Source organism: Cajanus cajan, chromosome 6, assembly GCF_000230855.2.
Source record: "Cajanus cajan strain Asha chromosome 6, NIPB_CcT2T_4, whole genome shotgun sequence".
In the NCBI taxonomy this organism is placed as follows: domain Eukaryota; kingdom Viridiplantae; phylum Streptophyta; class Magnoliopsida; order Fabales; family Fabaceae; genus Cajanus; species Cajanus cajan.
Window position 1 is genome coordinate 60941 of NC_138522.1, and position 141419 is coordinate 202359.

The window sequence follows — 141419 nt, forward strand, 5'->3', positions numbered from 1 at the left end:
TTCTCTTTTTCAAATTTTTCAGTGCTAAGCATTGTTCCTTGTACAAGCAACTGGAAAAAAAATTTAAGCAACTGGGTTGCCATGTAGGACCACTCCAATGGGAGGTTTTTATAAGCACCGTTGCTTATTCTTAAGCAACACAGGAAGCACCCCCCATTGGAGGTGCTCTTAGTTCCTAAGGCTAATAAATTATAAAATTAGTTGCTAAAATATAAAATAAGTCTTTAAATGTAGCTATTTATTGTAATTTTAGCACTTGAATATATATTAATAGTATCACTTTAGTCACACATATTTTTTGAGTTTTGGTTCAATAATTATATATATATATTTTAATTTTAGAGACTAATAAGATAGAGTTTTACAAATTTAAGGGTCAAAGTGGATATTACAATTGAGAGACCTATGCCTTTTTATGATATATATATATATATATATATATATATATATATATATATATCACAAAAATATAAATTTTAATGTTAACAAACTTGTATATTTTGACAAAGAAATGATTTTAAGATCGTATAAGAAAGATAATTATATAAGACGATTAGTTATGATGACATGCAATCTCTAGAACAAAACACTTCATCCATATAACACGAATACATTAAATATATCATTTATTATGTTAATAATCATATCATCTATGTATGTGTTATTCCTTAATAGATCAACAAAATAAAAGCTTCTAATCAATTATCAACTATTCCTTTAATAAGATACCATCATAGAAAAAATAATTAGTTGTTGTGTCTACTCTATAAAAAAAAACTATTCAAGGAGAAATTTTAGAGTAGGAAAATCAGAAACTGATCTCTACCACTTTGCGATAGCTTTTGTTCTTATCGGAATTTGCAAGTACTTTGACGATGGGAAAACATTCTTGTTGCTCCAATATTTGTGGTGTTGGGGGCATCTACAAAGATACTTTGACGCTTAAGTTAAAGGAGAGTTTAGATTAAGAATGAGATTATAGTAGAATGATACTTGGTGCCCCATATATATGTGGTTCATCTTATCTCTAGGTTTCAAGATCGTGTTGTGTGATATCTTAGAGATATGTTTCAATGATTCTGTGGAGATACTCTTCTTAATGGCTTTTTAGCCGGAATAAAAAAAAAATATACGCGAAATAAATATATAAAAAAACTAATAACCAAAATAGGTTGTTTTTGCCACATAGGCGCCACGTAGGCAGAAAAGATGCACGCCTCCATGCATTTTCTATGTATTTGTAAAAAAGCCACGTGGCAGAGAAGATGCACGCCCCCCATGTATCTTCTATGTATTTGTAGAAGACGCACGCCCCCATGTGCCTTTCTTGGCACGCGTGGTTATTATATGCGTAGGGGGTATATGCGTTTTCAAACTCCAAACCTCTTCCTCTCCTTCTCCGGTGACCCTTCTCTGGTGCCCTCCTTTTTTCTTCATTCTCAACTGTAACTATAAGTATTATATTTGATTTATTAGAATTCGAGATGATCTACACCATTGATTTTGTCAGTGCGATCAAGGCCACTCTTTTCTCCTGTTACTAGTAGACAAAACTTCTGATCCATGAACAGTATTCCTTAAAAAATCGAGATGATCTAGATCGTTGATTTTGTCGGTGCGAACAAGGGCGTTCTTTTCCCCTGTTACTAGGAGACAAAACTTCTGACCCATGAACAATGTTCCTTACAAATTCGAGATGACCTATACCGTTGATTTTGTCGGTGCGATCAAAACCGTTCTTTTCCCCTGTTACTAGGAGACAAAACTTCTGACCCATGAACAGTGTTTCTTACAAATTCGAGATGATCTACACCGTTGATTTTTTCGGTGCGATCAAGGCTGCTCATTTCCCCTATTACTAGTAGACAAAACTTCTGACCATGAATAATGCATCTTTCTATATGGAGATGATCTACATTGTTGATTTTTTTGGTGCAATCAAGGCCATTTTTTTAGGTTCTATTAGTGAATACGCCTAATTACTAAAGAATGAAATATAATACTAAACCCTAAACCCTAAACTGACAAAATCAACGATGTAGATCATCTCGAATTCTAATAAATCAAATATAATACTTGCCATTACAGCTGAGAATGAAGAAGAAAGGAGGGTCACCAGAGAAGGGTCACCGGAGAAGGAGAGGAAGAGGTTTGGATTTTGAAAACGCATATACCTGGCCCCATACACATTTAATAACCACCGGCTCAGGGTGCCACGCGGGCCAAGGAAGGCGCATGGGGGGCATGCGTCTTCTACAAATACATAGAAGATGCATGGGGGGCGTGCATCTTCACTACCACTACAAATACATAGAAGATGCATGGGGAGCGTGCATCTTCTCTACCACGTGGCTTTTTTACAAATACATAGAAAACGCATGGGGGGCGTGCATCTTCTCTGCCTACGTGGTACCCATGTGGCAAAAACAACCTATTTTTGTTATTAGTTATTTATTTATTTATTTATTTCGCGTATATATATATATATATATATATATATATATATATATATATTTATTATGGCTAAAAAGCCTATCTTAATATGTGAAGATATCCTATTAGGAGAATGTTATGTGCTCAATTACCACTCTCCAAAAGATATTCATGCCAACATATCTTGCTAGCCATTAGGATGCAACAACACATATACATGAATGGAAGAAGACACATTTCCTCATCCAAGTACACTCGATCGCCCTCGACACAAAGGCATACTATAAACAAGTGCGCCTTAGAAGGCATAGAAGGTGCACAATCGTCATGTAATGCAACCACCACCTCCTTTATATTCAAACAACTTTGGTACTACTCCACCTAACTCTTAACCCACTTACAACCCTCTTTATCAAGAGGGTCTTTTTTGTTATCACTACCCAAATCCTCTGACACAGACTTTGCAACCTCTTCTACACTAACAAAAATGGGCTCTACCTTCACTCCTCGTTGGACCATGCTAATGTTAATCACCCTCGTACCAACCACACTAGAGGTCCCATCGTGGAAAGTAGTGGAGACATCCTTGTTACAAAACCTCATTGTGACATCAAAAGAATCACTTTCCTGAGAATCCAACCTCAAACACCTCTTCCACATTCAACACACACAAACACAAACAAACCAGGAAACAAAGAGACGATAAAGGTAGAATAGTACTCGAAGCTTTGAAAAACCACACAAACAAGAAGAAAAGCCTCGATCGAAAGAACGAACAAGAAAAGCAAGGAGCAATTGCAAGATAAAGTACAATAATGGGAGAAATGAATAGTCCTTGAAAACCCTCCTTAAAAGAGAGAAACATAACTGGAATTCCTTCTCTCCTAATCAATGACCTATGTTTAAAATCTACATCTCAAGGGATGACCTACATTATGCCCTTCAAAAGGTGTAATCGTTTCCTTTTTAAGCACCAAGAAAATCATCGAAATGTACACAACACTCTCCAATTTGTCAAAATTTTCACTTAAATTAGTAAAGCCCAATACTATTTTCAGGAATAGAACAATTTGGGTATGAACCTACCACAACATTAGTATGCATCAACTAAGCCTATATGGAATTAGATCGTTGACTACCCTCTAAATATTAAATATTTTTTCAACAATCAATTAGAGATTTTTCCTCTTGACTTCATTCCTTACTCAATTGATCACTTCATAAACAATTTGGCTCGACCTTCCCCCTATATCATATAAACTAAGGACTTACATAACACTCAACACTCCACTTCAAGATGTTAGACCCTGCACAAAAATGTTTTAATAATGAAAAGTCCTTTGTTCCAAGTAATAATTATGGAAGAGTGATCACAAAGGTACAAACAATTCTACTTAAGTGTTTCATATTTAAGGTACTACATAACATAAGTGTTTCAACTAAGAAGAACACTAAAAAGTAAATACAAGCATCTTTGTGAAATTTTTGTCCTTGGTCAATCATGCTCATAAGCACAAGATTGATGTATTGAGGGGTTTCAAGTTGGACATATTCTCTCACGGAAGATACCTTGAAAATCCTGATTCTTAGTCTTTTTGGTAGAGCCTCCCAAAACAATAAGTCTTAATTCAAGCCTAACTTCTTAGAAGATTGGCATTGAAGATCTTGTTTAGAAGGTTACTCGGAAACACCATCCAAAGCATACTCAGAAGAAAGCTTCTGAAGCAAAGTGCTTCTAATGGATATGCTGACAACACCAAAAAAAATAAAAGTTGATGTCAACACTTCTTAAAAAACAAGCTAGCTCCAACAAACATATTTTGGAGTCTATAAAAGGAAGACCAAAAGAACTATTTGAAGCAAGCAAGATTATTGAAAGCGATCAATATACAAGCTAATATAGCTACAAAACTTGCTTCATACTCTATTTTTTAGAGATCTCATCTTCTACATTTGTAAACATACTTATAATAGAAAAAAAAAGTGAGAATACTTCCTTAGTGGAAACTCCTAACCAAGGAGAGCGTACTAAAATCTTAATAGTTACTAGAATTTAAAACCTAAATGTGTATTAGACTATTCTACTCAAATCTAGTGTTTAGAGGGTCAGGAAGGTGGGAAAAATAATCAACTAGTTGGTTGAGGTTGCTTATAGTAGGAGGTTGTAAGGGTAAGGTTCTTAACAGGTTTTTGAGGGAAGAACTTAGTTGGTAGCTAAGGGTATTATACAAACAACAAGTGGTTGGTTTGTGTAGGGAAAACCCAACAGGTGGCTAGTGATTGTACTTAGAGCAGTTACTGCTGATCATAGTGGAAAAATCTCATAGCATGTGTGAGGACTAGACGTAGTCCAAGGTTGGGTGAACCAGGAAAAATCTCTGTTCACAATCTCTCTTACCCTATCTCCCTTGCTTGCTTTACCTATTTATCATCAATTATAACCTTGGTACATATTTATCTGTAATGGATATAATATGTTAAAGGAATTTTCAAAGAAATAATTTATACCATCAGAAGCATAAGCTCCTAAAGGACTATTTTATAAAAAATTATTCAAAAGCTAACTAAGTCTTTTAAAACCTTCAAAAGCACCAACTTCTAAGTATCAAAATTTTACAAAGACTTAAATTTTAAAAAAATCCATAATTCAACCCCGTTTTATTGTTGGCTAACATTTACTTCAATTGACATCAAAGCTTGGCTCCTAGAGTTGAGTACACCTAGCAATGTAGGAGAGAAAATCCTGAGAAAGTAAGTAGTTGTTCAACATCTAGGAATATTCATTCCAGAAGGTGCTTTAACAAACAAACCTCCAGGTTTTGATGGAAATGATTATTACTACTAGAGGGATAAGATGAAGTTATTTCTAGACTCACAAGATGTAGATATACTTGAGATAAAAGAAGAAGGGTCATACATACCAAAGAAAACCTGGGATACATAGCTCACTATACACTACAAGGAAAATGAAAAATTGCGACAGACAAATTGCGACGGTTTTCTTGAAACTGTCGCCGCTTTAATATTGCGACCGTTTATACGACCGTTTTCCAAAACCGTCGCAATGTTGAACAATGTTTACGACGGTTTATTGTAAACTGTCGCAAAATTGTTCAACATTGCGACGGTTTACTATAAACCGTCGCAATTTTTTTTTTCAACACCAAAAAAAAATACTATTATTTTTTGTGAAATGAGGAAACTCTTCTGACCTGTGTTGCATGCGTGCTTCAACAACAAAAACACATACCCTCACCTCACTTTTAGTTTCATTCCACACACCAAAACGCCAACCTCTCTCTACACTCCTATGAAGCTAGGGTTTCCATTTCACTCACCGGCCAGGTTCCCATTCTCGCTCTAATTCTTTTCTTCCTCTTTCTCTCAATTTCTTTCCCTTTCTCCTTTTCTCTAATATTATGTTTTCGTCTTTTCATTCTGTTACCGCTGCGTTTTCAGCTTTTCATTTTGACACAACCATAAACGTATGGAATATTAGTGTTTTCTTTTAGGGTTTTTCTATATCTCATATCAACCTTCCATTTTTAGGGTTTTCGATATTGTGCCCTTTTTTTTAATTAAAAATAATTAGGTACTGTGTTGTTGAAAATTTAGGATTCATATTCGGTTATGTGCTTTCTGGAATTTTTCTTAATGATTAATTTCTGCTTTGTTTATTTAATTTACTTTCATTTTGTGTGCGGGATTTTTGATTTTATTTATGAATTGGGCGTTTCAGGAATTGAGTAACAATAGGTTCAGTGATCATGATTGGAAGACGGGTGCTGTGGGAAACAGGTGTGGACCTTGTGTTTCATCCGCTTCCAACTTTGTTTCAGTTGCTTGGCCTAAACCCTTTTAAGAAGGTGGTTGTTGGTCCTGTGTTACCTGTTTTTCTTTGCTATTTTTCCTGAACATATTTAATGTAATTGGTATATTCAGTTTGAAGCTATATTTTCTTACTACCTTTGTGGAGTTAACTTATGTTGTTGGATAACGTAACTCTCTAGTAAGTCACCAGAAAGTTTTACTTAGTTATTGACTTGCATCATCCCTTGTATGAATTTTTTATTTTATTTAATTTATTTTTGCTTTGTTTATTTATGAATTGGATATTGTGCGGGATTTCTGTTTCAGGAATTGAGTAACAATAGGTTCCGTGATTGGAAGGTTGCAATTTGGTTTATCTGATAGCGTAACTTTGTACTAGCCGTTGAAGTGACCGGTAATCTTATTTTAGATTTTCTTATTATTATTTTTTCAATTCTCATAACAGGATTTAATTTATTCAATTCCAATTCCTTTATCTGTCCTCAATTTGTAAGTAATAACTGATAGGTTTGCTTTATCTGTTTAAAATACTACTCAGAATCTCTACTCATGTGTCCACCTCACCTGATGGGTTGTTGTTGATTGCTTGTGCTTGTATCCATAAGTTTTTCTGTTATATTGTGAAAAATGCCAATATGCATGGAGTAAATATTTCTTAATGGAATTTTAAGAATTGTATGCCGTTGTAGATTAGGTTTTGATCTTTGTTTGGTTATTGTAGATCAAGTGTCCTCACCTTATACATTGTTGGCATCTTATGTTTTATTGATTCTGGTTTTTTCAGCTGTTGCTGAAGTTGGAAAAAACAACCTTAAGACTTCAATTGAAAGTTCACAGGTAAAGATAACGATGGACAGTTGGAGAAATTTACTTATAATCTCATAGTTCCTCTCAAGGATCATGGCTGCCAATAGTTTAAGCTATTATATAAAAGCTTAGGAATGGTTTTATACATAATGTGCTTTAATATGTGAGAGCTCTTTGGGCTTGAAGTTGAATATGTCTAATATGCCCTATGCTGAAAGTAAATTTTTATATTGTGAAGAGTTATGTAAAGTTGGTTTCATCATTGCTTAATCTAAAATTATTACCTAATCATATTATACTACTTGACATTATTGTGTTGTAGCCTATCAATTTTTCTTTCTGCTCTTACATTGTGTGGAGGACAAACTCTCCAATAAGCTTTAGTTATTAGGTGAATTCTCATGAAAGGTTCTATATTTAACACTTGTATTGTGTATTGTCATTTTCATTATCGTAGGAGGTTGCTAAGAAGTCCCTGGAAAAAGCTGTCGAGCGTGTCAGATTCCTTGAAGATGATTTAGCAAAGTCTAGGTAAGTGTTTGCGAATTTCCCATACATTATTTTCAGAAAAGTATGTCATTGATGGTCATAATTTTTTTAAATAGTTGGTTTCAGTAATTATGCATTTCATACTACTGTTATTTTGGGTACTGTTGTTCTTATGTATTAATTTAGTGTCTAAATCGATGAAAAGCAAAGATTATAATGATAAACCTATGTACATGCTACTGAATTTAACAATAAAACGTATATAGACAACTAAATTCAACATGGTACTATAAAGCTTCTGCTGTATGCAGGGTCTAGGAATGGATCCTATTCCTATCCATAATGTGGGTGTATAATTGGGTTGCCATTGCTACATGATTTAATTCTTGTGTAGGTGTATTTAGTGCAATGTAGTTATGATTTGGTTTATGAACAGGCGTGATTTAGGTGTGCATTCCAGATCTGATCTGGGACATGTCATTGAGATTTCCGGTCTATTTAGTGTGCATTTCTAGTCAAGTTTGCTACCAGATTAGTTTGGTGCACAATTTCAGTATAATTTTTCAGTTTTGGTGGAAGTCTAGTTTTATTGTTTTATTTGGTATAGCTCTACCCTTATCAGATTTTATTTTGCTATGGTTTGATTTCTTATGTGTCTGGTAAGCTTCTAGCTTTGGCACATTGCATTTCTGGTATGTCAAATGTTAAACTATATTGACATTAAGTAGTGAGTTTGCCAATTTGGCTTGCTTTTCCATCTTCATAATTACGGTAGAACAAAAAAAATATTCATTTTGTATACGTTTATGATTTTCCACAGAAATTAGTTATTATTTCTAATCATAAATATTTCTTATCAATATTCTACTTGAAAATAAAGTATTTATGATAGAAGATGTCAAATAAGTTGAAAAAGAAAAAGAACCTAAAATTGATCAATAATGCTTTGAGGGTCAGCTAGATCCATCATTTTTTTGTGTGGCTTTTGATACGGTTAAAAAATTTAATGGTGTTCAGTAGAATGGAATGCTGAAGAAAAACCGAGATGCTTGTTGAATGCTAAAGCAAAATTCTATCTCACAAATGCACTCAATAGAGTTGAGTATGATAAAGTGTGAGAATGCACAAAAATAAAGGATACATGGAAAAGATCAAAATAGCAAATGAACGAGCAAATCAAGTAAAGGACTCTAAGATAAACATTTTGACTCACCAATTTGAAATGTTTAAAATGCAGGAACAAAAATCCATAGACAACATGTATAACAAGTTCATTGTTATAATGAATGAGTGATTTAGGAGTAAAGTACACTACACATTAGAGGATAAAAAGAATCTCAATGAGTCTACCAAAAATATGGAGACTGAATATTACAACTATTCAAGAAGCCAAAGATCTGAAGATGCTCTAGATGGATGAGCTAATTGGATCACTCAAAGTACATGAGCAAGAACTACAATAAGAATTCCAACCTAAAGAGAAAACAATAGTACTCAAAGCTAGTAAAAAATCTAAAGCCTTAAAAATTGAAGATTCAAAATTAGATGATTTTGATGATAACTTAGACTCCAACATATTTGACCTTGAGTGCGCGAGTTTGAACATAAGTAAACTTAGGGGAGCAAACCAATTATTGGGTTGCACTAGAGGTCCATCGAAAATTTGCTTTCAAGGTAGTGATTCTTGTCACGATATAACATTCTCTTTCATTATTTTCTACTAATATTTTCTATCAATCTAAAAGCAAAAATGTTTCTCTTCATATTGTGTTGCTTTAATGGATTTGTTGTTCTGCATAATTATGTGTTCTATACATTCTATTAAAAACACTTGTAATTTGCATGTATCTAAAGAGGAGTGAAAGGAATAAAAGGAAGAACTTCAAATAAGATTTTTTTTTTCATTCTCTATAATTATGAGATGATTTTGTTAAAAGAATGTCAGGAAATATCATTTTCTTTATGGAAAATATCATTATAATCTACAATGAGATTCACCGGTATGAAACTATGATTTTTATATGTGAACAAATTCTTGTTATTTATAAGAATTTGAACACTTAATAATATATCAATATGTTTGTTCTATTTCATTGAGCATGTGTTGCTAATAATGTGAATTCTTCATTTAACTATGGATGGAAATCAAATATGGATTAATTCTTTTATAATAATTCTCTTATTATTAATATTGAGATAATGCATATTTCATTATAAGAAAAATCAGCATTATTTATGGAAGAAATCCGTAGATAATGCTGAAAATCCGTAGGTAACTGTTAATTACCCACGAATTACCTACGGAAAAAAATCCGTATAAGCTCGTAGATAACGTTACCTACAGAAATTTTCCGTAGGTAACGTTACCTACGAATTTTTTTTTATAATTTTACTAAATTTATTAATGTAACAACCCTCATATTTGGCCTCTCAAGGATGCTATTTCATGACACTTCACTTTTTAACGTATTTTGTCCTTACTGCACATTTTCTGGAAACTTCCTAGAAAGTCACCCATCCTTATACTACTCCAGGTCAAACACAGTTAACTGTGGAGTTCTGATGAGATGGGCTACAAAAAAGCTAATGCATGTTATTAGTATAAGTTGTACAAAGTAACTCATTTAAGTCATCCTCAACTATACAATCTCATACTTATACTATTTTTGGATCCCTCTCATTTTGGTATGTCCAGTCCGCTATAAAAATATAAAAATATATAATAATTATATTACCAATAATAATAATTATATTATATTTAATTAATCTTTATATATATATATATATATATATATATATATATATATATATACTTACTTGTATAATTAACAATCTACTTATTTCTATTTAAAATTAATATTATGATACAAAATTAAATTATTTATTATAAATTTAAAAGTTTAAATAATAATTTATATATTTTAAAATGATAAGGGCTATAATAACACCGGTGTAACTTTTACTAAGTATTACACCGCTCAATAAATTTATATTAAATGTGAATTTTGTAAATCCAACCGTTAGATTAAAAGTTCATATCACTTTATATGTTTATATCAAATTTTGTTAAAATTGAACAACAACTTGAAGGTAATCAAAGTTTTCATATTTTAGTATATTTCGAAATGTATATATTACGTCAATTTTGTTTTACAAGAATGAAGTATCAAATAATCTTAAATTAATATAAAATTTTGTATATATGAGCTAAGAGTAAAAAAATTTAATCTAACGGTTGAATTTATAAAATTCATATTTAAAATATTATTTTTATAAATTAAATTTTAGCATTGTAAATAATCCTTATTATTACACTGGTGTTATTATAACCCTTCTATTTTAAAATATTATTTTTATAAATTAAAATTTAACATTTTAAATAAATTATTAATTAATTAACTTAATATATTTATTCATCTTAAATATAAGATATAAAACTCAAAAAATATATTTATTCTTGTTTTATTTTCTAATTATTAACTGTATTGTCCGTGCTGTGAAGCCGAGCTCCGAGCTCGACATCACAACGCAAGATGACCTCGAGCACGCGCTACGCAGCGTCAGCTCGGCATTTAAGTAGATCATAACTGATCTCAAGGGATCTCGCTCCAGACGAGATCCCTTATCTAATCTTATCATATCTTATCTCAAGATCTTATCATATCTTATCTCAAGGTCTTATCATATCCTATCTCAAGATCTTATCATATCTTATCTCAAGATCTTATCATATCTTATCTCAAGATCTTATCATATCTTATCTCAGGCCCAAGGCCCAAAGCAACCCTAATTCACACTAAGGTACGTGCATTACTTATACGAGATTCATACTCCCACAAACACTAACTTTGGCATCGGAGTCTCTTTTGCAAGTACCACCCCCATCTTGGAGCACCAGCGTACCCGCGAAGGAGGCTCACCAATCTTGCTCGGAAGACCGTCTCTACGACAAATTTCTGGTAAGAACATTTGGCGCCCACCGTGGGGTCGATCCAGACCAGCTCTTATCGGCCATTCTTATGATTTTCACTAGAAGCCATAACAGACGCGCAACAGACGACCTAGATCGCTCAACTACCATGGATAGTGATGCAGCAACATTGAGGAGGCTGATCGACCAGGTCGAACAGATGCGGAAACAACACGCCGCTGACCTACAAAGCATGCGTGCCAAGCACGAAACTGATCTAGCGGAAATGCGTACCGCTAATGAAGCCGACCTAGCGGCACTACGCGCCGAGAACGAGCGCATTCGCACCCAACTCCCTCGGCGTCCCTCAGATCAACCCCCTCCGCAGAATAACCTGAATAAGGACGAAAGGCACTCAGTTTCACAAGCGCCAACAGCGGCTAGGGCACCGACTCCCAAGCCTCCCACACATCGGTCTCACGCACCGACGAACAGGTCGACGCACGACGTCAGCAAAGCCCCCGCCCACGGCACGGGGAATCAGACGACCTTCCGCCGCCATCCTTTCGTGGACGGTATCATGAAGACACCTCTCCCCTTTGGGTGGAAGCCTTTCCACCTCGACCGCTACGACGGCACAACCGACCCGGACGAGCATATCGATCTATACATCACCCTGGTAAACCTCTATACTAATGAGGATGCTATACTGTGCAGGGTTTTTCCAACCTCGCTCAAGGGGGCTGCACTCAACTGGTATACCCAGCTACCCGCCGAGTCAATTGACAGCTTCGGCACCCTGGTCAGACGGTTCACAGCGCAGTATGCGACAAGTCGGCCTCATCACATAACGTCAGCTGCTATGGCTAGCCTCAGACAGCGCGATGACGAATCACTGAGGGCGTTCATGGAACGCTTTAGCAATATCTCGGTCAAGATTCGAAACTTGAACCCCGAGGTCGCTCTACACGCCATGCTCATGGCGCTCAAGCCTGGACCTTTCGTGGACAGCCTGTGTCGACGATCTCCTCTTGATATGGACGAACTTCGTGCCCGAGCTGCAGGGTACATTCAAATGGAAGAGCACTCTGCTTTTCGTAACCAGGTTCGCGACAAACCATAAGGAAAGCAAGACCAAGGTCAGGCCACAAACATCTAAAGTTGGCGACCTTGTTTGGTGGGGTGAGGGAGGCAAGAATAGACCCCTACAAAGGAAAATTTGGAACCTGGAATTCCACCCACCTCAAATTTTACTTCTCTTAACTTGTAAATTCAGGTGATATAGTTTTTTTCCTCCTCAACCTTTTTTTCCCACTAAAGAAAAGGGTTTTTGGCCAAGGAAGGTTTTAACGAGGCACACCTCAGAAATCAATCAATAAAGCAACTCCACTCCCATACATTTTTGATATTGGCACATTAACCATGACGACTTGCCGAGGTCGAATACGAACCTCGTTGAAATTATAAGGTCGAGCACGAACCTTAAATACTCTTATCCGAGGTCGAGTCCGAACCTCGTTGAAATTGTAAGGTCGAGCACGAATCTTAAATACTCTTATCCGAGGTCGAGTCCGAACCTCGTTGAAATTGTAAGGTCGAGCACGAACCTTAAACACTCTTATCCGAGGTCGAGTTCGAACCTCGTTGAAATTGTAAGGTCGAGCACGAACCTTAAATACTCTTATCCGAAGTCGAGTCCGAACCTCGTTGAAATTGTAAGGTCGAGCACGAACCTTAAATACTCTTATCCAAGGTCGAGTCCGAACCTCGTTGAAATTGTAAGGTCGAGCACGAACCTTAAATACTCTTATCCGAGGTCGAGTTCGAACCTCGTTGAAATTATAAGGTCGAGCACGAACCTTAAATACTCTTATCCGAGGTCGAGTCCGAACCTCGTTGAAATTGTAAGGTCGAGCACGAACCTTAAATACTCTTATCCGAGGTCGAGTCCGAACCTCGTTGAAATTGTAAGGTCGAGCACGAACCTTAAATACTCTTATCTGAGGTCGAGTCTGAACCTCGTTGAAATTATAAGGTCGAGCACGAACCTTAAATATTCTTACCCGAGGTCGAGTCCGAACCTCGTTAAAATTCCAAGGTCGAGTTCGAACCTGATTATGCCAAGGTCGAGTCTGAACCTTGAGACTATATTTTCTTAACCAAGGTTCAAGTTCGAACCTTAGTTCAATCGTTTCACTCAAAGTTGAGGTCAGATACGAACCTCGATACCCTCACCTAAGGTCGAACTCGAACCTTAGTTCAATCGTTTCATTCGAATTTGAGGTCGGACACGAACCTCAATATTTTCACCTAAGGTCGAATTTGAACCTTAGTTCAATCGTTTCACTCAAAGTTGAGGTCGGATACGAACCTCGATACTTTCACCTAAGGTCGAATTCGAACCTTAGTTCAATCGTTTCACTCAAAGTTGAGGTCGGATACGAACCTCGATACTCTCACCTAAGGTCGAATTCGAACCTTAGTTCAATCGTTTCATTCGGATTTGAGGTCGGATACGAACCTCGATACTTTCACCTAAGGTCGAATTCGAACCTTAGTTCAATCGTTTCACTCAAAGTTGAGGTCGAATACGAACCTCGATACTTTCACCTAAGGTCGAATTCGAACCTTAGTTCAATCGTTTCACTCAAAGTTGAGGTCGGATACGAACCTCGACACTTTCACCTAAGGTCGAATTCGAACCTTAGTTCAATCATTTCACTCGAATTTGAGGTCGAACACGAACCTCGATACTCTCACCTAAGGTCGAATTCGAACTTTAGTTCAATCATTTCACTCAAAGTTGAGGTCGGACACGAACCTCGACACTTTCACCTAAGGTCGAATTCGAACCTTAGTTCAATCGTTTCATTCGAATTTGAGGTCGGATACGAACCTCGATACTTTCACCTAAGGTCGAATTCGAACCTTAGTTCAATCGTTTCACTCAAAGTTGAGGTCGAATACGAACCTCGATACTTTCACCTAAGGTCGAATTCGAACCTTAGTTCAATCGTTTCACTCAAAGTTGAGGTCGGACACGAACCTCGACACTTTCACCTAAGGTCGAATTCGAACCTTAGTTCAATCGTTTCACTCGAATTTGAGGTCGAACAAGAACCTCGATACTCTCACCTAAGGTCGAATTCGAACCTTAGTTCAATCATTTCACTCAAAGTTGAGGTCGGACACGAACCTCGACACTTTCACCTAAGGTCGAATTCGAACCTTAGTTCAATCGTTTCACTCGAATTTGAGGTCGAACACGAACCTCGATACTCTAACCAAAGGTTGAATTCGAACCTTAGTTCAATCGTTTCACTCAAAGTTGAGGTCGGATACGAACCTCAATACTCTCATCCGAGGTCGAATCCGAACCAAGTTAAGAGTTCATCCAACTTTAGTTTAAGGTCGAATATGAACCTCAATACTCTCATCCGAGGTCGAATCCGAACCTCGTTAAGAGTTCATCCAACTTTAGTTTGAGGTCGAATACGAACCTCAATACTCTCATCCGAGGTCGAATCCAAACCTCGTTAAAAGTTTATCCAACTTTAGTTTGAGGTCAAATACGAACCTCAATACTCTCATCCGAGGTCGAATCCGAACCTCGTTAAGAGTTCATCCAACTTTGGTTTGAGGTCGAATACGAACCTCAATACTCTCATCCGAGGTCGAATCCAAACCTCGTTAAAAGTTCATCCACTTTAGTTTGAGGTCGAATACGAACCTCAATACTCTCATCCGAGGTTGAATCCGAACCTCGTTAAAAGTTCATCCAACTTTGGTTTTAGGTTGAATACGAACCTCAATACTCTTATCCGAGGTCGAATTCGAACCTCATTAAAGTTCATCTAACTTTAGGTCGAATACGAACCTCAATACTCTCATCCGAGGTCGAATCCGCACCTCGTTAAAAGTTCATCCAACTTTGGTTTTAGGTCGAATACGAACCTCAATACTCTTATCCGAGGTCGAATTCGAACCTCATTAAAGTTCATCTAACTTTAGGCCAAATACGAACCCCAATACTCTCATCCGAGGTTGAATCCGAACCTCGTTAAAGTTCATCTAACCTTAATTGAGGTCGAATACAAACCTCAATACTCTCATCCAAGGTCGAGTTTGAACCTTGTTATGCTGAGGTCGAGTCCGAACCTCGAGATCACATTTTCTTAACCAAGGTCGAGTTCGAACCTTGTTATGCCGAGGTCGAGTCCGAACCTCGAGATCACATTTTCTTAACCAAGGTCGAGTTCGAACCTTGTTATGCCGAGGTCGAGTCCGAACCTCGAGATCACATTTTCTTAACCAAGGTCGAGTTCGAACCTTGATATGCCAGGTCGAGTCCGAACCTTGAGATCACATTTTATTAACCAAGGTCGAGTTCGAACCTTGATATGCCGAGGTCGAGTCCGAACCTCGAGATCACATTTTCTTAACCAAGGTTCAAGTTCGAACCTTGATATGCCAAGGTCGGGTCCGAATCGTGAGATCACATTTTATTAACCAAGGTCGAGTTCGAACCTTGATATGCCGAGGTCGAGTCCGAACCTCGAGATCACATTTTCTTAACCAAGGTCGAGTTCGAACCTTGTTATGCCGAGGTCGAGTCCAAACCTCGAGATCACATTTTCTTAACCACAGTCGAGTTCGAACCTTGTTATGCCGAGGTCGAGTCCGAACCTCGAGATCACATTTTATTAACCAAGGTCGAGTTCGAACCTTGATATGCCGAGGTCGAATTCGAACCTCGAGATCACATTTTCTTAACCAAGGTCGAGTTCGAACCTTGATATGCCGAGGTCGAGTCCGAACCTCGAGATCACATTTTCTTAACCAAGGTCAAGTTCGAACCTTGTTATGCTGAGGTCGAGTCCGAACCTCGAGATCACATTTTCTTAACCAAGGTCGAGTTCAAACCTTGATATGCCAAGGTCGAGTCCGAACCTTGAGATGACATCTACTTAACAAGGTCGAGCTCGAACCCTCAAACAACAAATTTGGGAGCTCCTCAGAAGCCCCTTCGCTCTTACATTACTCGGTGCTTGGGGGGCAAGTGTACTGGCCAGCCAAGTTGCCGACTTGTCCCTCACCAATCCATTGACTCAATCCAAGGTTTACCAGCTTGACCAAGCAGTAAACCCATCATTGCCGAGTTCCTCAGCTCGGCCATGAAACATGGACATCGGAATACCACATCGGCCCAAAGAGGACACGTCATGAAATAGATAAAAATACAATCTTGTTACCATGCCGCCTACACGTTCTCGAGAACGAGGCGACAGTTGCAACACAAGGCATCTTGACAGGCAAGCATGCGCGAAAGGTCACTCCCCTCCAGCGAACTCGGTGTTAACTCCTCGACCTATGGTCTTCGGAGCTCGGGGGGCTAGTGTACTGTCCGTGCTGTGAAGCCGAGCTCCGAGCTCGACATCACAACGCATGATGACCTCGAGCACGCGTTACGCGACGTCAGCTCGGCATTTAAGTAGATCATAACTGATCTCAAGGGATCTCGCTCCATACGAGATCCCTTATCTAATCTTATCATATCTTATCTCAAGATCTTATCATATCTTATCTCAAGTTTCTTATCATATCTTATCTCAAGATCTTATCATATCTTATCTCAAGATCTTATCATATCTTATCTCAAGATCTTATCATATCTTATCTCAGGCTCAAGGCCCAAAGCAACCCTAATTCACACTAAGGTACGTGCATTACTTATACGAGATTCATACTCCCACAAACACTAACTTTGGCATCGGAGTCTCTTTTGCAGGTACCACCCCCATCTTGGAGCACCAGCGTACCCGCGAAGGAGGCTCACCAATCTTGCTCGGAAGACCGTCTCTACGACAAATTTCCGGTAAGAACATTAACCATTAATAAAATACTAATTTAAAATCTTATCTAATTGTATTATAATATTTTCATATTAAATTTAAAACCAAATATTAGTATGTTATTTTTTATCATCATTAATTTATAAAAATAAAAAATTTAAAATGAACATTTTTAATAATATTTATTTTTTATCAAATATTTATTTTTTTACTATAATCTATTGTTTAAAAGCATACGCTACAAGTTATTTAAAAAAAACTTATATTACACTTAAAAGATTGATCTATTTGAATAAAAAAGAATAACAATAATAATAATAATTATTATTATCATATTAAATTTACTATAATATATTGAAATTATATATACTTTTATTTATCTTTTTAAATATTAAACTTGTTGATTTATATAATAAAGTGAAATTTATAAGTTTGTTGAAAGATAAATTCATATTCTATTTACATACTTTATTACAATTTTTTAAAAAAGAAAATAAATTATTACCAATATTAAAATTTAAAATATTAAAAAAAAATAAAGTACGCATTTCGTTTCTACATTGTATTAAAAGAAAAATATATATAATAAAAATTGTGAGAAAAACAAAATCTTAAATATTACCTACGGAAAAAATTCTGTAAGTAATATTTCATAGATAACTAAACATTATCTAAGAAAAAAATTCCGTAGGTAACTAAAAATTACCTATGAAAAAAATTCCATAGGTAATATTTCGTAGATAACTAAAAATTACTTACGAAAAAAATTTCGTAGGTAATATTCCGTAGATAACTAAACATTATCTAAGGAAAAAAATTCTGTAGGTAACTATAAATTACCTATGGAAAAAATTTCGTAGGTAATATTCCATAGATAACTAATTTCATAGGTAATATTCCGTAGGTAATTAAACATTACCTACGAAAAAAATTTCGTAGGTAATATTCCGTATATAACTAAACATTACCTACGAAAAAAATTCCGTAGATAACTAAACATTACCTATGGAAAAAATTCTGTAGGTAATATTCCATAGATAATAACAATTTTTCTTGTAGTGTTTGTGTTATTCACTTCACTAATGTAATTAGAATTTGTACACACGAGTAAATTATAGTTGATTACATTTAATTGCATTCTTAGTTGTAACTCTTGGCGGAGGTATTGAGTTTGATAAAGTTATTCTGCTTTATCTTTTAGAAATGACTCTAAGTAAAAGTTTAGGAGCAATTACAACCAACTATTTCATTCACAACCTAACTACCTAGGATCTTAATTTCAAATATGATTAATTAATGTCTGATGTGATGATTATTAATCGAGCATAGAGGTATGTTTTTTCACCCTTAATTTATCTTTTTCAGAGTTTTGTCATTATTAGGAGACTAACAATGTCTCCTTGAGAGTTTTTTTTTTAATATGTTGAGTTAAAGCCTTTCAAGAGAATAAAATAATGCACAAAATAAAAGTGTAAGATTGTTATATATTACTTTAGAGGTTATTTTGTTAATAAGTAAAAAAATAGAATAAAAAGTGCTTATGAAATGACATGATTTGTTAAATGAAAATACAGGCATGATGGATCAATAAAAGAATTACATTGTGAACCAAAAAATTATTTTATATCAAGACAATAACACAAGTTTTGTAAGTTTTGATATGATGGTTTGGAACAAACATGTAAGCACTGGTATGAGAAGTTTAATAAACGCTTTTTGTTCTTCTGTGTAAGTAAAAATGATTTATTCTAATTGTGATGTCATATGATGATATGTTGTTATTTGATGTCTAACTAAAAGTGGTGATCAAAATTAAAAAAGTTTTTAAGTTCTAGTTTGAAATGAAAAACTTCAGAAAAAATTGTGTGATTTTAGGTATTAAAATACAAAAAACTGGAAATAGTTTTTCTCTAAGTCAAGCTTATTATATTTGAAAATTTATTAAAGAGATTTCAATAGTTTCAATATTGTATGTGATAGAGTATCATATGATCATATCATTCATTTAAAAAAAATGATGGAATGTCATTAGAAAGGGAACCAATGTTTCTTAATCTAAATATGCAAAAATAATTGGCAGTGTTATGTATCTCATAAATTGCTCTATATATAATTGATATTGCATATATTGTAAGTAGATTGAGTAGGTACACTCATAATCTAAAGGTATTATGACTTGGAATTTAGAGTTTAACTTTCCAACTGTTTCAAAATGGTTTCGTAATACAAATTGGAGTTCAGAAAATGATGAGCTAAGTGAGTATATATATTCACTTTAAGAGGTGGTATTATTTCTTAGAAATTAACAAAACAAACATGTATAACATGGTTTATAGTGGAATTGGAATTCCTAATACTTAAACGTTCATGTGAATAAGCATAATGGCTAATATACTATTGTTGAGGAGATCTACATCTCATGTATCCTTTCATTGTGATTAATAAGTTGCGATTCTTGTGATTAATAGTGCTTATAATGATAAAAGATATTAAGACACGATGTCAAAATTTTAATTAAAAATTGTGGTATCTCATACAAGTATGTAAAATGTGAGAAAAATCTTATAGATCCTTTCATAAAAGGATTACCTAGGAAAATTGTCCTAAATATGTCAAGGGAATGATCTAATTGATATGCCATGAGTGGAGGAAAGTATGATGGCCACCCAATTAGTGGTCAAATGAAGCCACATGAATACTCTTATGCACTCATCCATATAGCATGTGGTAGTGCTTGATGTGAGGTTAAGCCAGGAACTCTTAATAGATACATAGCCCTTGATTTGGGTGGTGCTATAGAGATACACTTGAATTATCTACCTACTTGAGTGTTAATGTGTAGGCTACCTTTCATGATAGACTTTGACTATCTTTCTAGAGCACTCATGAACAACCCAAGGTGAATATACACATAAATACCTAAAATATTATGTAAAAATTTAAAGGTAAATGTGTGTGATTATGAGGGTCTCATCTTAAATCATTAAATTCAAGAATAATTCACTTTTTGAATATAAGTTGTTGTCTCATTCCACTATGTTAATTCAATCCTATGAACATTAATACTTAAACACAAGAACTTTTCTTTACCCATAATTTGTTTTATTTCTCTTTCACTTATCTATCATTAGTGGGGGTTGTGAAAATAATGACATATATATAAGTGCTAATTATTTCAATATTACCATTGACATATGAATTGTTTTTGTTACCGTTGATATTAAAAACATTTCTTGATTTTTGCCAACAAACTTATTCCCTTTATACCATATGAAAAGAGTGAGTCTTAAAAAAGAAATGATTATCTATTTTTCTAAATTCTCCTTCATACTCTTTGTTATTTTGAGTATTATTCATGAGACTTTAGCATTTTTTATATCAAGTACACAAGTTTTTAAACACATTATTGTATAAATCTTAGGAAGCAAATCAATTAATAAATTGCACGTCTACCAAAATTTTGCTTTTAGGACGATGATTCTTAGCATGACACAATATTCTCCATCATTTTTTTTCTATTAATATTTTCTGACAATATACACACATCAACATTTACAATATCTTGTTAATTTTTATAATAAATAAATAAAAAGTTTATCAACAATATCTAATTGATAATTAGTCAAGAATATAAAATTATTATATAATATCATGACTATTCAACTAAAAACAAATAACTACAAATAAATGAATAATTATACCATATAAGAAAAATAAATCACAACAATTAAAGATACATCGAACTCTGCCACATCCCATCACAGTCAAATTTTGTGTGCACACGTGAAATTGGCGCAGCACAGTTACTCGTAGACAATTTCTAGCAAGTTCAAATATTCAATGCTCCTGTATAAAATTCCCATTAGTTGTTCCTCTTCTCCGGATCCAAAATTATTCTTCTGCTTCCTCCTCCCCGTCTCTGTCAGTCCTTTCACATTTGAAATCATATGTACACACTAGAGTGTTCCTTGTTTAAAACGACTTGACCAAAACAAGAGAAAAGAAATTGCATGAGACGAAATGAAAGGGCAGAGCAGAGAATTCATTGATTCGGCTTCTTCGTCGGTTGTGTCAAACGCACTTCATCAGCGCCTCCAATTCCTACTGCAGAGCCGTCCCGAGTGGTGGGTCTACGCCATCTTCTGGAAAGCCACGAAAGACAGCGATTCCCGTCTCACATTAGAATATGGCGATGGTTACTTCCGCAAGGAGGAAAAGGAAACGAGGAACGTGAACCACAACATGGAATGGTTTTACAGGCTGTCTCAAACCCGTTCCTATGTTGCCGGCGACGGTGTCGTTGGCTGTGCCTTCAGCTCAGCAGTAGATGTTTGGCTGAGTGGAGTGAACGAGTTTGAACTGAACGAGTGCGACGACAGAGTCAGGGAAGCTCGCAGTCATGGGATCCATACTTTAGTATGCGTTTCCACGCCACGTGGCATCCTTGAGCTCGGCTCCTGCCACGTCTTCACCCTCGATTACAGCCTTCTCCAACTGGCCAAATCAGTGTTTGAAGTGAACAACGTTGTTCCAGAGAAAGAGAAACAGAGAAGAAGAGACTCGTCTGATGCTTCCACCGACTCTTCCGATGCAGACGCTAATTTGGCTTTGGCGTTGGCGGAAGGCAGTAATATTAATAACCTAAGAAGGGCACGTGAGGGTGAGGCGCTGCCTATAAATCACGTGGAGGCTGAGAGGCAGCGACGCGAGAAGCTGAATCAGAGATTCTACGCTCTTCGCTCAGCGGTCCCTAACGTCTCCAAGATGGACAAAGCATCCTTGCTTTCGGACGCGGTGGCCTACATTAATGAACTGAAGGCCAAAATCAATCACCTGGAGGTTGAATTAGAGGGCAATATCAAACAGGATCATGTCCAGACCCAAACCATTCATTCCTCCACCACCACTAACATGAGAGTTGAAGTAAGGATCTTAGGATCCGAGGCCATGGTGAGGGTCCAGAGCCTAAACGTGAACCACCCCTCTGCCAGGCTAATGGATGCTCTCAGGGACGTCAATTTGCAAATTCTACATGCCACAATGTCCAACATCAAAGAGATGATGCTGCAAGACGTCGTCGTTAGGGTTCCGCATGACCTCATGACCGAAGACGCCCTAAAAAATGCCATTCTCAACAGACTCTCAGAGTAATTTTATAGCTATATCTTATCCCTTAGTCCTTTCGCTTTTACTAAATTTACTTAGTTCCTTCTGAGTGTATTTGTATGATTTTCGTACTAGGCAGTTCGTTTGTCCACGCATGTAGTGCTATTATGAACGTTCACGTAATTACTTATCAAGAGATCACTCCACGGTATCCATAATTTTAGTTTGAATAAATTATTCACTTATTTTTACTTCATAACTCATGATAATCTATATTAAATTTTAGTTATCCAATTATTAAAATATTTTAATAAAATATAAATTTTATCTTCCAACTCTTAAATTACAATTTTAATATATTTTAAATGTATATATTATATTGATTTCAATTCATATAAATATCAAATAATTTTTAATTAACATAAAATTATATATATGTGATATAAATTAACTTTTAATCTAATAGAAATTTTTTAAAAATAATCATTCAATTAAAAATTATTAAACAATATAATAATTAATAAAAATTATACTAGTTTAATTTGATTTCTTTCCATTATAATTACAAGTGGTAAAAGTAACTTTCAAACACTCATTAACTAAATAAGATAATCTCTTTTTATTAATAATATAGATAATTATATTTAGCTTTTTTTTCTACGGAAATACTTAGGTATATTTTATTTTCTTGTTTGATAATAACTTAATTTATTAAGTTTTTTTTTAATACTGCTGATTTGATTATAATTATTTAGAAATTAATTAAAGGCTTATTTATTATTAACCTTTGCAAACGGGAAAAACTTACAAACGTCAAATATTCCCTTTTCCTATTATCATTCTTTGTATATTAAAATCTTTGTCTCTCATTTTTGTTATTCTTTTCATTGTTTTTTGAGCACTAACATATTTATTATACCCTTAATAATTTTTTTAGAAAATTTTTATTCTATTGCAGTATTTTTAATTAAGAAAAGTGATAACAAGGTTAATTTTTAAAATTATTTTTTTTAATTTATTTATTAATTTTCTTATGTGTAAAAATGACTAAGATAAAATTTATTTTAAGATAAAAGATGTATTATTTTTCTTACTTTATGAAAAATTGTCATTGGTTAATAGGCATAATTTTTTTTAAATGCTTCCATATCAAGTTTAATTTTTAATTAATCCCCTCTCAATTATATTATTTCTATCTATATCCTCTCTATCTATCAATAAATAAATAATATATATATATATATATATATATATATATATATATATAACTTAAGAATAAACAGTATGAAGTAAAACATATTAATTTAATTTAAATTATTGAATGATGTAATTCTTATTATATATACTAGTAGAAAACGAGACATTTCATATCTTTATATATATATATATATATATTTTTTAAAAATTGAATTTATTTTATTAAATTTAAAATTAATAATATATAATATAAAAATACAAATCAAAAGGGTGAATATCAAAATTAATTCTTTTTTTAATACGTATAGATATATATTTATTTTATTTTATTTTTGTTTTTCTTTTCTTTATTGTCTGTTTACTTCAGTCACCCTAATTAATATCGAGGTGGAAGTTTAGCAGCACCCTTTCAACTTTACGTTTCAAAGACACGAGTAACACATTCGTAACTTTTTGAAGTTGTTTTCTGAGGAAGTGGAGATTGGACAGTTGAGAAAGTCCCAAAAGTTGATGGATGACAAATAATGGATTAAATTCATTTAACGTCCTTGCATCACTAATATGCGATTGTTTTTCACGTCAAAAGAAATTACTCATTTCCTTGGATAAAACGTGTCGTATTTTTTTTTTAAAAAGTGTTATATTAATTTTTTAATATAATATATTCATTATTATTTTTATTTAAAAAATATTAATCAATGTCTTTTCACACTAATTAAAGAAATCAAAAGTAAAAAGTTTACATTAGAAAGTGTATCTATATATTCTTTTTTATAACTTTATCTTAATTTGTAATTATTTTTTATTTATTTATTTTTTTACATTTTCATTCTTTAACGAGTGTCCTTATTGTACTAGTTAAAAAGTTAAAAATAAAAAGTTTGCATTGAAAAGTGCATATACACATTTTCTAGATTTATACCTGCGTTGTTAAGGCTACACGACATTGATTAACTTTTATTTATATTCTTTTTAAATTTTAAAATAATATTATTTTTTCTTATCATTTCTTATAAAGAAAATTTGTTATAATTATTTATTTATTTAGTTGATATAAAATAGCCTGACGGGTTAAAGTACTGGGTCAGTGGGTCAAATGTTGAACCGGTGAGTCATTAGTTGAACCGCATGACTCGGTTTTTATTTATTTTTATTAAAAAAATATTCATATTAAATATCTTTTATACTTATAAATTTTAATAAATTTATATCTTATTTTAAATTTCAATTTTTCTATCTCATTTAAAATTATTTTTATTTTTATTTTGTAAAAAAATATATAAAAAATTACATGTTAAACAGTATATTAATATAAATTAAAAATATAAATAATATGTACATATATAATATGCTTGCAATTAATATCACAAAATAATATATGTAATATTTACATAAATATTATATTATTAAATATATAATTTAAAATTAATAATATACTATAAAAGTTATTTAAGTTGTATATATTGCAAATAAATATATTAGAACAAGTAGTCATTGTTATATTTAATAAGACTCCTTGCTTTTCCATTAAGAGATTCAATTTTCATTATTATTTTTTGTGGTTTATGGTTCCTTAAAAAAAATTTAAAAAAAAAGAAAAAAAAATGGTTGAACCGGTTTGACCCACCGGTTCACCGGTTGAACCGGAAAATTGACCGGTTCAATCCGATTTGAAACGGGTCGACTGCATAATCGATCCAACTTAAGTTTCGGACCGGCTGGATCACCGGTTCCCGGTCCGACCGGCCGGTTCGGTCCGGTTTTTAAATCACTGCTTGTTATGGGACCTAGATATCACTACTAGAATTTCTCTTATTACATGCGACTTTTCTTGTGACTTTTTCATAAAAATTCGCAGGAAACGTTGTTCCTGCAAAATTTTATCTGCAGGTCATACTTTCGTGAATAATATTTCTTTGCAAATTTTAAAATTTGCAGGAAATTTTCCTGCGAAATTTCTTGCGAAAAAATTTGTAGGAAAGTTTCCTGCAAAAAAAAATCGCAAGAAAGTTTCCTGCGAATTTTTTCGCAAGAAATTTTGCAGGAATATTTTTTACGAAAAAAATAAAGAAATTACTATAAATTCTATCAATAATTTTTTAACTTTCAAATGCGCACAATGAATTCATCTGAAACATTTGTTTCCATGCCTCCAACATGTGATACATAATCTTTTAAATTCTAAAATGGTAGATTATAAGCCTAATACTCAACCATATAAATCAACTTGTAATTAAGGTAAGTGTTGCCCAAACTTATATACTCTTTAATTGTTTTATTTTCAATCGATGTGGGACTTGAAGTTTTTTTAAAATATTAAACTTATAAATTTAAATATATATTTTTTTATTTTTCCTGCAGATTAAAATTTGCAGGAAAATCCGCAGGAAAAGTTACCTGCAAAATTTTTCTACATTTAGTAAACATTACTTGCGAATTTATTTTTGCAAGAAAATCTGCAAGAAACAAAATAAAATTCTTACAATATTTTCTGCAAATTTTTATCATGGAAAAAAATTTCTATGATTATTAAAATTGTAGCAAAATTTGTAAGAAATATCTGTAAATTATTTTTCGTAAATAAATTTGCAAAAAAATTTCTGCGAATATTTTTTCAAGAAAATTCGTAAAAATTTTCTACAAATATTTTTTTATAAAAAAATTTGTAAGAAAATAATACTTTTCTAGTAGTATATGACAAAAGGCACTCAGTTTCATTTATCAATATTTAGGTGACTAAATTTTTAAGGATGTGACAGAAGAAAACAAAATGTATACTTCCAAGATGTTGATGTCAAGAAGTTGTAGCTACAAATATGTCATGAGTTTAATGCTTTGCACGATTCCCTTGTACAACACAACACTATCGGCCAATTGAGGCAATCAGGAACTTACATTATCGAAAGAACGTTCATGCACCAAACTCATTAATCAATTATTATTCTTATCCATTATCTATCATAAAAGAAAATTTTATCACGTAAGCAAATGTCACGTAGCACTATCATATTTTTTTTTTCACTTAAATTTATTGATTTTTTAATTATTGAAATATATTATATTGAATTATATTAATTAAGATTACAATGATTATAAAAAGTGTATATTTCAATTAAACCATTATATTAAATCATTACTGGATATTTTTTTTAAACATATAATTAATTTTAGAAAAATCATAATAATTTTAAAATAATAATTAAATTTATAAATAAAAAGATAAATTGTGAAAGTGTAATATATTTGAATTTGTAAGAGAGGAAGATATTATTTTAATACAAGAAAAGAAAGTGATGCAATATTTACATCTGTGAGAGAATCTTAGGGGGTGTATTGGATTAGGATTTTAAAGGACTTTTTTAGTTAAAAAAAAATCCTGCAGATTTTAAAAGACTTTGCAGGATTTTCATGACTTTTAAGATTTTGCAAGATTCTACAAGACTTAAAATCAGGATTTTAATGGATTCTGCAAGACTTTTAAATTAGGATTTTAATGGATTCTGTGGGATTTTGTGGAGTTTTGACATTTGATAAGATTTAAAAAAAATTATACATTCAAATTTAAAAAGAGTCAAAGATAAAAATAATAAATAAAAAAATAATGTCTAGATAAATAATAATAATAATTCTCTATAATATTCTATCCTCTTTTTATAGCATTCACTATCAATTGTAACAATTCATCGGAATCATCCTTAATTCAAGCTTCATAGTTTTCTTTCTCTTTTCATTTTTCTTTATTATTTCCTTGTGAATCTCCCATTTGAATTACTAAAACAATATATGTTAAAAACTAGTTATATAAATAATTACAGATAATAGACAAAATCAATAAAATTATATTATTATTTTTAGAAGCACATCATCATACAAGATCGAATATATTTTTGCTATCCAAATGGATCAAATACCTCAGTTATTATAAAAAAAAAATGTAAAAACGAAAATATAGAAACATAAGATAATTTTTTATATAAAAAAATTAGTATATTCGATACTGAAAAAATATTTAGATATATAATTTTTTTTATATAAACAGAAGTATTTAGATATAGAGAATATATATATATATGATAATTTTTAACGATATTTATAAATATAAATTATTCTAACAAATATTTTAACAATATTTTCTTTTTTAAAAAATAAGTTAATGAAGACATAAATCCTAAACCCTAAAAAATTAGATATTGCAATGTCTTATGTTAATTTTCTTTTTTTTAAAATATAAAAAATCTTAATTTCATAATATAAAAATAAAAAAGAAAAATTCATAGTAAAAAAAATAAAATAATTGTTGAGTCATAAAAGGAGGAGGGATAAGAGTAACAAATTCAAGGGAAAGAGAGAATTCGCAATTTTTATGCTAAGAGGGTTCTTCCCCCTACTAAGATCCATTTTTATCTCATTCTACTCACAAAAACCCTAACAAATTCATCTTTTATATATATATATATATATATATATATATATATTGTTGAGATTATGATATCAATTTCATCTTTCACCTTTTTCTTTTCTTAACGTGTGTCATAAAAAAAATTACCACTTAAAAGTTAAAATTTCAAGTATTTTTTTGTGTTATATAAAGGAACAAATTCAACTACATAGAATAAAATAAAGTAAGTCAATTAAAGAGAACGAACAGAAAAATAAAACAAGTCAATGACACTATCATTTACATATTAGAGTTTCACAAAATAGGATAATGGTATGAGAATAGTATTATATATGAGCAATGAACAATAGTGTAGTATTATTAGTAGATAAAAAATGGAGAAGACAGGAGCATAGAAAAAAAAGATGAAAAACTCACTTGAAAATTCTTAAAACACTTGAAAAATCATTTCAAACAATCCTTCAAAATCCGATGGGTTTGGATGGGATTGTTTTATGAATCTGGTATTTATAGATAACACTAGAAAGTCTTTCAAAATCCCTCTCACACAACAATCCTTTAAAATCCTTAAATTTTTGAATATCAATGGATTGTTTTTAAGTTGTAAAAAATCTCAAATGAATACCAGTGGATTTTAATGGACTCTTTAAAAAATCCTGAAAATCCAGATTGAATACCACTGGATTGTTTTTAAGTGACATAAAATCCTGATTGAATACCAATGGACTTTTTTACTCAAAAAAAGTCTTTTAAAATCCTACGAAATCCTAAACCAATACACCCCCCTTAATGTAAATAGTGATTTAGTGATAAAAAAAATTGTAATCAAAGTTAATAGAGTTTTATTTAAATTTTTTTTAAAAAATGGATAAAATTTTATATATCTAAATCTATTAAGGGGGAATCATAATTTTTAATAAGAGGATAATGTAATATTGTATAGAAGGAAGTGTAATTTACTCTAATAATAATAATAATAATAATAATAATAATAATAATAATAATAATAATAATAATAATAATAATAATAATAATAATAATAATAATAGGAGATGATTTATTAACATCAAGTATAATCAAAAGATTTAGGTAGTTGAAAATCTTTAAATAGAGCTACCCTACCGATGACTTAGAATTGGCTATCGTGGTATTTATGCTGAATTTGTGGAGGCATTACCTTTATGGTTCGAGGTTTAAGGTGTTTGGTGACCATAAAAGTTCTAGGTACTTTTTTTACCAGAAGGAACATGCAATTGACGAGGTAGTTAAAATTCCCTAAGAACTATGATTTTGAGATTGGTTATCACCCAAGTAAAGCAAGTAATTGATGTCTTGAGTAGGAAGTCCTTGCATGTATCAACCTTGATGGTTAGAGAGCTTGACCTTTTACAGGAGTTCATGAAACTTAATTTGGTGTGTGAGTTGACTCCTAGTAGCGTTCAATTAGGACTTTGAGAGTAACCAAAGTTTAGTGGATGAAATTATAGAGGGCCAAAAGATATATCCATTTCTATTAAATCATGTGGAGAAGTTGAAGCAAGGGAAGGATAGTGATTTTAGAGTGGGTATAAATGAAGTATTGAGGTTTAAAAATATGTTATGTGTGCCTAGTGTTCTAGAACTTAAAAGGATGATCTTAGAAAAAGGTACATAAGAGTAACCTTAATATCCACCTAAGAGCCAATAAGATGTACCAAGATCTTAAAAGAATGTTTTGGTGGCCTAAGATGAAAAGAGCGGTAGATGAGCTTGAGTATGCCTATTTAGTTTACCAAAAGTCTAAGGTAAAATATCAAAAGCCATCAAGAAATTTACAACCCCTAGTTATACTTGTGTGGAAATGAGATAACATAAGACATTTGGGACAAAACTTTGGTTGAGTTTAGCCTACCACCCCCAAATAGATAGCCAAATCAAGAGAATTATCCAATCTTTAGAAGATTTGTGTCTTATAGCACAAAAGTAGTTGGGATAGTTTCCCACCTTTGATAGAGTTCACCTATAATAATAACTATCATTCTAGTATTAGGATGACACCATATAAAGCCCTTTATGGTAGTGGGTGTAGGACATCATTGTGTAGGGTACAACCTGGTGAAACTCTATGTTAACACTGGAGGTAGTCCAACAAACCATAGAAAAGGTGAGGATTATTTAGAATAGGAAGACGACAACCTATAATAGGTAGAAAAGTTACCATGATAGGAGGAGAAACGATCTTGAGATCAAAGAGAGAGAACATATATCCCATATAGTAACAACTTGGACTAATGTTGGCAAAGCACTAAAATTTCACAAGCTTACTTCTCAATTCATTAGTCCCTACCAAATCCTTAAAAGGATTGGTGAAATAGCTTACCAAACAGTTAAGAGGAAAGGACATATCCTTTTAGTTAAGGTTATTTAGGGAAGGAACACAAAGAAGAGTGCAACTTAGGAGTTAAATGCAAGAGTCGTATCTGAGTTTACTTGTTTAAGGTAATTTTGAGGATGAAAATTTTGAAGGGGGGGGGGGGGATTTGTAACACCCCAAGCTTTTAGAATAAATTAATAAGAGTTTTAAAATAAGTAATTGAGTTATTTTATAATTATGAGCGTTATTAAATAAAAAGAAATAATTTAATTGCTTGTTGTTATTTGAATTATAAGAAAACATAAATAATTATGGTTAATTGTTTTTATCGATGGGTTAAACAATATCCTATATATAGGGATACTTCACGCGTCTCATAAATTTAATTCACGTTTTTGTGCGCTAAAGAGGTGGGAGATCTGGAGGCTATTGGAGACGACTCAGAGATCCACACTCGACATTTGGCATCCAACAAAGTATAATGGGGGGATGAGAAACCTCACTATGGGGTGTGAGTTATCTGTGGGGAAGTGAGATTGACTCCCAATCTTGTCTTGTGTGTGCTTGATGTGTGAGGGAGAAATCCCAAATTTTGATTGTACTTCGCAATTATGTGTTCTATGTTATCCTTATATACTTTAGTTGTAATAGTTGATAAATAGTTATGTTTATAATCTGTATAAGTACTATAGTTGTGAATTTTTGCACTACAAGAAAATTCGCTATTACAGACGGCCAAAATCCGTGGGAAATGCCAAAAATCCGTGGGTAATAGTGCATTTCCGACGGATTACCGACAGACACTAATCCGTCGGTAAATTGCTCGTCTGAAACATTTACCAACGGATTTTTATCCGTGGGTAACTTTCCGACGGATTTTCCCACGGATTTATCCGTGGGTAATTACCCACGGATTTACCCACGGATTTATCTGTGGAAAATTACCTTGAAGGAATTTCTCGTCGAAAATTATAATTTTTTTAATTTTAATAAATTTATTAATGTAACAACCCTCATATTTGGCCTCTCAAGGGTTCTATTTCACGATATTTCATTGTTTAGCGTGTTTTATCCTTACTTGTGCAATTTCTGGGAAACTTCCCAGAAGGTCACCCATCCCAGTACTACTCCAGCTCAAGCACGCTAAACTGTGAAGTTCTGATGAGTAAGCTACCGAAATGTATATGCATGTTGTCAGTATAACTTGTACAAATTAATTCATTTAAGTCATCCTCAAATATACAATCTCATATTTGTACTATAATAATAATATATAATAATTTTATATTACAAATAATAATAATTAATAATAATAATAGTAATAATATATTTAATTATTATTTATTTATATCTACTTACTTTTATGAGTAATATCTACTTATTTTTATTTAAAATTATAATTTAAATTATTTAATTTTATAATTTATAATGATAATATAAGTTATAAAATTATAAATATTTATTTATTACATACTTATAAATTAAATTTTAATATTTTAAATAAATTATTAATTAATTTAGTATATTTATTTACCTTAAATCAAACATATAAAATTCAAAAAATGTATTTATCCTTGTTTTTTTTCTTCTAATTATCAACTATTAATAAAATACTAACTTAAAATCTTATCTAATTATATATAATATTCTCATATCAAATTTAAAACCAGATATTAGTTATACAAAAATATTAAGATCATATAGTAAATTGTCAATAAGATTCTAGTTAAATAATTTAAAATAATTAATGTTTCAATTATATTGTTAATTAGCAAATAATTTATTTCAAAACTAATTAATTTTTTATATTAATTATTAGTAAAATTTAATAACTTTTAATTTAACAATTAATTGGATCGATAAAATTCAACATACACCATGAATTATTGAGCGGAATAACTTTACCAAGAGTTATTTTGTAAGTTATCTTAAATCAAACATATAAAATTCAAAAAATGTATTTATCCTTGTTTTATTTTTTAATTATCAATCATTAATAAAATACTAACTTAAAATCTTATATAATAATATCATAATATTTTCATATCAAATTTAAAACCAGTTCTTACATTTTCGACAAATATAAATTTGTCTGAAATATTTCATCAATAATATAGTTTTTCCTACAAAAATTTTCTCATCGAAAATATAAATTTTTCAACAGATTTAATTTTTTTTTATAAGAAATCATCTTCGATTAATATAACATTTTGTATATATGATTTAAGAGTAAAAGATTTTTAATTTAACGGTTGAATTTACAAAATTCACATTTAATATAAAGTTATATGTCATCTTGTAACTGATTTTGTCTAAAAAATAATAGATAATCATACCCTTAACTGATTTTTCTTTTATATATTCTAATTTTATTTGTAATAATATGGTTATATATTTAAATAGTTTAATTTTAATAATTTTTTAAGTATATTTTTGTCTTTTCACTTAAAATATTTGAATTTCTATATTTTAATTTAAATTATTTTTTAAGTATATTTTTGTCTTTTTGTCTTAAATTTTTAAATTTCTATATTGTAATTTTAATAAATTTTTATTTCTATTATTTATTAATTCTTTTCTTTTTTAATGTTTTATAACATTATTAAAATTTTATAATCTTAATCTCTCTAATTTTATCTTACTTTTTATTTTATAAATATAATTTGGATTATTCATTTTATAATTAAATTAAATTTTTTAAATTTTTTATGAGTTTACATTATAAAAATGTATTGAAACCCCTCAATCTTTATGAATGAACTTGCTTTGATTTACATAATTATAATTGATTTAATATCTTTAAATAAGATAATTATTTAATACAATTTTGAATTAAAAAAAATTCACAGAATTTCCCACGGATTTATCCGTGGGTAATTTCCCATGGACTAATCCGTGGGTAATTTCCCACGGATTTGTCCGTGGGTAATTTCCCACTGATAAATTCGTGGGAAATTATCCACGGATTAGTCCGTGGGAAATCACCCACGGATAAATCCGTGGGAAATCCGTGGGAAATTCTGTAAATTTTTTTTTAATTCAAAATTGTATTAAATAATTATCCTATTTAAAGATATTAAATCAATTATAATTATGTAAATCAAAACAAGTTCATTCATACAAAATAAATTGTCATACATAACAAATAATGTTTAGGAATTCAAATTTAAAAATAACATATAGTACGATGAGTAGAATTATAACATAATGTCTAATAATCAGAATATTCATGTTGTTGCTATCTAATAATCAAAGATTGAGGGGTTTTAATACATTCTTAGAATGTAAACTCATAAAAAATTTTAAAAAATTAATTTAATTATAAAATGAATAATCCAAATTATATTTATAAAATAAAAAGTAAGATAAAATTATAAATAAAATTATAAAATTTTAATAATGTTATAAAACATTAAAAAAGAAAAGAATTAATAAATAATAGAAATAAAAAATTATTAAAATTAAAATATAGAAATTCAAAAATTTAAGACAAAAAGACAAAAATATACTTAAAAAATAATTCAAATTAAAATATAGAAATTCAAATATTTTAAGTGAAAAGACAAAAATATACTTAAAAAATTATTAAAATTAAACTATTTAAATATATAATCATATTATTACAAATAAAATTAGAATATATAAAATAAAAATCAGTTAAGGGTATGATTATCTATTATTTTTTAGACAAAATCAGTTACAAGATGACGTATATTTCCCTTTATCTATTACTATAGATAATCAAACAACTATATATTTAACTATTTTTCTTCCATTCATTTTCTCTGTCTTTATCTCTATTTTCTATATATAGATTCATTGAAGTTTTAAATACTCATATTTATACTCGTTACTTTGTATTTTACTGATTTACTTAAATATAAAATTCAGAAATCAATAAAATGTAAATTTAAGAAATTACTACAACTTAAAGAGAGATTTTTAAATTAATCAGTTATTAGGAAAAAAAAATAATTATTTAGTGTAATTATTTTAACTTTAATGTTTTAAGTTTTAAATAAATAAGATTTAATCTATAAAATATTCCATTAACCCCTACTTGAAGTTTTTCTCAATAACGTCATACGTATATCTCTTTTCAAATTTTTAAGTGAGTATTAATTTTCTTATTTATTTATTTAAGTGGCACATAAAGATAATACTATTTATATACTAATAAGAGAAAATAATTTATTAATACAAATATCATTAATTAAATGAGATTTGATCTTTTATTTCATTATTTCAACTTTTTTGAAATTTATTTTAAATATCATGCACACTGTGATTTAAAAAATATATTAAATTTAAATAATAATTTTGAAAATCAATTGAATAAAATCTTATTTTCAAAATTGAAGATCAATGAAAGTTTTCATGAAAATGACATGCATAGTATTGGATGTAATTTAGAAATAAATGATAGATACATATATATGATATTTGCATAACATAATTGAACTTTTTTTCCCCTTATTCAATTAATAACGTTATTTTCAAAGAGATGAGTGATTTTAAATAATTAAAGAAAAGATATGGTATTCTTAAATTTGGACGTCATGTGTTGGTATTTTAAGTAAAAAAAAACACATTGATGTTAATTAGTTTATAATTTATAATAACCTAAACATATAATTATATAGGTAATATAATATAAGTCATACCTCACACACTTTGATTTATATTTATCTTATTTATATTTTGAAAACACCCATATAATAATGAAAATATTATATAGTGCATTGTTGTGTGTATCGATGCGATTAGGATTGGTTGCATTTGAAAAATAATTGACTTAAATTTTATTTAATAATTTCAGACGTATTTAAATCCGTGGGAAATTATGTTCAGAAATTTCAGACGGATTTAAATTCGTGGGAAACTCTGTTCAGAAATTTCAGACGGATTTAAATCTGTGAGAAATTCTATTCAAAAATTTCAGACGGATTTAAATCCGTGGGAAACTCTGTTCAGAAATTTCAGACGGATTTAAATCCGTGGGAAACTCTGTTCAGAAATTTCAGAGGATTTAAATTCGTGGGAAATTCTGTTCAGGAATTTCAGACGAATTTAAGTCTGTGGGAAATTCTGTTCAGAAATTTCAGACGGATTTAAATCCATCAGAAATTTCGTCGGAAATTTCAGACGGATTTAAATCCGTCGAAAATTCTGTCGAAAATTCCATCATTTAAAAATCCGTCGGAAATTTCTCACAGATCTAAATTCGTGGAAAATTTTCGACGGATTTTTGTCCGTAGGAAATTATCTGTGGGAAATTTAACTTTTTCTTATAGTGTTGGGTGCATAGAGGAACCCTAAGGATTGAATGATTTGAATTTATAGGGAAGGATGTATGTGAAAAGGGTAGATTGATGGTTACTGCTAATTAATTATGTTTTTTTTTGTACATTTTTATTGATTAAAACTTGTGTGTTTACCAATGGGTCACTTTTGGTGATTTGTTGCACTTGTTGTGAAGTGTCGTTCCTAACACGACGCTGAGCACAATGAGTGGTCGTCGGGCACAAGAGCAATAAAGAGCAAGGGGGATACATTTTGTAATATTGACGTTGGGCATGAGAGGGTTTACCCTGGGTGTAGGAGCTCCATGGGCTCCGTGTTGCTAATTTTTTGCACACAAAAGGGTTGTGTTGGGTGAGACCTTTCTAGAGAGTTAAGTGTTCTCTATTCATAGACTGTGTCGGGCATAAGATGCCTCACATCAGGTGTCACCTTGTTCCTACGTATTTATTTCATTGTGATTATACTATGAATTATGGATGGAGAAATTTGATAATTGAATGAATGTAATGATTAATGTTGTCTTATGAGTGCAGTTGCATAATTAATTTGTGAATGACATGATAGAACATGTGATGTGTTGTATGTGGACCATGTGATGGTCATATGATGTCAAGTCCAAGTTTAACTTAATTGTGGGAATGAGAAAGATTGCCTAGCCAATTGTGCTTGTTGCGTTGTTTAGATTGAATATATGATATAATTGATGAGCATGTTTTGATGAATGTGTTGAATACAAAATTGCATAAGAGTATGGTATGACATACATAAAGTGCATCAGTTGACTTTTTTTTTGTGAATGGGTGGAATACACTACTAAGAAAGCTCCCCTTTGTATAAAAGCTTGAGGATTCATCACCTTGGGAATAACCAAGTTTGGGAGCCCTAATTCTGCTCATTGTGTGCATGGAGTGTAACTTAGCCAGTATCGTTATCCCAACGTGCCTTGGTGTATATCCTCCTAGTGTAGGTGTTGTGATGGCTTACTCTAGCATGTTCTCCTAGGCTACTCTAATTTGGCCTTTATGCAATAGTTGCAATTGTTTTACTGGCGCTACATGCATACAGTTTAGGATTATTCGTGTCCATTGTATTACCATAAACATAAAGATGTATCTTGGTTGAATGTAAACTACGAATATGATATACGCTAAAATATGTACTATTGGAAGGTGTTTTGATATCTATTGTTCTTAAATGTAAATGTGTATTTGTTGCTTGTTGTGTGTGCCTACCTGACCATAGCTTACACTAATAGTCGAAGCGAGATGTTTCTCATTCCTTTTTTATTTTATTGTCTTTTGTTGTATGTTTGTAGGTGAGATTCATCTTAAAAATGATGAGGCTTAAACCTTGTACTAGGTGTGCTTTGATAGGATGTGATATCGGGATAGTAGTTAGGAATTTATGTTTTGGTTGATTGTTTAAGTTAAAATTTAGTTATATTAGTTGAGTTGGTATTAGGTTTTTATTTCTTTGTAATTACTATTAAACATAGTTTTTGCTTACTGTTTAGTTTTGTTTGTAATGTGATGTTTCTACCCATGTGAATTTATCTTATCTAGTAGAAATATTTTGAAGCTTTTTTGTTTTCATAATTATTGAATTATATGCTATGATAGTATGTGATGTAGATGGTGACACAACTAAGATTTTTGATAAAATCATATCAAATTTTTACGAGAATCAAGGAAATATGTCATTTGATTTTGGGAGAATCATAAATGTATTTTGAGCCACTTAATTCTATATTAAGAAACATATAAGTTGCTTCAATGATGTAGTGGTTATCATATGCATTTAATGGGGTTTTCATGGATAACTTATGAATGAAGCTAGGTTTATTAGAAGAACTAATAATGTTATAGGGAGATCTGATCTCATGTTGTAAAAAATACTTATCCTCAAAAAATCTCGAAATAAATATTTTTTTTGGGCATCTATTAAAGAAGTTTTGAGAGAAATCAACTGACATATATCAAATCATTTTTTTATCAATGAATATTTCATCCAAGACTTGAAGAAGAAGTTATATAAAGACAAGTTTAGGTTGGAACTATACAGTTTTTGTCAAAAACTTATTTTCAATTTTTATTGAAAATGCTCTAGGTGGTTAGGGTCCATTATTAGAAGTTTATACAAGAGACAAGTGATTTTACACATGTATGGCTAATATTAGTTGTCCATTGTATATTTATTTCTATAAATACTTGAAATTGAGTCATTTGTAAACAGTGACGGATCCAGAAAATTTGTTAAGTGGTGACAATAAAATATTTTATAATAATTTTTTTATTAAAAATATAATAATTTTTAAAAAAAAGTATATTTTTGTGATAAAAAAATTTAATATATCTATTTTTTAAATTAAAATATTCTCATAAATAGAGTGACAATTTTTTTTGTCTGATATTATATTTAAGTGTGACATTGTAATTTTTAGTGACTTGTTTAATTTTTGAGGAACAAAATGGCATAAGTTTTTTTTTTTGAGAGGACAAAATGACATTAGTTGTTAAGATAAAGATAATATAATTATTATTTGTTTTCTCTTGTATCTCTTCTAAATTTTTATGTTCAATCAAAACAATAATATTTTATGAGAACAATGCCTATTTTTTTTTATAAGAGCAATTTTTTTTTTATTAAATATGTTTAAGTAAAAATAAATAAAAACTTTGTGTGACAATTACTATTATTCCTCTTAATGTGGATCCTTTCTTACTAATACATAATGAACACATACAAGATCAAAAGGGTTAAAAACTAAAATAAAAATTGAAAAACAACATATATTTGTAAACTAAATTATGATATATATAATAAATAAAGAAGTAATAAATCTTTCAGTAAAAAATAATGTATATTATAATAATAAAAAATTAAGATAATTTTATCATAAAGTGGAAGAAATTACATAGTAAAATAAAATATTAATATATTTTAACATATTAGATATAAAAAAATAATTATTACAAAAAATATTACATATATTCACATATAAAAAGTGTTATTATAGCCTATATTTACACCTTTTAACAATATATCAACATATATTATATTTATAATATATATAAAAATAATTTTTAGTGACAAATATCATGTCTCTATAAAATATGTCATTACTTAATAATTTTTATAATAAATTAAAATATAATATATATATATATATATATAATTATAAAAATAAATAATGTATATATATATATATAAATAAATAAAAGTAAAATTTTAGTGGGGGCAACTGCCCCACTCTCATAAGCATGCATCCGTCATTGTTTGTAAAGGTAATGAAACACTTACACAAAAATATTTGTGTACCAAAACTGTCCATCCTTAACAAATGGCTCCTAGTTTCAAGAATTATGTGTATGTTTTCTTTATCACTTTTCCTTTAATAAATTTATAGTTTCTTTTCTTTTAGAGTAAATTACACTCGCACCTCGTGTGTTTTCTCAAGATTGCACCTAATATCTTTCTATTTTTTGGACCTACAATGATATCCCTTAAAAGTTGAAAATATGTTACATTGTCCCTCGATCCTTAAACAACATCAAGTCCGTTAACATATTTGTATCATGTGGTCTGCATATGGCACAAATATGTTAATAAACTTGACATTTTTTATTAGTTGGGAACAATGTAACATCTTTTCAACTTTTAAGAAATCTCACTTTAGGTCCACAAAATATAAGGGGTATCGAGCATAGTTTTAAAAACCAGACCGGTCATCGAACCGATTAAGGTACTGGGTCAGTGGGTCAAAGGTTGAATGGGTGGGTCATTAGTTGAACCGCATGACTCGATTTTTATTTATTTTTATTAAAAAAATATTCATATTAAATATATTTTATACTTATAAATTTTAATAAATTCATATCTTATTTTAAATTTCAATTTTTCTATCTTATTTAAAATTATTTTTATTTTTATTTTGTAAAAAAATACATAAAAAATTACATGTTAAACGGTATATTAATACAAATTAAAAATATAAATAATATGTACATATATAATATGCTAGCAATTAATATCACAAAATAATATGTAATATTTACATAGATATTATATTATTAAATATATAATTTAAAATTAATAATATACGATAAAAGTTATTTAAGTTGTATATATTGCAAAAAAAAATATTAGAACAAGTAGTCATTGTTATATTTAATAAGACTCCTTACTTTTCTATTAAGAGATTTAATTTTCATTATTATTTTTGTGGTTTATGGTCCCTTAAAAAAATTTAAAAAAGAAAAAAGAAAAAAAGTGGTTGAACTGGTTTGACCCACCGGTGTACCGGTTGAACCAGAAAATTGACCGGTTCAATCCGGTTTAAAATGGGTCGACTGCATAACCGATCCAACTTAGGATTCGAACCGGCTGGACCACCGGTTCCCGGTCCAACCGGTCCGACCGGCCGGTTCGGTCCGGTTTTTAAATCACTGGTATCGAGTGCAATTTAAAAAAATACAGGAGGTACGAGTGTAATTTTTGCTTTCTTTTATATTTCTTTAGTTGCTAGTTTTTTATTTTTTTTATTTTATTGTTTATGTCTTGATATGATTTACTTAATTGAAATTGAAGACTTGATCACTATCAAAGTTAACATCATTGAACATTTTTGCAAGATAATGATAGATTTGTCAAAATCATAGTTCGTTATTAATATTAAAATTTTAGAAAACACATTTAAGTTGAAAACGTATTTGGTTGATAGTTTGAATAGAAGGAATCTTATAACAAAATTTCACTAAAAACAAAAATCTAATCCTAAACTTTGTATAATCATTAGGGATGACAAAACTGGTTATTTCGCCCATTAAGCCCACATTGCTATTAGCTTGCAAAAAATGGACTAGGTCATGTTGGCCAACCAGGTAAAAATGGTAAAAATGGGTTGGCGAACCAGTTTGTTAAAAAAAATAATTTTTTTTGTATATTTATTTTGAATATTTCTTTTAACATATTTTTAATATCTAAATATCTTACATAATTCGGTATATCAAAATAATATAATAAATTTCAAATTACAATAAACTTGATTTGATTTAACAAATCTCAAATTTATTATATAATAAAATATATATTTAATTGTAATAATAATAGTTTTTTCAACATAACGCAAAAAAAATCTCAACTTATATATAACAAAATAAATCAAATGCACAATATATTTATTATATATTAAATTATAAATTATAATAACACTAATTTAACTTATCTAAACTTAATATTAAAAATAAAAAATTGACAAATCAATAAGTCAAGTCATTTCAACCAACCATTTAACTTGAGAAACTCACGTTTTAGATAGATCGAACCAAGTGAAAGTTAAAATACTTAAGTCAATCCGTTAATTCTTAGCGTACCTAACCGCATATCGATTTTACCACCCCCCCTAATAATTGCTTACACCTAGACCGAGGCTTACTACCAAATTTTGCGTTTACCTCACCCGGGTTAGGTCAACATTATCGACCTAAATAGGAGAACAAAGGAGATGAGTGAAAGATATAGATGTAAAACCATAAATAAATACATAACCAAATAATTGCTTCCTCTCTAGTTAAGTACATAACCAAAAATCATAAATTTATAAAGCAAAGCAAAATGTAAAAGTACTAAGAAAATAAATAGAAATACAAAAAGGATCAAAGTGGTTGGTTTTGATGGAATCTAGCGAGTGCCTTTTCCATCTGAGTCCATTTCTGCTCCAATGTGCCAATGTATCCGATTGACATCCTTACTAGGCCTGGGGAGATTCCAGCAAGCTTCTGTTCCTCCTCACTCATCTCGCTGCTAGTGCTACTGCCAGAGCAGGACATGAGGGTCTCATAATAGCCCAAGCTAACAGCCATGAAACCAAATTGAGAATAGTTTTGCAGGTGCCCCATCAACAGGTTCGCCCTCTCCACCGTTTCCATGTCAACGCAAAGAAGCCCACCATACCCATATTCCTTGTTGAATAATGATTTGAACAAATCATGCTCCGGGTGATCTTCAAGGCCCGGGTAGATAACCTTCACTCCTAATTTCTTCAGCCTCCTCGCGAACACCAATGCACGCTGGCAATGCTCTTTCATCCTTAGGCCCAAGTGAGGAATTCTCTCTGACAGCTCAAACGCCACCTTCGCATTCATTGTTGGCCCAAGCAGCATCAGGGCCCCTTGCTGAAGGTCCATCAACGAATTCACAAGCCTAGCAGGCCCGCACACAGCGCCTGTTTAATAAGATGTTAAAAATATAAACAAGCAAATCACAAATTTTATTGTTAAATGTTAAACATACAAACATTTTCTTTAGTATCAGAAAACACATATACATTAATTGATTTCCACCATTAACTAAAATAAATATTTGAAGTCAAATAAATATGTGGATACAAATCAATTAGAACAATATCATTATCACATTGCAACTAACACGTTGATAAAGAAAATACGACAAGTGAGCGAAAAGACATGACCGTACGTACACGTGGGTGTGCATTCATGACAAGAGCAAAAGGTAAGAACACCAACTTTCGTGAAAAAGAATATTTTTGCTTTCGCTATTCCTCGCATTTGAAAGAAAAATAAGTATGTCTAAAAAAAAAAAAAGTATCAAAAATAAGTTTGCAAATGAAAATGAGAAAATTAAAAAGACAAAATTATGTAAAATTCCGTCCCAAACAAAATTACTTTGGGCCCAAAAACTAATATGCATGGTTGGTTGCTTGTAGCTTTTTTCTTTTATTTGAATCACCTGCCTAACATTGAAAAATGATAAATGTACACTCCTATTTTGATTAAAAATAATCACTAAATTTCTAAATTATGTTAGAATTTCTAATAAAGTCCTAAAACTAAATAACAAAAAATAAAAAATATTTTTTTTAGTTCTTATATTTTTCTTTTGTATTTTTATACTTAAAAAATTGAAATCACTATTATTAGATTGTGACATTAAAAAATTGCTTATATGTTTAAAAGAATACCAAATAACCATCTTAAACGGTATCGCAAATATTATAATTTGCATAGGGATGAAAAACATAAAAAAAAATATTTTATAAAATTAAAATATAGGAAATCTCTTATCTAGTATAGTTTAGTCTTTAATTTTGAATAAAGAAAATGATCGTATTGATAAATTTAGTATATAACAATTTTAAACTGTCACGAAATAAAAATTTGTGATAGTTTTAAAACTGTTGGAAACCCAATTGTAAAATTTTTTTTTACAAGAATAATAATTTAGTTTAGAGATTTAATAAAAATAAAAATTTAATTATTAATTAATTTAGATTTTTTGTTTTACAAACCTACAATCATTTTTAGGTAGTAGAAGGGGAAAAAGGAAAATAAAAAAAGTAACACATAAATAATGTAATGTAAAGAAAAAACAAAATAATATATTAATATAATTGTTATAATACAGAGAGAATGAGAAATATGAGGATTTTAGTGGGTAATTGATTGATTTTGGACTAATAATTAAATGAGTTTAGACACATTGAATAAAAGAGAGAGGGAGTTAAAGCTAAATCTCTCATTAACAATATTATATCTTCGTTGATATTATAAATTTTTCATTTATTATTTATTTAAATTTCAGTCACACAAAATTATTAAAAATAATAAAATTTCTTCTATCAAATTTTGACTTTTTTTTTAATGGATGGAGGAAATTCGATAAAAGATTCTTTTTATTTTCTTTATAAAAAAAAAATACATATATTATTACTACCCAACCCCACACACTACGCCTGAAACAATATCAGGCAAAGAATCGCTTAACTAAAAATATAGACTCTTTTTGTTTTCACATTTTAACGGCAGGTTAGGATAACACATTGAAACATTTGAGTATGTGTAAAAAAAAAAATGAAAAATTATTTTTAAGGGTAAATCATGATCATTTACGGTTTCAAAACAAACTGCACCACTGTTTGGGACAAAACGGACGTTCTTAACATAATTTATTTATATTAAAGGTTAAAATCTAAATTTTAAACATTTTGATTAATCGACATAATTGGCTAAAATTTGCGTTAACTAATGTTGCGGTGAAATTTGTTAATGTCAGAGTTAAATTTAATAAATTTAGTTTCAAATTTTAATTTACGATATAATAAAAAAATGTTAGCGGAATAGATTCATGGAGTTTCACTTGTAACTGCAGACATCAAAATCCTTTAACGGCAATAGAAATATTTATCGCAATAAATGACGGAGAATGGAACGGACCTGCAATAATGTCAGCACCGCCGCTAATAAACTTGGAGATGCTGTGAACGACGACGTCAGCACCGAGGCGAGCGGGAGAGAGAACCATGGGAGCGAAGGTGTTGTCGACAACGACGGTCACGCCCTTTGCGTGACCCAGGCGGCACAGTTCGGGAATGTTGGCCACCTTCAGGCTGGGATTCGACACGGATTCGAAGTACAGCACTTTGGTCTTCCCTTCCACGATGGCGCTCTCAACCGCCTCCAAATCCGCGATGTCCACGAACGTGGTGGAGATGTTGCAAGTGCGGGGGAGGAAGTGGGAGAGGAGGGCGTGGGTCCCACCGTAGAGCGTGGTGGAGGCCACCACGTGTCCACCGGAGTTGCAGAGCTGGAAGAACACCGACGAGATCGCGGACATGCCGCTGGCGGTGCAGTACGCCGCCTCCGTGCCTTCCAAGGCGGCCATCTGCCGGCTCAGGTTCAGCACCGTCGGGTTGAAGTGCCGGCTGTAGATGAAGAAGTCGCGGTCCGGGCCAAGCTCGCCGGCGAACAAGCGGCGGAGCGTGTCCGGCTCCATCACCGTGAACGTCGCCGACGCCTCGATCGACATATTCACGCCACCATGCTCCCCGAACTCGTGCCGCGTTAAGGCCAATGCGGCCGCGGGGTCCACATCGCGTAGCGTGTTCTTCTTCCTTTCGCCGCCCAAAACGACGTCGTTCGTGCCGCTGCGCTTTCTGTTCGCCGCGCTTTCAGCCATTCGGGAGATCCAAGATGAAAATGAGAATGAGAATAATCGGTTGAGAGCTCTGATGAAAGAGAAATTGAATTGAGAAATGGATGAGGGTAAAGACGCCCCATCTGCTCCCTATTTATCGAACTTCGTTCTTCTCTGCAAAATCCTGCGTCAAATTTATTACAATTGTGAACCTGGACGTAATATTTGTGTATATGGTGAATATGGTCTTTTTCTTACCCACGTTTCTAAGATTAGTCAAACAATTTAAGGAAAATGAAGTTACTGAATCCTCTAATTAATAAATGACTGATTTCTAAACACCTTCACGCATGCGATTCTAACAGTTATTTGGAAAGAAATTTTTTTTTTATTCATAGTTGTTTTGGAATTTTTTACGTAAATATTATTTTTTAAAAAAAAAAATACCCAAATAACCACTGTGCAGGTTTATTTACACAGATAGAACTATTTACTGTTCAAGCTCAGAATTCGGTTCCCGGGGAACCGAATTCTGAGCACCAAAATGTATTTTTTTTTGTTTTTTCAACTCAGAATTCGGTTCCCGGGGAACCGAATTCTGAGTTGCTTTTATATATTTTTTTTCTTCGTGTTTGCAGGGGAGATGTGGGCTGACGTTGGAAGCGGAACGGCCCGTTCCGAAATCAGAACGGGCCGTTCTGCTTAAAGAAACAGAGTGGCATTTGTTAACGTGAAATGGGACAAGAACGGGCCGTTCCGACGTTAAGAATTAACGTTGAAATAGATGTTGGAAGCGGCCCATTTTAAACAAATTGTTGTGGTAATTTTTTTAACGTGGAACGGGCCGTTTTTGTTTTAGAACAGCCCGTTCCAAGATAGATATTTACACATTTTTTTTTACTCCTGGAACGGCTTCGGAACGGCCCGTTCCAGGAGCTGTTTTTACAAAGTTTTTTTGATTTGGAACGGGCCGTTCTGGTTTTGGAACGGCCCGTTCTAGGTAAACAGTAAAAACTTGCGTTTTTCTATAAATAGACCCTCTCCCCTTCATTTTTTTCACACGATTTCAGATTAGCTTATCTCCTTTATTCCTTCCGTGTACCCCTTTTGAATCAGTTTCTTAGAATCACGTTAATTTCCTTTAAACCTTTCATAAAATGGCTTCTTGAATCTACGTTATTGTTCATTCTGATGGTTCCATTAACCAATGTCCGAATGAAGGAATCACCTTCTCTTCTCCATCTGCAAAATTAGTTCGTATCAACAGAGGAATTACTCTAGAAAGGCTTCAAAGAGTCATCCACAGAAAGCTACATCGACAAGATTCTGAGAGGGTGGCTAGCATACATTTTCGGTACCCTATTAGACTTGGCCCAGGGGTTAGTAACTATACCTGTGTTGAGTTGACGGATGATGAAGACGTTGAGGCAGTTTTCAATGTTCACGATTCTAATCAACTTCAATCAGGTATTGAATTATATGCTACATTTACTACAGTTGAATCACATGCACCACAAGTTTCACCTTCACGTTCACCTTACGAAGTTTATCAAAGTTACCAGTACACTAACCCATCTGGCCCTTCTTATGATATCCCCTCCAACTACAACATTGAGTCATACACACAACTTTTAAGTGGTCCAATCATGGACCTTAATCAAATACCTTCTCAGCCATTTGAGCAAGCTAGACCTTCTGCTTCTCAACCCAATGTTGAAACCAACATTGAAGATGATGTTGTTGTTGGTCTCCCAACAGAAAATGTCTTTGATCCTTTTAGCGAGGACGAAGACGAAATTCTCTCTGCACATGAACATGATGATGAAGAAACCCTCCCAATTCCAAATAATCCACCACTACAACCACAACCAGTAGCCATATACAACCCACCTCCACACTTTTTAGAGTTTCCCAATGAAATCCAACAAGACAGTGAGTATAGCCATTTGTTGGAGCGTGATATGGTTGTGTATCCACCTGGAACACTATTTGTTGGCCAACGCTTCCAAACAAAAGAACAAATGCAGGATGCCATAAATAGATTTCACATTGTCAACCATTGCAGTTACAAGGTTAAAAATTCAAGCAGTAGTAGGCTTGTTATGGAATGCGTTCACCACGACTGTGCCTGGAGATGTCGTGGTATATTGCGAACCAGGGAACAACATTGGGAAATCATGATCCTTGAGGGCCCCCACACATGTGTTTCCCCACTTATCTCCCAAGATCATAATAAATTGGGATCACAAATGATTGCTCAAAGCATTGGTGAAATTATTGAGGTTGATCCATCGGCATCCATTTCAACCATCATAGCCCACATCAAGTCCACCATGGGTTATACAATTAGTTACAGAAAGGGATGGTTAGCCAAGCAACATGCCATTGAGAATATCTTTGGAAACTGGGAGGAGTCGTACAACAAATTACCAGGTATGTTGCAAGCAATGCAAATGTATGTTCCAGGTTTTATTTGGAAATTAAATACGCAACCGGCTTACCAAGGTGAATTATTAGACGAGGGGAGTGTTATCTTCAAAAGGTTATTTTGGACCTTTAAACCATGCATTGATGGTTTTGCCTTCTGCAAACCAATTGTACAAGTGGATGGTACATTTTTATATGGGAGATATAAAGGTACACTATTGGTCGCAGTTGCGCAAGATGGTCGCAACAACATAATTCCTATTGCATTTGCTGTTGTTGAAGGTGAAACTAGTGATGCATGGTTTTTTTTTCTGAAGAACTTGAGGCGGTATGTAACACCGCAAAATGGGTTGTGCCTTATTTCTGATCGTCATGAAGCTATTCGAAGTGCATACTCAAGAAATGGAAGTGGCTGGACGGAAAACAATTCTGTTCATGTCTATTGTATTCGACATATTGCACAAAATTTCATGCGACGGTTCAAAAATGCAGCACTAAAGAAGGATGTCGTCAATATGGGTAAGTTTATCATTACTTTTTTTAAAGCATTTGATTATTACTTTTAATTATTTAATAATTTTATTATTTTGCAGCCTACGGGATGACTGAACCTAGATTCTTTTACTATTACAACATAGTAAGAGATACTAATGTTGAAGCAGCTCAATGGTTAGACAACATTCCTAGGGAAAAATGGACACTAGCATGGGACAATGGACGACGTTGGGGACACATGACGACAAACCTAGCTGAGTCAATTAATTCCGTATTGAAGAAAACACGAAATTTGCCAATTTGTTCCATGGTAATGGCCACATACACTCGTTGCAACAAGTTTTTCGTTCAAAGAGGTACGGAAGTGGGCGCAATGATTAATGCAGGACATGTCTACTCGGAAATTGCAAATAAAACTATTCAAGATGCACAGTCTAAGGCAAATACTCATAGAGTTATCAGCTTTGACAGATCAAGCAGTAGATTTCTAGTGGAAGAAACGCAACATTCGAGAGAAGTTCGACCAGCTGGGAGATTTGCGGTAAGGCTTGATGAATTGTGGTGTGATTGTGGCAAGTTCCAAAAAGTTCATATCCCTTGCTCACATGTGCTTGCTTCATGCTTACATGCACATCATGACTATGAAAGGTACATATCTCCCATATATACCTTACAACAAGTTGCAAAGGTATACGAAGGACAGTTTGGAGAGCTTCGACATGAAGATTATTGGCCTACTTACACTGGTCCAACTTTGTGGCCAAATCCAGAACTGAAGAGAACTTCGAAGGGTCGACCAAAGTCCACCAGGATTAGAACAGAGATGGATATTAGAGAACAACATACTCATGTCAAAAATTGTTCTTATTGTCACACTCCTGGTCACACTAGGAAGACATGTCCGAATATTAGTCATGGATGTAGTTCCCGCCACCAATGATCATTATTGTTGTAATCAGTTGTAATAAATTTATTTAGTTATGTAATATTAAAGTTAATTACTTTGTGTTAGTATCGGATAGTACGTTGTGTTTGTGTTAAAATCGTATATTGTGTTGAAATTGTATATTATGTTCGCAACAATACTTATAATTATAATAGTTTATAACCTTCTTAGTCTAGATCGCATGTAAAAATGCATAATATTAAAATTCATATTACATTGATAAAGACACATAGTACATTAGAATAAAAAAACAATAACATTAACATAGAGTGATTTATATACATTTTTCAATCTCCGTAATGGTGTCCAGTTCCACAACGAGGGCGACGTCTATTACGGCCTGGATTACGCCGTGGAGGTTGTTGCTCAGAAGGATTTGCTTCATCATCAACCACCGGATGTTGAAATGGTGCTGAAGAACTTCCAGGTTCATTACCGAATTGTGGACGGTAAAGAGATTGCATGTATGATTGTGCTGAAGATGGAGTTCTAAAATCTACTCCAAAGAAATTTGTAAAAAAATCCTCTGAAGTTGTTGCAAATGAATGTCGTCTGTCAATTATGTTTTGTTCAGGAGTGACGTACTGAGGATTTGATACATGTTGACCAGTCTCTTCATGCGATCGCATGGAAGTTCGACCAGTCTCAAATGTTGTGGAAGTCCTTCGTTGTTGATTGGTCCTTGGATCTTGTAGTAGTCGTGGCACAGATAAAAAATAGATGGAATTGGCCATGTACCATTCCATGTATTCTCGTGTGTGAAACAGTGGGCCTTGCATTGGATGACCCATCAATGTGTGCTCACGTCTATTGTTCCATATGTCGATCCACTGAGCATGTCTTGTAACCCAATTTTCATCTTGTCTTCCCCTCATGTCAATGTTGTGCAGGTTATCCAAATTATTCGGTGGAGAAGGGACATCCTGGAAGAGACGAAATTGCAATTTCACTCTATCAGATTGGTGCCATTCAACAATTGCAAAACAAATAATGGAGGTGCATGATGTCCATAGCAGAGCATCTCTATATGCTTGCATCGGTATTGCTGTTTGCAATACTCCATATGGCGCCCATAAAAACTACAAAAAAAATTAAACTTCTTTAGTTAACATATTATGCTAAACAAAAGAAAAAAAAATAAAACTTTGATTTTAAAGAGTTACCTGATCATTCTGAATGTGATCAAACCTTGATCTATATCCAACAACATCATTATGAGGTACATTTTGAAAGTTTAAAACTCTGCCCCCGCTCCATTTACAGACTAGAGGGAATGATGCTGGTAACCTGGAAATAGGCGCAATATATGGCATGCGATGCCATGCCCAAGATTGTAACAGAGATGCACAACCACCCATTGTTTTGCTACTAACATTTGTAGCTCTACACATTTCCCTATATAACATAGCTAAACAAGCCGACCCCCAACTATATCGTCTTGTTCTTCATAGATTTATTAATAAAGATAAATACATAAGATGTACCTTATTGCCTGTTTTGTCAGGCATCAAAACACCTCCTATTAACCCTAATATATATGATCTACAATGTGCATCAAGTTGTTCTTGAGATGGCTCCTCTGGTAATTCTAACATATTATCTCTTAACCACTTTAACTTAATCATAGAGCCAATTAGTGACTCACCTTTAACTGGCATGATTCCGAGATAGGTGGAGCACATTTCCTCCCAGTCATATAATGTTGGGCCAATGACTGGTAAACCATCAACTCTTAAGCCAAGTTGAAGTGCAACATCCTCCAGTGTTATGGTGCACTCTCCAGTTGGAAAATGGAATGTATGAGTCTCAGGTCTCCATCTTTCAACCAAAGCTGTGATTAATGCGTGATCCACTTTTAGATGTCTGAGCTTTGCAACCCCAGAAAAACCCACTTCCTCTAGTATAAGAACAATTAGAGGGTGAGGTTCTGGCATTGAATGACAGTAAGAACAAATAATATTCTCAGTCTCCTGCAATAATAATTACCAAAATTAGTACTAATTTGTTACAAGTTAATTGAAATTTAAAGTATATAACGAAAGTGCTGAACTTACAGTTCTACCAATGAAAGCAGACCTATGCTCATTTTGCTTCCACAACAACATTTTTGATATAGTTAATAAAAATTGAAGAAAAAAAAATTTCTTACTATCAAGGTGAATCAGAAGCAGTACAAATCACATCAAAAAATGAAGGGGAGGGGGACTATTTATAGAAAAAACGCAACTTTTACTGTTTACCCAGAACGGGCCGTTCCAAAACCAGAACGGCCCGTTCTAAATCAAAAATACTTTGTAAAAACAGCTCCTGGAACGGGCCGTTCCGAAGCCGTTCCAGGAGTTAAAAAAATGTGTAAATATCTATCTTGGAACGGGCTGTTCTAAAACAAAAACGGCCCGTTCCACGTTAAAAAAATTGCCACAACAATTTGTTTAAAACGGGCCGCTTCCAACATCTATTTCAACGTTAATTCTTAACGTCGGAACGGCCCGTTCTTGTCCCGTTTCACGTTAACAAATGCCACTCTGTTTCTTTAAGCAGAACGGCCCGTTCTGATTTCGGAACGGGCCGTTCCGCTTCCAACGTCAGCCCACGTCTCCCCTGCAAACACGAAAAAAAAATAAAATATAAAAGCAACTCAGAATTCGGTTCCCCGGGAACCGAATTCTGAGTTTAAAAAACAAAAAAAAAATACATTTTGGTGCTCAGAATTCAGTTCCCCGGGAACCGAATTCTGAGCTTGAACAGTCAATGGTTCTATCTGTGTAAATAAACCTGCACAGTGGTTATTTGGGTATTTTTTAAAAAAAAAAATAATATTTACATAAAAAATTCGTTGTTTTGTCAAAATTTCTCGTTTATTTTTTATTGTTATTTTATTAAAATTAATAATTATTAATTTTTTTTTATTTTTATCCTTAATAATTAATGTATGTTTACTGAACAATGTGTTTATTTATTTCTAATATCTACTTATTTTTTCTTCAACTACTTATATAAAGTTAATGTTATATTTAAAAGGACAATATATTTCCAACGAAATACTATAAAAAAATAGAGGGTAGAATAAGAAAGTAAATAATAAATATTTTTGAAAAATAAAATATCAATCATTTCCTTAAGTTTTGTGCAAAACTTTAAACGACAATAAAAAACAGAGGGAGAACTAAATATTTATGAGGTGATTTATATATGTTATATATTTTCTTATATTTTTTCCTTTATAAATAAAAAATAAGTAAATATAATTATGAGAATCTCATTTATTCAATTTTTTTAAACATGTGTAGTTTAATTTATAATAATGTTATAAAATTAAATTAGATCGGTTAAGATATTGTGTTAATAAATTATCAAATAAATTAATATATTATTAAATATATTTGGTGCTCCATAAATATATGTCTAAACCTTTTTTTAAATCAAGAGATATAGTTACATGATTTTTGGAAATATATCATCATAGTTAAGTGAAGATATTATGCTAGATAATGTGATTCCTAGATACTGAGAGATTGTTATGTAGAGATACTCTTGTAACCATTGGGATGAACTATCTAGGATTTTGTTTTATGGGGGCTAGTATGGGCGAGTTGGGGGTTAACTCAATCAAGCCAAACTAGGCATAAGGTTAGCTTAATTGGTCAAGGTCGAGCTATTCGATACATAAGTCCTTCAAGCTCTAAGCTCTTTAAAGTTAGGCTTTGTTTGGATTTGAGGATGGAAAAGGGGGAGTGGAAAAGGAGAGATTTGAAGGGAAAGTGAGTGGAAAGTGAGGTTGTTTGGATTAAGGGAAAGTGAGTGGAAAGTGTAGAGAAAGTTTGTGAGTGAATTGATTGATGTGATAGATAAAAATAAATTTTTTAATTGATAATTGTGTAAGATTACTATTTTGCCCTTTGGTTAAAAAAAGGTTTTTAATTATTATAATTAAAAGATAAATATATAAATTTTAACTAAAAAAATTATAAAATATTAATTTAAAAATAATTTAATTTAAATATTTGCTTTAAATTTAATGATAGATAAAAACTAAAAATTTAATAGATGAATATATAATTTACACTTTTACTGTTGGATTAAAAATGAGTATAATATTATTTATTGTAAATAATAATAATTACAATAAAATTATATTAATAGGTATAATTTATTAAAAAAATAATAAATAATAATAAGAATAATAATAAATATTAGAAAAATGATAAGAATCATAATACATAATAATGATACTAATTATAATAAATAATAATAATATTAATAAAAATAAAAATAATAATATTTATAATAATAAATAATAATAACAAAATATAACAAATTTTGATACCCAGAACGGGCCGTTCTCAGACCAGAACGGGCCGTTCTGGGGTTACAAATTAACTTACAACGTCCATCTTTGAAACGGCCCTTTCCAAAACTGGAACAGCCCGTTCTCAAAGTGAAACGACCCGTTCCGAGTTCGCATTTTGCACATAAAATTCATTTTTGGAACGGGTCGTTCTGGGTTCCACTGGAAGCGAAAATACCCCAGCATAATCGATTATGCTTGGCCACATAATCGATTATGGCCTTGCATAATCGATTATGTTTAGCTATAATCGATTATGCAAGGCCATAATCGATTATGTGGCCAACCATAATCGATTATGGCATTGCATAATCGATTATGCTCAGCCATAATCGATTATGCAAGGCCATAATCGTTTATGTGGCCAACCATAATCGATTATGCATGCATGGGACAGGGCATTTCTGGGTTTTCACAAATCCTACATGGCTTTCCTCTCCTTTTTTCGCTTTTGTGTGAGGATAGCAACAGTGCTTCTCCCCCCTTTTCTTCGCCTTTCCTTCGTTGCAAATCACCGGAAACAAACACTCACTTTCCTCGCCTTTCGTTGCTCGTAAACAGTACATCACCCGAAACAAACACTACCTTGAGGAGCTACGGGTGAGACAACTTTTGTGTTGGAGATGCTAAGCATCATTGGCTATGACGAGATGGTTGGTCAGGTGAGGGAGTCGTTGGAGTGTGTTTCACATATTTCGATGGTTGCACGCTTTTTGTGATGAGTAATTATTGCACTTTTAAATGACTTTGCATTTAATGGGTTGTGAGATCTAAGTAGTCATTGGATGGGTGGAAGAAAATGGGTCTATTTAAATTGTTCGCCCAATTTTTCAAGCGTTTTAAGCACAAGTATGTTTGGATAGAGGTGACTTCTAAGCATATAAAGAGGAATTTTGTTTTCCAAGGACCTGATGGAGTGGCCAAGTTCCCTTGGTATTGGAGGGAGAATCATTATGAGTTTAGTGGTGAGGGGATAATAAGGATGACGAGAGGTGAGTGAGTGTAATGAATTGGTGAAGTTTCCTTGCCCTCTGATGTAAAGGTCGTGCTCATTTTGCCTGGCGACATTAACTTGGATTGAGCTCTTGAGGGTGAGTTTAGATGTTGTAGGTGTGTTATCATTTCATTCGTTGTATTATTTACTAATGTAATTTGTTTTTTTGTGCAAGTTTGATGGGTAAGAGCATCTAGAAATAATCGAAGGCCAAGTTTAAGGTCGATAGTGATGTTTAAAGGCCAATTGATGTCCAAGGACTAGCTATTGTTGTTGGGGGCAACGAAAGAGTATGTGATGGTGCCTCCTTTAGTAAGGAAGAAAAAACATGTTTCCCAAATAGTTGCTCGCCCTACCTCTTAATCACAAAAGAAAAACAACTTGGTAGAGGTGAGTAGGCCTATTGAATCTCCTACAAGAAGGATGGAGTCTCCACTTTCGAAGAGGATAGAGGTGAAAAGCTTGACGCAAGTGTAGGAGACTGAGAAGGTGGTGGAGGAGAGGAGAACAAAGTCAATGCTCAAGGTCGATGGGAAAGAAGTCCTTGTTTTTGTAGTCATCGTCGGAAGGGTGAGGATAATTTTCAGGGTAAATGAGCTACTGGTGGTGGTTATAGAGGACTCAATGAAGGTTGTTGATAAAGGGAAAGGATTATGTCATGTGAGAACGTGAAGGGGGCCTAACTACTTGGCCAAGTCACTCGTCAATGGTTAAGTCATTGTCTTACAAAGTTGACACTGGTTCTAGGTCATCTCATCTCGCAAGTGGCTCCAAGAAAGCTTTCATGGTGGAGACTTCTTGTGATAGGGTCAGGAGGATGTTATTCTTTTCTTTCCATCCTCCGAGCGAGTGTAGAGGTTGGATCATGTTTCTACGAGCTCGGTGGTAGATTCCCTATGGAAGGTTGGTAGATCAGGTTATGATTCTACCAACTTGATTTGTTAAGTGACTTTGATTGAGGAATGATGAAGACTGTGGGTCTAGTCAAGAGTTTGGACTCAACTAGTGTAATGTTGACCTAATCATTGGTGGTATTGACTACTAGAAGAACAAGTAGGCGATCAACATTGATTATGTTAAGAGGTACCAAGTATGAATGAACAAGGCCAACTCCAAGGTGTTTGTGACCTGTTCATTAGAGTTTAGCAAAATTTTAATTGTGCATTTATTGTTTGTCTTCTAAAAGGGTCTCTAGTGTTGTTTTTGGTGCTACATTTTCATGTGAAGGGGAAATAAGACACCTTGCCACAAGGTAATATCTTAGAATGTTGATAAAGGTCTTGAAGGACTTGCTCCTTAGTTGAGGCTAGCTTTTGGAGAGCTTGAAGATGAAACACCATTGAAAGGAGTGGAAAACACTAAAAGATCTCTTACACTAACGAGTTTCTTCATTGTGTTGGAGAAAATGTGGAGACTTGAAAAAAAATTTTCATTTCAAATTTTTTTATAATTTCCTTTTAATTTCTTTCTTGTAATGGTCTTTCTCTTGGAAATGGTTTTGAAAGGTTCTAGATGCCTACTCAAAACTTCCAATTTGCTTGTATCTTTGTTTAGTAATTTTTCATTAGTGCTTGTGACAACATGTTAGGAGACTCATAAGGGTCCACCCAAATTTTTATTGAGGAACACATCTTGTTTGCATATTTTACTTTCTTTATTTTTCTTTGTAGTTTCTTTCCAAATATTAGAGTATTTAAGAGGTTCCAAAGACTTCTTTAACCATATTAGTTTACATTTTTGTTTGGTCTAGGAAAAATCTTTTTCTCCAATTTGCATCATGACTAAGAGCACATCACACATTTCTCCTAGATATAGTGACTCTAGTTTCCCTCCAAATCTTGAAAAACTCATGGCGAAACTAAAGACACTAAACCTATGGAGAAAGGAGAAAAAGAAAGTCAAAAGAAAGAAGGGACATAAAATCATACTTAGAGCTAAAGCTTAAATAATTTAAAGAAAGACAAGCATTCTTAGAAAAGAAACATAAGAAAAATCATGGTATTAACTCACATGGTAATAGCTCTTTTAAGATCTATAACTTGAGCAATAAGAGTGATGGTCAACATATGAGTAACTACTACCAAAATGAGTCGGAGACTTATAGAACCAAGAGAGAAAGAGACATAGATAGGAATCCAAGGTGGGTGTCCTTCATTTTCACGAGAAGGATAATGTTAAGACTTACTTAGCCTGGGAAATGAAAGTGGAACAACTCTTTGGTTGCCATCAAGTGAGTGAAGAGAGAAACGTTTCACCAGTAATCTTTAGCTTCCAAGGGTATGTCATGTATTAGTGGATCTCCCTGGAAAGCGATAGAAGGTTTCACAATGAGCCCCCTATTAAATATTGTAATGACCTCAGATGTGTCATGGAAAAAGGGCACACAACCTCCTTTTGTTGTAGGGTGCCTCCAATGACTCAATCAAAATAATATAAGTGGAAGAATATAGACAAAAGATGAATTTGTATATCATGAAGGCATGCATTAGCAGGGAGGAAATAACCATCATTTTTTGGTTCCTTAGAGGCTTGAGCATAGAGATTAGAGACAAAGATAGGCTCTTGCTATATAGGGAACTAAATGATTTGGTCCAATTGTGCATTAAGTTTGAACAACAATTGTTGAGGAAAACTCCTCACAAGATTCCTCATAGAGAAAAATATGAGAACAACAAATTTACACTAGTTCTAGGACTAATAATATTAGGTGTTTTAAGTGTTTAGCGAAAGGTCATATTGTCTCTCAATGTCCCACTAAAAAGACCATGATCATGAGGGGGCTAAAACACTATAATAGTCAAGAGGAGACTAAATCTTTTTCCTCCACTTCTAGTGGAAGTCAAGAGGGGGGGGGGGGGGGGGCGGAGGGAGGGGTAGAACTTAAGATAAAAAATGTTTATCCTTGTGATGATGATCTCTTACTAAATATAAGAATTCTTGGAGGCCAATCTTGTGAAATTAGCACTTAACAAAGAGAGAATATCTTTCACACAAGATGTAAAATTTTAGAACAAATTTGTTCTCTCATTATTGATAGTGAATAAAGTAGCAACTATTGTAGCATAAGATTGGTTGCTAAATTATTTTTCACTACCATTCCTCATCCAAAACCTTACAAGCTTCAATGGTTTAATAAAAAGAGGATATGGTAGTAAATCAACAATTTAAGGTCAAGTTTTCTACTGGAAATTATAAAGAAAAGCTTTCATATGATGTAGTTCCCATGGAAGCTTGCCATATTTTGTGAGGAAGGCCATGAAAATTTGATAGAAAATTCATACATAATGGTCTTACTAATGATCTATCTCTGACTCATAAAAATAAGAAATTTGTGTTACATCCTCTAATACCTACTGTACTATCTATACCGCTATGCCTAGCTCGAGCTCGGTATCATAGCGCAGAACGACATCGGACATGCGCTGGGAGATCTCGGTCTAGACGAGATCCGCTATCTAATCAGATCATAACTGATCTGAGGCCCAAGGCCCAACGAAACCCTAATTCACACCAAGGTACGTGCATTACTTATACGAGACTCATATTCACACAAACCCTAACTTTAGCATCGGAGTCTCTTTTGCAGGTACCACCCCCACCTTGGAACATCAAGCGTACCAGTAAAGGAGGCTCACCGACCTTACCCAGCGGATCAACTCTACCTCAAATCCCCGATAAGAACACCTACTAAAGTGGTAGATGATTAAATACAAATGAAATTTATTGGGAAAAAACAAAATAATAAATAAAAAAACAACTCCTAAAAGGCGAAAGAAGTGAAAAGGAAGAAAATGTTTTTGCTAAGGAGGTTGTTAACTACAAGAAAAATGCAAATTTCTGACAGATACAAATCCGTCAGAAAATTTATATTTTTGACAGATTTTAACGATGAAAAAAAAATCCGTCAAAAAATTTATATTTATGATAGATAATTTCTGACGGATATATCCGTTGATAATTTTTGACAGAAAAAAATCTGTCAGAAAATTTATATTTTTGACGGTAAATTTCGACAGATACAAATCTGTCAGAAAATTTATATTTCTAACAGAAGCAAATTTGCCGGAAAATTTATATATCTAACGCATATATCTGTTGGTAATTTTCAACGGATACAAATTCGTCATAAAATTTATATTTATATTTCTGACGGATTTATCTGTCGTTAATTTTTGACAGATATAAATCTATCGAAAAATTTATATTTCTGATGAAAAAAAATCATAGGAAAAGTTATATTACTGATGGAATATTTTTGACAAGTTTATATTTGTCGAAACACTAGTAGAAAAATAGAATACTACGTCACCCATTTTACATCGCACATACACACATCCGACGTAATAAAAACACGGTGGCATGGTTCGTAATTTTAGTGAAATTATTTACGTCGGACCTCTTAGCGTCCGACGTAAATTTTAACATCTACGTCGGCTATGCATTGTGTCCGACATAGATGTTAAAATTTACGTCGGACCCTACTAGGGCCGACGTAAATAATCCAATCGTGAACTCAAAAGTTTAAACCCAAACTCTCCTCCGCCTCCTCCTCACTTATGTGTACATCTTGCTCTCTTCGTTTTCTTCGTTTTGTGCAATCAAGGTAGGTTCTTCATTTCCCCTTTTCTTCGTTTTCTTCATTGACAATGTTTTCTCACTGAAAAAAAATGGATTTTTTCATGTCTTGGGGCAGTAGGTTCTTTCGCCCAAATACTTGTTCATCCACATGGCGTCTTCTGCTGAGGTAACCCGTTCTTCGTTTTGTGTTGCATTATGAGTTTTTGAAGCTGGGGAAGGAAGTGGCGAAGTCCAGGTTGGAGAACGGGTCGTTCTGGATGGAGAACGGGCCGTTCTCCTTGCAGAACGGGCCGTTCTCCTTGCAGAACGGGCCGTGCTCCATGAAGAATGGGACGTTCTGCTTGGAGAATGGCTTGTTCTCCAACCAGAACGGCCCGTTCTGCTTGCAGTCCTTTTTCTTTTTTTTAAAATTTTTTTTACAACTTTTTACGTCGGACCTTGTAATGTCCGACGTAAATTTATATCAGTTTTGTGCCCCGATGTAAATTCATGTCTCCCGCTTCTACATCGCAGCTTTTTCCGACGTAAAACCCCCAAAAATGACCGACGTAAAATGTATATTCTTTACTAGTGAAAATGTAAGAATTTTTGACAAAAATTGACAATCATATATTAGAAAAGATCATCAATAAAATTTTAAATATATATATATATATATATATATATATATATATATATAGAGAGAGAGAGAGAGAGAGAGAGAGAGAGAGAGAGAGAGAGACAGAGAGAGGAGGAATCAAATGACTCACAAAGTAACTCTTATAAAGTTACTTCGCTCAATAACTCATAGTGTATGTTGAATTTCATCGATCCAATTATTAAATTAAAAGTTATTAAATTTTACCTATAATTAATATAGAAAAAATTGATTAGCTTTGGTTTAAATTTTTTGCAAGCAATATAGTTGAAAAATTAATTATTTTAAATTATTTAACTAGAATCTTATTGATAATTTACTATATGATCTTAATATTTTTATATAACTAATGTCTGGTTTTAAATTTGATATGAAAATATTTTGATATAATTAGATAAGATTTTAAATTCGTATTTTATTAATAGTTGATAATTAGAAAATAAAAAAGGATAAATACATTTTTTTAATTTTATATCTTAGATTTAAGATGATCAAATATATTAAGTTAATTAATAATTTTTTTAAAATGTTAAAATTTAATTTATAAAAATAATATTTTAAAAGAGAAGGATTATAATAACACCGGTATAACTTTTACTAAGTATTACACTGCTCAATAACTTTATATTAAATGTGAATTTTATAAATTCAACTGTTAGATTGAAATTTTTTTACTCTTAGATCATATATACAAAATTTTATATTAGTTCAAGATGATTTGATACTTCATTCTTGTAAAACAAAATTCACATAATATATACATTTTAAAATATAGTAAAATATGAACGCTTTGATTAACTTCAAGTTGTTGTTCAATTTTAATAAAATTTGACATAAACATATAAAGTGATATGAATTTTCAATGTAATGGTTGGATTTACAAAATTCACATTTAATATAAAGTTATTAAGCGGTGTAATACTTAATAAAAGTTACACCGGTATTATTATAACCCTTCTCATTTTAAAATATATAAATTATTATTTAAACTTTTAATTTTATATATAATAAATAATTTAAATTGTATCATAATATTAATTTTAAATAGAAATAAGTAGATTGTTAATTATAAAAGTAAGTATATATATAAGTAAAGATAAATTAAATATAATATAATTATTATTATTGGTAATATAATTATTATATATATTATTATATTTTTATAACGGTCTGGATACACACCAAAATGAGAGGGATCCAAAGATAATATAAGTATGAGATTGTATAGTTAAGGATAACTTAAATGAATTAATTTGTACTACTTATATTGACAACATGCATATGCCTTTCTGTAGCTTATCTCATTAGAACTCCACAATTAAGCATGTTTGACTTGGAGTAATACATGGATGGGTGACCTCCTGGGAAGTTTCCCAGAAACTGTCTAGTAAGGGCAAAATACGTGGAAAAGTGAAGTGTTGTGAAATTGAATCCTTGAGAGACCAAATATGAGGGCTGTTACACTAATAAATTTATTAAAACTAAACAAAAAATTTTCTGACATATTTATCCGTTGGAATCATATAAAGATTTTCAAACAATTTTTGATGGATTTTTCAAACAATTTTTCAACAAATTTTTTTTTCTGATGCCCATTTTTTCGACGGATTTGCATCCATCGGAAATAGAGAATTTTCAACGAATTTTCCTTCTTTTTGATGGATTATGTCCGTCAAAAATTTGCGTTTTTCTTGTAGTGTACATACCATACCACATGATGATGATGATAAAAACAAAATTTGGCTAACAATACTTGTCATAAATAAAACATCATGCTCAACATAGAGAACATTGCATCTTATCCCAAACTAAAAAAAAAAACTAATTGAAATTAAAATAAAATAATGATTGTCTCAAAATATAACAAATAGAAATAAACTTTTAACTAAATATTGATGTCACAGGAATCAGAACATAACACGTCAATAAGGATTAAGTCTCATTATCAACATCCTCAATGATGATGATGATGATGATAATAATAATAATAACAAAATTTGGCTAACAACACTTGTCATAAATAAAAACATCATGTTTAACATAAAGAACATTGTATCTTGTCCCAAACTAAAAAAAAAACTAATTGAAATTAAATTAAAATAATGATTGTCTAAAAACCTAACAAATAGAAATAAATTCTTAACTAAATCTCGATGTGTAACACCCTAGTTTTCATTGCTTTTGATAAGGGTAATTTTGTAATTTTAAGTGTGACTTAGTAGCCCAGAACGGGCCGTTCCAAAATTGGAACGGGCCGTTCCAGAGTACTAAAACAAGTGTGATTTAGTAGCTCAGAACGAGCCGTTCTCAAACTGGAACAAGCCATTCCAAGCTACTTAAATGGCCTACGAGTTCTAGTTGGGAACGGGGCGTTCCAAACCACCCAAAAGGCTTGTAACCCTAGTTGAGAACGGGTCGTTCTGGTTTTAGGACCAGCCGTTCCAAATATGGTCATTGTGCACTAACACACAGACCCAGAACGGGTCGTTCTAGTTTTAGAACGGGCCGTTCCAGATGCCAGAACGGGCCGTTCCAGATGCCAGAACGGGCCGTTCCAGGTGCCAGAACGGGCCGTTCCAGGTGCCAATTTTACATATTCCACAAGGATCCAGAACGGACCGTTCTAGATTCGAAACAGGTCATTCTGGCCTCTCCGAAAATCTATAAATAGAGCACTTGTGCACCTGGACACACTTTCTAGAGACCAAGGTGAACCAAGAGAAGGAGATCAACCAGATTCCGCTCTAGCTTTGTCTTCTGCTTATCCAGGTAAGGGGGAGTGAGAAACCTCGCTCAGGGTGCGGGAATAATTGTTGGGTAGTAGGATTGACCTCCAATCCCTTGCCTAATGCATGTTTCTAGAAACAGGCAAAATATGAACGTTTTCTGTTTTGCCTTCTGATTGTTCTGTTGGGCTTCTTGTTGAATGTGATGTTTAGATATGTGATTGATTTTGAGAATGATCATGTTTTGATATGAATTAGAGTGCTCTATGGGTTTCTACGGGAAACCCTATGAGAAACAGGCAAAATAGGAATGTTTTCTGTTTTTCTTTCTGATTCTTTCATTGTGTTCCTTATTGGATGTGATGTATGAATATGTATTTGATTTCAAAATCATATAAGTTTTGATATGAATTGGAGTGCTCTGTGGGTTCTTTTGGGAAACCCTATGAGGTAAAATTAGGAATATGATTTATTTATCATTTTGATGTATATGATGATGAGAAGTTTCTGTATGAGAATGTGAAAGGTGAACATAAGATCTATAATAAGACATTGTGACATAATGTGACATGAAATATGATGAGATGTGAAATGTGAAATGAAATATGAAGTATTGAGTCAATGTAATTGTGAATGTGAGACATGCATCATATGCATATATGACTTATGTCAGGTATGTTGCTTAGGCCGCATACCAGTGATTTAACAGGCAATGTGATGAAATGACTTATGTCAGGTATGTTGCTTAGGCCGCATACTAGTGATGTAACAGGCAATGTGATGAAATGACTTATGCCAGGTGTGCAGCTTAGGCCGCATACCAGTGATGTAACATGCAATGTCATGAAATAACTTATTTTAGGTGTACCTTGAGTCACCAGTGATGAAAAAAGTGAAACTTTCGTATGGCGCCACATGCATGCATTTATGAGTCGAGTCCATGACATCATTCCATAATAAATGAGTGTGCAAGTGATATTGATTTTGTATGCGTAATGTTTACATGTGATTTGTACTTGTGACTTATGTTTGTTGTGTGTGTGTTATCTAACCTTTATTTGTGCACTTGAACCTGAGTGAGATGTTTCTCACTCCTTTGTTGTTATTTGTCTGTGTTTAAATTGTGTTGCAGGTGATCATCAGCATGAGGATGTTGGTGATGAGGCTTAGGCTTCAGTTGGGCATGCTCTGATAGGATATGTGACATTGGGGCTTAGTTAGGTTTAGCATTGGAGTTTCATTACTGTTATTAGGAAAGATTGATGTTTTATTTTGTCATCATTTCCGTATTGGACTACACTTTACGAAATATGAATGTGAACTCTCTATTTATGTATTTTGAAACCTTATTTTTAAGAAAGTTTTATTTACTCTAGAATGTACTTTATATTATTGTGTATTATGTATGTGGGGTAGAGGGTGTCACACGATGTCATATCCTAGTAGAACATAACACATCAATAAGGACTAAGCTTCATTACCAACATCATCAACATTATGTTGAAGATCACCTGCAACAAAACGAAAAGAACAACATAAAACAACGGGAGTGAGAAACATCTCATTCTATCTCACGACGTAGGTTGTAGCTGGATAGTCAAATACAAATAAGAGACACAAAGCATAAGCATAATACTAAAAAAATATTACAATTATCCAAAACATAATAAGCCAATACAATAGATCATTCATATGCACTATGTAATGGACACGAACTTCATTTAATCATGCATGTGACACCAATAAAAACATCATGTGCTCTCACTAGGAGAACATACTACCTGGTTCTAGTTAGAACGATGAATTCACACAAGTTCTACCTCATGCACATAATGGGTAAGATTATAGCATTTCGAACTCGGTTGTCCCCAAGGATTCATTCCCAAACTTTTACACAAGGAGACTTTTCCTGGTGGTGTATTTCATATCGTACCCTAAAAAACATTTATACATATGATGCATGTCAAACAATATTCTATGCATTATCATATCATTTCATTGTCAACTAATCACATATCATATATCATTAATTGTTTCAACATAGAAATAAACCATTCAACTATATCAATTAACTATTAACAATCAATGACACAAGGGATCACATATTTATCATTCATATATCATGAGGAAATCACAATACAAAACTGTAACATAGCTCTTGCTACACGTACGTTGTGCCCAACATTAGACCACAAGAGAGCTTAATTGCTCTCAAGTTGAATAGCACCCAACATGATAAGGGCCATGCTCAACAAAAACACCTTAGGGAAGCCCTTAGAGCTCTAGTGCCCAGTGAGGGTCATCTCACGCTTGGTGTGAGTGGCCTTGAGATCCATCTTTGCTCTCGACCTTGATGACGCTTAGCGAGCCTAAAGTGGTGCCTAACTTTGTACCAAAAACCTCACATCTGTAGAAAAATGCAAAATACAAACCATACATGGTAGAAACATTTTATTTTACATGCTAAACATCAACAAGACCTCAATTACACATTCCAAACATATATCCTTATTAACTACTCACAATAACCATTTAGGATTTCCACAAAAACCCATAGAAATCTAAAACATACAATTACAGTCCAAATCATGAAATTAGAAACAAACATAAACCATTAACATCAATTAAAATATTCAAGAGTAATAGAGAAGACATACACACATTTTGGGAAAAATCCTCACACATAAAACATACAACAAAGACAGGGTTGGAGGCTGATATCCACGTCGTAATGGAAATTAAATTATTCCAGGTCCTCCGAATTAAAATGTAATGTAGTGAGCTAACCTAGGTCGAATCTCAAAGACAGAAATCAATTTGTTTGAAGATTTTATCAGTTCAATTAGCAAGGGGATTGAAGAACAGTTTAATGAATACTAGATCATAAATTCGAATCAATTGAAACAAGATGGAAATCTAATCAAATGAAAATACCAATTCAAATCTCAGATTTATACGGTAATAAGGAATTAATCCGAATTCCACTGTTATTCATTCAATTCGAATTGGAGAACGAAGAACACAATCGTGTTCTATGGAAAATTAGACACAAATCTGTTTTATAAAATTCCAATCCAAATTGAATCCAACTTCGGTGTTTTAATTTCAAAACGAATTGAATCTGTTCTTGAATTATTTAGAGCTAAATCATAATCATGAATTTAGGTCGAATTAATCAAGAACAGATTAGAGAGAAAGAGGAATTCCAGATTTTAAAGATTTTAAAGAACAGATTACCGCATAATCAGAAACTTGAATCGGTGCAACGAACCTAGCCGAGCATCTTCATCATCCTTGCTTCACAAATCTGTGTTCAAGTCTGAGAAGAAGTTCGTCCAAGAATTTCAAGAAGCAGAAACAGTTCGTGGAGAATGGAGGAGGGAAAAACAACTTGAATTCCAAGAAACTGAATCTGAAAAAAAATCTTTAAACTGACGAAAAGTATATATTGGTTCAATGTAAGTTTTGCTATATGTAAACGACTTAATGGGCCTAAATCTGACTAAACAAGATCCAGCCCATTAGCTAAAGTCACTAATACACTAATTACAATTCATTAAGTCCTAATCTAAAAACAGAAAATAAATCTGCACAGAGCTGCGACTTTGTAGGCAAAATTAGACATCCTTAACGTCTGAACTGGGCTTTTCTTGCAACATAGAAATTGTAAATCTCTTTCTTATCTTTCCAGGGACACCAAGAACGTTCAATTCTAAGGTCTGTAGCTCCAGATATGGTCTGTGCAAGAAAACTGTTCAAAGCAGGAAAAATATGAAAATTAACTAGGAAATGCAACTAATATCTAAAATGACTTACTAAATCAAAACAAATCTAAAAATATCAAAATAACATCAACACAAGTCTAAAATACTATAAACCAAACATAAAAGAATGTGTAAAAATATATCTATCAAATACCCCCACACTTAATCTTTTGCACTCCGGGGCAAAACTAAAAATCAATCTAAAACAACTTTTCTAAAACTTTATCAAAGAATGAGCAAAACTTCTTAATTTTTTTTTTTAAATGAATTCACAAATGTATAAGAAGAAAGAAAGAATACAACATTCAAGCATCAAGGTAAAACAACAATCCATGAACACAAATGCAACATTAAAAGCTAGCAAGGTGATAAGCTCAATTAAAGAATGATTCAAAAATAATAGAAGCCTCACAAGGAAGTGTTTACACTCATCACTCAAGTGTTTAAGTTTGTATTTACACTCAAATGCATCATGTAGAACTAGTACACCCAAGCTTTGACAAACCTCTAAATTTCACAACTGAAATCACATGCAACTAAAGATCAATAGGACTTTTATTAGGTTGTAACTTGGCCAAGGTAAAGGTTAGATGAGAAAAGAAAAAAAAAATGTCATTTAAGCTTTATAACCAAAGAGAAAAGAGGAGCAATGGGGAAATAGGTTCAATAAGCATAAAGATTACCCCTAGAGGAGACTCCTATAAATTGTTATGCTATCCATTTTGATGTGCTTTTTTTTTTTTTTTTTTTTCAATGTTATTATTATTTATTTATTTATTTATTTATTTTGATATATTTTTTTTTTCTGTTTTTTTTTTTTAAGTGCCAAATAACTCAATATCAACAATATAGAAGTATTCCCTAAAAACACCCCCACACTTATAAAGAACCATTCCCAAAACAATTCCAAAGCTCCTTTAATCCCTAAGGTTATGGGATATCATGGTTTTTCACTTTTGGCTTATTATGAGCTAAAATCAAAGAAGGGATATAAAGGCTCAAAGAGGGAAACTAGGGAAAAAGAAATGTAAGGTAGGCTATTTGGCTAGTAGTTTAAGACACAAATTCCTAAATGCCTAAATCATATCAATAGAGCATGTGAACAAGAAGCTTCAAAAGAGTTAAGGCAAAACCTAGAGTAATCTAGCAATCATGAGCAAATTCACACAAGAAAGAAATTGGAATGGAGTGATGTATTCCATCCATTAATATAGGCTCAAATCTCACAAGGTTAAAATTTCTATTATCAAAGAATCAAACTTTAATTTTTCAAATCAACTTACAAAACTAAAAATGCACAAATGATTTACACTTCATGATGTTCAACCAATCAACAAAAATGATGTCACTTTCTAAATCCATACATTTACAAATCCAAAGAAAAAAAAATAAGAAAATTTTTTTATTCTATTTTCTAATTTCAAAACAACAAAACAGCAAAACATCAAAAACAGAAAACAAAGACAGAAAATAAAACAGAAACAAAATACAGAAACAGAAATAGAAAGCAGAAAACAGAAACAGAAAAGAATATAGAATACAAAATACAGAATACAGAAATGCAAAAACAGAAACAGAAACAGAAAACAATACAGAATAGAATACAGAAATGCAAAAACAGAAACAGAAACAGAAAACAATGCAGAATCAGAATACAGAAATGCAAAAACAGAAACAGAAACAGAAAACAATGCAGAATCAGAATACAGAAAACAGAAATAAAATGCAGAATCAGAATACAGAAAACAAAAATACAGAATACAACAATTTTTTTTTTTTTTTTTTAAACGCAAACAACTCCCCCCACACTTGAAACACACATTGTCCTCAATGAAACAAATAATGCAATCAATAAAGACAATTGCCAATTATAGAAAAGGGGTAGAACTCCCTCAAGGTCCAAGAGTTGGCTCTTCTAATGAAATGTCCTCCACATCTTTGTCCTCCAACTTTGGGCTTTGATGAAATTCTTTAAGTTGATGCCCATTCACTTTGAATGTTTTGCCAGTAACTTCATTTTTTATTTCTACTGCACCATGGGAAAACACATTAGTAATAACAAAAGGACCATCCCACCTTGATCTAAGTTTACCGGCAATGAGCTTTAGGCGAGAATTGAACAATAACACATGTTGGCCTACTCTAAACTCCTTTCTCAAAAGATAACTATCATGAAAGCGCTTGACTTTTTCTTTATAAATCTTGGAGTTTTCATAGGCTTCCAACCGGAGTTCTTCAAGTTCCTGCAATTGAAGTTTTCTTTGTAATCCTGCTTGGTCAAATGCCAAGTTGCAGCTCTTCACCGCCCAATATGCTCGATGCTCAATCTCTACAGGTAGATGACAAGCTTTACCAAATACAATCCTATATGGAGACATGCCAATCGGTGTCCTGTAAGTTGTCCTATGTGCCCAAAGAGCATCTTCAAGCATCTTACTCCAATCTTTTCTGTTTGGGTGAACCATCTTCTGTAAAATCAGTTTGATCTCTCTGTTAAAAACCTCGGCCTGCCCATTAGTTTGGGGATGATAAGCTGTGGAAACTCTATGCACAACCCCATATTTATTGAGCAGAGACCGCATGCTAAAGTTGCAGAAGTGGCTCCCTCTATCACTTATTATGGCTTTTGGCACACCAAACCTGCAAAATATGTTGGATCTAACAAAATCCACAACAACTTTAGAATCATTAGTTTTGGTGGTCTTAGCTTCCACCCACTTTGAAACATAGTCAACAGCAAGCAGAATATAAGAATAACCATGAGATACAGGAAAAGGACCCATAAAGTCAATACCCCAAACATCAAATACCTCACAAAAAAGAATAGGCTACTGGGGCATCTCATGTCTCCTAGTAATGGCAGATCCTGATCTCTCACATTGCTCACAGGTGCTGGAGACTTTGTGTGCATCTTTGAAAAGGGTGGGCCAGTAGAAACCACTATCCAATACCTTCCTAGCAGTCCGGTATGGTCCATAGTGTCCTCCTACAGCTGAAGCGTGACAGAACTGGAGCACTGACTGGATCTCATGATCCGGAATACACCTGCGAATAACTTTATCACTGCAAAAACTCCACAGGTAAGGGTCATCCCAAACATAATATTTAGAATCACTTTTCAATTTATCTATTTGGGACCTAGAAGCATTTGGAGGTAAAACAGAAGCAACTAAATAATTTACAATATCAGCAAACCACGGTACAGTATCATGTATAAGCATCAAGTGCTCATCAGGAAAAACATCTCTAATAGGGAGAGGATCAACAACTCTCCCCTCTATCCTGCTCAAATGATCTGCAACTAAATTTTCTGAACCACTCCTATCTCTGATCTGAATGTCAAACTCCTGCAGAAGTAGCATCCATCTGATCAATCTTGGTTTAGCATCTGGTTTCTTCAGCAGGAATTTCAAAGCTGCATGGTCAGAGAACACAATAATACTAGAGCCTAACAAATATGAACGAAATTTATCTAATGCAAACACAATTGCTAAAAGCTCTTTTTCAGTGGTAGTATAATTTACTTGAGCGGCATCAAGGGTACGGGAAGCATAAGCAATAACATGAGAGAGTCTACCAACTCTTTGAGCTAAAACCGCTCCTAATGCATGGTTAGATGCATCACACATTAGTTCAAATGGAAGTGACCAATCAGGTGACTGCATAATGGGAGCTGTAGTGAGCCTCTTCTTTAATTGATCAAAAGCCTCCTTGCATGAACTATCATATATGAATTCTGCATCCTTTTGAAGAAGCTTGGACAGTGGCAGTGCAATCTTGCTGAAATCCTGGATAAATCTCCTATAAAAACCTGCGTGTCCAAGGAAAGAACGCACTTCCCGCACAGAAACGGGGTAAAGAAGAGAAGTAATGACATCTATTTTGGCTTTATCCACTTCAATACCTCTACTAGAGACTAGGTGGCCCAAAACTATACCTTCACTAACCATGAAATGGCATTTTTCAAAGTTTAAAACAAGGTTAGTCTCAATGCACCTGTTCAGAACTTTAGAGAGGTCATGCAAACATGAATCAAAAGAGGAACCATAAACAGTGAAATCATCTATAAACACCTCCATGCAACTCTCTAATAAATCAGAAAAGATACTCACCATACACCTCTGAAAAGTACCAGGTGCGTTGCACAGGCCAAATGGCATCCTAGTGTATGCATAAGTTCCAAATGGACAGGTGAATGTGGTCTTATGTTGGTCCTCTGGTGCAATGTGGATCTGCATGTAACCTGAAAAGCCATCAAGAAAACAATAGTGTGTTTTACTGATAATGTTAATTTTTACTTATATTCTAGTAGCAAATTGGTTAACACATTCAACTCTTTTCTAACTTTTGACTTTGTAATCTTCAATTTAACTTCTCTTTTGTAAGTAAAGACACTTTGGTTACACACACAGGGTTATAAAGATTTAATCCTCATTTTTTGTGACTTTTTGGTTAGGTAATCACGTGGGAAGAAGCCGTGTCAAAGAGAAGAAGCTCGATTGAACTCCAGTGAAGCTAGCTAGAAACTCCAGAAGACCCGCGCTGAGCCCATATTCTACCTCGCTCAGCGCAGTAGATCCAGGGGCGCTGGGAAAGTTGATATCGCGCTCAGCGTGATCAACCTCTCGCCAGGCGCGTTCCGTTATGCGCCCGGCGCGTACCATTTCGCGCTCAGCGCGTCACTTAAAGAATTGCGTGGCTTGATATAACTTCTGGCGGAGCGCGAAAAAGGAGGAGTCTTTTTTGGAGGGGAGACGAAGGTAGAACAGAACCAGGTCGAAGGAGAGAAGCGAGGGCTCATAATTTGACCATTGTTTCTCATTGGTTTTCTTCCATTCTTCCTCTTTTGATGTATCTTGCTATTCTCATGGACATGGATTGCTAAAAACCTCTTGTTGGGGTTAGATGTAGCCAACTTGACTCTCATGTAACTTGTTGAATATATATTTATCTATCTCCTTCATTCAAATGTTAGTATCATGTTCTTGTGCTTAATGCTTGTATGGAATGATCAACTATTACATGATTTTTGATTGCTTTTGGTGTGGGAATATCATTGGTAATCTTGTCTGAGAATGTGGTACCTTGTAGACTTGTGTCTAGGAATGGAACAAGAGCTACTTGTTGTATGGAGCCCTTTAACTTAATGCAAGTGGATTTGTTGAACCATTCAAGGGATTGATATTTGATAATGAAACTTAGGCTCTTTTAACCAAGGAATTGGAATTAGAGAAAATTAGTGGGCTAGCATTAATGTTTGAATGAGAAGGAATGTTTTGTATGCATGAGATTAGAGTTGGTGAAGTCTAACCCTAACATTTCACTCATATAGTCAAGTCCCAAAATTTGCATTTCAAGTGTTTGATGAAAGTCCTCTTTGAATCATTTTACTCTTTTTAGCTTAAAAATTACAACTCATCAAACATGAAATCATTCTTTAGTCTATATTAGCTTAAATTCCACATATTGCCATTGTATTACTCAAGTCCTTTGGGGAGAACGACTATTACTTCTACTTACTACTTGTGCGATTGGTTCACTTGCCATATTGAAAGAAATCGCTTAACATTTACCTGCCAACCTCTCTAAAACTTGATCAATGAATGGGAGAGGGAAATGGTCCTTCCGAGTGGCCTGATTAAGTCTTCTGTAATCAATGCAAACTCTCCAACTATTGGTGACTCTAGTTGGAACCAACTCATTATCTTTATTTTTGATGACTGTAATCCCAGATTTCTTTGGAACCACTTGAACAGGTGAAACCCAAGTACTGTCTGAAATAGGGTAGATGATGCCAGCAGCAAGTAATTTCATGACCTCCTTCTTGACTACATCTAGAATGGTAGGATTGAGTCTTCTTTGAGGTTGTCTCACGGGTCTGGACTCATCCTCTAATAAAATCCGATGCATGCAAATGGCAGGACTAATTCCAGGAAGATCAGCTAATGTCCACCCTATGGCTTTCTTATGTAGTTGTAAAACCTGCAGCAATTTGTGTTCTTGCTCCTCTTGCAGACCGCTAGAAATGATAACTGGTTGCTTATGATCTGCATCTAGAAAAACATACTTCAAATGCTCAGGCAGTAGCTTCAGCTCTAAATTTGGAGGCTGCACTGTGGAAGGTAAAACTGGTTTGTTTGCTGGAGGAGTATCAAGGGATGCTAGAACCTGTTGACCAAATTCTGCAGCATACAATTTAGAATCTGCAACCTGCAAATCTAAATCAACACCTGCAATGGCAGTATTAATCTCTGCACATATAGTACAAACAGTAGCATCATCACAGCAACAACCAGAACCAAAACAGTCTAAATCAAAAATAGGAAAATCTAAATCTAAATCTAAATTTACATCTGTACAAGTATCAACTAAAGTATCAACTAAATCTACAAAGAAAACAGAATGCTCTTCAGCAGGAAGTTTCATGTTTCTAAATATGTTGAACTTCACAATATCATCTCCAAACTCCATAGATAGTGTGCCAGAATGAACATCAATTTTGGTCCGTGCAGTCATCAAGAATGGTCTTCCCAAAATCAGTGTTGGTTTTGGAACCTTATCCTGCATATCAAGAATGTAAAAATCTGCAGGAAAAATCAAATCATTTACTCTAACCAAAACATCTTCTAAGACCCCAAGTGGATGTACAACACTTCTGTTTGCAAGCTGAATAATAACTCCAGTTGGTTTTAAATCACCAAGCTGCAATGACCTGTATACTGAAGTAGGCATCACATTAATGGAAGCTCCCAAGTCTAGCATGGCATCCGCAAAAGTGAGAGTACCAATAGTGCAGGGAACAGTAAAGGTTCCAGGATCCTCACACTTTTGTGGAAGGCTAGACTGTGGGAGTGGAGAAATATGTGAACTCTGTATAAGGGCAAAAACATTTCTTCCCAGGTTTACCTTTTCATTTGTTTTTAATCTTCTCTTATTAGTACATAATTCTTTTAAAAACTTGGCATATCTGGGAATCTGTCTAATAGCATCAAGCAAAGGAATATTAATTTCTACCTTCTTAAAAGTTTCTAGCAACTCCTTTTCCAAATCCGGTTTCTTTGATTGCAACTTTCTGGAAGGAAAAGGAAAAGGAAGTTGTTGTACCTCATGAGAAGGTTTCGGTTGTGCAGAAAGATCATCAACTGGTACCTGTGGTATGTCCTACTGTTGCAACTCCTTACCACTCCTCAAAGTAATAGCACTCACATTCCCTTTTGGATTTATGACAGTTTGAGAGGGAAGATTGCTGGAACCTTGAGATTGAACTTGACTTAATTGGCTAGCAAGCTGTCCAACCTGAATTTTTAAATCTTGGACAGTTGCTTGCATGTTCTGTTGGAATTGCATCTGTTGAGCCGCCATTTGTTGCATCATTTCCTGAAATGAAGGTTCACTCTTTTGTGTAGGAGGTGGTGGAGGCTGCTGCTGTTGTTGCTTGAAAGGATGTTGATATTTTCCAGCAGCAGGTTGAAATGCAGTATGTTGTGGTTGCTGTCCCCATTTTAAATTTGGATGATCTTTCCAACCTGAATTGTATGTTTGGGAGTAAGGATTGTAATTTTGCTGGTGTGGAGGTCTATATTGCTGCTGTTGTTGGTTGCTGTAAACTCCAGAAACATTTGCATCTGATTCTTGGAGAGTAGGACATGAATCTGTAGGATGTTCAATGGCATTACAAATGCCACATGTTCTTGTTGGACATACATTTGCTGCAGCCACCTGTTGTTGACCAATTGCTAAGTGCCTCACCATGGTGGTTAGCTCATTAAGTTTGTTTTCCAGCCTTTGATTGTCAGCACCAACTACCATCTCATTTACTCCTTTTACAACAGCTCCTCTGAATCCGAATTGCTGAGTGTTTGCTGCCATGTTTGTAATGAGTTGTCTTGCAGCATTTGGTGTTTTGTCCATCAATGCTCCTCCACTGGCTGCATCTATCATGCTCCTGTCCATCATGGTTAGTCCTTCATAAAAATATTGAATTAACAACTGCTCACTAATTTGATGATGAGGACAAGTAGCACACAACTTGTTGAATCTCTCCCAATATTCATATAATGTCTCCCCCTGTTGCTGCCTAATACCACAAATCTCTTTTCGGATTGCTGCAGTTCTGGAGGCAGGAAAGAATTTTTCGAGGAACAACCTCTTCATGTCATTCCATGTAGTAATGGTAAAAGGTAAAAAATACAACCAATCCTTGGCTGCACCATCCAGAGAGAAAGGAAATGCTTTCATTTTGACAAGATCTTCTGGAACAGTGCTTGGCCTCATGGTTGAACAGACTACATGGAACTCCTTGAGGTGTTTGTGTGGGTCTTCTCCTGCAAGTCCATGAAACTTAGGCAACAAATGGATTAGACCAGATTTGAGTTCATAGCATGTCTCATTTTCAGCATATTGGACACACCATGGTTGATATATAACATTAGGTGTGGCCAACTCTTTCAATGTAAGTTCATGATTATCAGCCATGTTATACAATTCAGAATCAGTTTCAGAAGAAGAACAAGATTGAAAATTAAAAGTCTCACTATCTAAGCAGGATTGAAAATAAAAAGTAGAATTAATAACTACTTCAGAGTTGACTATACTACTATTATTATTCTGACTAGACCTAGACCTTAACCTATGATGAAATGTTCTTTCTATCTCAGGATCAAAATCATGTAATGTACCAGGGTTAGACCTAGTCATACAAGTAAGAACACATACAAGGTTATGTAGTCAACGGAATGTGTTTTCCTCTGTTTCCCTCTGTTTCCTTTCCCTGTTTTTTCAGCTAAAATACAGCACAAAGAAACCACAAAGAAACCGCAAAGAGACCACACAATATTGCTACAAAAACACTACGAATTACCTAAACAACACAATTCAAGACTAACACAATAGTATTGAAAACTAAACTGCAAAAACAACAATGAATTAGTGATAGAATCAGAGTTAGAATTGAATTACAAAATACTACACTATAAATTCGAAAACATTTCTACTAACAGTTAGTATACATGATATAAAAAAAAAATCAAAACAAAATGACTTATGTCCCCGGCAACGGCGCCATTTTGATATCCACGTCGTAATGGAAATCAAATTATTCCAGGTCCTCCGAATTAAAATGTAATGTAGTGAGCTAACCTAGGTCGAATCTCAAAGACAGAAATCAATTTGTTTGAAGATTTTATCAGTTCAATTAGCAAGGGGATTGAAGAACAGTTTAATGAATACTAGATCATAAATTCGAATCAATTGAAACAAGATGGAAATCTAATCAAATGAAAATACCAATTCAAATCTCATATTTATACGGTAATAAGGAATTAATCCGAATTCCACTGTTATTCATTCAATTCGAATTGGAGAACGAAGAACACAATCGTGTTCTATGGAAAATTAGACACAAATCCGTTTTATAAAATTCCAATCCAAATTGAATCCAACTTCGGTGTTTTAATTTCAAAACGAATTGAATCTGTTCTTGAATTATTTAGAGCTAAATCATAATCATGAATTTAGGTCGAATTAATCAAGAACAGATTAGAGAGAAAGAGGAATTCCAGATTTTAAAGATTTTAAAGAACAGATTACCGCATAATCAGAAACTTGAATCGGTGCAACGAACCTAGCCGAGCATCTTCATCATCCTTGCTTCACAAATCTGTGTTCAAGTCTGAGAAGAAGTTCGTCCAAGAATTTCAAGAAGCAGAAACAGTTCGTGGAGAATGGAGGAGGGAAAAACAACTTGAATTCCAAGAAACTGAATCTGAAAAAAAATCTTTAAACTGACGAAAAGTATATATTGGTTCAATGTAAGTTTTGCTATATGTAAACGACTTAATGGTCCTAAATCTGACTAAACAAGATCCAGCCCATTAGCTAAAGTCACTAATACACTAATTACAATTCATTAAGTCCTAATCTAAAAACAGAAAATAAATCTGCACAGAGCTGCGACTTTGTAGGCAAAATTAGACATCCTTAACGTCTGAACTGGGCTTTTCTTGCAACATAGAAATTGTAAATCTCTTTCTTATCTTTCCAGGGACACCAAGAACGTTCAATTCTAAGGTCTGTAGCTCCAGATATGGTCTGTGCAAGAAAACTGTTCAAAGCAGGAAAAATATGAAAATTAACTAGGAAATGCAACTAATATCTAAAATGACTTACTAAATCAAAACAAATCTAAAAATATCAAAATAACATCAACACAAGTCTAAAATACTATAAACCAAACATAAAAGAATGTGTAAAAATATATCTATCAGAGGCCAATCCCACTACTCAACATACAACTCATACTTAAAGCGAGATTACTCACTCTCATTTACATTGATGAGCGCTAGAAAACGAATGTGGATCTCTCGAATGATTTCCCTTATACGCAAATTCTCCCAAGTCTAAAGCATGCAAGCGTACGTGAAAAGGAATTGTAAAGAAAATTGATAAAAAAAAAGCTTTTAAAAAAAACTTAACTCCCTCTTAACCTCATAGGTAAAACATATTACCTATAGTTACCAAAAATCTTTCTCTCAATTAATAGAATAATAATAACATAGAACATTTAATTATAAACCTTACAATATAACATATTTATATAAAAATAATTAAAATAGTTATTAAAACCAATTCATTTAATTATAATAAAATATCACAATTAATAATTAAGCAAATATTTTTAATAGGAAAATTAGGATATTACATTTTGAAAAAGAGTTAATTTTCTATTAAAAGTGAAATCAAGAGGATTCTCTATCTTAAACAATCAATTGTTCCACTACTCAATGAGTTAGCAAAGAAAAATCTTCCTTCCTTTTAGGGTGAAAAGTTTGAGCAAGCTTTTTAACCCTCACATAGCGAGCTCTTCTATGCAAATGTTATAGCTCTACCAAATCCTTTTAAAACTTTTAACCTAGAATAATTTACATCTTAGTTAGGTGTAAGATTTGCTTTGATGAAAGATAGGCACCCTATTGCTTCTTTAAAAATAACTTATGGAGCCACTATCAATTACTACCCCACAAATAGCCAATAGTTTAATGCTTTTTTCCTAGTCCTCAAATCTTGAGGACAAAACTTTGTTCTTAAGAAGTTTCTTAGTCATGGTGACTTTAGATCACTTTGTTCTTTAGGAAGGCAAGGAAGTTTAGTTGTAAATAGTTTAATTTCTAGGAGCCTAGGTGATCAAATAGGACACTCAAGACAAGTCTTTTTAGAAGTTAGTAACAAACATCCTTTAAAGAAAATTAGAAAAATAAAGTTTGGGTGCAGATAGTGTTGTAGGACTTACAAGGGTTCAAAAGAAACCCAAGAAAAAATAAATAAATAAATAAATAAATATATATATATATATATATATATATATTAAGGATATGCCCATCCCACACATAAAGAGGATTAATAGGCCAAGCCTATTTGATCATCAAGAAAATAACACTTTTAATATTTGCAATTTACTTTCTTTTGCATGTTAAAAAATATGATTTATGGACAAATCCTTTTTAAGAGAGAGGGGATGATGAAATCATGCCTAGGGGCCAAGTCCAAAAAGAACCAAGAGGAGTGAGCTAGATTTGAAGGAAAAAGACACAAGCTCTTATTAAGCTTTGGGTCACTTTTTGTAGTCTACTTTTTCTTATGTAAATATTTTCCTTGAAAATATTCTCTTACATTTGACCTTGTATTTTTAGGTCAATTAGTGTAGGACTTGATTTCTTTTTAATTTTCTTTTTAGGGGTTTTATTAGTATTTTAGGCAAGGTGTAACTAGTAATAGGATATGCACTTATTAAACTTGTTTGACCCATGAGAGAATGGAGAGTATTGGAGCTCCAAAGTGGACGTCCACTTCTATTCCACTAGTTCTCGTGGTTCATTGAAACTCCAACAAGTCACACATTCCACAAACTAATTACACTTTTAGCATCTTGTCATGTGGCATGCATCCATTAACTCTTCTAGATCTAGGATGTTGGTATCTAGTCACACCTTTTGCAACTAACCATGAGGCATGCTTTCATGGACTATTCTAGATCTTGGATAATGACATTTTTAAACTTGTTTGACCCATGAGAGAATGGAGAGTATTGGAGCTCCAAAGTGGACGTCCACTTCTATTCCACTAGTTCTCGTGGTTCATTGAAACTCCAACAAGTCACACATTCCACAAACTAATTACACTTTTAGCATCTTGTCATGTGGCATGCATCCATTCACTCTTCTAGATCTAGGATGTTGGTATCTAGTCACACCTTTTGCAACTAACCATGAGGCATGCTTTCATGGACTATTCTAGATCTTGGATAATGACATTTTTATGAGGGAAATTCAAATTTGAAAATGTAACTAGAGTTAATAGTTTTGAATATAAGTTAACCTAACCTTGGTTACATGTAACCATGGCTAGCTTAACATGCACCACAAGCCACCAAACTCTATATATACATCCTTCTTCTTGTGTACATACCACTTTTGAGATATATGAGAATTGAATTTCTAAAATTTCTCCCTTCAAAAGCTTAGCTCTCTTCTTGGAGAACCTTCTCCTTAAGAACTTTTATCAAGGAATTCTTCCTTGTGGCAAGTTCCTTTTTCTTGCTTATCCTTCACTTGAAAATAGTGCATCACTCTCTACTCTTTTCATCATTTTTTATTTGGTTACATGAAGATTAAGTTCATGGATGAAGATTAAAGAGCATCAATGAAGCTAGAAGAGGAGAAACTCCTATCATCTTCTCACTAGAGTCATCATCATCTAAACTATTTTTAAAATATGAAATAAGTCGAGTTTATATAGTGAAATATTTATGTTGATGTATTCAGTTACATTGATTATGTAATCAATTACTTTGTCCTTGTTGCTACCTAGAAACATAAATAAGCTAAATGTAATTAGTTACATCTTCATGTAATCGTTAAAACAAAACATATTATTTCTAAGTTTGCTTTTTGTTGCTTATGTAATTAGTTACATCATCATATAATCGGTTACATTAGTAACATGATCATATTTTAGAAGACATGATGCACTTTTGAAAAGAAACTATTCCAGCACATTTTCATTAATTAACATCAAGACTTCACAAATTCTAATGTAATTTATTACCCCATTATGTAATTAATTACAATAAAGTATTTTTGATTTTTCACAAATACATGTAATGTTATCAACATTCACTATGGAAAGGTTGGGATCAACTTCAAAAAGTTGACTTTTCCCAATATTTTTTTATAGCGAGTATCGACTAATTCAACATTGAAAAACTATCTATGATGATGGATGAGTGAGCACTTGTCATAGAAATTTTTTTATCATATTTATAATTTTATCATCATATCATTTTTTATGTGGTGTGAATCACACTTGACATGAGTTTTCTGTTATAAGGATCCTTTTTTGCACCCGTGATTATGTGCACATAACAAAAAAAATGAATGGAAAACATTATTTTACCTGTTTTTGTTTTTTAATTTTTAAAGTCTTATTTTGAAACTAATGTCGAACAGATCATTAAAAAAAAATAGAAATGTCAGCAGCACCAGTAACAATTAATTAACTTGTTGAACTATAAAAAAAATATTGTACTAAATTTTTTTTAAATAACAATTTAGGAGAAACAGAATAGTCCCTGAGGCTACACGATTCCTATTACTTTCCACATAAAGCAAAATATATCAAATAAAAATTTAAATGAGAATTGTTTTAAAATTTACAGTGTTGTGATAATAGACTTATTTTATTTCTTTCATTAGTGTTATATTTGAATTATTCTTTTAGCTAGGCTTATTAATGCATCAGTGTTTTCTTAACTTTTTATAATTTTTTTTAATTAAGTTCTTAAATTATATATATATATATATATATATATATATATATATAATGTTCTATAAATTTTATAATTGAGTCTTGAAGTTAATTTATAACGGCTTAAAATGTTAGGAAAAAAAACAATTTATGAAAGTTTTTTTAATATTAGAGATTTAATTGCAAAAATCGTAAAAATTAAATGTTTAATTACAATTTAATTAATTTGAGAGTCTATTTCATTTTATTTAATTTTAAGCTCTCCTATTGTTATTTTTTTTTTAATTAATATTCAATAGTATCAAACTATCAAATGGACAAAAATGAAGCGTGAAGTACTTTTATTTGAATAGGTCATATAAAGATGTGTGACCGTTTGAAATTTAGTGGAGTGGAGATGTAAAATTTTTCAACAAAGATTTTAGAAATTGAAATTTAGGGTTTTTGTTGTGTTTGAGCACTTGTGCTAAAACTAGAAGGTGGTACTAAGTAACACGTCGCCCTCTAATGCTTTTTCTTGCAAGTGTTTTGGCAAGGTTGGTAGTGGATTTGATGGATGAGGAAGGGGAAAAAAGAAATTGCAAGGAAGGAGGCGTAATGGAGCCTAAGTCCAACAAATTTTTGTCACTCATTCATTTTCCAACCTCAAATTACAATAAGAAATTGTGTTTTTCTTCATTGATATTCAAATTCGCACAATTGTTTTTTTTTTTCTTTCTATTTTTTGATTGAAATTCACATAGAATTGGATTTGTCCTTATAACTAAAGCGAGAAATCTTTTTTGATGAGATGGGAAAATGTCTATTTCTTTAACACTTACTAATATAAACATCGGTAGCATGTTTTAATTTTGGATTGTTGCTTCAATTATTTCGAGTTGTAGACAACGCACAGTTAGAATGAACATTTAAATTGCTGTGATGGGTTTAATGGGCATATATATAATATATCGGGAGGTAACCGACCAGACTGAATGGAAGGCTTGGCAGATCAGAGCGACCATGCCGAGCACGACTGCTCGGGTAGTCTCGGTTCACGAGTGGTCGGTCGAGTCGACCAAACGACCGGTTTGTTCTGAGCATGTAGCGACACGGAACTAAAATCAAACAATTAAGGAGGGATTAATTTACGTAATGTGTCAGATTAGTCCCCTAATTTCCTGGGGCCCAGTCCCTAATCACGACCCAATAAGAATCACTATAAATAGAACCCCAACGAAGTACGTAACTAATTTTCAACTACCGCATTTAATATGCCGAGCACTTACTTGAGCGTTGGAGTGTCTTTACAAGCACCTCCCTCACTTCGGACTACTCAAAAAGGAACGAGAAGACCTAGACCCAAGACAGACCCGCAACAGCAAGGACAAGTAAAGTGTGTATCCTAATACAAGAACATATAACATTTTTGTTGAGTCTTAGATATATAGTAGGATGTTAATTCAAAAAAATTTCCTACACAATAGCCTTACCTTGATTATATATATATATATATATATGCTCATCATCTTTACTGGGTGCAAATTATTGCATTGCATCATTAGCATTGTATTTTATCTTTATTCTTCACTTTCTTTACTGCCTTCTCTATTGTCTTTTCCAGCATCTCATTTGGCACCATGTTCTTTTTCAAAAACAACACACTTTGAATCTCAACAATGAGGTGACATTGAAATGCCCACTTAATTTTTTGAGTTACTAATTTCCATAACTAAGTGGTCTTTATTTGTAGTATCATTTCAGTATTCATGATTCAGTTTCTGATATTAGGACTATAAGAAACTAGTATCTTTCATACCAAATTCTTAACATATTATTTTTATTAATTTCTATGAAACATAAAATTAAGACTAGCTAGTTTCTACAACCAAGAATAACTTTGCATCTTCAACCTTCACTTGAGTCTTAATTTGATTCCCAACCAACATATGCCTCTCAACCTCATGCTCGGCCTACACATGCATCTTAATTTGATTCTCAATCTTCACATGCATCTCAATCTGGTTCTCAACCTGTTCATGCATCACAATTTGATTCTTACCCTATACTTATTGCTGAACCAGAATTTGAATTTGATAGTGAAGAAGAAGAAAATTAAAGAATAGAAATGTAATAATCACAACCTACAACTCGTAAGAGAACTTGGATTGTCAATATAAAAAATATGCAATTTAGCAACCACCAAAATCGGTCACTATTTTCTTTAGCGACCGAATTTAATCAATCGCTAAAACCCTGGTCGCTAAGTTATTTAGCGACGGAAAAATTTTCGGTCGCTGTTTAGCGACTGAAAATTTCGGTCGCAATGATTTTGGTCCCTGAAGTGTATGGGACCAAATTAGTGACCGAATAAATCGGTCGCTAAATATTTATTTTAATAAATTTTATAGACGTCGCAAATTTGGTCGCTACGAACCACTCATATTTGGCATCTTAAGGATTTTATTTCACAATATTTAATTTTTTAGCATGTTTTGTCTTTAATTACACAATTTTTGGAAACTTCCCAGAAGGTCACCCATCCCTATATTACTCCAAGTCAAGTACGCTTAACTGTGAAGTTCTGATGAGATAAGCTACCGAAAAGCATATGCATGTTGTTAGTATAAGTAGTACAAATTAATTCATTTAATTCATCCTCAACTATCCAATCTCATACTTATATTATCTTCGAATCCTTATCATTCTGGTGTATCTGGACCGTTATAAATATATAATAATATATATAATAATTATATTACTAATAATAATAATTATATTATATTTAATTAATCTTTATTTATATATATACTTACTTTTATAATTAACAATCTACTTATTTTTATTTAAAATTAATTTTATGATACAATTTTAATTATTTATTATAAATTTAAAAGTTTAAATAATAATTTATATATTTTAAAATAAGAAGAGTTATAATAACACTGGTATAACTTTTACTAAGTATTACACCGCTCAATAACTTTATATTAAACGTGAATTTTGTAAATCCAACCGTCAGATTGAAAGTTCATATCACTTTATATGTTTATATCAATTTTTGTAAAAATTGAACAACAACTTAAAAGTAATCAAAGTGCTCATATTTTATTTGAAATGTATATATTACGTCAATTTTATTTTACAAGAATGAAGTATCAAATCATCTTGAATTCATATAAAATTTTGTATATATATGATCTAAGAGTAAAAAACTTTCAATCTAACGATTGAATTTATAAAATTCACATTTAATATAAAGTTATTGAGCGATGTAATACTTAGTAAAAGTTACACCGATGTTATTATAACCCTTCTCTTTTAAAATAATATTTTTATAAATTAAATTTTAACATTTTAAATAAATTATTAATTAACTTAATATATTTATTCATCTTAAATCTAAGATACAAAATTCAAAAAATGTATTTATCCTTGTTTTATTTTCTAATTATCAACCATTAATAAAATACTAATTTAAAATCTTATCTAGTTATATCATAATATTTTCATATCAAGTTTAAAATCAGATATTAGTTATACAAAAATATTAAAATCATATAGTAAATTATTAATAAGATTCTAGTTAAATAATTTAAAATAATTTAAAATAATCATTTTTATCACACAACAATAAAGAAATATTAATAGTTAAAAAAATACATCTGTACTCTTCCTATTAGAAAAAGAGAGGATGTTATAATTCTTTTTTTCCTTAAGATATCACATCTCTTCTATCAATAAAATTTAAATATAATTTTTTTTAAAAATAAAGTTATCATAAGTTAGAAATATATATTATAAATATGGATCAAAATAAATAAAAAAATTAAAAAAATTCATATAATCTAATAAAAAAATGCCTAAAAATCTAATCGTAAAAAAAACTTCTAAATATTTTTTCACATAAATAACTATTAGTATTAATTATGTAGGAGTGCATATAAATATTATTTTATTATAAATTAATGACTTTCTCTTACAAAAAAAGAAAATGGGATTGATACTCAACAACAATATTATCATCACTTTTAAGCAATTTATAAATTTTTTTAAGTCTTATTTAGCGACCAAATAGAATTTCGTCGCTAATTTTAACTAATATTTAACGATCAAATAGAATTCCGTTGCTAATTTTAACTAATATTTAGCGACCGAATAGAATTTCATCACTAATTGTAACTAATATTTAGCGATCGAATTTAATTCCATCGCTAAAAAAATCAAAATTTTTGATTTAGCGATCGAATTTAATTTCGTCGCTAATTTTAACTAATATTTAGAGACCGAATTTATTTCCATCGCTAAAAAAATTAAAATTTCTGATTTAGTGACCGAATTCAATTCCGTCGCTAATTTTAACTAATATTTAGTGACCGAATTTATTTCCATCGCTAAAAAATTCAAAATTTCTAATTGAGCGACTGAATTCAATTTCATTACTAATTTTAACTAATATTTAGCGACCGAATTTAATTTTGTCGCTAATTTTAACTAATATTTAGGGATCGAATTTAATTTCGTCGCTAATTTTAACTAATATTTAGCGACCGAATTTAATTCTGTCGCTAAAAAAACAAAATTTCTGATTTAGCGACCGAAATAACGACCGAATTTAATTTCGTCGCTAAAAAATCAAAATTTCTTATTCAGCGACCAAAATAGCGACCAATTTTCTAGCAACGACTTAATTTGGTCGCTAAATCGATCGCTATTTTGATTATTCATAATCGATTGCTAAATAGCGACTGATAAATTTCGGTCGCTAATTTCGGTTGTTGTTTTGCAATTTTCTAGAAGTGTGTTGATGTGATTGGTAAGCACTCTAAAACATTTTGATAAGTCAAAAGACAATCTTAGATTATCTCGGACTTAATTTTTATTGTTAACAAACATAGAGGTTTTTTATCAATAATAAATTTTTTTAAATGACTAGGATGAATCTTTCACTAAGACACAATTCGTTAGTAAGACAAATTATGGTATATGATAGCTACATTTAGATGATTTATTAATGAATATAAGATGAACCCTTAAAAAGAAATATGCATTAAATCTTTATCATTTACGATATCTAAACAAGAAATTGACTATGTCTAAATGTTTCCTTGATATATCAAATTTAAAAATACTTCTTCGTCACCAACATTCTACAAAAAGGAAAGAAAGACATGCTTTGCATTAGAAAATGACAAACAAATCTATGAAAATATAGAAAACTGTAGTAAAAAAATTGTTTCATTATTGCAACATCCTAACACACACATGGTTTTACCTACTTGGTACCAAAAGATGATAAGTAGCTTCTTTGATCAGATAAGAAGTGAAAATTTAGTGAAAATATTTAATGCAAGCATTTATTATACCAATAAACATTTTTTGCCTCAACAAACAAATCGTGAAGACAAATAAAGTAAGCTATGAGAAAGAAGCTCAAGGATTTGCAATGGTAATCTTCATTGAAGACTTATAAAAGGAAGCTTAAAGCTTAGAAAGAAAGTGACGATAATTTAGTGACGACAATCTAGAACGAGATACTATTTCTTCACTCTTTTTGTAATCATCTTTATACTTAACCTATTATATAATGCCTTGAAAGGAAGATGAAATAACTTTGTAAACCTTAGTAACTTTAATTTATTGGGTTTGAGTATGGAGAGACATGATTGTAAAAGAATACTCATTATTTAAGCTTATAAACACTTGACCGTAAAACAATATTCGATGTTAAAGCCTTGAGAGACTTTGCGTAAAAAGAATAGTTGGGTAGATTGCTTAAAGAAGTAATTCAAAGAATAATTAAGATTGAGCCAAAAGTAGCTTGGTAAAGAATACTCGTATTTTTCATAAGATAATAGTCTTCGTGGTTGAGATGAACCAATATAAATCTCTAAGTTTATTCTTTACTTCGTCTGCCTTCTTATATTTGCTACGTTGCAACCTTGCACTGCAAAAAGTGGAGTTTTTGAGTAACACTATTTAACCCCTCCTTTTAGTGTTTCCCTTTTCTCCACAATAATATACCTGTTTGATCGATAAATTTAATTTAAATTGATGTTTTCAAATGTATTTGAAAATTCGATAGATGAATAAGACATAAAAAATACAAAGCCACTTATATGAATGATGTTTGGTTGTTATCTCCTAATGAAAGGATTGTTGTGGAGTAGAATGATGAAGACCAAGGCATTGCAAATAGTGGTGCATTGTTAAATAGGTTTTTGGGTCACCTTGCAAGAGAATATGATCTATTCCTTGTCATTTATACCAATTAGAAGAAGATTCCTAAAAATTATAAACCAAATGTACGTAAGGATATTATTCAAGTAAGTGATTATGCATTTTACTTACCTTATAATTTCAATAGTACTACAAATTGTTGTTAACTTTAATTGTCAAATAATTTGAAGGCTAAGTTTTAAATTGAGCATGCTCTTCACATCACTCATGTCTTCAAATTACTTAGCATAAAATGGAGAAAGCATTGTTAAGAATTGTGGATAAAAAGGGATGATAAGACTCGTAATAGAGATGGTTTGATTGAAGTGGTCCTAAAAGGATAAAATTAAGATCAATGAGCATATTTTGTTGACTGTTGTCTAGATTCTAAAACTAAGGTAAAATGAAAATTTTATTTATCTTTAATTTTTATTTACTCTATTTTTAAAAAAATTCTATGTCAAATATTAGGAAAAAGCTTAGAAAAATAAAAATAATAGAAAGAAGCAAACAATTTGTATATGAAAAATTATTTATATATTATGAGTTATGATAAATTTAGATTTTTCATATTTATATGTAAACTGTGAGTAACAAATTGAATGAAAAATTCACAAAATCTTCTTCTATTCAACAAATAAAATTTTATTATATTTTTTAAAGTTATTTTGATTTTTACAAAATGATTTAAAATAATTGAGCTAATATTTAGTGAAAAAAATTAGTTACTTAAATTATTTGTTTGCTAATAACACATCACTTAGTATAGAGAAAAAAAAGTTTAAAAAAAAATACACTTTAAATTATTTTTATTAATTTTAAAAATTGATTGTAGCAAAACATCATAATTTAGAAAGATAAAGCAGGAACTTCCTTATATTAATAATAATAGGGATTCTATAAGCCCTAACACAACTAGGGAAGTTTCAAACTACATGCAAGTGCAAATTAATTTTAGTACACAGCTTTTCAATTCCATAACAACTTATTTCTAACATTGACCAGCCGGAGGAAGAAGTTCTCCTCCGAGAGATCGAGAACTAGCGTAATCTACTAAGAAATTTCGAGTAAGCAATAATACAATAATGTTCCTAAGCCAGTAACGAGACACTGAGTTGGAATTGGAATATTTGTAGTATTTTCTTGATGATGTATACCACGTGTACCTGCTAAATCCTAAAGCATGTGAAGTAATTACGACATTTATTGCTTGGGTAATGAGGATCTAGGAAGCAAAAAATTTCATGCAGATAGGAGGGTTAATTTTGGCGAGAGCGAGAATGGAAGCGGGAAGAGCCCACAGGCCTTCCCCACAAATGAGTCCAGAGGCTGTTGCTGGAATCATGGCCTCTGCCTTCTTCGCATTAGCCTTGTGCCACACATAAACCACCAAACTCCCGAGGCACATATCAATCGCAAAGTACGCACCAACCAGAAAGGGTATCGCCATCACCATCGGCAACGGCATCCATTTCCCAATCCTCTTCGGGAAAACATCTCTCATCATGTTCACCGCCACCGCAAAAGCAAAGAACCCGTAGCATAGCTGCAAGCAATGCTGGGGCAGCGCCGAGAAACCTTCCACGCCCAAAATCGCCATGTTTCTGTATATCAGCGCGTAGGGAGCCTTGAACTCTCCGTGCGGGTTCCCCACATCGAACGCTTTGTAGAACATGAAGAAGCTGAGGGGAGCTATGACACAACCCAGCGCAGTGCCGATTACTTGGCATATGAACATGGCCTTGGGAGAGGTGCGGGTGTAGTACGCTGTTTTGAAATCGTGCATCAGCGTGCAAGCCACGGAGACAACGGACTTAACCAGACCACAACCTACTAGTCCTGCCACCACGCCGTTGTCTCTTCCGCTTATAGCTGCCAGCACGAAGAGTGCCACTTTCCCGTAATTGTGTGCCATGTTCATGTCCGTGAGACCCGTTCCGTAAGCGTTACAGAACGCCAGGGATGGGGCTAGGATGTAAGACACCACCACGTAGTACCATTTCAGCTGAGGAAACATCAAAGGGATTACAATTATTGAAATCACCGACAAAATTATGTATCCACTGCTTCCAATCCACATCGAAATGTTGTCCCTCAGGAACACTTCCTTTTGTTCGAGTTCTTCCGCGTGATCCCCCTGCTTGTCAGCACTTAATGCTGCACCCATAAAATAACCACCCTTGTATTAGAAGCACAATGAATATATCTGTTGGGATAAGCTTACTTTAAAGGAAAAATATATATAATTTTTATATTTACCTAATCATGTATATAATAAATAATCTTGTACGATACTTGAATTGAATGTGCATTTTTTGTTACTAAATTTGACTAATGAATGACACTGTCAACAAAAGTTAGTTAATTCAGTTACTGATGTATATGTATTCAGTTAGTTTCTCTTTGCCTCTCATTTTTTATACATGAAGTGTTTGATTTACCCCTTCTATTGATACATAACATAACACTCATTTGTATCAGTATAATTAAAGAATTGAGGCAGAGAGACACAGGAAACTTTCATCAAGGTTTGCGAAAAAGGTTCTAAAACAAGCGCTATAAAACAAGGTTATGATTCGGGTACTTTCCTCCTCGATTATTCAGCGTTTAGTACCTTGATGGAAGCTTCATACCTTTGAGTTTGAGGTATACCCTGCCCTGCCCGAGATTCTGACTAATGGTGCTTCTCATAGTGCGAAGTTGAAATTTCGGACATCGGAGCATCTTGCGAATGTTTGTTTGGTCGAGTTTCCACTGTATTAGTTTGGATAAACTGAATCCAAGGCTAGTGTTAAAGATGAGGGAGATTTTCACTATGGAAATGAAGTTTCTGAAATGTGGAAGATGGTGAAAGATAGGCTTGCATCGCCACTCTTGATTGATCGTTGTAGAAGGCAGGGTTGGATCTTCTACCTTGTTTAATGCCCCTGCCAAAGGATCTTAAGCTCTTGACTTTTTAGCTTCTTCCCGGCACTGTTGATTTGGTCAATGTGGCTTGTACCTGCTAGGAATTGTGAATTTTGTCCTCCAGCAATGAGTTGTGGGAGAAGAAGTATGAGCAGGAGTTTAATTTGCACCAGTAACAGAGTGTAATGAGTGGTTTTCCAAGCGTTTGTTTGCTGGACCATGGTCTTTAATTAAAATGCATTATTGCTAGAATGCTCGTGAATGACTTGTTGTGAATAAATAATTTTTGTGAGTATTGATCCATGGTACTTGTTTTGGGTTAATATTCAGAACTCTTTGGCCGTTTCATTTGTTCAGTCTTTTGGTTACACGTTATGAATTATTAGGAATTTAGGACTTAAGATATAGTTCTTCAATCTTTCTGCTTTATCTTTGGTTCATGTTAATTCTTCAAATTGAAAAAAGAATGTTATCAAAGCGATAGAAAGGAGTGTTATGTTGATGTATGAACAGAAAGGCTAGTTTTAAGAAACAAGACAAGAAGAGAGTGGAAAATTGTCTTACCGTTTTCACGGTTCTTAATTTTTTCAAGTACACTGAGGACCGAGGAAACTAGAATCTTGACGAAGTTGTATAAGCCATCACCGAGGATGAGAGAAACTGTTAGAAAGACCTTGTAGCCGTACAATGCTTTCATGTTAGTCTCATCTAAATTGGTAGGGAACCAATATCCCTTACGCCGATCAATGAGAGGCCATATGACTCCAAACGAGAGAACGGCCCCAAGGAGCAGAGACAAATTCACGAGGTGGGGGCAAATCATCCCTGCTCCCACATAAGTCATGTTAAAATCAAAATAGAATCTGCAAATTTCAAACAAATATATTAGTAAATATAGGTCGAATAATGGAATCGAAGCCATATTGATTCCTTAAAACCATACGTTTGCTTCCAAGCTTGCAATCCAAAGGTGGGAAACTGCGCGAATCCGCAGCTCTGTGTCCCTTGGAAGAACCACTTGAAAAAACCCCACAAGAAACTCACAGAAAAATACTTCAAGAACCCGCTGACTTGCTTCCTGCAATACAAGATAATTATCTCAAGTCATTGTCTTTAATTTGGTTTAGAAATGATTAATTATTACTTTATTACGACAAAATTCAATTTCTAGTGTTGTTCTTTTTTAACCTCATTAATCCATGATGATTTCTAATTGGATGTTTAATAGAAAAGGAAAAATATATGAAAAATAAAGTGAAACAAAGTAAAAAGTGAGTAATAGATAACAAATAGAATAGAAATTTAATTGTTAGATTGAAGAAAAATTAATAAAAAATTATGAAAAATAATATATATATATATATATATATATATATATATATATAATTAAAAGATAGACAAAGAGAAATAAATAAATAAAAATAAATAAGAAGGTGGAAATTATAATTATATACTTTTTCATTCTTTTATTTTTTTTAATTAAACAATTTCACTTATTTTCACTATTTTATTTTCACTTTTTTCATTCTATTTTTTACTCATTTTTCCTTTAATCAAACAAGGCATAAGGAATTATTATAAATATTACTAAGATTTTTTTTTTTTAAATTCAGATCAGCGTATTTTATAGAAGTACATAAAAATAATGTTTTTAAATTTTATCCTAATTATTAGGAGATTTTCATGTTGAAGAGAAAAGATTAAAAAAAAATAGAAATTTTATAACTAAATGGGATGTTTACTTGGCCAATTTGTCCCCCTGCGTATGGAAACCATTGATGAGAACAGCTGTTGCCAAGCCACTAGGAAACGTCAATTTGAGGTCAACTATCATGATCTGTTCAAGAAGAAATAAGTAGTACCAATAAGTAGTACCAGTCAATATGAATGAGTATGCCGCTGAGTTATTAGAGCTTCTCAATAAATTTTCTTATACTAATCTTTCCTAGATAATTAATTTTCTAATGGAGAGCTTATATATATATATATATATATATATATACGAGGAGGATTTAAACGATACCGGTATAATTTTTATTAAGTGTTACATTGCTCAATAATTTTATATTAAATATGAATTTTAAAAATTCAACCGTTAAATTGAAAGTTTATATCTCTTAGATCATATATATCAAATTTTATATTAATCTAAGATGATTTGATACTTCATTCTCATAAAACAAAATTGACGTAATATATACATTTTAAAATATACTAAAATATAAACACTTTAATTACCTTTAAATTGTTGTTCAATTTTAACAAAATTTGATATATGATCTAAGAGATATGAACTTTCAATCTAACAGTTAGATTTTCAAAATTCACATTTAATATAAAGTTATTGAGCGGTGTAACACTTAGTAAAAATTACACCGGTGTCGTTTGAACCTTTATTTATATATATATATATATATCGGTGTGAAGAATCATAATTTAAATCCAGTGACCAGATTCCAACCATTTTGGGTCATGCAAATTTCAAATATAGGCTAATTAACTTTTCTTTGAGGCATGGAGTCTGGTAGTGATTGACTTGTGTCAAGGCCATGAAGCCGAAATTTTATATTAATTAATTTTATTCCTTATAAACAAAGAATGGGAAGGAGAGAAAGAAAAACCAAAATGAGGAAACAAAATTAGCCAACATGCCTAGTACCAATTAATGAAGAGTATGCAATTAATTTAATATGATGGATCTACATGTTCGAATTTTACTCCTTTAGCATGTTGTATAAACTTAGAAGAGATTTTATTAAAAATCAAATTACTTATTTTAAGAATTTTTATTAAAAATCAAAAGTTCATTTTCAATAATAAAAAAAACTCATTAAAACCAACTCTTGGTCTTCGTAAACAATGAGAAAAAGTGCTCCACATGTGATACATGTGGGATAATATAGATATTATTTGAGCGGTGGATAGTGAAGGCCTAGAACACAAGACATGAGACATGGTGAATTGGTGATACGATGAGTAGAGTACCTTTCTGAGTGGAATTAATATAAAGAGGCCAACAAAGCAGACCACAAAAAGGAAGGTAGTCATCCAAGCAAATCCTGGATCTCTAACAGTATTTGGATTGTTACCCTCAGCCCCCGTTCCAGACAACTCATACGTCTTCCTGTTCAATCCCAAAAGATAAGAAGCAAATCCTCCTGCAACACAAAGTAATTAAAACATGAGAATTGAATGTGCAAATTAATTAACATATGAGATTCAAAATTATTTTCAACATACCATGAACAGCAATGCTATAGCATGAGACAGCACAAGTCTGTATGATGGTGTTCTCTTGGCGAGTGAAGGGCTTGCATATAAAACCAGCCTTGTGGAGCAGTTTGTTCCAGCTTCGGACAAACAAGAAAGCAAGGAGGGCAGCAGAGACGTTGAAGTTAGGAACGATTCCTGCTGAGAGATTCAATTTCATGGCTATTATGCTGTACATGGTTCCAATTACTATGCTCACCACCAATCCTCTCACTGTTATTTGCTCTTTCCATGGCTGGTTTCTCTTCCACTCCACCACCTGACTCTCCACCTCTTTTTCTATTTCTAATTTCTCCTCTTCTTCATGCTTGAGACCACCCGATGAGGAGTTCATCTCTCTCCAACTCTTAACTTTCACTCTGCACAACAACTTGCATCTAATTAATTCATTTTGAAGGCCTTAATAATACGTTCACAAAGTGCATGTAGTTTATAATAATTTAAGTAATTATATGAATGAATTATATATATCTCACCTTATTCCTTATTGATGGAGTTTGAAAGAAATTAATAAAAGATATTCGCAAGGCAAAAGTATTGTATGGATTGGCGTACATTTATAGATGTGTGAAGTGAGATAGCCGCAGTTTCTTTCCATGATTAGTGTTGCGTCTATATGTGTTTAACAGTGCTCACTCTTTGTCAACACTTAACACAGTAAATACTAAATACGTCGTCTTACCTGCCTTCAATTATTAATATTAGCTTTACTGAATTTAATATTAATAACATCTATTTGTTTGATTAATTAGTTAAAAGTGATCGGCCGGTTCACACATATGGTTAATGAAGTTTCTGTTTTAAGCTCCTTAAAAACCATTTAACATCAATATTTATATAATTTTTGTAAGATCCATAACTTTTTTTAAATTTTTTTTACGTAAGAATAATTATTCATAAAATTAAATTAATAAAAATATTCATAATTGATTATATTAAAAACCTCTCTTAAATATATTGATTTTTACCAAAATTCGTCTTATTCATTCATCATATTTTAAGGTATTGATGGCAAGACTAGGTAAAGTGAATGGGTGTCTTCTCTTGACTTTGTTCTAATGACTTGATCTTTTCCTTCAGTAAAATCTATTCAAGATCCAGAAGAAGAAGTGGAAATGCATAAATGAATAAGAGGACGCACCAAGGCCAAAGGAGCAAAGGATTGCTCAGAAGGTGCTAAACCTAGAAGGCTTCTAGGTTCCCTAAAAGCTAGGCATGTAAGTGACTTTGAGAGAGAGTTTTGCTGAAGCAAAATGATCAGAAATATCAATATAGTCAAAATGATTACAAGTATGAAGGATCAAGACTTAAATAGGTGTGGAGGCTAACTAGGTTGGCGCCAATCACAAGCTAAACATTTGGCGCCAAGAATTTGAATTTCAAATGGTATTTGAATTCAAATTCTCGACCACCATGTGCTTCACCGTGATTCTAGGAGCTACCATGCATCTAAATTACATTTAGCAAGCATTTATGGTGGATTTGGGGGTGTCACATGTGCAGCCACACTTTGCTTAAAACATATGACCCAAATTCAACTTAAATTGCTTCTAAATGAAACCTAGATTTAACTAATCTTGCCTACTTTAGTAATCCTTCTAATTTCCTAATCTAAGGGCCTAAATACATTGGTCAATCAAATAGAAATAATAGGAAATAATAAAAGAAGCAAAATGAGCCCAATATTGGGTGCCAAAATACCCAAGGTCCATTAAGCCCAAAAACAGACCCAATAAGTCTATGGTCTAAAAATCCTAATCCATGTGGTCCAAAATACAAGACCAAAATATATGAAATCTATACTAATATAATATATACAAATAAAGGAAAATGGAGATCTCAGGATGTGGCCCGTGTGAGGAGCAGCTTGGGCCTTCCAAGCCCATCACGATCTAAACTAGCCCATATCTTCATGTATAGTCCATTCCTCTTGGGTCCTTCAATGTGTCACCTCTTGACTTCCTTGGCATGATTCCATCATCGCATCATTATCATAACATTCTCACCATAACATCGTCAGCATACATTCATCATACGTATAACATCATATCAATTATTCGCAACACATCATACTATAAACTCATACACATGTAACCCTTTCCTACATCATTCTTTACACTCTTGACTTATCAAAAATACTAACTTTATTAATCATTCTTTTAATTCTAATGCTAATCACTCCTCACAAGCTCCTTCATTATTAAATTATTTAGAAACATTGTTAATTTTGATAATGTCGTGGTGCCTAGTGATGTTCTACATTTTTATCATGTTTTAGTCTTAACTTTTTAACTAAATAGAACTACATTCATACATAATATAACATAGTTACCTTAGGAAATGATTTTAAATCTAGCTTTTCTTTTTTATGCTTGTTACGTTTTTGTTTTGTTTTGTTATTTGCATATAGTAGGTGAAGACATGATTGCTCTTAGAAGACCAAGGAATAAAGGATAAGAAAACACAAGCCTAAAAGGATTAGGATCATGACTCATGAGTCACACTCGTGGAACACTCAAGTAGAATTAGTACAAAAAGGATCATAGCTTTGACTCATGAGTCACGCCCGTGATAGACTAGAGGATCATAAGTAAAATCAACATAGAGAAGATCATAATCGTGACTCACTTGTCTCGCTTGTGACTGACCTGATGAAGAAAAAAATCTTTTAAAAGCCAAACGTGTCATGGTTGTGACTTATCGATCACACCCGTGACACAATCCTGATGTTAAAGCTTATCTTTTAAATTGTTTTATTTTATCTTATCATTAAAATTAGACTAGTGAGGTTAGGAAGGGACACTTTTAATTTCACACTTGATAGGTAGATTGAAGAGGAGTAATTGGTGTTGGTATTTCTCCAATTCTTAGGTTCATTTTTTTATGTTATCTTTCTTTTCTTTTTGGGAGAACTACTATGAACATATGTGAGTATTCTCTCTTTTTTTGGGATCAACGCTTAGCCTTTAAGAATCTCTATGCTATTATGAATTATTCAGTTACTTAATTCTTATTCTCTTTTTGATTTGATTTCTTTACAAATTATATATGTTAAACAATTAACCATCATTTTTCATAGTTTTAGATATTTAGGGAGGTACTAAGAGGTAAACCTAAATATTGGAACCTAAAGAAATAGACTTAGGTTTTAAACCATAAGAGTAGGTTTAGTCCTTTGAGGATCAACTAAATTAACATAAATTGTAATGAGTTTAATTGAACAAAGATATAACGAGAGTAGGGGTTAATTTAATTAAACACACATTTGTATCTTGAGAGAGAGCAAATGATACCTTAAGTTAATTTATCTTTAAATGGAAACAAGTAAATATCTTAGTAATTACATTTGAACATATAGGAACTTGTTGAACAAACCCTTATTCCTAGAAATTTCTCTTACAACTAAGACCATGGTTTTTGACTTCTAAAGTTTTTATTTACAATCAATCTTAAAATTACTCTCAACTTAATCTTTAATTATTCTTTTTATTTTCATTTGTTTAAATTTAACTACATACTAATAATTACAAGGTCAAACATGTAATCCCTATGGATTTATAAATTATTACTTGACGACAACTATACACTTGCAGTTTTCTCACATCACCCGCGCTCAATGTGGAGAGATCAAGGATTTCTCTATCAAATTCACTTTTGGTGTGGTAGTAACCACACACAGCATGGAAAGGCTAGAGACCTCTCTATCTATTTGCACTTGGCGCGGATCTCCCCATGCCCAACATTGAGGAGTCAGAGACCCTTTTAGAACCACATCACCTAACATGATTCAGGTCACCCCCAATGACAAAAAATTCTCCCTAAATGATATCTAATGGAACCAAGCAATAGACCTATCACCCAACATTGAAAATTCAAAGACCTCTTTTGTATCTTCGTGCTTGGCGTGACTCCTTTTCATGCCTAATGCAAAAAATTGCACTCTTGTACCTAATGCTATGAAGGCACACTTGGTACTATCGTATGATCTATATCTTGTAGAATCGCAAGCTTTGTAAAGTAGGGTCTACAAAACCCTTCAAAACTCATTAATTCATTCCTTTTCTCACTTCAATAGGTCAAATGACATTATACCACATCCAAAACAATGTAGGATCATCAATTAACTTAGATTCATCTAATTAAGTCAAAATCTCCAATTTTATGCATATAACCATAACCCTCAAAATACATAATTACATCACTATATTTATTCACCTAGAGGTCATGGACAAAATTACAAGGCAAAATCACATTTCAACATTAGAATTCATTCATAAGCATTTATAAAATTTCAATAAGAAACCTAAGAGGTTTAGGAATTGCCTCACTTACCCTACCCTTTATACATGCCCAAAAATTCAACTTTTCATTCCCTTTTTACCTCAAGTGAAAATTTTGCAATACAAGCGTGTTCTCCATAACTTTAGTCACAACTTTATACTCTATGTGGTGGCCTCTTTTAGGTTCTCTGTAAGTGCTCTTAGGGTTTCAGAAGATGCATAAAGAAAACCTAATCTCTTGTTTTTGGTTTTAATAAGTTTTCTATTTGGACTCAAACTCCAACCTAAATTCTTCTTTCAATCCACACCATTTTTTTTTCTTTTATTCAATTTAATAAAAATGATTACTTATATTATAAACCCAATTAATTAAATTAATTAAACTTATAGTATATATTTTTTTATTAAAAACTACTTATTTTATTTCATTACTAAAAATATAGGATGTTACAATCGTCGTCACTGTTGTCGTTGTCACCATTGTCGTTGCCACTATCACTAATTTTAGTGTTACCATGTGATGATGACAACAATATTGGTGATAATGACAAAGGTGATAATAACTATAATGGTGTTGGTGACAACACCACCATACCAGTGTTACCACCACCATTGTCACTAGCACTTAACGATTATAATGTTGGTGGTGACAATGACAATGGTAAATGATGGTGATGGTGTTAATCGTGAAGACAAAAGAAGTAATGATCTTCTAAGTGAATATTTATAATTAGGTTTTAATCTCAACTATTAATTTTTTTTATAATTTAAAAACTATTATTTAATGCTCTCATATCTCTTAATAAGACATACTTTCATTTGATACGCTCCTTATATATATATATATATATATATATATATATATGTGTGTGTGTGTGTAAATGACATTATAATAGTTTTAAAATTAAAAAAATATTAAATATATAGACTTTACTTATCTTTTGATCAAATTAGATTAATTTAAGGTAAAACCTTAAAATACTAGTATGAAATAAAAAAATGTTAAATAAATTTATAAACTTATATTATTATTTTAATATAACAAATTAATATTTTATTTTTTATTATTTTTTATTTTTATTAATGTGATTGTCTTTCAAGAACTTAAAATCTTCACGTAGTTGCCGAAAAAGGAAAAAAAATAACTAATATGATTGATAGCATAATGTAATAAAAAAATATATATAAATAAAAAGTCACATGAACTTCCACAAATTTAAAATGTCTAGATAATATAATCTAGAGCCTTATAAAGAAATCGGTATAAGGAATTTACGCTTGTTTTATGGCATTATTTGTACACAATATGATATTTGTAACACAATTTCTCACACCACATCTCGAGCGTGAAGATTTTGATAGAGTGGCGAATAGGCCCAAAGATAATTATTAAATAAATTTGGATACTATCTTAAAAAAATAAATTAAAATTTTTAACATAATCTTACAAAATTAATTTGTAAAACAAAAAATATTATTACTCATATAAACTATTATAGGTTTATGTTTAGATAATGTGGAATCTGAGTAGCGATGTAGTGTAGTGACAGACATTGATTATTTGACTAGTTTACACCTTCATCGGTGGCCTATCTTTATAGTTTCTAGATTCTCCCAACTGGACCGCTATCGATATGTTCCGATAACGTTACCGCTTTCATACCATGCGAGCAAAGATTTTCTGCCTATAAGGACACTATGGTCAACCCGTTGAAATTAAATAGGTGCTATATTGATTGCAGCTGTTGGGGGAGGTAGGCCTACCAGCAATTATCAACACTTGAAAAGAAAAACGTTAATATAGAGATAAATTTAACTTTCGAAAGATATGTATTTTCTAATTTCTTTCATTATTGACACATCTTTTTATTTTTTCAATAAATTACATGTATTTTTATTATAATAAAAAAATTGGGTTCGAAGAATAAAATTAATATGGATAACAAACTCTTGATTTAAATATTTAATGTAATTGTAATACATGATCTTAAATTCAAAATAAATTAAGCTGAAATATTTCTATATTATTGCAGATCTAATTGCTCGACCAGTAGTATCAAGTGAAGTCTAATTATTTTATTCCTTGAAAGATTTTAAGTCGCTCATCTTAATTCCTAACAACATGTATTTCAAATCAAGATACTAAGTAAATTATGAGTCTATCATTTCTTTGTGTATATTTTACAAGTTCAATAAATTGTTTCATATTTTTATATTGTTGAAAAAAACTAGATCTAACCATAATTTTTAAGATAAATTCTAATATAATTTTATAATATATGTTTAGATCTAATTCAATCTTATAAACAATATAAACCTTAAACTCTAAATCCTTGAAGGCTCATATTGTAGTTTGAGTGTACATGTCGATGGTAGATAACTGACCAAAGATGTATGGTACCCAACACAATCACCAGGGAGAAGATACATCAAAGCGCGTTAAGAGAAGATTGTTGCAACAAGTTACACCTCATGCACTTAAAGAACAAGACTAAGGCTCCCAAACCCCATTGTCCACAAGGTCCACACCACAAGACCACTAGGAGGAGACAACATATTACACACCAATATTCTATCTCAGAAACCTATCTTTATGCACATGATGCATGTCATATAACCAAGACTCAATTTACAATAGATACAAATCTTATAAACACATCTCAACCATAAAAATATTCATTACATTACTTATATTCAAATGTAATCATATGGCTAGACTCTTGTGTCTAGACTTTTCGCAATGCTAGAACTCTATCTAGACTTCTCAAATGACCAAGTGCAAAATTGAATTTCCCCATGCTAAGCAAATTCTTAGACTTAGCTCATAGTACGCATATATCTCATATGCACAAACAATCATAACACTATATCTCAAACACAAAGTTGTAATCCTTAACACTTCTCATATAAAAATCATAATTACTTTTTGAACTCTCACATAAAAAATCATAACAATGTGTTTCTCTGTGTTTGCTCTTAGTTATTAACATTCATCATTATAACTCACAAACCTTTTTTTTCCTTATCTTATGTTTTTATGAATTTGTGTGGTATAAATACCATATGGACAGTTATATGTTTGCTATTAAGTTTATCTTAATTTTAATAAAAAGTTAAGACAAATATCTATACCTTCTATGTTGACCTCAAGTGTTGTTTTTACCATCTACCATATTTAAAAATTATAAAATTATAATATTTAAGCCAAATTTTGATCATAACTTTAGTTCATGATATCTCTTTTTAAGTGATTCTAATCCATTGTTTAGCTACATACAAACTACTAAATCTAATGAATTAAAAGCCTAATCTAAGGGTTTCAACTCTTCCTTAACTCAATTATTCAATCAATTTAATTACCAATTCATTATAAGGCTATAAGGGTTCCAAACAAATACTCTCAAATTATCTCTTTATGGTTAAGTTAAAACCCAAGCCCCAAACAAATTATTCAATCAATTTTAACTATATTACTACTCTATGAATATAGGGTTTTCACAATACTCTAAGGGTTCTTAATGAAATTCAAAACCAGTCTTTTCCAAAACAATTACATAACATGAAAGTTCAATTTCATAACAAGGACAACCAATTCAATCCAAAAACAACAAATCATGCAAAATCACATATATAAAGGTTCACATATCCTCTTTCATGAAAAAAAAAAAGAAGAGACAAACTAAAAGGAATTGAAGGTCGATTTCATTCTACAATTATCCCACTTCCATGAGCAAAATAACTCACTCTTCCCTTACTTGAATAAAATTCATATAAAGACAACAATTTCACAATGTGAGCTCCTTTTCCACTAACCCCAAGCTCATCTACTTGGATTTTGATGATACGAGAGTGTTCTCATAGACAAATAAAGAACAAAAATATTAGGTTAAACATAATATACTTTCTTTTAGATAAGCTAAAAGTTATTGGATCACAAAAATTAACTCAAGGTATAAATCATTTTTTATTTTGAAAACTCTTCTTATCAAATAAAGAAGTCCAAATATTTTCAAAAGTCTTTTTTTTAATGTTATTCTAAATATATAACTTTTAGTTAAAACCTAACAACAACCTTTGAAAGAATTTTAACTCAATTAATTAATATTTTATGAAAATCAAAATAACTTATTTTAATTTCTGAAAACTTACAATACCTTAATGTAAAGTAAAATAAAAATATTTTAATCTACAAAAGGATTTGTAAAATAATAATGTTTTAATCTCAAATAAGTTAAAACACTCTTGAAAGGTTTCGTACTATGTTTCATGTAATTTATGGAGACATCCCTATAAAGTACAACAATTGTTTGTAAGTAATCTTACAATAATGATTAATCGACATCCTTAAAATAAAATCGACAAAAAAAATTATCAAAGATTTTATTTATATTTTAGCCTTCATCATTTAAAATCCTTAGTACAAAAATAAATCATAATTTTCAAAATTTAAAGGTCTTTGGGTTTGTAACTTCCTATTTTCGTTTTCAATAGGCACTACTAAAATTTTTCTTATTACATGCAATTTTTCATATGAATTTTGCATAAAAATTTGCAGAAAATTTTGTTCCTACGATTTTTTTTGCAAAAATTTTTCTTCAAGCAATACCTTCATAGATAATATGTTTTTGCGAATTTTAAAATTTGCAAGAAATTTTTCTGCAAAATTTCTTGTGAAAAAAATTCGTAGGAAAATTTCATACAACTTTTTTTGCAAAAAATTCTACAGGAAAATTTCTTACAAAAAAAATCAAAGAAATTATTGCGAAATTAAAATTCGAAGGTAATTTTTGTGCAAATTCTATTAATAATTCTTCAACCTCTAAATGATCACGATGAATTCATCTTTGCTTCCATGCCTCCAACATGAGATGCATAACCTTTTAAACTCTTAAATTGTAGATTATAGGTCTAACACTTAACTATACAAAATCAACTTGTAAGGTGAGTTTACCCCAACTTATATACTCTTTATTTATTTTTTTTAGTCGATGCAGGACTTGAAATTTTCTTTAAATATTAATTAGATTATGTCTTTAGAAAGAGAATTAATTTATTATATTGAACTACAAAATTATATTATTATAAATTATTTTAACTCTTAAAATATTTAATATTCTAAAAAATTAGTTTTTTATTAAATAATTTTATTTTAAAAACTATCATTAAATTAAAACTTATCATCATTAATTTATATATTTAATTAAAATAAATATTAAATTTATTAAATTTTTAATTAAAAATAATGTTTATGAAATATTTATAAATAATTTAGTAAAATAATATTTTTATTAAGTAAATACTTTTAATTTTAAAATTTTATAAAGTATCATTAAATTAAAACTCATTATCATTAATTTATCATATTTATAAATTTTTATATATTTAATTTAATTAAAATAAAAATAAAAATTAATTATAATGATATATTTATAAATAATTTAGTAAAATAACATTTTTTTAATTAAAGTTCTTTTAATTATTAAACTTATAAATTTAAATTTTTTTTATTTTTTCTACAAATTAACATTGGCAGAAAAATTCGTACGAAAAGTTACCTGTGAAATTTTTCTACCATTTAATAAACATTACTTGTAAATTTATTTTTACAAGAAAATCCACAAGAAACAAAATAAAATGCTTACAACATTTTCTACAAATTTTTATTATGGAAAGTTTTTTTTTTATAATCATTAAATTTGCTAAAAAATTCTTATAGATTATTTTTCATAAAAAAAATTTGTAAGAAATGTAAATTATTTTTTGTAAATAAATTTGAAAAAAATTATAAAATTATTATTATAAAAAATTCACAAAAAATATAAATATTTTTTTAAGAAAAATTTGCAGAAAAATGAGAATTTTTTAATAATGAGAAATAGAAAATAGTATAAAAGTCTCGAAACTGAATTTGTTGGCCTTTATACAAGGGATATATTCTACTAGATCACGATCAATTTTTCATTATATCTCATTTAACATTTTTTTTGCATTTGAAATAAAGACAAAACAGAAAACAAAGTAGAAAAGATCACTAACTCCTAAATGTGAATGACACCCGTTTTGTTAAAAGAATAAGATCCAACGCCAAATATTGAGCCTGTCACCATGAGATACATACACCGGGAGCCAATATACATTAGCATTAGCTTCTCTTAATGTGTGTCAGAAAATCAAAATCCAATACCCAGGCTTCATTCTGACCATATGAATTAACGGATAAGGAAGAAGGAAAATTGAAGAGTTGACGTAGTGTAAGATTGACATGAATTTGTATTAACATCATTCCATTATTATATACTTTGAAAATAATACCTTATTAAGAAATAAGAACTTAAATAATATTATCCAAATAATTTTACCACCAAAATTTAATTTATATCTACATATACCACTAGGATTTAAGAATGGTAATTAGACTCAAATTTAACGCAAACTTAAATTACCTACAATACTTGAGGATTTTACCCATAAAATGAATTTAAAATATAAATGCAAGTCTAATAAATATAACATAATTTTTATATTTTTAACTAAAATTAAAATATTTTTAAATGAGTTTTTACTTCTAATTATTTTTATTTTATTCTTTATAATTAATTTAAATTGACATTTTTGTCTTAATCAGTTATTAAAAAGATATTAAAATATTTATATATTTAATTTAAAATAAAGTAATAGATTAGCTACTAAGCATATATATATATATATATATATATATATATATATATATATATATATACATATATATATATAAATACAAATACTGTAATTGCTTATCCAAATCCTACTTGTTATGGGAGATATTGGAATATTCGGTTGCTAAAAAATGACTTTAACTTTGATGTATTTTCATAGTAGCAAATAAATATTTTTAACATAAAAATTGTATTTTCATATAAAATATTTTTAAATATTAAAATTAAAATGATAAATTAAAAAGAAAACGGGATTGAGAAAATTTCTTAAATATAAAAATTCTTAAATATACTATTCTCAAAAAATTCTATAAAATCGATTTGTTAAATAAAATATCTTTAAAGTCCTTTTTAAAATAATTATTTTAATTTATATGTCAAAAAAATTAAATTTATAATTAATTATTAATAAAGTATATTAATTTATTAATAAATAATTAATCGAGTGTTATGTGCTGTCATTTTCCCTTATTTGATGGTATGCTAAAAAGTAAGAACAGGTGATGTGCTATGGAAATTTTGGCAACCCCTGATTTTGTCATTTTGCCTCCTCTTTCTGAAACGCCAAAACAAGATTTCGGCGTCATTTCTTGTGACTCATGGAACTTGGCGTCTGATATTTTTCTTGTAGAATTAGATTTTTGTTTATAAATTTGTGTAAACGTTTTAAAGCAAAAATTTATATATTATATAAAAAGAATATTCTTTTAAATAATTATTTTTAATTTGCATTTTAATATGAACCATTTTAATCTGTTCATTTTCTATAATTTCTTAAATTATATTTTCTTGCATCAATATTATTTTATTTACTTTTATTGTATTATGAAATTACTCACAAGTAAATTTAAATTTTTTATTTTAAAATAATTCATAAATAATTGTTCTTTATTTTTTTTTAATATAGTGTATGCACAAAGTATCTTATTTGTGCTAGTAATAATAAAATTAGTATATTTCAATAACATTTAATATGTAAAGTTGTTTTATCAACTCAAAAATAAATGTATACTAGTGTTACAAATGGTTTTGTAACATCATTGAATGAAATATATCGAATTATTGTAATTGAGATATACTTTGTCGAAGATTTGGGATGCCTTGAAACTAGTGTTTATTGAAATAACAAGATTTTTCTTAAAAGATCTCATTTTCAATGTCATTAAAGAGCTCTAAGTGGTTAGAGTTAGTTTTAAGTAGTTAAAGTTAAGTAGTTAAAGTTAGTTCAGAGTAGTTAGGATCAATTATTAAAAAATTTCGTAATGAGCAATTGTTTACATGTGTAACTCAAATTAGTTGTCCATTTGTAACTCCTTTTCTATAAATACACAAAATAGGATCTGTACTAACTTGGTCAAGCAAGTAAAGTCAGCCAAGCTCGACCTAGTAACAAAGCTCGGTCAAGAAATAATGACATCGGTAAGTCACATCGACTTATAATAGTCACGTCATCCCTCAAGTCATCTCGTCACATCAGCCAAAAGCTAGACCATTGCCCAACTGACGATATAAAGAGATAAGTAAGCAATCTTATCTTTACTAATAAAGATATCTGCGTAAGGAGGAAAAACCCTAATCCACAACAAGGTACGTGTATTATATATACGAGACACTCACATCTACAAAGACTAACTTAAGCATCAAAGTCTTTTTTGCAGGTACCACTCCCATCTTGGAGTGACCGACTTGTGAAGCAAAGGAGGCTCACCAATCTCATCAGAGAGGTCGTCTCTGGACCAATCTCAAGTGAGAACATCTTGGCGCCCACCGTGGGACCGAAGAGAAATTCCCTTTCTTCGGCCAACCTTATGGTTTCTACTCGAAGCCACAATAGAAGAGTAACAGACGACGAAGATCAGAACGTGCAAAGGATGGAAGGAGACGCAACACTTCGACGATTGATCGAATAACTGCTGCAACAAAACACCGAAGCCCTTGAGGCCAAGTGCACCCAACACCAAGCTGATCTGGCGGCTCTACGTGTAGAAAACAAGCGCATCCGCGCCCAACTTCACCAACAACCCTCCCAACAACCTCCTCAGCAAAGCAATTACCACAAGGAGAAACATCAGTCACGTTCGCCACCATCGATGACGCATCAATCGCACGCACCCACGCATCACTCCGACCACAAGATCAGTCACGCACCTACCCAAAGTCTCACACATTGGATGGGTGTCAGGCGCCATCCTTTTGTCGAGGGCATCATGGAGACACCTCTCCCTGCAGGATGGAAGCCTCTCAACATCAACTGTTATGATGGCTCATCCGACCCAGATGAACACATTGATGCGTACGTCACACAGATGAATCTGTATACCAATACGCAACAATATTCGGCCTCATCACATCATGTCCGCCGCCCTATCCAACCTCAAGCAGGGCGAGAGTGAGTCATTAAGGAAATTCATGGAGCAGTTCGCCAACGTCTCCATTCAGATTCGTAACCTCAATCCTGAGGTCGCCTTGCACTCTATGCTCATGGCTTTAAAATCGAGCTCGTTTGTCAATAACCTCTGTCAACGACCTCCCCTTGATATGGATGAGCTCCGCGCTCATGCCGCTAGGTACATCCACATGGAAGAACATGCCGAGTTCCACGATAAAATTTGCGAAAAATCATAGGGAAAACAAGACCAAGGTCATAAAGATAAGTTGAGAATTTCGCGCAACACCCAGTTCAAAAGTATACGACTTCTACACCCCCTTAAATGCACCTCGAGTGCATATCCTAGATAAAGCCAGCAACACCGAGTTGATTACCCTACCACCACCCGGACACAGTCCCAACAACGCTGATAAGTCGAAACACTACTGATATCACAAGAATTACGGCCATACGACCGAGGAATGTCGAACTCTTAGGGATCGGATTGAAGAGCTCGTCCAAGGCGGACATCTCGGACAGTACGTCCAGAGATCCCAACCTCACAAAAACAACTACCAAGGACAAGGTAGGGGACGAGGACGAGGCTGGGGCTCCAATTTCTGAAATGACTAGCCATCAGGATCTCGATAGAACATCGGTGGTACTGGACAACCAGAAGCAAATCAAGACACAAAACAGGCCCCCCTACGAGGAGTCATTAACACAATTGCAAGTGGATTTGTCGGGGATGGCCCAAGAAACTTGGCACGCAAAAGACACCTACGAAGTATCAACAATGTCCACATTGGTACCTCAAGATTGCCACGCAACACGCCACCAATAACCTTCACGGATGATGACTAAGTCAGAATCTGCCCAAACCAAGATGACCCCATGGTCATCGTAGTCGAGGTGGCCAATTGGGAGGTCCACAAGACACTAATCGACCAAGGGAGCTCGACTAATGTTCTATATTGGCCAACGTTCTTAAAGTGGACATCCCCTACACCCTCATCTAGCCACACTCAGATCCCTTAGTCGGATTTGCAAGCGAACAAGTCCACACCCGCGGCTATATCGAGCTATTGACCACCTTTGGAGCAGCCCCCAACTCCAGACGGGTAATGGGAAAATACCTCCTCGTCGACGCCAACACGTCCTACAACATTATCATAGGACGTACGACACTCAATTAGCTCAAGGTCGTGGTATCCACCCCACATTTGACGATGAAATTTCTAGGAAACGAAGGGCAGGTAATCTCTGTCAAAGCAAACTAGAAAATGACTCGGTAGTGTTACGCGGAAAGCCTAAAGGTGTCGCCACCCTTGTTTGAGAAGGATGCCAAGGCGAAGCTGCAACCATGGCCCACATAGCTAGAGTCGAAGTAACTAATCTCGATCCACAAATAGAATTCGATGACAACCGCCCAAGTGCCACTAACGACCTCATTGACTTCGAGATCGGCAAACTCCCGATCAGTACACGAAAGTCAGCCGACAACTCGATCCCAAACTACAGAAGTAACTCATGGCTGAAATTGCCAAGAACGTTGACCTCTTTGCCTGGTCAAGTGCTAACATGCCATGTATAGATCGCAATCTTATTTGTCACAGGTTGGCAATCCACAAGGAAGCAAAGCCCGTGGCCCAAAGAAAAAGAAAGATTGGTGGAGAACGACGGGACGTCATAGCAACCGAGACCAAAAAGCTACTGGATGTCAGATTCATTAAGGAGGTCAAATACACCACCTGGCTAGCCAACTTAGTGCTAGTCAAAAAGAACTCGGGGAAATGGCGCATATACGTCGACTACACCGATCTCAACAAAGCTTGACCAAAGAACGCCTACCCTTTGCCAAGCATTGACAGGTTGGTCGATGGAACCTCCGACCACACCATCCTCAGCTTCCTCGATGCATACTCTGGCTACAACCAGATCATGATGTATCCACCGGATGCAAAAAACACAGCTTTCATCACCGACTAGGCCAACTTCTGTTACCAAGTAATGCCTTTCGACCTCAAGAATGCCGAAGCCACTTACCAAAGGCTGATGGACAAGATCTTCCACCAGTAACTCGGGTGAAATATGAAAGTGTACGCCGATGACATGGTAGTCAAAACCACATCAGCTGAATCACACGTGACCGACCTGGCCGAGGTGTTCACCCAGATCTGCAAGCACAAATTGCGTCTAAATCCCAAAAAGTGCACATTTGGCGTCTAAGGAGGATGTTTCCTTGGATTTATGATAATAGTAGAGGCATCGAAGCAAACCTTGAGAAGTGCAAAGCTATTATTCAGATGCAAAGCCCTCAGAACATCAAGGACGTGCAATGGCTAGCAGGAAAACTAGCCTCCCTCTCCAGGTTCATACCCAAGTTGGCAGAGAAAGTAGGTCCCATCTTCATCTTGCTATGAAGATGCACAAATTTCTAAACTCGCCAGCACGAAACACATAGGCCAGCATAGGATGATCATCTAGGAAACGATCACTTTTCCGAGCCTCGAGACCATGGTCGCCTGCATTAACAATGACGAAGACAAGGAATGGATGATCGACAAATGAAATTACCTCCACAAAGAGGTATTTCCCGATGACAAAGTCGAGGCTCGAAGAATCAAGAATAGGTCATCTCAGTTTGTCATACAGTCCGGGGAACTCTTCAAGACAAGCACCTCGGCCCCACTCCTCAAGTGCCCAACAAAACCACACGCTCCATGGCCGCTAGAGTGATCCGAGCAGGGTACTATTAGCCCACATTAAAATCAGACTGCAAAGAATATGTTCAAAAGTGCAAAGCATATAAGTAATTCAGGGATGTACACCAGCGCCACCCAAAAGTCTTGCACCAAATGCAGTCACCCTGGCCCTTCGCACAATGGGGAATGGACATGCTCGACCCTTTTCCCCAACTAGGGGCCAACTTAAATTCTTGATCTATACAATAGACTACTTCACAAAATGGATCGAGGCAAGCCCACTTGCCAAAATCACTGCCGAGAATGTACAAAAATTCACCTGGAAGAACGTGATTTGTCAATACGACCTGCTATACTCACTCAAAACTGACAACGGGAGGCAATTCATAGATCAGAAGTTTGAAACCTTCCTCCACGAGCTCGGCATCAAATACTAAGTCACCTCGGTTGAGAACCCACAGAGTAACGGTCAGGTCGAAGCAGCTAACAAGGTTGTGCTTAGAGAATTAAAAAAGAGATTGGGATAGGCCAAATGACAGTGGGTGGATGAGCTCCCTAGCATCCTTTGGACATATCATTGCACTCCGTAGTCATCAATGCAAGAAATTCCCTACAGGTTGACTTATGGTTCCGACGCCATGATTTTGGTAAAATTCGGAGAAAAGTCTCATTGACGACTTTCCTACAATGAAGAACAAAATAGTGAGGGATTGGCAATCAACCTCGATAACATAGACGAAGTCAAAGAAAAAGCCTGAATTAGAGAAGAAGCATGCAAGCTCCGCGCCTTTAGGAGATATAATACCAAGGTCAAACCACGAGGGTTCTGAGCTGGAGACCTTGTTTGGCGACTACAAGGAGAAGCAAGGAAAGACCCCTCTGAAGGAAAGCTTGCGCCCAACTAGGAAGGACCTTTCTGAATCACCGAAGACCTCAAGAATGACGCATATCAACTGAAAGAGCTCGGTGGTAAAGCTCTCCCAAGAACATGGAACGCTACCCACCTTAAATTTTATTTTAGCTAAATTGTAAACTCAGGTGATGTACTATTTTCCCCCCTTGGCCTTTTTTCCCACTAAAAAATAAGGGTTTTCGGCCAAAGAGGTTTTAACGAAGCACACCCAAAAACATCAACAAAGCAATTCCATTTTCACATACTGTTAACATCGGCTCATTATCATTCAAGCGAAGCATGGAAAATTCCCAAGGTCGAATTCGAACCTTGGTATAAAATTCGTATGACCAATGTCAAATTCGAACCTTGGTATAATATTCACATGACCAAGGGCGAATCCGAACCTTGGTATAATATTCGCATGACCAAGGTCAAATTCGAACCTTGGTATAATATTCGCATGACCAAGGTCGAATTCGAACCTTGGTATAATATTCGCATGACCAAGGTCGAATTCGAACCTTGGTATAATATTCGCATGACCAAAGTCGAATTCAAACCTTGATATAATATTCGCGTGGCCAAGGTCGAATTCGAACCTTGGTATAATACTCGCGTGACCAAGGCCGGATTTATAATACTCGCGTGACCAAAGCCGAATTTGAACCTTAGTCTAATATTCGCATGGCCAAGGTAGAAATCTAACCTTAAACAATGTGAATAGTAGGTTGAACTCGATCATGATCCCCTGTTACTAGTCAAAAAATAAAAATGAAATGGCTAAGTACGAACAAAGCAAATAGGAAAAAATGCACATTCTCAGAATAAAAGACAAGCATCACTTTAAAACACCAAATAAAAAGAGTAGCAAACATAAGAGTATTTCGAAAAGCATATGTTGAAAAAATAACCTATTACAAAGAAATCAAACTTAAAAATTATATGTGTAGGACTTAGCAGTAGTGTCTTTACTTGAGCTCTCGAAGAGATCATCCTCATTCACCAGCTTCCCACCCCGTAGGTCCTTGTCAATATTCATCGGAGAAAAGTCCACCTCGGGAGCTATCACCTTGGCTTGATGTACCACCTTAGCAAAGCCTTTCCTATGCTCGACGACGACGACACGTTGAGTCTCGAGAAGATCTTTCTCTACATCCTTCTTCGAAGAAGTCAGCACCTCGAGATCCATTTTCAAGGCGTTGATCTCCTCGGCCCGACCAACTAGTAGCACCTCATCACAAAGATGCTTCTTCTTCGTTGCCCACAACTTGGCCTTTAAGCCTCGACCTCTCCCTCCAATGATTGGACCTGAACCTGAGCAATCTCCGCATTGCACTTGGCCGATTTAACATTCTCCAAGATCTCGCCATCTTTTGTAGCATAAGCCTCATTGGCCTTCGCCGCGACCTCCAAGGACTTCCGGGTCTTCTCAAAGTCCCTTCTCATAGCTTGGAGCTCGGCTTGGTCCCTTTGTGCCTTCTCTAACTCAGCTTGGTGCCTCTGCCACTTGCGCTTCCAATGGTACACTATTGCAATGGACCTTTGCATGAAGACTTCAAAGTCAAGCCCTTCGACCAGCCTGACCTTTTTAATCATGACTTTGTCAGCCACAAAAGCAGGATCTTCCTTGAAGAACCCCTTAGTGGTTAAGTTAGGATTCCACAATAATGTCACATCAGGAGACATGCTAATGTGGTCCAACCTCGCCAAACGGCAGCTCACGTCGAAGCGCTAGTATATGCAATGCGACCTTGGGGCACCTGCCGAACTGGGTCCAGACGGGTAACGGTAAGGGGTGCCGAAGACAACATCCCTGAATCAACAATATTGTTAAGCACCTCAACAATAGAAGATGGAAGGACCACCTACAAAGAAAAAAAAAGAGAAAAAGAAGAAAAATTTACACAAGTTAACTTAGAAACAAATATCAAATCTTCAAAGAAAGGATAAGGATCAGTACCTGCTGCAAGGAAGCACCACTTTCCGGGATAATTCGGTCACAGGTTCCCTCGTTGGGACATCGGCTTAGGGACTCCCGGTTAAAACAATCGTCGCAGCATTTTCGGGCATGGACGATGTCACCTCCACAAGGATAGGGGCAGTAGAAGCCTCGACCACCCCCTTAGGAACCCTCTTTCTCTTCTGGCGAGGTTGGAGAGCAGGGATCTCCTCCTTGCCAGGCTCAGGCACCTCAAGCTCCTCAATGTTGAACCTGGCCTTGAGCTCGAGCCACTTACTCTTTCCCATCAAATCTGCAAAGATAAACAACACAAGACCATGAGAAAGTTAGCAAACATGAAGAGAATCTACCAAACTTAGTAACAAAGTACTCACTCTCTAAACCCTTGTCTTTGTCTGTCAGATCAGCTAGGGATAAGACGACCTTGCTATCCAAAGGTCGGGGTAGTTCTTCAAGATTCGGTATATCGACCACTACAAGAATTGCGCGGATTAGCGAGGGAATTTAGCGAGGGATATAAATCCAAGCTATTTCCTCGCTAATTAGCGAGGGACGGGCGAGGAACATAGTTCCTCTCTAATCCCTTGCTAATTAGCGAGGAAATAGCTTGGATTTATATCCCTCGCTAAATAGGATCATTTTGCGACCAACCTTTATCTCCTCGCAAATCTGTCGCTAAAGCTAGTGCTTATTTAGTGAGGAACTTAGGCCCTCGCAAATGCTTTACAAATCCCTCGCCAAATTACGAGCCAAAATATAAAAACGAATTTTTCATCTAGGGAGGGAGTTTTCTTGTCGCAAATCCCTCGCTAATGAGTTATAAGTATAGCCCTCGCAAATCCGTCGCAAATTAGTGAGGGAAAAGGTTTTTCGCTAATCCCTCGCAAATAAGAGATTTCGTTGCTAGTAGAATTTGAAATTCAAGTATTTGTAAAATTTCTTGAAATAGTAGAATTTCAAATTCTCCCAAAAAAGTAAGAATTTGAAATTCCTCATATTTTTTTCCTTTTATTTTACTTATATATATTTTATCTTATTTGTTATCTCTTCATTTTTTTAATTATTGAATATTTAAAAATATTTTTAAAATTATTAAATATTATCTAATATTAATTTTAAAAATTATTAAAAATTATCTAACATTATCTATTAAATAAAACTATTGATTAAAAGATAATGTAACAGCCCAATTTTCACTGGGCCATGAGTCCAATTAAGGTGGTTTAGTAGCCCGAAACGGGCCGTTCCAAATTACTAAATAGACCTACTTTTGGGAGCCCGGAACGGGCCGTTCTGAAATCTCACGTCATGTGTAACTTTCACATCCAGAACGACCCGTTCTCAAACCAGAACAGCTCGTTTTGGGGTTTGCATTAAAACTCTGAACGATCATATTTTGGAACGGCCCGTTCTCAAATAAGGTTCAAAGGCCATTTTTGAAACCCGAAACGGCCCGTTCCCAACTAAGAATCATAGACAAATTTTATGGTTTGGAACTGCACGATCCAAATCCGGAACGGCCCGTTCCGGGCTCCCAAAAGTAGGTCTATTTAGTAATTTGGAACGGTCCGTTCCAATTTTGGAACGGCCCGTTCCGGGCTACTAAACCACCTTAATTGGGCTCTTGGCCCAGTGAAAATTAGGCTGTTACAATTCTCCCCTCCTTTTAGAAATTTCGTCCCCAAAATTCACCTGAAAACAGAAATAGGTAAGCTCCTCGCATTTTGTTTCCTAATTCCCAAGCAACCTCCCTACCTTATTGATATGCAACACTATCAAATTTTCCAAGGAATATCTATTATCAACAAGGATAAGGCAAGTATACTTGATGAGTCTATCCACTATAACTCAAAAAGAATCAATTCTTTAAGCACCTCACACAAACCTACAACTAAGGCCTATCCACACATTGTCTCATTTCCAAAATGAGATGTCTAAAGGCTACAAAATTTCTAAAGACTTCGAGCATACTAAACACAAGTACACAAATTACTCTATTACTCTCTTTTTCTAAGGGCCCACTACACTTCTGTTGCACTACTCTGATACATCCTCCTAAGGTCCTGATACATCTTAGTAGCTCCTAAATGAATGTTAAGAGTACTCTCATGTATTTCCTCTAAGATCATCTTCCTAGATTCAAGATTACTAAGCACCCAAGTTTTATTCTTGAATTTCAAAACAACATCAACTCCTACTCGAAAAGGGTTATCCATACTCCTAGTAAACTTCTCCACTTGGTTCACCAAGAAAGGATCTAACTCCTGGTCTTCTTTAATCTCATCTATTAATCTATTAGTCCTTTCCAACATACTCAATCCAATGTTCTTAAGGCTAATTTTACGCACCAAGCTTAAGTCTCTAAACTCTTCAATCAAATCCAACCTTAAAATCATCAAAGACGATAGGGGAATGGTCATCCTACTCAAGATATCTGCTACAATATCAGACCCTCTCCAAAGATCAAGCACCTAAGCGTAAGTTCACTAGGTATATATACCAGATCTCTAATTTCACCACTCCATCTGCTCCCAAGTCAAACTCTTATCCATCACCTTATCCTATCCTATACTCTCATATCTTGTCACCAAAATGAATCAATTAATTATACATCTCCAATTTCCTTCAACAATTCACTCGTTACTCAAGTTATACCTAGTTTCATACTACTCGGAGTAATCTCATAAGTCAAACTTAAATCTTTAATTTCAGCCAAAAAGATCCATCTCTCTAATCATAAGGAAAAAAATAATGTAGAGGGTTCCTACTCAAAGCATCAACCATCACATTGACTTTATGCAAATAACAACTAAGATTGAAATCCTAGTCCACAAAAATTCCAACTATCTCTTTTGTCTCATATTCAAGCTCTTCGGGTCAAACAAAATTTGAGGCTCTAATGATCACTAAATACCTCCAGCTTAGAATCATATAGGTAGTGTCTCCAAATCTTAGTGTAAATATCACGATTGCTCACTCAATGTCATGGGTAAGGTAATTCCTCTCATGAATTTTCAATTGCTTAGAAACATAAGCTATTACCCTTCCTTCTTGTATCTACACTACCTCCAAATTCATCTTAGAAGCATCACTATATACCACATAAGACTTACTAAAATCCGGTAACATTATCCAATATTTCCTTAAGAGTTTGAAACCTACTCTCACATTTATTATCCCATACAAAGGCAATTCTTTCCTAGTCAATCTAGTCAAATAGTAAGCAACCTAGAGAAGTAAGCGACGAAATTCTTTGGGGAGTTGAAAATAAGCATAGGTCCGGGGATCCTCGATATAGGTTAACCTTTCGAACTACTGTTGAATTCATGGGTAGGCAAAAGACAACTTAGTGAACTGAAATATCTTAGTAGCTAGAGGAAAAGAAAGCAAAAGCGATTCCTGTAGTATAGGCGAGTGAAATGAGAGTAGCCTAAACCTCGAACTGCTACCCTAGAAATTTACTCAGTAAATCTCCTATAAATTATCCTAAGAAAACTCTTAACCTCACTAATTGACTTTTAGTATCTCCCACTTAAGCACAACTTCTACCTTAGGTAGATCTACGTTATACCTCCACTAGAAATTACAGGGCCACGAACACTCACCTCATACAATAAAAAATCACACTTAGATAACTAGCATAAAATTGTCTAGCATCCTCAACTCTAATTTGATGATATCACATCCTAAGGTCAATCTTACTAAACATACAAACACCCACTAATTGATATATAAGATCATCTATCCTCATATCAATATACATGCATATCAAATCATATTAAAACACCTAATTCAAACATTCATGTATATACTATACCTAATCATGTATGAATCCATCATCGTTTACTCCATACAGCATGTACATGAACCAACTTTACCACATAGCATCATACAACCTTAAACTACCTCTCAATCTATATGAAAACACATCAAAACATCATAACCAAATCATTTTTTTTTATCCTTGCATTGCCTAACAACTCAAAACGTCATGACATTGTACATATCCCTTCAACAACTGGCAAGAAATGATACCTAGAGAGTTACACTCGTCCAATGATCTCAATCCTATCTCAAAATAAAGATAAAAGAATAAGTTATAACTCTTATGAAGACATGAGATTTTGCATAGATCCTCTTCTTAGCTAACAATTCAAAAATCACAACAGATATATTTAACGCTTACAACTAGCCTCTGATTGCCAAAACAACTATAACTGGAGTTCTAAACCTTCATTTTACCTGATTCCAGTGCCATTGAAAAGATCACATCCAAGACTACAACTTTCATGAAGACCACAAAATCTAAATTTATCAATACAGTACTCCTACTGGTATAACAAAACTACAGCGAAAACATCTCCTACACTAGACAACAATAGTGCACTAACATCCCACAAAATACCTCAACCCTTCCAAACTTACTTCTTTCTACCTTAAACTCATATCCAAGCTTCCAACTACAATCCCTAAACGAAAATAACTCACCTATTCCACAAAAGACTTAGAGCTGAAATAAAATCCTAATGCAACCTAACCCCTAACAAGATTAATATGCAAGCATCAAAACTTAAGAAAATCACCAACACTTTGACCTATCATCAAGAACACTCAAAGCTCTAATGCTCGACACATAACCTCTTGGATTCAATCACTACAACTATAGCTTTCAGAAACGCCACCAATCGTAAACTCTTAATACATTCGATAAGTCAATTTCTCACCCACATCCAAGGTTCCACTAGTTTTAGTTAGTTAGCAAGATACCTTGTCTTCTACCACCTATGCTCGCAACACGAGCGATGCCACCTAACCACTACTTCTTACATAAGCAAGAAGTACCAAAACAATTAAACAATCATGAGAATAACAAAGAGCAATCAAAAATAGCATCATCAAGTTATATCATGTCTATCAGACAAATCCTGAGAACACAATGCACATAAATAAACAAACAACAACATAATCAATCATCACATTAGCACACCAGTAAGTTCAACAATCAATTCATCACATTATTAATCTTCCAAACAAGCATAGTAGACTCATAACTCACGGCCGATTGGATCCACCTGCTCTGATACCACTAAATGTGACACCCTTACTACCCCAACACATATTTAAATAAATATTGTAATTAACTAAAGAATAAAATATTCAACAATGGTAAAAAGGGTTCACATAAAACCTTCATAAATAACCAAAATAATTAAAAATGAAATTTAGAAAGTAAAACTTGAGAGTTTACAAATTGTTTTCAAAAGAGAAGGTATAACTTTAAATACATATAAAAATTTATCCTAGAATCCTCTGTCCCGATGTCACAATATCAGAGCACACCCATAACTCAATGGTTGGCATTCTAGATGCCACTCAAAGCCAGATCTTCCTCACCTAAAACATCCACAAATTATACGGTGAGAAAAGAAAACATCTATATGGAAAGCACACAAGGAAAAACACAACATAATCCATCATAACTCCTTACTGAATGAAATATTCACAAGCATTTATATATATCATAATTTATCAATCATTCATCATCTTCACATCTCAATTACGTCAATCCATCACAATCCACACAAATCTTACAATTAACACTATGCCAAGGCCACGCCACAACTAACATAAGTAATACGGGTTAATTGCCTCACTCATCCCACACCACGCCAGGGTCACGCCCTCCCTGTAGCATCACTTACCCAGGGGCCGTGCCATCCCTGGTCATTGATGTGAGGAACCACAATCACATCACAATCCACACAATCTCTTGCAATTAACCCTATGTCAGGGCTGCCATATTTGACATAAGTGATACGTGTCAATTGTCTCACTCATCCCACACCATTCCAGGGTCATGCCCTCCCTGTAGCATCACTTACCCAGGGGCCATGCCATCCCTGGTCATTTATGTGACAAACCACAATCATAATCACATCCATACAACATCTCATCTCATAGCTCAATACCATACACACATCAAACAAGTCCAAAATAATGGGTTTCATACATATCAAGCAATTCACAACTAAATCATCAATTTTTATCAAGTAATATAACAATAACATTCATAAATTAATATAATACTCAATGAAATTACCAATTTAATATAATTTCAACATAACGGTAAAACCCCCAATTATTCCAAAACCTAGCTCACAGACACTTTTCTATAGTTTCTTTCTCCCTCTCAGATCATCATTCTTACAAATTAAATATATATTTCTAATCCTCAACACATACAGAATCTAATGGGATCATCAATTTCTCAAACAGAAATAATCCAATTTTTCCAAAACCTAACTTACAGGCACTTTTCTACAGTTTCGTTCTCCCTCTCAGATCATAATTCGTACAAATTAAATATATATTTCTAATCCTTAACACATACAGAATCTAATGGGATCATCAATTTCTCAAACAGAAATAATCCATTTTTTTCCAAAACCTAATTTACAGGCACTTTTCTATAATTTCGTTCTCTCTCCCAGAGCATCATTTTTACAAATAAAATATATATTCATAATCCTAAATTCATACAGAATCACATAAAACCAATAATTCTCCAAATAGAAATAATTATAAAATTACTCATAATCTTAAGGGCTCTTCCTTTACCCAATTCCCTCATATAACTCTACATATAAATAATTCCCTTTTCTCCCGTACCTGGATAAACAGCAGTTGAAACCAAAACAGAGATCTCTTGGTCTCCTCCTCTAAGTGCCCCTCAATCTTCAAATAGTGTAGAAGGGAAAGAAGAGAATGTAGAAGAAAGAAGTCAGAACTTTCAGAACTGAAAAATATGATTTTAGGAGCGCTAAAGCACTCAATTTTAGGAGTGCCAGTGCACTCACGTCATGTGTAAAATTCACATCCAGAACGGCCCGTTCTGGAGTTCGCATTAAAACTCTCAACGGTCATATTTTGGAACGGCCCGTTCCGAAACCGGAACGGCCCGTTCTCAAATAAGGTTCAAAGGCCATTTCTGAAATCTGGAACGGCCCGTTCCCAACTAAGAATCATAGACAAATTTTATGGTTTGGAACGGCCCGTTCCAAATTCGGAACGGCCCATTCCGGGCTCCCAAAAGTAAGTCTATTTAGTAATTTGGAACGGCCCGTTCCGGGCTACTAAACCACCTTAATTGGGCTCTTGGCCCAGTGAAAATTGGGTTGTTACAATTAATGTAATTGATATGTGAAGATGATGAATGATTGTTAAATTATAATATATATAAATGCTTGTGAATATTTCATTCAGTAAGGAGTTATGATGGATGATGTTGTGTTTTTCCTTGTGTGCTTTCCATATGGATGTTTTCTTTTCTCACTGTAAATTTGTGGATGTTTTAGGTGAGGAAGATCCGGCTTTGAGTGGCATCTAGAATGTCAACCATTGAGTTATGGGTGTGCTCTGATATTGTGACATCGGGGCAGAGGATTCTAGGATAAATTTTTATATGTATTTAGAGTTATACCTTCTATTTTGAAAACAATTTGTAAACTCTCAAGTTTTACTTTCTAAATTTCATTTTTAATTATTTTGGTTATTTATAAAGGTTTTATGTGAACCCTTTTTACCATTGTTGAATATTTTATTCTTTAGTTAATTACAAGATTTATTTATATATGTGTTGGGGTAGTAAGGGTTTCACAGATAAAGTATTCAAATTTTTAGACTTAATTTATTGAATAAGAAATTCAATATATAACGTAATTACATTCATTAAATAACTCTTTTAAGAGTTACTTTTGAAGTAACTGAATTTTCACACATATATATTTTTTAAAACACACACACACACACACACACACACACACACACACACACACACACACACACACACACACATATATATATATATATATATATATATATATATATATATCATAAATTTTAAATATAATTTATATGTTTACAATATGAAATTAGTCTGTGTATGTTTTGTTTTCTTAATTATGATAATTTAAAATATTTTTGTTTATTTTGATTTATATATGAATTTAGTCTCTGTAAGTTCATGTTTTCTCAATTTTAGTTCTTATAAATTTTAATTTATTTTTATCCTTATAAATATGCATTTTTCAAATTTTAGTTCTTTAAATATATATTATAATTTTCTTTCACTTTTTCATGTAACTTAATACTAACAACTAAAAATTAGAAAGAAAAAATATAAACTTATATTGACTAAACTTTGAAAAAAAAAATTATAAAGATTGAGATTGAGAAAGGATAATCCTATAAGGATTAAAACTAATTTAAAAAAATTGGAAGGATCAACATTAAAAAACTCTAAATTAATATTTAGCGTATATTTCATATATAATATTTGAAAAATTAAAGTAAGCATAAATTATATATATATTAATCAATTTTATCAAGATATTTGTTAATTATTATATTATATATAAAGGAAGTTTTTTTTTTCTAAACACATATCATGATTTTTTCAAAAACGTTTTTGCTCAACATATTTTTTTTTACTCTATCTTTTTTAATAAATTTAATTTAATTTACCTTCTCTCCATAACTTTCTCTCTCTCTCTCTATATATATATATATAGAGAGCGAGAGAGAGTTATGGAGAGAATACAAATTAAATTAAATTATATATATATATATATATATATATATATATATGTGTGTGTGTGTGTGTGTGTGTGTTTTCTTTTCAATAAACATAACTCTACTTTCTTCTCTCTCGCCACATTAGTATGTTACAATACTTTTCGTTTTTATGTTTTTTGTTCCAAATATTATTTTATTTTTATACAATTATAATTTTAGTACATTTATATCATATATAAATAAATCTTAAATGAAAATTTTATTATAATTTTGTGTAAAGAAATAATACTTTTTAAAGTATTTATTTTACTAATAATGTATTTTCTATAACTAATACATATTGCATTAAAGAAAAAAAATACACTTACTTTTTCTCAAAAAAAAAATAAAATATAAAACACATATAATATTAAGTAATATTCGTTTCAGTAGTTTGAATTGTAAAATTTTTATTAAACTTAGTTTAATTTTTTATTTAAAATATTCAAAATAAAAGAAATATTAATATTATAAGAGGTAAAAGTAATAAATACATGAGATTTAAAACAAAACTAATTGCATAGAGTAAATATTTCACTTCATTTTTAATATATTTTAAATTTTTTTCAAATACAAGTATTTTATTATTTTTAAAACTAAAACAACAACTTATTTCTATGTAAATTTTTTTTCTTATATTTATATTTTTTAATATTAATTTGGAATTTAAAATAATACCATATTAAAATTATAATATTATATCTTTTTTTTTTTTAATATTTTTATCCGTATTATTTCTATTTAGTTTATTGTTATTTTTATTTATAGTTTAAATTATATTCATTTATAAAGATAAAAGTAATTTAAATTTATCAAACAAAAAGTTTAAAATATTTATATTTAATAATACAATATGTTTAAAAATTATATTGACTAATATTTTTTATACTTATATAAAATAAATAAAAAAAGAGTTATTAGCGCCTTATTTTTTTTAGTTTCCCTCCTAAAAATAAATAAAAATTATATTTGCTTATTAAGTGAAATTGCTTCTCTTCCCAATCCCTACCGCTTCAAACTGCTCTTCTTCAAACCCTCCACTCTCACCCTCTCTTCTTCAAAGTGCTCATCCAGCCGCTTCGCCCTTCCTCCTCGCCACCGTCGGTCAGGCCGAACTGGACCGCCTCCCTCAAACCACCTCCCCCAAGGTATTCAACTCAATCACCAACTTCCGAATTCTCATTCAAATTCAATTCACTTCGTCTTCGCGCGGTTGACTTGTGTGTTCAATTTAGGGTTCCAGCTTCCACGTCCGTCGAAAAATGTTGCCTACTTGAGTTCCGAGCCGCTTGTTGGAATTGAGGTTAGGTTTTTAATTGAAGAAATAAGGTTTTGAATAGGGTAGTCATACTGGTGCTGTCTTTACTGGTGCACGAGAATATTTTGAATTGGTTAGGAGTCATGGAATTATTGAAGGAAAAAAATTGAAAAACAAAAAGAGAAAGAGAGAGAGCAAGTGCTGTCTGAGTTGACTCTATCGAAAGTCGACAAGCGGAGGCAGCTAGACCCATTGAACTTGACTGGTTTCCTTTGTCAGAAGAAGGGGAACCTCGAATCCCCATGAGATGAAAAACTTCCTCAATTCTTGGGTTGGTGATAGTGGGACGAACTCAAACGAACTCCTTCTTAAAATTCTTGTAAGACTGGAAGTATAACTAGAACAACCCCTTAACCTTACTACCACTGAGGGACATCCAACCCAGGGGAGGCTCGCCCAACTTTAACTAATAAAAATGAAGAAACTTAGGTAGCGTAACGCCTATTCCTAAAGTCGAGCACAAGACCTGGAAAGCCCGGAGAAAACCCCAACTATTGGGGTGGAGTTGGCTGGGAGCAACATTGACATACTCGAGGAAGGAACACTCAAATGGAGTAAAAGGAAGGAAAACACCAAGGTCCATAAACAAATAATGGTACATATAGAAGAGGCAAATGGTGAGAGAAAGCGCGAAAGTGTGGGAGAAAGTGAAAGAGGCAATGTTTAAAACCCGTAAACGACAAAAAACAAGCGCATTAAATAGGGACTCATAATGGCAGGGTGCAACCCATCATTATGAGTCATCACTCTTTATTATTATAGTCATCTAAGTTTCGAGAAACAAGCGACCCTTTAATGACATGTGACGTTTGGTCCAAGAACGGGAAATGAAAAGACGCGACTCCTTGCCTAGCAGTCCAAGTAAGCTCTTCAACCCAACTAAAGTGCTGAGAGCTTGGGGGGCTAGTGTACCAACCTAGCTGAGTAAGTAAAGTCAGCCAAGCTCGACCTAGTAACAAAGCTCGATCAAGAAATAATAACATCGATAAGTCACATCGACTTTAATAGCCACGTCATCCCTCGAGTCACCTCATCACATCGGCCAAAAGTTAGACCATTCCCTAACTGACGAGATAAAAAGATAAGTAAGCAATCTTATCTTAACTAATAAAGATATCCGCGTAAGGAGGAAAAACCCTGATCCACAACAAGGTACGTGCATTATATATACAAGACACTCACATCTACAAAGACTACTTAAGCATCAAAGTCTCTTTTGCAAGTACCAACCCCATCTTGGAGTGACCAACTTGTGAAGCAGAGGAGGCTCACCAATCTCATTAGAGAAGTCGTCTCTGGACCAATCTCAAGTGAGAACGGGATCATTTCTAAATGTTAAAAAAAGAAAATTACTCAAACTCTCGATACACCAATTTGTCTATTGATTTTATTATACATGTTTGAGGGTTCACTAATAATATTCCTCTATTAGCTTTCAACTACCCTTTGCCTATACACTTTGTTCCTCCTCGGGTGGTTGAAGGTGGTGTGCTACGTACTTGCAAAGGTACTATGATAATCAAGTAAGATTCTCCCACAATATATGAGTAAGTAATAAATGAATAATAGTATTTACCTTAATATGTGTCATTTTTTTTATACTAATCATAATGTGCTTTGAGTAAGTGGGCTTTGGTACAAGATTAACAATTAAGTAATATGCCCCTTAATCTATGTTTCCTTTTGATTACTTTTAATTATACATCAATATCGGGTGTGATATAACATAACTCAATATTGACGATTGAAAGGGTGTCTGCACCTAAAAGGGCCAAGGTGTTCATATTGCAATTTGGTCGTAGATTAGGCTTCGTAAAAAGGAGATAAAATTAACTCCAAGCAGACGAAGGAATAAGACCAAGGGCATGGAGACTAACAAAAAAGGATCCAAGAAAGTCTTGATACCAAAATCTTAAATATAATCTCTATTGCACATATCTTTAATGGGAAGAAGGAAGAATTCATATTGATATCTGGATAGTGACTACTTGTGACACATGACAAAGGAAATGTATATGTTTCTAGAACTCTAACCACGTGAAGGATGAGTCTCATTTGGAAGTGAAAAAGGCAAAATCAAAGGTATATGTAAGATAAATAAAAACTCTATACCTATTATGAGTAATGTTTTATATGTTGAATGACTAAAGTATAACCTATTCAACATAAGTCAATTTTGTGATAGTGGTTATATGGTAATCTTTGACAAAGATGCATCAATAGTCAAAGAAAATAATGGATCTATGGATTTTACTACTTAGAGAAAAAAATAATCTTTATGAATTAATCTGACTAGTTTGAACAAACAAAATGTAACTTACGGATGAAAAATGAATTTGGAACAAAGTTAGAAGATATCACACTTTATGATTACAATAAATATTTAAAAATAAGTGTAAAAAAAAAAGAAAATAAAACATTTAAAGTATCACATATATGAAATTTTTATGAAAAATAAATTTTTACCTTAAAGATTATACATATTTTTATGAAAGACAATCATGTTAAAGTGTAATATGTAACTTTTTTTTAGTATAATATATGCTCAAAATTCATATTCAAAAGTACTAGTTAAATTAGAAGAATGTATAGTAGTTTATTCATTGTCACAATGATTTAAGGTGAATGAATTTAAAAATATAAGATTGCAAAAATAATTTAAAAAAAACTGCAATAACATTAGAGAAAATAAAAACGTAGGTGTTAATGAAAAAAAATAATTATTTGGATGATAATATATTAGAATGAAATTATATTTTTAAAAGATTTAATTTTCTTGTAAAAAAATTAATTTACAAATTATTTAAATTAATTTTATGATATAAATACTAATGAATTTAGGGTTACATGTGTTTTTAATCCATATAAAATAAATGAATTTTGATTTGAATCTTTGTATTTTTTCTTCTCATTCTAAAATTTGTAAACATATATATTTTTTTTATTTTGTAAAATGATTACAATTTGATTTTAGTCTCTATGAAGTACTTTTCATTGATTTTCATCCTTTAAAATCTAAAGTTACTTTTTTTTTTCCTCCCAATGTTTCATTTTAACATACATAAATAACATTAACATAAAAAAGTATAAAATTAACATTTATTTTAAAGATTAATAAAAACATTAGAAAAACTAAACAATAACAAAAGTAATACAGAGAGTTATGAGTATCACTTAAAAATTTTATAGACTTTCCAATAAACATACAAGTAATTAAAATATATCACATAATAATAATAATTAAAGACATAACTTCAAGTTTTATAGAGATAAAAAATAAAAATAAAAATTCAAAGCCCAAAATTAAAATTTTGTTAATTTTCGAAAGATTAAAACATATTTAAATCAGAAATTTATTAAAAATATTTTTATATTCAGCTTAATTACATTATTTTGTCCACTAATTAATTTTGGTCAAATCCACCCAAAAATTCACCCGCCAAGAAAACCAACTCCTCCAAGTTGGGATGCACGTGGAGTATGAATTGATGTCTATCTGCAAAGTCAAGCCGTCAGGACAATAACCATCACATTTGAGGTTCAATAATTGGAGTTGTTTGAAATTTGAATTGTCAATAGAAAAAAGATAAATATTAGAAGAAAAAAAATCATTTGTATTTGGGTTTAAGTTTAACATTCAACATAATATGATAATAAGATAAAATAAAAGATGAATTAAAGAATAAGAGTATTAAATTTTATTAACAAATAAAAAATTATAAGCACGATACTATTTAAAGATTATAAAATATTTAACTTTTTATTATTTTTTTTAGTATATTTTTCTCCTTTCAACTCTCTTTCTTTATCTTTTCTTCACACTTTTCTTCTTACAAATTTAAGAAATTTTAAATTCTTAATATTTGAATTACTTTGATTCCAATTTTTATCAATATTTTGTTTGGATAAGTCAATTCAAATTTTTTAAATTTAAGTTATTAGATTGAATATGATAATTTGATTCTATCATGATAAAATTGATTTTAAAAATATATTTATATATCAAGATTTTTAAATTAAATTTTATAAAAATAAATATTAGCTAATTTTAAATATTTAATAATTTTAAAATTTAATAATAAATAATATTTAATAATTTTAAAAATATTTTTGAATATTGAATAATTAAAAACATAAAAAAAAATAAGAGATAAGATAAAATATATAAGTGAAATAAGAAAAAAAAATATGAGAAAATTTAAATTCTTACTTTTTTAGAAGAATTTAAAATTATATTATTTCAAATAATTTCACAAATACCTGAATTTTAAATTCTTTATAAATTCTCCATCCAAACAAGGTATTTCACTTAAAAAAATTTGAAATTCATCAAACAAATGAATTACTCTATTTAAATTTTTCTTCCAAATTATACACTATTTATTGTTTATTCGACAATGAATACCAAATAACAATTTCTTTTTTTTTTTCTTTTCTAAATGGTATTATACTTCAGTTACAAGTATTAATTATTCTATTTACAGTGCCAATATACCTCAAATACATCCTAAAGATAAGCGAATTATCAGGATTAGAATGAATAGATATTAACAATTTAATACATTTTTATTATCTGTACTAAATATTTTTTTATTTTCATAAAATATGTAACTTTGAATTTTGAATTTGTTATATGAGTTTCCGTAATTTTATTTATATATATATTTTTTACTTATATTATTAATAATAAATAGTTATAAATTATCAGTAATAATATTTATTTATAATTATTAGTGATATTATGACTTTAATATAAAAAATTAATAATTGATTATATTTTTTTATTGAATATTTTATGATGTTATTACAGTTTCTTATATTAATGTGTTATTACTATATAATAATATTTTAATTTTAATTCTATATAACATATTGAATGCTATGGTGGAAGAGTTTAGGAGAAACAATTTTCGCTTTATATACATGAAAATATTTATATTTTTTTACATGAATTTTGAAGGAAATATGTTTTAAATCAATGTTTTATACTTTTTGTAAAAACTTTTAAATCAGTTTTACTTTTAAATTAATATTTTTTAATTAATATAAAACATTTTAGAATGATTTTTTAAAAATATTTTTTAAGAATATAATTTAGGAGAATAATTTTGATTTAAGAAATTAATTTGATTAATGCTATAGATTTTGATTATTTTAATTTAGTTTTTTTTATGAAAAATTGTTAAGAAATAGTTAATTATTTTATTTGTCGACATAAAATTTATAGTTATTTTTATTTAATTTTATTTATTTATTTTGTTCAATTTATCATTTACATTATGATTTTTTTTATTAATTATAAAGCTGAAACCTATAACATTTTTATCAATTATTTTGGTATTAATTTTTTGATATATTTATTTATTTTTAATTATTTAAATATTATTTTATTTTATAATAGAATATATATATATATATATATATAGGTTAAAAACCTCTTTTGGTCCCTAATAATATTTTTTCGTTTCAATTTAGTCTCACTTTAATTTTAGGTCTCAATTTGTTCTCCAATAATTTAAATCATTACAATTTGGGACTTCCGTCCAAATGATTTAAACGGGGTTAACTCCTACTGACGTGGATGCCAACGTAGATGCATAGGTGAATGCCAAATGCCATGAATACACCTGGAACCAGAACGGCCCGTTCTGAAACCTGAACGGCCCGTTCTGAAACCTGAACGGCCCGTTCTGAAACTTGAACGGCCCGTTCTGAAACCAGAACGACCCGTTCTACATGCACATGTTATGTTTTAATTTTACAACTGGAACGAGTCGTTCCAAATGTAAATTTAACACAACATGAGTGCATTAGAACAGGTCGTTCTGAAACCAGAACGGGCCATTCTGAAACCAGAACGGGCCGTTCTGAATTCAGAACGGCCCGTTCCAGAACGCCAACTTCATGCTTTTTATTGTATTTTTTTTATTATATCTATATTAATAAAAATATAATAAATCAAAATACAATAAATTAATATTCATTTATGAATAAAACTAAAAAAAAAAATCAAATAAGATAAAACCTTCCAAAATCCTTCTTTGATTTGAACTTATCCAGTTCAAAATCTTGACTAAAATACCGCAATGTGATTCAAAAATTGAAAATAAAAATTCATAATATATCATAAATTCAAAGACAGAAACATGGTTCAGAAACCGAAAACAAAAATTCAGAACATAACATATACTAAAAAAGTTCAAAGAAATTATTGAGAAAGGAAATCATCTGGGTAACGCTGAAGAAAAACCCTAAACCACAAAAATTCAGGTTGTACCTCCTCAAGAACATGTTGTTATTGTTGGGGTATATCGTCAATGACTTCAAGGGGAAACACCATTTCGTTTCATCCTTGACTGTATAGTGTCAATTTGGTAGTAAGTGGTTCACTCCAGTTTGACTAACAATGAAATAAAATTTGTTACCATTGTCCTTAGTGATACACTGCATCATCCTTAATGATACACTGTATAGCCCAAATGTTTAGCAATTGAAGTTATCAATCCCCATTAACAATATTACCAAATCTAGTGTTTGAAATGCTTTGTATTTTAGTTTTTTGTGCATGAAATTATGGAACCAGAACTGGCCATTCTGAAACCAGAACGGCCCGTTCTGGTTACACTGTTGGTGTGTTAATTTTGCATCTAGAACGGTCTGTTCCAGGTACAAAATTTACACACTAATAGTGTAACCAGAACGGGCCGTTCTGGTTTCAGAACGAGCCGTTCTGGTTCCAAGTGTATTCAAGTATTTTGGGATCCACCTACGTGCCATCTACGTGGCATCCACCTGGCATCCACGTCAGCAGGAGTTAACTCCGTTTAAATCATTTGGACAAAAGTCCCAAATTGCAATGATTTAAATTATTGGAGACCAAATTGAGACCTAAAATTAAAGTGGGACTAAATTGAAACAAAAAAATATTATAAGGGACCAAAAGAGGTTTTTAACACATATATATATATATGTGTGTGTGTGTGTGTGTGTGTGTGTATGTATGTATGTAGAAGGAGATTTGGAGGGAAGGAAGAAACTGCAAAACTTCTTTCTTTTATATTATTAATGGATACTACCATCTTTGTTTTCAATTCGTTGTCTAATGAATAATGATATAGGTCAAGTTTGAGGCAGATATTTTAATCATATCATTATATATTAAAAAAAAATTGTGTGAGAATATTTTATAGATTTTTCTTAAATAAAATTAATTTTTAACTTTTATTTAATTGACTTTTTATTTATTATATTTATTTGTAAATTAAAATTTTTAATAATTTTAAAATAAATTAACTCCTATATATTATATGTGATTAGCTATCTTGCTGAAGAATGATTTTTAGTATTCTTCGACATGAATGTTTTTTGAGATTTTCTAAATTTCATATCAAATTCAATTTATAAATAATATTCTTAATACAAATTATCAAGAGTAAATCACTACAAAAAAATGTGTGATTTGTGGCGGTTATTTTGGTAGTTTGTGGCGGTTAAAAACCGCCACAAATTGCATTACCGGCGTCATCAACAACCGCCGGATCTACGGTCGCCAAAAACCGTTTGCAGCGGATATTTTGTAAACGTTGGTTTTGAGCGCCAGAAAATTCAATCTCTTTGTGGCGGTTTGAAACCGCCACAAAATTCATTTTTGTTTGACTTGTTTGACATTTTTTGGCGGTTAAAACCGCCACAAATATTCAGTTTTGTTTGACTTATTTATCATTTTTTGGCGGTTTAAAACCCCCACAAAATTCATTTTAATTTTGCCAATTCAGAGTTTCTGACTTGTTTGTCATCTGCAAAATTTAAGATATATTCCCCAGCAACACAGCAAATAGTTAATATAGATGGGAGAAAGACACCATGCTTCTGTTTCTAAGAATAAGAAATGTTACATTCTGCTAACCAACCATTGAGTGGGTTTAGAAGGTTCTAGATGATACCATTATAATCCAAGCTCTAGATTCTATCCTTTTAAGTGCTAGCCGCAACTAACAGCATGTATATTTTTTACAGAATCTATTATTACCTCATATAAAAAATGCATGCAAGATCTGAGCATTAAAATTAAACTCTTACATTAGATGAAAAAAATTGATATTTCACACGGTAAACTTGTACAAGAACAACAGTTCAGGACTGGTGCAGGAGTCAACCTAGAAGCTAGAACCAGATATGAGCTTTGCATTCATCTAGTGAAATGACTGTTCAAGATATATATCTTTTTGGGGGTCAAGATTTAAGATATAGATTTAAACATACAAGTTTTTACCTCTTAAATCTATATATGGTGTATTTTTCATTGTCTCCCAATAGATCCTGAAGATTATCACTTCGTGATGTACTGCTAGCACTAGAACTTAGTACTCCAGAAACAGTGTAAGTGAACTCTTTGATTGCTTTTTGCTCAGATAGTATGACTTCTTGAAGTTTATCTGAGAGAGACTTAGCCTACACCAAGATCAATAACTTATGTAAAATCAAGAGCAACTCTATAGCAATGCATAGAACTCTGTTGTCACTTCCTTTTTGTTTTTATAAGAAAAAATCTATAACAAAATGGGATGTGAAAGTAGCACAGAGATGGATGATAAATAAAGACAGACAGCAAGCGTATTGACTCCTGATAAAGTAGAAAGTGGAAACACATCCAAAATGATTAGAATAGACCAATATTCAGCCATCAGTTGGTCACCAATTCTCCCCCCAGTCAACTACAAAGAATTCAATATCAGCCTATTTACTCAAAAAGTAACCAATAATTACAAACATAAAAGAACTGTTTGTGCAAAAACTAGAGAACGCAGCTTCAAAGACAACAAAAGGGTAGATCCAAGTTGGGATTTGAAAAGCTTACCTAAAGTTTTTCACACATGTAACTGAAGGCGGCAAGATAAAGTAAAAGTAAAATACATAACACTTACATGAGTACCATCACGACCAGCCAATGGCGAGTCATTACACCAAAAGTCATGGAAATTGTTGGAGGGTCCCATTCAATTGTGGGCAAAGCAGACATAACCTGGGACATTAAAAGATTTACTACAATCACCAATTACATGCTAAAAAGTAAAAAGGTTCTCAAAATACAAGAATATTTTTCATAAAAATTAAGTACAAGTAAATTTTATAAACAAACAAATCAATTTATGCCAATATTATATTTATCTACATATTGGCTTAAAAGAATTAAAAAAAATGCAAAGGCCACATCAAATGAATGATGGCCAATTTCAAGAAGTTAAACGACAATAAAAAATAAGGAACCAAGCCAAATATATTATATACATATATGAAGAAAAAAATAAATACCTCCACAGTAGCCACTGTATGGCCAATTGACGGACTTGACAGGCCAGCAACGGATATTATATCACCAGCTCCAGCACAATCAATTAAAACCATGTTTGTACCTTTCTTCTTCATAAGCTAAAATTAACTAGTTATAACTTGAACACCATGCCGTTTCTAAATTAATTTGAATTGATTGTAAAGCTTTCTGTAAACATCCTAAAGCATTATAAACATACTGAGTAGGTGACTATTGCTTTTGGCTTATATTACATGCTGATTTGTATGAATAAAAGTTGAAGTTAACTCTCCATTTGATCAAAGCAGGATGGAAAAGGTGGAAACGGTAAAATCTCCAATGTTAACTATGATTTTGATGCTAAACTGAATAATCTTGTTCAGAAAAATGTAGTTGCTATATTCAATGGTTGGAAGGCATGAACAGAAACATCAGAAATTTGTTTACCTTTACCTAAATCTATTGTAGGAGAATGATTATTTTCCATTAAACTTCATGTGCCTTAAGCAATCTCGTTTTTGATGTTTGCATCAATGCAAATAAGAAAAAAAATACATTCCAGAATCTTGTGCTTGAAATCTTACTCTTTAAAGTTCCAATGAATAGGAAATCAACTTTTCAGAGGAACAAATTCAATCCTCTGATTCTCTTGCAGAGATTCCTGTGCCTTAATTGGAGAGCTAAAAGTGAAAGTAAGGAACCCTGAGATTCAGAAATCGAAAATCATTTCAAATCCATAAAACATAAAAGTGGTTTCGAGAGCGTACCCTTGCTTGCACTGATGAGGAAAAAGCCATCGAGCGTAACAGAGCTATAGAAGAGATCAACGACGGGGCGAGAGTGGCCGTGGCACACGAGGGGAACTGCTACCTTTTTCTTCTCCATTCTCCAAAACTATTATTGTGATAGCTGAAGCTTAGTTAAATCAAAATGATAATTATTATTATTATAAAGAAAATTGATGTGATTTTTTGTTACGGAAGTGTGAAACCCTAAATCTATGGTCACTATAAGTGTATTGATCGATTATATGGGAGTATATTGATGTTATTGTATCTGCGTGATAGTGAATAGAGAATTTCACACCAGAGACTGAAGTGAAGATGGTGTGCGAAATTAGGATCGAAAGGAAAAGAATGTTATATTATTAAACTGGTGAAGAAGGAGAAGAGGGTGTGCGGAACTGGGATCGAAAGGAAAATATTGAAACTATTTCGAATTAAAAAAATGAAAATAAAAAATTGATGGCACATTTGTATTTTTTCTTTTCCTTAACATGAAAATAATAAAATAATAAAATGGTTGTCACGTGTAACAATATTTAATGATTGTGGCGGTTTTAAACCGCTGAAAATATCATTCTTTTCTGGCGGTTAAAATAACCGCCATAAATATAATATTTTGTGGCGGTTTTTTAAAACCGCCAGAAAAAAACCCTGCTAATTACATTATTTTTTGTAGTGAATTACACTAACACTCCTTGTATTTTTTCTAAGATTGCACTCAATATCTCTTTGTTATTTAGACTTACAATGAGACCTGTAAAAAATCTAAAAGATGTCACATTTTCACCTATGTGTGCTTTTATGTTTTATAAATATATATTTTTTAAAAAAATAGGAACAATAGGAGCAGGGATTATAGTCTCAACTTTAACCACTATCTCCTTCTTCCGTTGCATCTCCAACACTTTATAATGGTGGTTCAAATGTAATTCACTTGAAAATGTTTGACTACACGCTGACCTATAATCGAGTAAGAAGGGACTTGACTTGAAATGGAACCTACAGGCATTGTTTATTTAATATAAAATGTTTATTTTAATTTAAAATATGTATTTATATAAATTTTAAATATATATTATATATTCGATTATAATATTAATTTATATATATAATTTATGATAAATTATGAAACATACTTACCTACATACTAAAATACTAATTATAAAGAAAATGCTATTAGTTACTGTACCTATCAAAAGGGGTACACCAGTGATCTTCTCGTAGTCTGAGGGCCGAACGAGAACTCCGATCCGATATGCTGGTGAAAGGGTTGGTACCTGCAAAAGGCACTCCAATGCTCAAGTCAGGACAAGCACGAATATCTAGGATAATTAATAAACAGTGACGTTACCTTATGACATGAGCTATTTATACTGACATTTATGGGCCCGGATTACCATGGGCCCTGCAACATGATTACCATATTAGGTAATATGCCTCTAATCGGCTTATTAGTGTAATTAACTCTTAATCCCTAATTAAAGGTAATTGTTAACTCTTGCTTGGGAATAACCTTAGCTTATGGACCATCTAGTGGCCGATCGGCAGTCGGCCACCTGGTTCGGCCATTCGGGTGCCGGTCACTAGGTGGCCGAATGACCTTACTAGTACACTTACCCCCTAGCCTTGGAGAAGGAACACCTTATTCAAGGGTATAGAGATGTTGTTAGGGTATGCAAGGAGACGAAAGGTTGGAGAAAACTCCGCCGTTAGATTTTGAAGATCTGACAGTTACGTTTTTGAAATTTCCTGCCATTTTGTTTTGCTATATATAGGTATGGGTGGTAAGGCCTCCTACGCGTATCGCTCTCAGCCGAATTGTGTCGTCCGAGCTAGTTTTAGAGATCCAACCACACGCCGAGTTACTGCTTTAAAATTTTATTGTTGGTAAGTTCGAATTTATGGCTACTTCCTCCGAAAGCTCTTCGGCTAGTGGGGTTCGGTCATCACCGTCCGAGGGGTCGTTGTCCAGGGCATCAGGGCCGTCGCGTGAAGAGATGCCGTCGCCAAGTGGGGAGAGGTCGAGTGACGACATGAGCACTTCCGAAGAGACTTCCACTAGTGATAGTGAAGAGGTGCCGACCAGAGTCAGACGTGGTTCCAATCGGCAAAAGTATGGGCCTTCTGAGGTACCTCAGTACGAATGGGTCAACGGGGAAATGACTTCTTACTACTCCCGCTACCGAGACATCAGTATGGTAACCAATCTGTTGGGGTATACTAAATGCCTAGATTTTAATGCCGAAGAGAATCCATACCCGATTGGCGTTCGAGATTGCCGAAACAACACGTTCCCTAATCCGGATGTGGTATGCTTGAACAAACAAGCCGATTGGATGGCGTCATTTTATATGTATGATTGTCTTTTGCGAGACCTTAAGGTGAGACTACCATTCGACGAGTTCACTATGGGGGTGCTTAGGGTTTTAAACGTTGCGCCGACACAGCTACATCCAAATAGCTGGGTCCAACTTCAAGGTTTCAAGCACCTATGCCGATGTGTGAATATTAAGCCTTCACCTCTACTTTTTCTTTCTTTTTATTCATCTCGCCCTTCGGACTTGGCTAAATGGGTGTCACTTAGCCGAGTGGGGTCTCGGTAGCTATTGGACAACTTTACATCCTCTTACAAAAATTTTAAGGCTGGATTCTTCCGAATAACCATTCGTCCGAACGGGCGACGTTTCTTCTTCGGGCCCGAGGACAAGGATTTTTTTTCCGTTGTATTGGACCCGCGCCCCTCGGCCGTATGATGTGGTGCCGGATGAGTTGCTCACAGACGAAGAGCAAGAGGATTTGAAATTTTTACTTCAACTTCCTAGGCGTTTGCCGACTAGGTCATTGATAAATGTGGTCGAATCTTCCCGATGGGAGAACGATTTGATAGGTATGTAACCTTCCTTTTTTGGCCTTTACATAAATTCATATTTATGTTCACTCGGTTATCTGTGCAGGAATTATGGTGACAAGTGGTGCCGACGAATTCAACATCCGCAACCTCCTTGCCGGCCGAATGCAGCAAGCTAAGGCTTCGGGGGAAATGGGGAGCTCGACCCCTGCCCAAACACCTGGCCTAGTTCAAGATGACCGAAACCCGCCCATTCCCGACAGGAAGCGCCGAAAGGGGAAGGAGGGGAAGGAGGTGGCTCATGGGGAGCCGAAACAGAAAGGCAACGAGGAGAGGCCAGAGAAGTCCAAGAAATCTAAACACTCCGTGTCTTCCCCGGGTGGGACGATTATATGTGTGCCTCCCATGATCATGTCCAGGGCTTTTTTGAGTGAGGATGTCACAACCGAGTCACTTGTTCTGCCAAATGCCATTTCTGATCATGGTCGTGAATTCCTAGGCCAATTTGATGTTGTGGCCAAGTGGAAGTACTTCTGCGAGGTGCAATCTCGGTCTCTAGCGCTCGCGCACCACCTCGCCATGGAGCCGATCGGTGAGTTGATGCAATTAAGGCAAAGAGTTGAGGATGTCGAAAAGGCAACGGCCGAGGCAGTGGCGGCCACCGATGAGGCTTTAGCAAGGAATCGACAGCTTGCGGCTGAGTTGAATGTTCAACGCCGCAACAATGATACCCTTCGGCTGGACATGCAAAGAGCCGCGAATGAAGATAAACGTCGTGCCGAAGAAGCCAAAGCGGAATTGGACCAAGTGAAAGAGCAAGCGAAGGATCGTATCGTTGCTCAGCACGAGGCTGGATTTCGTCATGCCCTCCGGCAAGCGCAACACTTCGGCCATTTCACCGAGGGCTTTGAGTTCGATATGACGAAATCTTTCTATCAAGGAACTTTCATGTCCTTTAGTGATATGCCCGAAGGGGCCATCCTGGACAGCGATGCACCGAATGATGACCCAGAGGACGAGGAGACGCATGATGCCTCGGATGGCGAGGCTGAAACCCAAGAGGAGCCGAACCCCGATCAAGAGGAGGAGGCCGAGGTGCAAGAAGATGCGGGCAATAACGTCGGAGAGTAGGTGTTTGTGCTTTTTGTATGTTAGGTCGATAGAGCCTTTAAAAGTTGATTTTGTTGCTGTTTTGTGATGGTTGTACTGGTGGCCAATAGAGCCTTTTGATCCTTGTTAATGAAAAGCATTTGGTAATGAAATTTTTTTAGAATTGACCGATGAATTGTATAAGTATTTTGAATGTTGTCGATTATGAGTCAAATCCGAACGAATTGATTGCTTGTGTGATATTCGAACGAGTTCGTTCGGACATGATTTCTTGAATCAAAAACCGAAGGGTGCTTCGGAATTGATGACTTGAAACCAAACAAGCTAATCGAACGTGAAGGTTTTCGAATCAAAACCGAAGAGGTCCTTCGGAATTAATTGCTTGAATTAAAAACCGAACAAGGTAATCGATCGTGAGGGTTTTCGAATCAAGACCGAAAGGGTACTTCGGAATTGGGTGCTTTGTGTTGAATCCGAACAAGCCGTATCGGACTTGAGGCTTTTTTGGAATCAAGACCGAAGGGGTTCTTCAGAATTGGTTGCTTTTTGGAATTAAGACCGAAAGGGTACTTCGGAATTGGGTGCTTTGTGTTGAATCCGAACAAGCCGTATCGGACTTGAGGCTTTTTTGGAATCAAGACCGAAGGGGTTCTTCAGAATTGGTTGCTTTTTGGAATCAAAGACCGAAAGGGTACTTCGGAATTGATTGCTTTGTGTTGAATCCGAACAAGCCGTATCGGACTTGAGGCTTTTTTGGAATCAAGACCGAAGGACTTTATAGGTTAGATCCTCTCGAGGGAAGCCCTTTACATCCTTGGTCGAGTGGGGTCACTCGGGAGGGAAGCCTTTTTATCTTAGATCCGAGGCACATCCTTGGTCGAGTGGGGTCACTCGGGAGGGAAGCCTTTTTAGCATAGATCCGAGGCACATCCTTGGCCGAGTGGGGTCACTCGGGAGGGAAGCCTTTTTAGCATAGTGATGTATGGAAAACCGCAAGTGTACGGTTGTCGTCAAGTAATAAATATCGAATCACAGGGACTACGTGTTTGACCTAGAATTACTAGTATTTTAATTTGAATTTTAAAACAGATTGAATTTTTGTTTTGAGATGATAAGATCAGATTTGATGGTAAAAGAGATAGTAATGCAATTAATGAATAAGATAAAACTTTAAGATAAGATAAGGAGATTTCCGGGAATCTAGGGTTCGCACAAAGAGTTCCAACAATATTGAATTATTATTTTCATTAATTAATTCTATTCCATCTTGAAGGTAGTCTTAACCTAATTTAATCCTTGCACCTTCTCAGGCTACGAGGACGTGTTTAATTAAAATTAATCTCTACTCTTGTGGTAATTACGTTCAATTAAACCCATTAAGATCTTTGTTAATCTATTGCTCCTCGAAAGCTTAAATCAACTCTCGTGATTTAACACTCAAGTCTGTTCCTTTAGGTTCCGATAATTAGGTTCTCCTCTCAGTTCATCCCTAATTATCTATGATTATGAAAATTAAGATTAATTGTTTATCATAATTATAATCAAGTTCTCCTCTCAGTTCATCCTTAATTAATGTTATTATGAAAACAATAATATTAAAGTTCATATATAAAATATAAAAGAACAGATCAAGAATTGGAATAAAATTAAGAAACTGAATAATGCATTAATAAAGAGGTTCTCAGAGGCTAAGCCCTGATCCCAGAAAAAGGGAAACTACTCACAGGAGTTCATAGTAGTTCTCCAAGAAAAGAAGAATAAAAGAAAAGCAAACCTTAGAGTCGATGGCACAGGCGCCCAACCTTCTCCAAGTGTCAAAAACTAAAAAAAACTGTCTCCGAAACAAAAATCCCCGTTCTAGGCTAACCTCATCTAATTTATAACCTAAAAGGGTAAAAAGGTAAAACTACCAAGATAAAAATTACAAAGATAAAATAAAAATAAAACATAAAACTTAAAAAGCTGGGACGCGAAGTGAATCACGGCCGTGACTGAGAATCACGACCGTGATCTTCTCTGGAGCACATCTATGAAGGGTCAGTGGCGTTCACGGGTGTGATTGGGAGTCACGGCCGTGATTTTCTCTGGTGAATCACGGGCGTGATTTAGAATCACGGCCGTGATTTTCCCTGTAGCTCAGCATTTCCTCTTTAATTCTTAAATCTTGATCCTGCTCAGAGAAAACACAACACATACCAAGAAAAGCATAAAATAGGAAAATGATATAAAAATTTATTAAAAACATGAAAGATATGCATGATTATGCTATGAATTCTTGTGAATTAAAGTGCTAAAATACGAGTAAAATACACAACATCAAATAACCCCAAACTTGAACTTTTGTTTGTCCTCAAACAATAATTAGCACTTTGAAAAAAAAATCATCAAGAATTAACTGAGCATTTAAAATCTTCACTCTTAGTCTCACAAGGTCCAATTAGAATCTTAATCTTTCATTACTAGCGCCAACTCTTAGTTTCTAAGAGTTTCATGATGTCAAATCTTGTAAAGCTCATTAGTCAAACAAAGATAATTTAACAGAAATAATTTTTCAATGCTTGTGACACAAATAGGGGTAATATTTTTATTTTTGTTTTTGTCTCACCTAAAACATTTCCCCAGTAGCCAATCAGTGTAGAGAGGATGATAATTTCAAGAACACGTAGCCTCAAAGGGGGTCTAGCTATTTTACTAAACAATTCCCCAGTAGCTAATTAGTTCCCTTAGTTTTCTAAGGTTAAGAATATTCTCCCTCTAACCTATGACCTCAAAGGGGTGCTAGGTGATTTTTTTTTTTTTTTTTTATTACCCCCCAAAAGCTTTTAAGCACGAATTAAAAAGAATTTATCTTCAAGAGACTATTTTTATAATTCTCGATCATTTCAAGCCTCAATACTAAGAACCAAGTGCTAGCCACAAAACCAACTAATTTTTCAACCTTTTGTTCTGAGACTTCAAGATTCAATTCATCACATTCAGTGTTTTCAAAGACGAACAATTTCATTAAAAATATTTTCTTTTCAAACACAAATTCAAGCTGGGATTAACTGAATATGTATATATGCATGATTTTTTTTTATTTTTTTTTTATTTTTTTATTTTTACTTTGCATGAATGAATGAAATGCGTACATCCTCCTAACCCCAAACTTAAAGATTTGCTTGTCCCGAAGCAAAGAGCTAATGAATGCATGATAGATTATTTTGACAAAATTATAAAATGCATGAATATGCAACCAACCCACAACAGAAAGGAATGCTTGTCCCTAAGCATCAGAGTAAAATAAGGAATAAGAAAGATCTCACTGTGGTGGAAAATCATCTGGATACCGTTGAATGTGCCATTGATACATTTGATCAACCATGTAATTATAATGCTGCTGGCGTTCATCCATTTGTTTCAGCCGGTTATCCATTGATTGAATAGCTGCCAGGATAGCAGCATTGTCCACCTCAGGTCCAGGATGTAGAGGGGGTTGTTCAGGAGCTGCTTCCTCATCTGCAGGAGCCGCTTCCTCAGCTGCTGGAGGTAGGTCCTCTAATGGCTCCAGTGGAAACTGCCGTGTAGCCCGGTTCTTCACGGTGTATGTTGGATTTGGTAACTGGTGGTGCACTCCCGACTGGGTTACTACAAAGTAGTATTTATCATCTTCATCTTTCGCAATGCAGTTCATAGAAGAGCAGGTAGCAAAATTAATAGTACGGCTTCCAGGGAGTGGTTCTAACTGGTCCAGCCAAGCGTGATAGCCAAGGTGTTTGGCTATAGTGGTAATGAGGTCGCCATTCACAATCGCACCGTGGCTGGTATTGGAAATACTCTGGAACTGTCGTGCCAAATGACTGCCAGAATCAATAGGCTCCTCTCTGTTTTCCATCATAGCCCATAAAAGTAAAAGGTCGCTCAAACGAACCTTTCCTTCAGAATCACCTCGGGCCAAAACAGTAGAGGCAATAAAGCGGTGCATAATACGGATGGCGGGATGGCGGAAAGCAGAGGAATTACATTTTCCAACGACCCAATTACTTGTACCTGTCAAACTATACCAAAAAGAACCAGGGTTGAAAGAACTTAGGGTTCTCGTGCTCCCTCCAGTGGGAAATCCAAAAATATTATTGAACTGAGCCAGGGTTAATTCGTGTTCTTGGTTAAACATACGGAAAGAAATCAAACCTTCAGAACAATTTGGCCCAGATAATATTTCCGTGTGGAGAGAGCTCAAGAACTCAAGAACTAGTCGAGGATAAACAACATCATTATGCATGGTAGCAAAGGTTGTCCACCCAATGTTAGTTAACATGAAATTGATATCAGCACGTAAACCCAACTTACGAATAAATGGGAAGTCGAGATACCTGGTAGGATGGATAGTGCGGAAGCGTAATACCTCGTTCCGCTCACGCTGTTCATCGTTCCGATAGAACCTCGGAGGAAGGTGCGGAATTTCACTTGCTTCTTCCTCGTAACTGTGGGTATCGGAAGCGGTGGAGGACGAACCAACGGTACGGGTGCGCTTGGGAGCCATGGATGAACGGAAGGAGTGAATGTGGGAGGAAGAGGGAAGAAGAGGAAGAAGAAGTGAGAAGCTAGGGTTTGGGAGAGAAGAAAAGAGAGAATGGGCAGAGTTCGTAAGTTTGAGAGAAGTGAGAATGTAAAAGGAGGGGGAAAAATATATAAGGGAAAGGGGAATTTCAAAAATCACGGGTTGTATCTGTTGAGCGTCAGCAGGGAATCACGGGCGTGATTGGAAATCACGGCCGTGATTCTCTTTGTGAGTTTTCAAAAATTCAAACAGAGGAGATCACGCCCGTGATTTATAATCACGGTCGTGATTCTCTCTGGGGTTTTCCAAAAATTTTCCAGAGAAGATCACGCCCGTGATTTAGAATCACGGTCGTGATTCTCTCTGGAACTCTGAAATTTTATTTTATTATTATTATTATTTTTTATTTTTATTTTTTTATTTTTTTTTATTTTTTTTATTTATTTATTTATTTTTTTAAGAAACTTGAGTAGGTTCCTGAAGAACCATAGAGTATAATTTTTCTAAGTGTTCCCCATGGAAATATAACTTCAATCTCTGTGCATTGACCTTGAATATGTCGCCTTTATCGTTTCTGATTTCTACAGCTCCATAGGGATATACTTTTTGAACTGTAAAAGGCCCTGACCATCTTGACTTCAATTTTCCAGGAAACAATCTGAGTCTGGAATTAAATAATAGCACCGAGTCCCCTTGCTTGAATTCTCTTCTATGTATATGCTTGTCATGCCACCTCTTTGTTCTTTCTTTGTAAATCTTAGCATTTTCATATGAGTCTAATCTGATTTCATCAAGCTCATTGAGTTCCAATTTCCTTTTTTCTCCAGCATCCCTTAGGTCATAGTTGAAGTATTTTATTGCCCACAAAGCCTTGTGTTCTAGCTCTACAGGAAGATGGCAAGATTTGCCATAAATCAGCCTAAATGGAGACATGCCAATAGGTGTTTTGTAAGCAGTCCTGTAGGCCCAAAGAGCTTCATCTAATCTTAAAGACCAGTCCTTTCTTGTTGTAGATACAGTCTTCTCAAGGATCTTTTTGATTTCTCTGTTGGATATTTCTACCTGTCCACTTGTTTGAGGGTGATAAGGTGTACCAACCTTGTGAGTGACTCCATACTTTTTTAAGAGAGATTCAAACTTTCTTTCAATAAAATGTGAGCCTCCATCACTGATCACAGCTCTTGGGACCCCAAATCTTGGAAATATAATTCTTTTGAAGAGTTTAATGACAGTATTTGAATCACTCGTTTGAGCGGGAATCGCTTCTACCCACTTGGACACATAATCAACTGCAACTAATATGAACTTGTAACCTTTAGAACTTGGGAATGGTCCCATGTAATCTACTCCCCATACATCAAAAATTTCTACTTCTAAAATCCCATTTAATGGCATTTCATGTTTCCTGGATATATTCCCTGATCTTTGGCATTGGTCACAAGAATTTACCATCTTCCAGGTATCCTTAAATAAGTTTGGCCAGTAAAAACCATATTGTAGAATTTTAGCTGCAGTTTTTGACGTACTAGCATGCCCTCCATATGCGGAAGAATGACATGAGTGAATGATGTGAGGAGCTGCTTCTTCTGAGATACACCTTCTGTAGATACCATCTCTACACCTCTTATATAGGTAAGGTTCATCCCAAATAAAGCTGTTAAGGTCACTAAAGAATTTCTTCTTTTGTTGATAATTAAAGTCTTCAGGAAGGACTCCACATGCTAAGTAATTCGCATAATCTGCATACCAGGGACTGTTTTTCACAACAACTGCTAAAAGCTTTTCGTCTGGGAAGCTGTCATTAATAGGGAGTTCCTCCTTTGTTGCTTGGTCTTGTGGAAGTCGAGAGAGATGATCAGCTACTACATTTTCTACTCCCTTTCTGTCCACAATCTCTAAATCAAATTCTTGTAAAAGGAGAATCCATCTGAGGAGCCTAGGTTTAGCATCCTTTTTATTAAAAAGATACTTTAGGGCAGAGTGATCTGTGTAAACAATAACCTTAGACCCCACAAGATAAGATCTGAACTTTTCAAAAGCATAGACGACTGCTAACAATTCTTTTTCTGTTGTTGCATAATTGGCTTGGGCTTCATCAAGAGTCTTGCTGGCATAGTATATAGCATGAACCTTCTTGTCCTTTCTTTGTCCCAATACAGCTCCTATAGCATAGTCACTTGCATCACACATGATTTCAAAAGGAAGGCTCCAGTCAGGAGTTTGCAGAATAGGAGCTGTAGTGAGAGCTTCTTTCAACCTGTAGAATGCATTCTTACAAGAAACATCAAAG

At 33.0% G+C, this 141419-nt stretch overlaps 4 protein-coding genes, 1 non-coding gene and 1 pseudogene across 5 annotated transcripts; 2 read left to right on the forward strand and 4 right to left on the reverse strand.

Moving 5' to 3' along the window:
• Nucleotides 1-21168: 21168 nt before the first annotated feature.
• Nucleotides 21169-22646, forward strand: LOC109790674 (transcription factor bHLH14). Its single transcript, XM_083076426.1, has one exon. The coding sequence runs from the start codon at nucleotides 21343-21345 to the stop codon at nucleotides 22471-22473; it is 1131 nt and encodes a 376-aa protein (XP_082932552.1). The 5' UTR covers nucleotides 21169-21342; the 3' UTR covers nucleotides 22474-22646.
• Nucleotides 22647-41185: 18539 nt separating this feature from the next.
• Nucleotides 41186-44833, reverse strand: LOC109790676 (methionine gamma-lyase). Its single transcript, XM_020349872.3, has 2 exons — nucleotides 43913-44833; nucleotides 41186-41904 (listed from the first exon to the last, which is right to left on the reverse strand). Exons 1-2 carry the CDS (start codon nucleotides 44652-44654, stop codon nucleotides 41336-41338), a joined length of 1311 nt encoding a protein of 436 aa, XP_020205461.1. The 5' UTR covers nucleotides 44655-44833; the 3' UTR covers nucleotides 41186-41335.
• Nucleotides 44834-48641: 3808 nt separating this feature from the next.
• LOC145958888 (serine/threonine-protein phosphatase 7 long form homolog) lies at nucleotides 48642-50594 on the reverse strand. Its single transcript, XM_083076427.1, has 2 exons — nucleotides 49644-50594; nucleotides 48642-49559 (listed from the first exon to the last, which is right to left on the reverse strand). The coding sequence occupies exons 1-2, from the start codon at nucleotides 49884-49886 to the stop codon at nucleotides 48768-48770; spliced, it is 1035 nt and encodes a 344-aa protein (XP_082932553.1). The 5' UTR covers nucleotides 49887-50594; the 3' UTR covers nucleotides 48642-48767.
• Nucleotides 50595-68355: 17761 nt separating this feature from the next.
• Nucleotides 68356-75891, reverse strand: LOC145959019 (uncharacterized; annotated as a pseudogene).
• Nucleotides 73527-73631, forward strand: LOC145949426 (small nucleolar RNA R71). Its single transcript, XR_014427634.1, has one exon. It is a non-coding gene; the product is annotated as a small nucleolar RNA R71 (small nucleolar RNA).
• Nucleotides 75892-86373: 10482 nt separating the features above from the next.
• Nucleotides 86374-92333, reverse strand: LOC109791585 (metal-nicotianamine transporter YSL1). Its single transcript, XM_083076428.1, has 7 exons — nucleotides 92179-92333; nucleotides 91673-92061; nucleotides 91418-91590; nucleotides 90175-90269; nucleotides 89376-89510; nucleotides 88997-89295; nucleotides 86374-87682 (listed from the first exon to the last, which is right to left on the reverse strand). Exons 2-7 carry the CDS (start codon nucleotides 92034-92036, stop codon nucleotides 86751-86753), a joined length of 1998 nt encoding a protein of 665 aa, XP_082932554.1. The 5' UTR covers nucleotides 92037-92061; nucleotides 92179-92333; the 3' UTR covers nucleotides 86374-86750.
• Between the last annotated feature and the right edge of the window lie 49086 nt (nucleotides 92334-141419).

Coding starts and splice junctions, on each gene's coding strand:
- LOC109790674 (XM_083076426.1), top strand. CDS start 21,343: ATGAAAGGGCAGAGCAGAGAATTCATTGATTCGGCTTCTTCGTCGGTT.
- LOC109790676 (XM_020349872.3), bottom strand. CDS start 44,654: ATGGCTGAAAGCGCGGCGAACAGAAAGCGCAGCGGCACGAACGACGTC. Junction 41,905..43,912: donor CGGTGCTGACATTATTGCAG/GTCCGTTCCATT, acceptor CTTATTAAACAG/GCGCTGTGTGCGGGCCTGCT.
- LOC145958888 (XM_083076427.1), bottom strand. CDS start 49,886: ATGTTATATAGGGAAATGTGTAGAGCTACAAATGTTAGTAGCAAAACA. Junction 49,560..49,643: donor ATCACATTCAGAATGATCAG/GTAACTCTTTAA, acceptor TTTTTTTTGTAG/TTTTTATGGGCGCCATATGG.
- LOC109791585 (XM_083076428.1), bottom strand. CDS start 92,036: ATGAACTCCTCATCGGGTGGTCTCAAGCATGAAGAAGAGGAGAAATTA. Junction 90,270..91,417: donor TATTAATTCCACTCAGAAAG/GTACTCTACTCA, acceptor CTTCTTGAACAG/ATCATGATAGTTGACCTCAA. Junction 87,683..88,996: donor AATTAAGAACCGTGAAAACG/GTAAGACAATTT, acceptor TTATGGGTGCAG/CATTAAGTGCTGACAAGCAG.